The sequence below is a fragment of the Corvus cornix genome, chromosome 11 (genome assembly GCF_000738735.6).
Source record: "Corvus cornix cornix isolate S_Up_H32 chromosome 11, ASM73873v5, whole genome shotgun sequence".
Lineage (NCBI taxonomy): Eukaryota > Metazoa > Chordata > Aves > Passeriformes > Corvidae > Corvus > Corvus cornix.
In genome coordinates, this window is record NC_046341.1 from 4749706 (window position 1) to 4886902 (window position 137197).

The 137197-nt window shown below is 40.1% G+C and overlaps 6 protein-coding genes across 18 annotated transcripts; 3 read left to right on the forward strand and 3 right to left on the reverse strand.

Annotated features, from left to right (window-relative positions):
* The first annotated feature begins 354 nt into the window (after nt 1-354).
* Nucleotides 355-39402, forward strand: PKD1L2 (polycystin 1 like 2). 7 transcript variants are annotated; one of them, XM_039558346.1, is made up of 45 exons: nt 359-680; nt 1085-1272; nt 2005-3695; nt 4234-4398; nt 7014-7199; nt 7975-8085; nt 8509-8656; nt 9234-9463; nt 10105-10509; nt 11611-11709; nt 12430-12479; nt 13570-13675; nt 14270-14477; nt 15076-15196; nt 15451-15592; nt 16101-16301; nt 16488-16633; nt 17109-17303; nt 18120-18245; nt 19494-19676; nt 20701-20825; nt 21622-21748; nt 22635-22769; nt 23436-23661; nt 23936-24129; nt 24579-24809; nt 25031-25132; nt 25335-25513; nt 25862-26008; nt 26520-26719; nt 26875-27101; nt 27608-27821; nt 28768-28996; nt 29762-29993; nt 30437-30533; nt 31220-31360; nt 32064-32249; nt 33054-33381; nt 33473-33606; nt 34515-34642; nt 34979-35139; nt 35817-36027; nt 36550-36651; nt 37805-37936; nt 38734-39402. In XM_039558346.1, exons 3-45 carry the CDS (start codon nt 3245-3247, stop codon nt 38857-38859), a joined length of 7587 nt encoding a protein of 2528 aa, XP_039414280.1. In that variant the 5' UTR covers nt 359-680; nt 1085-1272; nt 2005-3244; the 3' UTR covers nt 38860-39402. The 7 variants fall into 7 exon arrangements, with proteins under 7 accessions (XP_039414286.1, XP_039414283.1, XP_039414284.1 ...); XM_039558347.1 differs by having other exon boundaries at nt 3054-3695; XM_039558349.1 differs by having other exon boundaries at nt 358-680; nt 1085-3695; nt 25862-25909.
* A 191-nt stretch (nt 39403-39593) lies between these two features.
* Nucleotides 39594-47073, forward strand: GCSH (glycine cleavage system protein H). The gene is made up of 5 exons (XM_039558554.1): nt 39594-39730; nt 43065-43144; nt 44169-44232; nt 45792-45923; nt 46498-47073. Exons 1-5 carry the CDS (start codon nt 39610-39612, stop codon nt 46593-46595), a joined length of 495 nt encoding a protein of 164 aa, XP_039414488.1. The 5' UTR covers nt 39594-39609; the 3' UTR covers nt 46596-47073.
* A 12820-nt stretch (nt 47074-59893) lies between these two features.
* Nucleotides 59894-70710, reverse strand: LOC120410615 (protein phosphatase 1 regulatory subunit 3E-like). The gene is given in 3 exon segments (XM_039558553.1): nt 59894-60050; nt 60052-60357; nt 60359-70710. Coding segments are annotated over 3 exon segments (954 nt in total). The 5' UTR covers nt 60947-70710; the 3' UTR covers nt 59894-59990.
* Nucleotides 70711-70799: 89 nt separating this feature from the next.
* Nucleotides 70800-85685, reverse strand: ATMIN (ATM interactor). The gene is made up of 4 exons (XM_039558552.1): nt 85454-85685; nt 80286-80411; nt 79122-79321; nt 70800-78183 (listed from the first exon to the last, which is right to left on the reverse strand). Exons 1-4 carry the CDS (start codon nt 85481-85483, stop codon nt 76353-76355), a joined length of 2187 nt encoding a protein of 728 aa, XP_039414486.1. The 5' UTR covers nt 85484-85685; the 3' UTR covers nt 70800-76352.
* Nucleotides 85686-86564: 879 nt separating this feature from the next.
* On the reverse strand, nt 86565-96029 carry CENPN (centromere protein N). Of its 2 annotated transcripts, none has more exons than XM_019288274.3 (11): nt 95786-96029; nt 95011-95200; nt 93833-93878; nt 93215-93271; nt 92720-92796; nt 91510-91686; nt 90708-90809; nt 90087-90144; nt 89555-89667; nt 88828-88951; nt 86565-86657 (listed from the first exon to the last, which is right to left on the reverse strand). In XM_019288274.3, exons 2-11 carry the CDS (start codon nt 95179-95181, stop codon nt 86623-86625), a joined length of 960 nt encoding a protein of 319 aa, XP_019143819.2. In that variant the 5' UTR covers nt 95182-95200; nt 95786-96029; the 3' UTR covers nt 86565-86622. The 2 variants fall into 2 exon arrangements, with proteins under 2 accessions (XP_019143819.2, XP_010401794.2); XM_010403492.4 differs by lacking the exon at nt 86565-86657 and adding an exon at nt 88147-88488 and having other exon boundaries at nt 95786-96027.
* Nucleotides 96030-96104: 75 nt separating this feature from the next.
* Nucleotides 96105-111023, forward strand: CMC2 (C-X9-C motif containing 2). 6 transcript variants are annotated; one of them, XM_039558418.1, is made up of 4 exons: nt 96105-96199; nt 102530-102666; nt 106784-106855; nt 108766-111023. In XM_039558418.1, exons 2-4 carry the CDS (start codon nt 102586-102588, stop codon nt 108838-108840), a joined length of 228 nt encoding a protein of 75 aa, XP_039414352.1. In that variant the 5' UTR covers nt 96105-96199; nt 102530-102585; the 3' UTR covers nt 108841-111023. The 6 variants fall into 6 exon arrangements, with proteins under 6 accessions (XP_039414352.1, XP_010401792.1, XP_039414353.1 ...); XM_010403490.3 differs by having other exon boundaries at nt 96144-96461; XM_039558419.1 differs by having other exon boundaries at nt 96144-96260.
* Nucleotides 111024-137197: the final 26174 nt, after the last annotated feature.

The window sequence follows — 137197 nt, forward strand, 5'->3', positions numbered from 1 at the left end:
TAATTGGCAAATGGGAATTTTTAATCCAGCTGAAGAGAGGGAAGGTGTACGTGTAGGTGTAGAGTCTGTTCAGGACTCAGTACTTCCTACCTATCAGGGTAAAAATGTTCTTCACTCTGCAGTAGTTTACACGACACAGTAAAATGGACTACTCATAATCTTGTCTCAAGTTAATGATACCTGAAAATAATCTTTTTTCTACCTCAAAGTCAAAGTAATAGAAATCAGTTTTCCATTTTTATGTTTATTCAATTAATAGAACACAAAGATGTTTATATTCCTGATAAAAATCTGTGTATTACATTCAGTAATATTCAGGAATGTAAAGATGGTAATATCCTCTTATAGAGAGTAAATTTACTTGCTCTTCCTCAAGGCAAATGAACAACTGCCAAAATGAACAGGGGTGTGATTTATTCCTTCTCTTTAGCAGTTCTTCACTTCCTTAATTCTTCAGATCTAGCACTTTCTGGTCTCTATTATGGATTGTCAAGATATTCTGCAGTGCTGCAGTTTGAATCACAGGATGTTCTCAGGCTGTCACGATGCAGCTGTGATCTGCACTGGGGTACAGATCAGGACCACCCCAAAGTCAATGACTTCTGGCATAAGAAAACTATTTTTAAAAAAATTGTCTTTCTGTTGAGGAAGAATGCAAAAGAGATGTTTCCCACAAGAAGGTAAGTTCAAGGAGTGTTGTTTACTCAACATCAAATGAGTTCTCTCTTGTGAGTGGAAAGGGTTTTCGGAAGTTTCTGTCTTCCTGAAGACCCTAGTTGCTAATTTTGATGCTTTAAAAGCGGTATTTTCTTTTCATGTAAATGCTTTTCTCATTCTTGTGGTAAACAGAATAAACTGACAGAATGCTTTCCTGGCACTAAAGTATATAAAGTCAACAAACTGCCAGAGAGGGAAATTGTCTTTCTTCTACTTTCCATCTGCTGCAGGCAGCTGAAGAGTAACTTATAGCAACCGTAGATTAGGAAAAAAATGCACATTGCTTTAGAAATTGCTAACAGTAGACTCACTTGGAGAGCTTGGCTTTATTTGTAGACATTTCCAAACATTATTTGTTCTTTTTCAGAGCCTATTTCAAAATCCTTCAAAGCTAGAGACAAGACTTCCATTAATTTCAATCACTTTGGAGCAGATTCACAGGGGAGAGCCTGTGGCACCCTCAGCCCTGGCATTTTTAGCAGTATGTTCATGTAGTTGGATTTCCAGTAGCAGAGAAGGAACTGGATGATGCTACAGAATACATTCATCACAAAAGTGAGTCAAAATCTCCTCCTGGAAATGTCTGTATCACCTGTACATTTAAGTACAGTCTCCTCCATCACACCTGTGCTTTCAAAAACAGGCTGTGTTTCTCATATCTAGAAGGACAAAGTGGGAGGGCTGGCTGCCAGCTGCTGCAAAGTCTGGCAAGCCAGCAGGACCCAAGAAGAAGCAGGGAGTCTGGAGAAAGCATCATGCAAATATACAGTGGCCAACTGACTGAAGAGCAGCTGCCCTCAGCTCTGACTGCTGTAACAGCTTGAATATAAAATAGTTGGATTGGGCGTTCCCAAACTGAAGCCTGTGAAGTTTTGTATGGGGCCTTAAAGGACTCCTGATTTGCAGACATCACCTGTGACATCACTGTCACAGAAGCAGCTGATAATCATAGTTACATGGTCTCATCCAGGAAGGGAATGGGTATCCGGGCCAATTAGCTAATTGGAATATTGATTTGCCTTCTCAAGAGCTGGGAAATCCAGTCCGAATACTCACATCTCAGCTGCTCCATAAGCTCTCCCCATTAATCAGTCAGAAATTCATGTGGGATCTGCTCCAAGGGTTCCATAGCTGACGTCTTGATTTATAGGTGTGGTGAGAAGGAAGACATCTAGCCTAGGGTATTTTCTTCTCCTTTCATCTCATCCTCCACAATTTTCCTACCCATTAAACACTTCCCTATTAACTTTATCTTGAAAACCCTGATCACAGTCCTGCTTTTTCCAGCTGGGCAAGATGACTGGAGGTCCAGAAAGGTCTTGGGATTGAAGTTCACCCTTACATGTTGACTGGATGCAGTGGATGTACTTGACTTTGGCAGAAAGCCTTGGAGCTGGAGCTGGACTGGCACTCTGCAGTGATGGGCACTGCCTTCAGCCCAGCAGTGCAATGCAGGAGGCATTTCTGCAGGGCAGGAATCCATCACGCAGCACTGATTCCTCTGTGCTGTGGTAACTGGCTCACTGATCCATGTCTAAATATAAGTGCATGTTCTCTCAGTTCCAGGCTATGGAGCTATAAATTAATAATAATGGCATCAAACTCAATGGAGCTAATGCCAAGGACAGGAGGATCACAATAGCTAAAATTCTTATTTGTCCTGTGCTTCTACTAAGCTGGTGGCTTTGTAAACCTGATGAATATCTTTTATAAGGAAGTTGAGATGTATTTAGAGATTTCAGCTCCAAAATGTTACTGGGCTTGCTTCCCAAAGTCCATCAGCAGCCCTTGGAATGTACACATAGGGCTCCCAAGTAGTTCTGCTGATTAAGGCAATATTTTCATCTTTCCTAAATCATTGTTTTAACTTATGGTCTTCTCTTCTGCCTCCCAGCAGGTATAAATACTGTAGCTCTAAATAGTTGAGCAGCTTATCTTTTAAGGGATGATGGGAGCATTTTGCTTGGAGTGTAGAATTCTAAGCAGACACAACAGTTCAAAATGAAACTTATTTGGAACAGCTGAGATGAATCTGCACATGCGTAAACAGGTGGGCAGGATGGATATGATACAATAATTATAGACATTGCATTCGCATGCAAAAGAAGCACCTCCAACAATAATTATTAAAAATAAAGCAATCCAGACCAATTAAATGTATCTAGAGAAGCAGTGTGTTTTCCAATCCCATAACTCCTTGTGTTTCTCATTTTTCTCATTCTCCTCTCATTCTCACTTTGTATCTCTTTGCTGTTGTAAAGACCTCCAACTTTAATGTTCACACAATGAAGCCTTTGATGGAGGAGCTTTATCTCACTTTTCCATGTGTCCAACAGCAACATATATCAACTTTATCTTCTCTGCTCATGAGGAAAGCAATGATTTAATGTCTTCTCTTCAAACTGATCTTACATGGGATGTGACATTTATACAATAGAGCCCAAAAGGGCCAGTGCATGGGCTTAGCATCAGCGCAACACCCCTCAGACGCAATCACAATTATATATTAGAAGTTCTGTTCTGTTCCATGCTCTATTGCTGCTGTTGTGGCAAGATGCAAAGAGGAAGGAGAAATGCTGATGACATGACAAGGATGACATCTCAAGCTTTTGAAGAAGGCAGCAAAAAGAGTGGTGCCCTGGTAAGCAAGACGAGTGCGATGCAGGGCACTGAGCTGAGAATGTGGCGGGGAGTCACAGTTCTGATTTCTCTTGCTGTGGGCTTGGCTGGGGAGGAAGCAACTGATGAAGGAATACCTTGTTCGAAGTACCAGCAAGCTTTCAACCATTCATGCTACGAGTTTGTTAGACTCCAGCAAACCTTCACAAGTGCCCAGAGCTGGTGTGAGAGAGGAGGAGGGCACCTTGTCTTTATTCAAAACGAGGAAACGCAAGAGTTCTTGCAAAAACATATTGCCGAGGATCAGGAATGGTGGATAGGACTGATCTCAAACTCCTTGCTGAATGAAACTACTGATGGTAGGTGGATTTAAAATCATGTCCTTAAAATTGTGTCAGCACATGATGCTTTTTTAACATTGTAGAAAATGCAGTGTCTCTTTGTAGATATCTGCTGAAAAGCCTGTGTCTTTTGTTGCTGTAACTTCACATTTAAACTAAGATGTTTGAATTGCCTGCTTCACTTCCTAGTTGCATGCTATCACCCTTTCCTTTGGATCCTGTGAATACATGGTGAATGAGACCAGCTTGCTGACCCAGTGAAACAAATGTGCTGGCTTAGGTCTCCAGTGGAAGCCAATTCGTCCCACTAGGAAATGCTGCAAGGTCTGATGCAAGGGAAATGGTGAAATCTTTAGGCTGGGAACGCAGGTAGAAGTGGCAGTGTCTGTTTCATGATTGTATCAGGTTAAATATAAAATGTAATTGAAGATCCTTACCCAGACTAAACCATCTTTGCTTCAATAGGAGCAGGGCTACAGTCCTGTGCTGCAGGCTCTGACTCTAATTGTATTGCTGAGGAAAATAAACATTCAGGACACAATATCTTTTTTCACAGGGCCAGTAATTTGGCTGGACACTTCAAATATAAGCTACAGTAACTGGTACAAGGATCAGCCATCTCCCTTCTCATCCACATGTGGGTACATCCTGAAGAATGCCAAGTATCAGTGGGGTGTGACTGAAAATTGCAGCCAGGAATTCGACTTCATTTGCGAGTTTGGTAAGATACACAACAGCTGGAACAGTGAAATGAGTGTGCCATGATCACAATGGGGCATAAATTGCCTTGTTGCTTTCAAAGTAGCTGGGAAATAACTTAATGAATCTTACTAAATGTGAACAAGCAAAAAGCTGTACAACCCCAGCGGGTGCTCTTTTTGCAGTGTGCTGAAGTAAGACCTAATCCAATGAAGGAAGAACCCACAAATACATCTGAGAGATGTAGGTGCTCAGCAACCAGACATTAAGGACCAGGGTTCCAGCAGAGGGCTGATAAAATAAGAATGGATCTGCGTGTGAATCTAATGTGTAGCTGTCCACACCTTCAGTGGACATAAGCTGGCTCCATTAAAGCATGGCTGCAAGAATAAATTCCCACAACACCACAGCACCTGGGCTAGGTGGGACCTGTATGGCTGCCCTGCAAAAACACTCATTAATGTATGCCAGAATAATTTCCATCTGTAACTGAAGCAAAAATACAGGCAGGCTTCCAGAGGCACCACCTCCTTGCAGCTTGGAGTGAGCAAAAGAGAGAGCAAGTTTTTCTTGTTTCTTCTCAGACCCTCCATCAGGTGAAGTTCAAGCTTTTCCCCAGGTTAAGGAAGCAGACAGGAACCTGTACTTCCTGTGCTCAGGCAGAAAATCCACAGACATTGTGTCCCTTAAATTGTGACTTGGAACAAACAGTTCTGGAAAGGAATGATGACAATATCATCCCTTTCAACATGAGGGGAATTTGTGTTCCTCATGCTTTGCACAAGAGTACTTTAAACTGCAGCTAGAACTGGTGTCACAAGCCCTGGAAGGATAGCTTGGCTATAGGCTCACTAATACAAAAAGGCTTGGAATCAAGTACAGGTTTCCACAAGCCCTAGAACTGCTACTGCCCTGTCCAGCACTCTACTGCTACTGACATAAATAACAAGTTGTTCTGCAATAAACAAAGGTAATAAAGTTTTGTTTCCTATCCTGATTTTCTGTTCCACATCCCCTCCCTGCCCTCCTCCTCAGCACTCCCAGTTCAGTCCCATATCTCCAGCACGTCCCACCTCTGGGACCTCCACCACTTTTCACTCCCTCAGCTCTCTCCCCTGCAGCTGCTCCAGAGCTCCAGCTGTGTGTGCCAGCCAGTCGAATCCCACATCACAGAATAGGTAAATGTAGGGTTATAATCCCCACTCCTCACAGAGGCATTGATGTAACTCTTTCTCTTCTCCCTAGATACTGCATTTCATGAAATTTTAGGGTGGTTGGAGGTTTATATCTATATATCAAATTCGGCTGAAGATGACTAACATTAAAAATAACTGGGGGAGAGGAAATTGGCAGACAGCACAATCCCTTAAGCTTATTTTCCTTGCAAAAGCAGACTAAAATTATTTTTCCATTACAATCATGGTAGACAACTGTCTGTTTGTGAGGAAACTATCATCTGTTACCATAGGGTCTAACTGAGAGCCCCTTAAATTCAAAGAACAACAAGATCCTACACTACATTCATCATTCCACTACCCAGGAAACCAAGACCAGATCGAGGCAATTCCACCATTGGTGTTCCGTAGATTAGTAGTTTATTGTAGTAAATATATATGTACTGAATCAGGGTTTGTACATAGGAACACAGACCAAGTTTTGTACATGTCTCCATGTAAAAGTTGTTGAGACAGCAAATACTGTGAGAAATCTTCATATGGAGAACAAAAAAATGCATGAGATAACACTCCATACTAGAATTTAACAGCGAGTTATTTTTCAAGCTTATTTAGAGAGCTCTAATCTGTAAACTGATCATGTTGCTATAGTTACAGCCAGGCTTAGCTTTACCCTTTAGATAACAATAGCACACAATTATTGCAGTGTGCACACACTGGTGCTGTTAATCAAGGGACTTGAGGGGAATGATCCAAACAGCAACTGGAGGACAGTGTATTTAAACCTGGGACAGCCAAAACAAAAACATTCTTTTGCAACATTCTCATACGAGAGCAGTTACTCGCATCCTCCTCTTCAGGGTATTAAGTATCCTGATTATTACACGATACTAAAAATTCTGAAAGATAATTAACTGTCCCAGATTAATCAAAGAATGAGGTGTATGCATTTAGAGCTATGACCTTACTCATCTGAGCAGTCCTGCCGAATGAAGTCAGTCAAATATCACACAGGAACAAAGGAGTCTCTGTAGCAGAAATGGGATCAGCTCCCATACTTAATATGCAAACTATTCTTCAAAGCAATTACCTGAATATTATGCAATCCATGAATCTGTTTCGGAAGTAAGGAGTAACTTTAAACTTTCCAGTATTTCAAGTCAAACATGCTAAGAGTTTTCCACAAAAATACTATTTATTTTTATAATTAAAATATTTTTGCTTATTGAAAATATCCTCAATGTTTTAAGGCAGTAAAACCACAAATCATTAATTTTGACTCTTTAAAAATAAAAACGTTTAATTCTTTTGTAATTTTCTTGAATTTTGTTAATTGTTTAGCTTAAAAGGGAGAAAAGAGAAGAAAGAAAAACAAAACAAAAGGGACATGCAGTAGAATTGTAGCAGGATTTTTCAGAAATTCAAAAAGGTAATATATGGGGTTTTTTTTTTCTCCTACTAGAATCTGGCCAGAGCATTGCTTGTGATAAATACAATGCCACTGTACAGTGCGGATCAGGAGAAGTTATTCAAATTGAAGACAGCTTCTATGGGCGGAAGACCCCTCACTACTGTGTGTCAGAGACTTCTCTCCAGGATGAAAGAGATGAAGGCTGCAGCTGGATCAGTGTCAAAGATGAAGTAGCAGGTGGTATCTTACAGCACTGCTTGTCGGAAACACAGAGTGAAGTTCCCTGTTCCTCAAATGCTTTATCTTGTATTGCAGTAGAGTTAGTGAATGGAAAAGTGGATTATTCCTAAAATGAAGGGAATAGCAGAGAACTTCTGACAGGGAGGGGGTTGCTACAGGAGGCTGGATGGAAAGGAGAGGTTTTGTAAGGAGCAAAGATTCAGAGGTGGGGAGGAGCAAATGAAGGATAAGGGTGTGCCTGGCTCCTCTCACTGTATGAGGAAAATATGTGGACACCCTGATTCCTTGACAAATTCAGATACACAAGGTTTGACAGAGATGGAAGGCAACACATCCAGACAAACCTAACTCCAAACCAGGAGGGGTGAAAAGGCTGGCACCCACAGGGACATGAGGGCAGGAAGGACCTGCTGCTGCCTGTCGTGTCGAGCACCCACCCTGCTGGAGCCAAGGGCTTGGAGGTTAAACACTGACTGTGGCCTGTCCCCAGCGTGATTCTTAGGGCTTCCAGCCAAAATTAAACAAGACACAGAAGTCTTTTTTTTTGGTACCTTTTCAAATTCAGCTTTGTTCCAATAAAATGAAATGGTGCTAAGAAATGCCACACAGAAAGCAACACACTAAAGTCAAAGGGATATGGAAATTTTTCTAGAAATCAGTGACATGGTACTGCTCCTCCTGCCTTTTTTGTTTCTCAGTCATCTTTCATCCGAGCTGTTGTGACAGTAAAGGCAAAAGCCATTAGCTGATCTGAAACACTCCTTCTTTCCAGGCCAATGTCACGGTCTCCAGGCCTGTCAGGTGGCTGCAGATGGCACTTTCTTCGGAGATCCTTGTCCAGCTTTGGGAAGCTATTTGTCTATTCAATACCACTGCAAGGAAGGTAAGAGGGAGGGGGCTGTCAACACCAAAACTCTGTCCTGTTCTTTTCTGTAACACTGTGGCCACTGATATTTATCTTAAAAATCACTGTTCCATCCTCAGGGAAGAAACTGGAAGAGTGGTGACCACTAAAAATAGGCACAAAAACGTAGATTCCCTATCCTAACTGAGGGTTTTGGGTAGAATACAAAGTCTGGAAGTTCAGACCCATAAAATACACTTAAATGAAATTGTGTTCTAACAAGAATCTTGACCAGTAGATATGAAAAAGAATCAGCTCCCTGTCACACCACTAATGCACACAAATTGGCAGCAATACCAGCTCTGTTTTGGAGCAGGCTGGCTCTCAATGCCTGAAAATTAATTGAATTTTGTAAGAAAAGTAGACAACACTTGCACTAAATTCTATCATTCTGTTTTTCAGGTCTGCAGCTGGTTATGACAGACACATGTTTTGTCTTTGAAAATATCACGGTCACTTTGAACTGGCTGCTCTCACCATACTCTGGGAATCTTTCCTGTACCATTAGCACTGGAGATGGTCACACTATTGATCCTTACTACCCTCTAAAGTAAGATATAGCCTTCATTTCCCTTCAGACAAACAGTACATTTCATTGCTTGCACTTTATTGAATGTTCCAAGTCTCACAAATGAGATGTTAAAAACTAGATATCTTAATAATAGACCATACATACAAGAGACTTGGATTTTGCAAAAACCTGTTTTGAAATCAATACAAAATTTTATATTAAGCTACCAACCACAATCTTTCTTCTATTATACTAGTGTTTCCTATTTCTAAGAGTATTTATTCCAGATCTTAAGACTCAAAATTACTGAAAACATGGCAGTAATTGCCAAAGAACAAGCAAATATTATTTCCTTAAGTTTAAAGAGTGTTTTTTGATAACAATTAAAATATAACAAGGCAATTCTGTAGTTTTTCTTTTGTTTTAATTGCATAAAAATCCTGTCTTTAAAAGATCAAACATTTTTCTGCTGGATTTAAAAATCAGATTTTGTCTTAGTGGTAGGAATGACATTTGAATGAATGAAATCTGGGGATGTGACCAGCGTTACCATGTAAGGCAAAGGACTTCCCAGGGTGCTCTTCCACAACAAGAAGTTGTTTTCTTTCTATTCTAGACTGGTCAGCAACATCTCATACAGGTACTCCTCTCCTGGGGAGTTTACTGTTTTTGTGGAGTGCACCACCAGCGAATGGCACGTGATGGCACAGAGGCAGGTGACTGTTCAAGATAAGATGGATCAGCTCAGCATTACTGGGTGCTACAGCCAGTATGAAACTGGGAACAGCTCCCACTGCCGTACGCTGTATGGGGAGGTGCTGTGGATCCAAGTTCAGCTCAGTGGAGGTGAGGATAATTTCTCTGCGTGATTTAAAGGGAAGGACAAAAATTTTGCCATCCATGGGATAGAAGCAGGACTTTTATTATGCAAAAGAATCCTTCATTTTAGTGAAGGCTTTCCCTCTAATTGTTGTATTCCTGCAACTGAATTCTCTCAGTTCCATTGGAGGGGTTCTTTCTCAGAGATATTTCACCACCTAAAACATAAGTATAAACCATTTTTGCCTATTCACAAAGCTGACAGCAAGAGCATAACTTTAGTCACACAAATCCATGTGATGCCAGTCAGAATATTTCTGTATTTGAAGTTAGAAATTCAAGGAAATGCTCCTCTGATTAGGGTAAGAGGATTCCACTCTGAGCTGGACACATTTGCTGGTGTACATTTCTTTCTCACTTCAAGTTCCTGGAAGCCACATATATGCTGGAAAAAATAAAATTCAGAAATGTATGTTTGAATTCTCAAAACATTCCCAGCAGAAAATGCATTATTTCATTAAGTCACCTTAAATGACTTTATTAAAAATGACTGCATTGCTGCAGGGTTCTTGTGACTCCAGTATAAGCACTGGAATGCTGCACAAAGCAGCTGGAAGTGGTTGGTCTATTGCAGAAGCTGTAAGAAATTTTCATCTATGTTTTTGCAGGCAATGGGGTAACCTACAGTATGTTAGCAGATAACATGACGCTGACTGAATCCAGTGCAAGGGAAGGTATTGTCCCTTATAACCTGACACTCAACAGTGCCTCTCAAGAGCTGCTAGGCCCAGGGATACATCAGCTGGAAATCCGAGCATCCAGGAACACGACGGTGTCAGAGATCTCCGAGAGTATTGCTGTTCATTTAATTGAGCCAGTATCTGGAATTCAAGCTGCAGTAGCTTCCCACACTCTGCAGCTGGGGGAGGATTTGGAGGTGAATGTCTCTGTGTCCCGTGGTGCCCCAGAGAAGGTGATGTTTGAGGTGACTGGATCCAACAAAACCCACTGTCACAAAGCAGACGGCCCTCGTGGGGAGCTGCGGACATACAGCGTTCCCGTGCCCTCAGAAGGTACAGGACACTGACACCTCCTGTGCTGCCAGGACATCACAGATGAGTACAGTTCACATAAAGAGTCACAGCATCCTGGGCTAGGGGACAGTAATGTACAGCAGAATTTGGTAGCTTTTCTTACTGCTCAAACTTAGTCTGCAGAACAGGATGAACAGCACGGGCGTATTGACTTGTAAGTGAGCTACAAAACAGAACTGACAAATGGGTCTGCATATGCAGACTGAAAGCAAGGCTTCACCTCATTCTGGCAATGGAAGAGACATAGTGAAAAGACATAGGGTTTATTTTTTCATAGCACCATCTGATTGAAGCACAAATGAGGACATTTTGTTGAATACCAAAGTGTTTTACTCGTGTTTGTTCATAATGTTTCAAGTTTAGACTGCTCTGCATTTTACACTAAAGTAATTCATAATCTGAGGAGTTCTCAGTAGAGATGACAAAGAAAAGGGGAATTTTCTGTGTGTCCGTTTCCAACACATGACTTTTGTTGGAGATAATTATGAATAAACTTTTTAGTAATATTATCTTTCCATTATTACATAGTCAAAACCTTTAAAATGTGGAATTAGGGAGATTGTGCTTAAGAGTTAATTAACAGTGGCGGAAGACAAAAAAGTTTCCACCCTTAATGAGCTATTCCAATCCCATGCCAAAGTGTGAAGAGTAGAAGTTAATTATGATTTCATTTCATATTTTTTAATTATGCAATATTAAAGTTTTATTTGTTCTCCCTGTACCCATTTGAACATCCATAGGCAGAAATTTCCAAACAAAATAGCTGCTCGCTCAAGATGCCTAAACTCATTTGGCCTCCAGTGTTTGTACACCTCTAGTTTCCTGTGTGATAGTATCATAGTCAGCTGACAAAGAGTAGCATGACAAGGGCTAGGAAAAGGGCAGCTGAGTTATTAAAAAGTTGAGATAAAGGGAAAAAATATTCCTGGACAAGCCTTTCAGCAGTGGACACCCATCATAAACCCCCCTGAAAACTCTTAACAGAAAAGAATGGAATTTTCTTTACAAATTGGACATTATACCTCAAATCTGTTGGACTGGCCCCACTGCTACTTTTAACTGACCCTTTGCCTTCTCTAGGTAATTTTCTAGTGAAAGTGGTGGCCATGAATGCCTTCTCAAACATGAGTCTGGATCTTGGATTCATCACTGTGTTGGCAAATAGTTCCCATAGAAAAGGTAATTGCATTAATCTGACAATGCTGGTTTTGACCACACAAGTGTCTTTTTGCAATCAGAGCATTTCACAGAGTGTTTATGGTTTGCATCTAGTAATCACTTTCCTTCCAGCAACAGTGTTGAAAACTTTTGTGGAGGCTTGTTCCTGATGAAGGCAGATTCTCTGACTTTGAAGTAGTCATAAATTAGCATCACTCTGTATATGTAATACATTGCACATTTGCTGTTTGTCCTAGAAATAATTAGTGAAGTTTATGGCTCAGGACATAGCTTTGAAACCAGAAAATATTTGCATCACAGCAGTCTCATAAATTGCTGTCAGTAATGGCTTCTAGATGGCTCCTCCTTACATTTACAAGAGCAGATTATACCAGAAATAAAATAACCTTAGCACTAATTGTATTGAAACTTTTCCAGTGCTTTCCATCAATTTTCCTTTGTACATCAGTGAAACTCCATCACCTCCTGTGAATATATTCTGATTTATACCATTATTTTGAAGAATCAGGATCATCTCCTTTACAGTCTGTGATAAGCCTGTTGTTACCATTTTACCTATTTAATTGGACTATTTATCACACCTCTAGGGTCTGATCCTTACAGCCCCATCTTTCACACTGTCAGTAGTCAAATCCTGTGGATTTAAGTCATATTCACTGAGGATGTCTGAAAGCTTTACAGGTAGCACTAAAATATTCTGTTCTTTTTTGCATTAAACAGATTCTGCTAAGAAAGAAGGCAGCTACAAAACAAATACCCAAAAGAAAAATGTAAGTATTATTTAAGGATCTTTCTTTAAAATTGCTTAGAAATTTTTCTTACCAGTGAAAGTGCCGTATAAGACATTGAAAAAAAGTATTTGTAGCATAGTAAATTATGGACTAGATGTTCTGTTCACCATATGGCTTAACACAAAATCTACACCAAAAGTCTTGGAGACAAATGTGTTTACAGGCATTCCATCTATAATTCATAAAAAAGATTAAAGAAGATGAACTTTTCATAACAATTCAGTTTTGGAAGTTAAAATGTGTTTAGATGAATTTTTAATTCGCCTACTTGACTAATGCAAACCTCTCTCTGAAGGGTGATCCTTCAAGAAGAGTTTAATATATTTCATATTGTTACCAAGTGTTTTCTACTTCTGTATTGGAGTGTTTAAATTACTTTGCAATGAAAATTTTTCCAGTTTATGACAAACTAAGAAGTTAATGATACACCAATGGCTAGAAGCTGTCCAAATTTAAATAATAAAAATGCCAGATAGAATATTTTATCATCTCAAAGGCCTAGTTTTTAATGCTAGCAGACAGACATCTGCTATGGGAGATATACTGCTTCACAAGAAGCCATCATGTTTACAAATTGCCTGTAGGAGTATATTGCATCAGAGGAACATAAATCTAATCCAAACCCAAGTTTATCACAGTTTGTTGCACAGAAAGACAAACTCAGCTACCCCTTCTTCTCTTTGTTTGTAGCTGCAATGTATCAAATTCAGATAAAAAGGGGATGTACTAGAAGACAAATGGTTGTTTGAGGGCAAGAAGTCTTGGTCCAGATGGGAAGAATTAACAGGAATTAGTTTCCTAAGTACTTAGTTCTGAAAATGGGAGCTACACTCGTAAACCAATTCTGTATTTGGGAGAACATTGCCACAAAATTTTTCTGTGCCATCTGCTTCTATTCCCATAGCTTCTACTTCCATACTACCTCTGAGCTGGGAAAGATCATTTAAACTACAGATTTGCATCCAGTGATTTGGGGTCTAAAATTTCAGACCTTTTTCATTATAAAGAAGCAATGTATGTGTGTGTTAATACACGCTCCTGTTCTTACATACATTTACTTCTTATTTAGGATCACAAAATATATATTAAACCGAGTCGCCATGTGGATCCTTTCACAACTGTTACACTTGGCTGGCCAGACAACAACAATAATTCCAGTTTTCTCTGGACCTGTGGTTTGTACATTTCCTGAACTTTTTTCACCAACTTGTATTTGATGAGCAACAAATTCACTGTCATGTCAGATCAAGTGTTGAAAATCTGACTAAAGGATGCTTTATTTTCTGGCTTTAAAGTTTGCCACTCACTGTACATAAAGAATGTCTGCTACCTAACCCTGTTTTTGGCATCAAACTAATTATGGTATATAATATGGCATAGTACTCCATTTTGTCTTCTCCCAAAGGTTTCGATTTTTCAAGATCTACCTGTCCTAAGCTTCACCCTCATAGCCAATGACTAGTCCCAAGTGACTTCCACAGTTAGGCATTTGCAAGGTACATGTGTCTCAATAAAACAGCAATAATTAACATTAAACATGATGCAAAAACATTTCTGGCTGAAAATGGGATTGGGATTCAGGCCATCTGTGTTCTGTCCTCATAATTATCCCTGACCTCATACACGACTTTGAAAAAGCCTGTACTCTGAATCCAGATTACCGACTCTAAATTGTGTTCAAGAAACTTGTCTATAAAGCTCTTTGAAATTTATGGCAGGAAAGTCCTTAATAAGATGCTGTTCTAACTATAAAGGATATGTTTGTGCAGGAGCTTGCTGGCCTGCCTGGAATGAATGTGTGAAGCAACAGACAATCCTAATCAACCAAAGTGAGGTGCAAATCCCACCTTCCTGCCTTCCTCCTCCGAAATCAGCAGTGACTGTCAGGATTACCATCCGAAACCACGGCAATGGAGAGAGGCACGATGAGCAATGTCTCTATGTGACTGCAAAACAAGAACTGCAACTGGAAATCAGGTCTGGTTTTAAACCTAGTATTCACTGGTTAATATTATTATTGCACAAGCATAGTACAAGGCCACAGTTACCAATAATAATGATAATAAAGTGATATTGTACTTTAGAATCATAGAATCACAGAATGGTTTGGGTTGGAAGGGACCTTAAAGATGATCTTGTTCCACTCCTCAGTCATGGGCAGGGACACTGTCCACTAGATCAAGTTACTCAGAGCTCCATCCAGCCTGGCCTTGAACAATTCCAGGGATGTGGCATCCACAGCTTCTCTGGGCAACCTGTGCCAGGGCCTCACCACCCTCACAGTAAAGAAAACTTATTTTTTTAAATCCATTTACACTTTACCATTATAAAATTTATTGACCAAATGAGCCTTGCTGAAATTTCAGTCCATGTTCCTGAACACAAACCTTTCCTAAACTGAATAATATTCTTCTGGAAACCATTTAGGGTTTTTGACCCCAATATATCCTTCCAGTGTTGAAGATTTCAATATGCTAGCCTCATTGAAACAACGGGAATAAATGTCATAAGATATGTCTGAAATTTCTCCTAGACATCTCATACTGTGTATAATCCCCATCTTACTCCCTTACAGATGTGAGGCAAACTGCAAACCAGTGAATGTTAGTGATGATGTTGTTCTGAGTGTCTCTGGACAGGAGGACTCCCAGGCCATATATTATAACTGGTATTTAGATAACACGTTCCAAAACAAGGTGAGAGCACCAGATTTGTCAGAAATACTGCACACACAAAAATAAATATCCACAAAGCCATATGGCCTCAGAGGGCTATTTTGTCAAGCAGATGCCTTAAAAATACTAGTGAAGACCAAGACAATGGGGTGCCTGGTTTGGGAGGGGTTATAATAAAGGGCACCAAACTGCCACTCTGCTCCTGATAAATCACAATAGAAAGCACAGCAAAGGGCCTCTTACTACCATATGTTCTTTTCTGTCTGCTTTTCCAGTCTACAACTCTCCCTCTAGCCTGTGGTCTGACCGGTTTCCAGCAGAACTCTTTGAATTTGCTTCAAAGCAACACATCCGTGTTGAGAATGACCAGCTCCTTCTTGCAGACACAGGGGGAAGCTTTTCAGATTAAAATAACAGGTAGGGGCTAACAAGGTCTTAGTGTTTTTCAGACTCCTTTGAGATAGTCTCTGCTGACGTGACATCACATTGACGTCACTCATGCATAGCCTCACTGACAAATCTGAAGGTAAATTAGTCTACAAGTTGAAAGGTGTTACTTTATATGTGGGTTCTTTAAAATAATGAAGAGATAAGTTTGTTCTGGGGTGTCACACAGCAGGAGAAATTCAGTTATCTTACTCCAAGCTGTTAATAACTTTGTTAAGGCTCATCGGAAATGAAGTTACGTTAAGTGCTTGATCAAATATTAGAGCTTGGTTTTATAATGCAAACTTTAACATATTTGAAATAATTCTTTTCCTCTTATGGTTTACTCAGTAGCAGCATTCCACGTCTCATTAGGCCCACCCTGCTGTGTGTGGTGCCTGAGCAGACAGCCCCATTGCTCGGCAGGTGAGATGAGCGCCTGCAGACTGGTGCTGCTGGGGCACGGTTCTGGCTGACGCTCTGCTCCCTCCCCTCCCAGCACTGACTCAGCGAGGCTACGGGGAGGGATGGTTCCTGGTGAGCACCGTGCCCGCACCCGAAGCCCCCGGCTGTGCCGTGTCACCCGAGCATGGATCGGTGCTCACCGCCTTCAGAGTCTCCTGCAGTGCTCCCGGCTTGGAGGATTTGGGCCAGTCCAGTCCCAGCAGGCAGCTCACATATTGCTTCTATGTGACACCAAGTAAGTCCCCAGGTGAACTGTCGGGTTTCTTCCAATAAGAGCAAAGGCACAACCTGCCCTGCTCTGGAGGGAGACTGATCATGAGTGAACCACGCCTGCACAGAGCAAGCCCTGAGTCCCCTGCTCTCAGAGAGCAGGAGGTGTCTCTGTGGTGTCCGGTCGATGACCCCTTCTTTCTTGTTTCAGATTCTCTCCTGGACTGTAGCCCGGATCCTGGACTCTTCCCAGTTTATCTTCCACTTGGAGAAGAGGAAAATAATTTTATTTTACATGTGACAATTATTGTCAGCAATAACTTTGGTGATACTGTTCAAACAAATGCTTCAGTGAAGGTACACGGTAGAATTCATTTATTTGAAGAACTCTCAAGTTGATAAGTAACCCACAACTGACTTTTGGAGCTTCTTCCCGTTTTAGATATATTACTTCCTTCTGAAAGTGCCATAATCACAATTTTCCTGTCTAACAGAGACTATTCTCTGTATGCTCAAGGTCAAAAGATCTTCCATTGCCCTTTTTTCTAGAACAGAAGTTTAAAAGAATTGTTTGGACATTGATCAAGCAGTGTAAGCATGTTTACTGAGTTTGGAACTGCTCTGTGTAGGCCCCAAAAGCCTCGTGTTTCTTCTCCAGTGCCCCAGTGAGGAGATCCTCATTAGGCCATTAAAAATAAAACATTTAAAATGGGAGACACAAAACTTTATGTCCCACTCTATCTAGGCTGTCATTAAGATGATCATGGAAGCTTTTCAAAGAAAATTATAACAGCATTGGCAATGTTGAGAGCATATCTGATTTCTTCATCAGGTTGGACCTGCAGATATGATGGATGGGAACCTGACCCTGCAGGCTGTCATATCTGACAAGGCAAACACCATCCTAAAAGATGGGAACAACAGTATGAGTCTTTTCCAGCTGTACAAGTCAGTGACATCTGTCCTTAATCAGCAGATCCAAGAGGAAAGTTTTAACATGTCTTTACAGACAAATACACGAAAAGAGGTCAGAGAAACACTTGCTTTCTTGCAGTACAATGCCATATAATGGACCCATCATATTCTTTGACAGCTCTTAAATAATAAAAAGCTCGCATATCACCACTTGAAATCAATGAAGGTTTCAAGTTTCTAGCATGTGTCTCAGTGTTTGGCACAGGCTTCAGCTAGTTTTCACTATTTGCCTATGTAAATTGTTTTATCACTCATCAGTAAAACAGTTAATTCTCAATTGTTATTTCATTAATTTAAACTAGTTAATCTAAACCTGATTTTCCAAAACAATTTAGATAAAATGGCCTCTCCAGTGGGATAAATATCCCATCTAATTTCCCCCAAAAGCATTAGATGGCAGGTAATTTTCTTTTGTCCATTTTAGCCACCAGTTGATGTTTCAGTCATTTGTACAGTGCTTTGAGTGCCTCAGATGAAGAGATCTAGAGAAATGCAATGTATCCTTCAATTAGGATTCATTATTTGAATAATATCAATCACACATGGCTCTGCTTTCTCTGGAAGTGGCATTTACACAGTAATTCACATACATTAGTACAAATTCTCACAAGTAACTCTCCTTGCTCTTAATGGATGTTAAGTGTATAAATTCTCTGTGCTGGGAGGTAACATAAAACTCATGATTATATAATTACTGGAGCAAGTGGCATCTTGTCAGTAGAGCTAATATCAGCTCAAATCATCCTTGTTGTGGAGCCTTATTCCACTGCATAACTTACGGCATGCCTGGCTGTCAATACACAGCACTACTTTTACAGTCCTAATTAGCATCTTGTTCCTTTGCCTAATTATCCCTTTTCATCCCAAGCTCCGAGGGCTGATGCTGACAACTCTCTCTGTTGTTAACATAACATCAATGCAGACTGCTCTGAAGATGTCAGAGGTATTGAAAGAAATCACTTACAGGAGTGAAGAGCTGTCTGTCTCAGCACAGGTAAGAACAAATTCATCTTCTATCTCCTCACACTTATAGTAGAAACTCTAATTATCCCACTGACCTTGGAAGAGCTTCAGTGCCTTATAATTATCTGGTCTTACCCATTTTTTTCAATTGTACCAGAATGTGCATTTTGACCATCAGTATTTTGACTCAGTTCAGAGTAAGTAAATTCAAGTCTCAGATATTGTCTCAGCAATCTCTGCAATCCAGGCTATAAGCATTACATTTATCACACATTTTTGAGATAGAATTCCTAACTTTTAGTCAGAAATGTATCAGGGTGCATGTTTTCTCTTGTAAAACACTTTTAGAACCCTGAAGAACAACTGCCCCAAGAGGGTTTTTCTAGAATTGCCCACACTTGTTCATCCCTGATCCAGGCACTCCACAAAATGCACATAGGTAGGTTGTCAAGGAAGATGTCAGCACCCAGAGGAACTGGGCACAAATGTGCAGGTTGGTCTCACAAAAGTGTCTCTTGAATCTTACCCAGCAACATCACATTATTAGTAGATGATGCTATTTATGCTTATGGGGTGAACATATGGCAGGACAGAACAAACTGTCACTGGGGGAAGTTTCCCAAATATGCAGGCAATAAAAACAGCTGTCCTGATTTCTGATGTATTATAGAGTTGGAGCCAGACAATGGCTTGGGAGGATTTCAGCAGGATGTGATTAACTTTGGCAAGACAAGAACATAGCTCAGGTCCAGCCCTCACCCTACAGAAAGGCTGTTCAGCGTTCACAGGCTGTGGGAATGGATGTGTCCAAGCTTGCAATGAATTTGCTTGGCCCCTTCACCATCCTGGGCTAAAATCTGGCTAGTGGTTTCACAGTCACAAAGCTGCATCCAGGCACAAAATAAAAATCATAAAACTCATTCTTCTTTGGCACAAAGATAGAAATGTACAACCTAATTTGCTACATTACTGTACATCTAAAAGCTATCCTTGCCCAGAGTTCGACAGACAGATGTTATTAATCTTTTTATGGATTGCATCTGTAGAAGCAGGCTGCATTTTTCATGCCTGTATTCCATTTTGGTGTACCATCTAGTATATCACCTTTATTAGCATTTGAAGTGTTACCCCAGCACAAATAATTATAGTAAAAACAGTGTTAGCCACTAATAGTCACAAGAGATTACTAATGTTGCAATATTCAGTAAATGACACAAGTGTCACTTCTGTCATTTGCAGTGCCAGCACATATAAACTGCTCCCTGTGTTTCTCATGCAGGTGGAAGCCAGCCACACTCTGAAACACGTCAGTGCCTCCTTGCTCGCTGTAAACACAGAGCACAGCAGAGATGGTCAGGAGTTAAAGCAAGCAGCCAACTATCTGTTTAATGCAGTGAGCAATGTTCTTAAAGCTTCTGTAGAAATCAGAGCTGGGAACAACTCAGTGCCAGAGGCAGAACAGGTAATTTAGATTTGGTCCAGTTTGTACTGTACTATGTGTGAATATTTGTTTGCTTTGGGAGGTTTTTAAGAGCTCTGCTGCCTCTCATATTTTTAAATTGGCAGTGGGAACTGTTCATTGTGATACCATGATGGACTTGAATATCAGAGAGAACTTCTCTCCAGTTAGACATGTTAGACTGAATGCCTGTTAATGAAGATGATAGAAGCCTCTTGTTACATTGAAAGCTGAACAGGACAGAGCACTGGAGAACACAGCATCAGCTCTGACCTCTAATCGATGACAAGCACATTGTGATTTTTTTTCAGATTTGCCTCCTTTTGCCCCTTAATTCAAGGAAGCCACAGGTATTCAATATTCACGATTGCCACCACTACTTCACAGCTTGATCCAGCTCTGGTTGCTGCTTAAACTTGGGCAGAAAGCTCTGATTACCTGTTCAGAAACATGCAACATCTTTATTTTGTTCTCCCCTTCCTATCTATATGTGAATTTTCACAGCTGACTCTGTGAGTTTCCTGGGCTGAACAGGAAATTTATATAAATACTTTAATTTCATCACAGTGAGAGAGTGGGGATGAAATAAATCTAACCTGAGAGAAAAGATTATGAACTGGACAAGTTCCTCAACAATAACACACTCGTAATACACAATTGATCTGCAATTAGGTCCTGCTTTTCCAAGTAACTAAACACTGAAGTGTGCAGCTAAAGGGCATTAATACACAAAAGTACACTAATATATGGATTGATTTCATGCTTGTAATTTCGATGTGTAGAAGTTATAAATACTACAATATAAATGTAAAATCTGTAAGACATTTATGTGCTGTCTGCAATGCTTCAATGAGAATTACAGAAATTGAATTGCAATAGAATAACCTTCTCTGAGATTAAGGATCCCATTACCAAGTTTTTCAGCTTAGTAAGACACCAAAATTAAAATGAAGCAATGACAAATAATGTGCAGCTTGATGACCCTGAGCACCTTTGTTGTAAGTTTCCTCCTCTAACCCTTTTCCAGAGTTCAGTGTCACACCAGCTCCTAAGTACAGTTGAAAATCTACAGAGTGCCCTTCTGTTTGGGAAGGTACCAGGTGATGAGCCAACAGTCCTCACCTCTCCTTCTGCCACAATGTATATGCACAGGTAACAGCTGCAGTGTCTCCCACTGAAGCTTCTGAGAGCTACAAATATCAATTCCATTGTGCTTAAACAGAATGTTTGGAACCAACTAAATGTTGTAGCATAATGACAATTTCAATAGTGCAACAAGGCTGTTGTTAGTGCCTGATAGTAAGAACAGCTTGGACTCCAGGACACCACCTTAGAAATGCCCATGCTGTGTCTTCTTTAACCAGCCAAGAATTTACTACAATTTCCTGAATGAGGCAGCAGTCCATTCCTTTTGAAATTATGTAGAAAACTCATCTCATGCCAGTTAGGAGTTTTTATCTTTTCCAAGTAGCCAATAATGACATGTTATATGGAACTGCAACCAGCTTGGCAGAAGCAAATATAATCCTGAGGAGCCTGATGAGCATTCTCCATTACTTATAATCATCCCTAAATTGTTCCCCGAGAGCCTGGTTTTCATCCACATCAAACTGTGCATGCAAATCAAGAGCATGTTCACACATAAACCAAGTCTTTAAATAAGTACATCTTGGTACAACTTCCTCTCTAGATATGCCAATTCCACCCCTTTGTTGATGATTCTATGATAGTGTTCTGAGGAGTACTGCATCAGGGACAGGTTCGTGTACAAAGTATTTACTGGCAGAGTTAGAAATAGTTTTGTACCTAAGTTACAAAATGAGAAAGCTTTCTCTGTAGATATGAAGTTCACGCTATTGATGTTTGGGGTTTTCTTTGTGTTTTTTTCCCTTTTATTATTTTTTTCTCTTTTATTCTGCTTTGCTTATGCCCAACCCTAACTGGACAGATTACAAACAGAAAAGATGGAGAGCACATCCATTAACATCTCCAATTCCAACTCTGCCAGCTTTACTCTCCCACCTGCTTCCTCTCTCAATGTTTCAGGAGTTGATGATGAAACAGTGGATATAAGGGTAAATAGCTTTTATCTAACTCTATCTCATATCCAGCTTGCATTCCTGATCTAATGGTTTTACAATAGTTTATCCTTTTACAATGAACAGACAAGCACACGTCATCCCTCCTGTCATGTCAAGAAAATAATTTGGAATCTTTTTGGTCAAAGAAGCCTAATTTATCTTAATTGCATGAGGCTGTTTAGGAGGACTGAAAGCTTAAATTCCCCATCCCATCAGTCCCTTACGTACACTTTGATTCACACCTGCATGGCAGGAGCAGGCAATGGAATGAGTCAATACCTACAAATCTATTCGCTGTTTGTTTACATCTTATGCTCTGAGGAAGATGCAACAGCTCAGAGTCCATTACTACATTCAAACTAACCTACAGCAGCTTTCTTTCATCTCAGGAAGAAATACATGAGTGTGGGGCACTCAGATCCTGCAGGAGACAAATGTGCTGATGGTAGCACATCCCTACATCCCTCATCTGAATCAGGACATGGTGGTTTTTCCCTCAGAACAATAGACTGCATGTAATTGTCATATTTTCATAAGAAATTTCCTAAGGATTTCTCTAGTTGATTTGACCCTCTCAGGAGACCACCTGAAAACATTTTGTTTTCTTTGCACCTTTTCCAACTCTGCTAAAAAATTGTGTGACAGTGCATGGAAACAATAAAGATTGTTGTACACATTTCAGAATGAAAATCACTTTCAAGGTTTGTAGACCCACCTTAGAGATACGGTAGAGTCTTATTTAAATCTGGATGCAGGCTTTTTGGAGGTCAGCTCCTGTTTGGGTCTGAGCTCAAGCTCCCACTGTTCAGCAATTCAGAATGTGAACATAATGAAATATTGACAATAGCTCAGTTGTCTGATAGTTAATGTCTTCTAACAGATGGTGAGCTTTGCCATGAATCCCTTTTTCTCCAGTGACATCAGTTTTGACATCAGTGGAACAGTGGGAGGTCTAAGTCTAACTGATCTGGATGGTTTGACCATACCAGTCAGCAACCTCAAAGAGAACATTGAGGTAAATCCAATATTTTCTAACCCTCACCCTCTTTTCATATTTTTTTCCTTTCTCCATGAATGAACTGTCATTTGTGTTATAATTTGTGAGGTGAACGCAGATGCTGGTAGTGTTCATTATGTCAGATAATGGGATGATGCTGTCTGCATTTGTGATGGAAGGATTTGTGTGATGTGATGAATGAAATAATATTTCTGTCTTTTCTTAAAAAGGAGGCATTTTATTCTTTATTTAAATGAATGTAAGAATGCTAATGGTTGTGGAAACAGACTCCAGATTACAGTCATCCCAAAGCACAATGTGAAGTCTGATTTCATCATCCAACCTCTGTATTTATTGTACTACTCTTTGGCTTCCTAGTCCATGTATAAACTGACATCTAAATCATTCATACATGTGCTTCACATAGCCAATGTCTCAGTCATAATCACAGTTCTCAGTTCAGAAATGCACTAATGGTCATAGGCTTTGTGATGAGTCTACACAGGTTTCAAATTAACTTTTCAGAGGTTAGTTGACATTATCAAGAAAACTACTTTGAAAGTGATATTTTTGCTGGCCATGCTTTCCTGATGTTATGAAAAAATAAAATCTAGCATGTGGCTGCATGCTAAGAAGAAAAATGCTTTTCTGTATTTATACCTATGTCTTTCTGTTTAAAAACAGATCATGTTACCAAGGCTTTCAGCAACACAGGAAGATAAGATTCTGTTGAATCTGGGCAATTATAGTACTTTTCAAGTAAATGTTACCTCAGGAAACACATCTATAGTGATCCACCTGGAATCTGAACATGACATTCCACTAATACTTTACTTGGGCTATGGGTATCACCCAAATGAGACCAACTATGATATGAAAAATCATCTGTTCTGTAAGAAATCTTCTGGAGGTAAGATAAGTGGTTAGTGACCCATGAACTTGCAGAATGAGCCTTGGCCATGAGTTCAGGTGTCTAGCTGGAAAGAAACCTCATGCTTCAAGATTCCTATCTGTAGAATAAAGTGTTCACTAACAGGAGCAAAGATTGGGATGCTTTGAACAATGAGTTGCTAAGAATGATTTCACACCTGTTTCTTTGGTTTATTTGTTACATGCAATACAGCTGCATACTTCTGAATTAGCCTTTCTATATATACATTGAAACTAAAATATTTATGTTCAAGGTGAGACAAACAGCTGGGTTCTCAGCCCAGAAGAACTCATTTTTGGAGAGGGAACCTACTATTTCATAGTTTTACAAGATATGGGAATGGATTCCAGAGTCTATGATGGGCTAACCATAAATGCCACTTGCTTTGCATCCCACTGTGTGTTTTGGGATGAGCACCAGGGAGGCTGGAACAGCTATGGATGTCATGTAAGTAGAGCAAAACAAAACAATGTGTCTATTCTATACTTCAAAGCCAGCCCTCATAACCACCATCATGTAGTAAAATGATAGCACTGAACTGACACCACAAAACAAGATCATTTTGAGATGTTTTAATAAACTCAAGAAGTTTAGTCATATTGAACTAAGCTTCAAACAACATTTCCATTTCTATTTCATGGGATGAACCTCTACATAAGAAGAAATGGAACCATTCTGACAACTCCATGATATATTGTAATGCCCCTTACTGGTTAGGTGTTAGAATTAATATTCCTTATTGGAACTTGAACAATTCTGTGTACAGCAGCTCTCTACACTAACTAACCAATCTCAGCACTGTCTTTTCCATCTCAGCACTGTCTTTTCCTTTGCTTGGTAAGTCACCTAATACTTTGAAGCCAGATGTTTCATCAGCAATCTTTTCTGGGTTTCAGGTAGGACCAAAAACAAATCCTAGCAGCACACAGTGCCTCTGCAACCATCTGACCTTCTTTGGGAGCTCCTTCTTTGTCATACCCAATGCCATAGATGTCAGCAAAACAGCACAGCTCTTTGGTACATTTGTGGACAATCCTGTGGTGGTGACAACTGTAGGATTCATCTTTCTGATATATGTGCTTGTAGTTATTTGGGCTCGAAGGAAAGACCTCCAGGATGATGCCAAAGTAAGTCTCCAGCTAATAAAGTCAATGTATTCAGGCCAATGCCCACTAAGCCTAGCCTGCTCTAATATGAAGTCTTTAACCAATCCTACTCCTTTCCCTGTAACACTCTGTTTACTGGTAAGTAAACGTTGTTCACAAGATGACAAATTCCTACTCACAGCTTTCAGGAATCTGTACTTACAGGACTGCTAACACACTGCTTGTGCTGTGTCACTCTGCAGGTGAAAATCACAGTCCTGGAAGACAATGACCTGTTTGCTCAGTATCGTTACCTTGTGACAGTTTTCACAGGACACCGCCGTGGTGCAGCCACAACCTCCAAGGTATCAGTGCCACTGTGTGGGAAGAGAGTTTATTTGTCTAGGGAACTGGATGAATAATGGAGCACCTGAGGCTATTAATAAGACAGCTCAAATGCACTGTTTGAGCCAGAAAGCCCTTAGGTTTGATGAAAACTGGAAGAGTATGCTAGAGAAATAAACACACAAGATGTGCAAATCTTCATTTTACCTTCTTATTTTCCAGGTGACTCTCACCCTCTATGGACTGGACGGACAGAGTGAGCCCCACCATCTAAATGATCCTGATACACGAGTCTTTGAACGTGGAGGAGTGGATGCTTTCCTCCTCTGTACCTTCTTGCCTCTTGGGGAACTGCAGAGTATTAGATTGTGGCATGATAATTCAGGGGACAGTCCGTCCTGGTAAGTGGAGGTCTGGAGATCCTGGTAAGTAAAGATCCACAAATAATTTTTTATAATGACAGCAGCTTTCCTTTTCTAGCACTTGAAAAAACTTTGTGCAGTTCTAGAAAGAAAAGAAGTGTTAGATCCTAGTTTTTGCAGATGAATAGACCAAATCATAGTCTAAACCGCAGGACCAGGAGTGCTTCCCATATCCCAGGTCCAGTACAGGATGGGATGTGTTCTGTGCCTTACAGTTCAGTCGCCCTAAGAAGCCAAAGGCCAGAGTTTGTCCTCCACAGTCTTGTTGAGTTCTGAATTTAACACACTCAGTGACATATGACTGTGCCCTGTGTGTTTCTCCAACAGGTATGTGAATCGAGTATCAGTCCATGATCTGGCACGGGATCAGAAATGGTACTTCCTCTGTAACTCTTGGCTAGCCATTGATATTGGAGAATGTGTCCTAGATAAAATGTTCCCGGTAGCAACAGAACAGGACCTGAAGCAGTTCAGGTACCCCCTATTTCACAGGTTTTTTTTCCTCTTGATAGCAGTCAGTCTAGAAAAGCAAGCATGGAAAAAACAGACCAAAGCCCTAGAAAAAAATGAAAACAAGGCAGGTTTTTCCACTGCCCTTAAAGGGCTCTGAACAAGAGAAAAAAGAAGGATGGTTAAGTAAATCTAATCATTACCCTAACAGTACTACCATACTGAAAATATTGGTGCTAAAGAAGGATAGCCTGACAGGACCTAGAGAAACCCAAACATCTTCTCTTATGTGTAATTTTCTTAACAATTTAGGTAGGAACTATTCACCTTCCCTCCATGCTGTAGCCAGAAGTATAGGACATAAGTAGCTATGACCATTCCATGCAAATCAATCAATGATATTTGATAATTTCTCCTAGTTATTATTTCTTCTGATAGTGCCTAGAAGCATGGACAGGTTAGGACCCTGAACTAGAGTTTTGTTCTTCCCTCTCCTTTTTATGAATCCATTTGATTTCCCTCTTGTCCTTCCCAGCAATCTGTTTTTCATGAAGACCTCCCAGGGTTTCCAGGATGGGCACATCTGGTACTCGGTTTTCAGCCGCTCCCCACGAAGCTCCTTTACACGAGCCCAGCGCGTGTCCTGTTGCTTCTCACTGCTCCTCTGCACCATGCTGACCAGCATCATGTTCTGGGGTGTGCCAAAGGATCCTGCTGAGCAGAAGATGGATTTGGGTAACAATCCTCAACATTGCTTGGGCAAGCAAATAGAGAGACAGCAGAATCTGGAAGCAAAAGTTGAATAAATGGGCTTTCTCACAAGAAAGAGACTTGATGGTTTATCTTGCCTGGGTTTATTTTTCCTTCTCCCCTCTGTTTGACCTTGACAGGTAAGATCGAGTTCACATGGCAGGAAGTGATGATTGGCTTTGAGAGCTCCCTCCTCATGTTCCCCATCAACCTGCTCATTGTGCAAATCTTCAGGAACATACGACCCCGGCCAGCCCAGCAGGGGAGAGAGAAGAAGCCGGGAAAAAATGGTCGTGTATCCCCACGCCTGCCTCCCACCCCACGGGCCGCCCAGGCTGCCTCTCTCACCCCAGAGGCTGTGACAAAGGCAAGTCCCAATGAGTCCTGTACTGCCCTCTGCTGCCACGCACTACCGGCTTCCCCAGCGCCACAAACGATCCCTGTCTGATGCACTTCAGCCTGTCTGAAGAGAAAAGACAGTTACCGCTGGTGCAAAGCACGCATTTGCCCACCTAAATGCAATCCTTCATTAAGGTTGTCTTTGTACATCCCAGCCCTTGCACAGTTATTGTGTGTGACCAAATCACTGTGTTCAGGAGTTAAAGCAAATGCTAAGCAAGACAGTGAAGATAGACGGTATCATGGACCACATCCTTCTCAGCTTAGGTCCTCAGGCCCTTTCAAACCCTGAAAGCTGCCCTCCTGAACTCACTGAAATCTGTCTGTCACACCCAGCACTGTAGGATGTGCTATTCTTATCCATTCTGGATATTTTAGCAATTGGTGCAGATCCCAGCCAGTGGTGCTGTCAGATCACATCAGCATAACCCACTGCAGCCAGAGTCACTGCTGTGTTGCTGCTGTCTTTCCTAGGACATAAGAAGAATTGCCAACTCACTCTTTAAAGCCCTGAAGACTCCATCTCTCACCTCAGCACCAGACCTTGAAAAATCAACTAACATCAACACACTTTTGTCATTGGTTGCGGACATCATCTGTCAGCAGAACAGAGCTGGGCAAGGGTTTTATCATGAGAGCAAGAAGGATGGTCCTATAAGTGTCACATTAGGTGCTGTGGATATCCAAGGTAAATAACACACTGTGAAATGCCTGCTGAAACCTTTGCAGTGAAAATTATTATAGCACTGGATGTCATGACCCAAGCTCTTCTTATATTTTCTGACTCAAAGGCAACTACAGAATCACAGAATAGCTGAGGTCTTAGAAGGGATCTCTGGATCCTACCATGCTGCTCAGAGCAGAGTCAGCAGGAGCAGAATTGTCCAAGATCAAATCCAGTCAGATGCTGAATGTCTCCCCAAGGATGAGGACTCCACAAATTATTTGAGCAACCTGCTACAGTGTCCAATACATAAGTTTTTTCTTATGTTCAGAAATTTTGCATGTTTTAAGGTGTGCCCATTGCCTCTTGTTCTTTCACTGCACCACTGAGTGCACAACTAAGTAAAGACAACTGTGAAATCTGTTTCTTATGCTGTATAATCAAATGTTTGCTACCAGTCTGGCCTGGGAGCAGGATCAGCATCTACCAATGAAAAGACTCACAAATATCAGTTGTTTCACAGTCTTTTTGACCTGTCCTTTTATTTCTTCTTGGCCTTGTGCTGTTGTTCCTTTCAGTCTGGCTCTCAACTAAACAAGAATGTATGAGTAAACAATATCACTGATTTCATTAAGGCTCACATTTGGCTTTTCCAGTGAGTCTTCCAAGCTACTAATTGCACAGGCACCCAAGAACAAATTAACAGTTGATCTGATCTGACCTGTCTATTAAGCTTTTAGGACTGCTGTTTAACTAAGTTGCCTTCTGGAAAAAATTCCAAGCCATTCCAGCACAAGAGCATTATGCTCTAGTACTAAAGCTGCTTTTACATATCCCTTCAAATGTTACTCTTCACTTCATCACACTCATGATCTTTAGCTCCAGTTCTTCCACCCTTTATATTGAACAATATTTTAATCTAGGATTATCTATTTTCTCAATAAATCAATGAATAATTCTTTGCCTGCAGAAAAAGCAAGAAGTCCAACTCCAGAGAAGAGAATTTGTGAGCAGCTGAAATACAGTGATTACCATCGCTGCTTGTACATGCAACTCCAGCATGTAGAGATGGAGCTGGAATTGCTGGGGCCCCATAAATTTCAGATGCCTCAGAGTTACACACAAGCTGTTTGTCAGGTTCAGCATTTGAAGAACCTCCTGGAGAACCAAATCTGCTCATCAGCATCCATCAGTGAGGGGTAACCCAGTTCTCATCTCATTCTCAGTATAAGTAAATTCAGGTCATTAATTCAAAATTGGACAGGATGACAGAGCCCAAATAATTACTGCTTAATATGTGCTAGATAACTATCATTATATCTGTAAAAATAAGTCTTACTATAATACCACTGCAGGAGCTACAAAGAAATTTCCATGCACTGTGAACTGCACACAAAGGCAATAATGACCCATCATTGCTGTTTGTCATTTTTGCCTCCAAAGTGGAAAGTTACAGTACAATGCCATGTGATAGTAAAGGACTGGGATAATCACTGAGCTCCAAAGTCACAGAAGACTCTTAAAATGTATGGATAAAGAAAAATTAATAAGCAGACAAAAATAGTTCAGTGAAATATGATAATTAAGTTGGAAGTATTGGAAACAATTGCACTAATTACGTCACTTGGCCTTCATGGCGATCACAAGAGATGCATTCGGCATTAAATGCACTCATAGCTTTGTCAATAGTTCTACTGGAGATTCAATTATGCATGAACTGAGGAGTAAATAAGCCCATCACATTTATTTTGGTTTTAGCTGATCTCTGCACGCCTCCCCATTATTTTTTCTCACTGTACTTTTTGCTATCCATATACCCTATATAACTACATTAATTAAAAGAATTTAGAATATTTTGATTTTATATCATTAGTTGTTGCCTATTACCAGTAAACCTTATGACTGTGATTTTGGTTCCTATTCCATCTCAGACTGATTTTTTTCTCTTCTGGTTGACTCTCAAGGTGGTCCCATACTCCAAACTTCTCCAATGATGACAAGAAAAGTTTTTCCCACAGAGGGCTGCCCTGGTGGTTTGTGTTCATCGCTTGGTTCCTTGTGGCAGCCACCAGCGGTGTGTCCGGGTTCTTTACCATGCTCTACGGACTCCATTATGGCAAGGAGAACTCCATCAAGTGGCTGATCTCCATGGTCATCTCCTTCCTGGAAAGTCTTTTCATCACACAGCCCTTAAAGGTGAGAGCCTCAGAAATACAACCACTGGCCAAGATGAACCTCATCTGCTGCCATTGCAGAAAGACAATGTAACATGTTCTAAAGAGCTACAGGATTTAAGATACAAAATGAGAAGTCTTCGCCCTTAAAACAAGAGGAAGCAGTTGGTTTACAGAGTTCTGCTGGCTTTTGCTGACATTAACTCCATTAGTTTCATCTCCCTTGCTTTGTCAGGGTTTAATGAGGTTTCTCCATAGGAAGGGTGTGTCACAAAATCAGTTTAGCTGGACAAACCCCAGCACTGTGCCCTGTTCTCTTTTTTATGGGCTTCAGCTGCATGGGTTCAACAAGCCCAAAGCACAGTTGTGTTCCTCCAGTGCCTGGATCCAAAGGGATCCAGGTCAAAGCCTGAGCTTCTTTATATGAAATGGGCATATGGTGAGTCTATAGCTGATTCTTTCCAGGTGCTGGGATTTGCTGCTTTTTTTGCTCTGGTTCTGAAGAAAGTGGAACATGAGGATGAAGAAAACACAGCTATTGATGAGCCTTTATCTGCACCAGGTAACTGCCTGTAAAGTGAGAAATTATTAAAGAAAGTGCAGTCTTCTCCTAGCTTTTGGTGTGCTTTATGCTTGAATACGTGACTCAGCTCAACTGCCTTGCAACAAAACCTGTAACTATTCCACAACTTAGGGAAAATAAATAAGTGACCCAATGCAAAACACAACCTTCATGTAGACTGGTAGCTCTTTATCTGACAAGCATAAATAAAACCTCTCACAAAGAAATTTCCCACATCCTTTAAGGCCTATATAAAGGTTTCCAGGTTACATACTTTTCCACAACCACAGTTATCTGTATTATTCCCCTAAACTGAACAGTGGCTTCTGCAGTCATAATCATATCTAAATAAAGCCTTGACTAGCAGACAGGAATCCTAAGGCACATCAAAGTTATCTGATCTACAGCTTCCTCCCTGCTCAGCCTCAGGCTACAAATACACCACCTTCTGAGATGCTCAGCCTAGAGACACCTGGGCTACACCTGGTCCTAAACCCAACACAGTTTTTGTGAGCTCCTTCCCTCCCCGCTGTTTGCCTTGCTATAGTAATGGTTAAAACCACATCCTCTGTCTTCCTAAGGGAAAGCATTAAATAGAAATGTTTCCTTAGAATGTCCAAAGGAAGAAAAAGCAGGACATGGATAATCTGTTGACTAATTCCAAGGTTCACTGCTCTCCCTCACAGGTGATTCACACCCTCTCTTTGGAGCCCAAAGAGACAGCAGAAGCAATATTTACCGGCCACCTCCTGCTGCTGATGTGGAGAAAATGAAAATCAGCTGCATGAAGGAGAAGAAAGCTTTTGCCCTCATCAGGGAAATCCTGGGTATTATCCACATGTAGATTATCTTGTTTTATTCAGTAATACTCATCAGTAATTTTACATCAGTGAAAATATTGTTCTCTTGGGTGACAAAGTTTTGGCATATCTTCAGCTTTCTGCCAGACGTTATGATGTAGAGACAGGCTGTTCCATGGCAGCTGGAGCTGCAAGGAGGTGGGAATGTTAGCTGGAGATAAAAGTGTGGCTAAGGCTTCATTTTACAGTAAAGAAACACATCACACACATGAGAGGTTAAAGAAAAGTAGAAAGGATAAAAGGAGGAAGTCAATAGTTAAATGAAGCTGAAATCAAAGAGCAGATGGAGGCCATCTTTCTAAAAGCAGATAGTATCTATAGATAATGATTTATGCCCCTGTTTTATTTTCTCTAAACTCAATGGCAAAAATACCTCAACTTCACTTGGAACAAAGTCAGACTGCTCATTTTATTTACAGCTGCCATGACTACTTCTCTTTAGCCTTCCCACTTATTTTCTTGACTGCTGCTCATATTCCAAATGTGAAACACTTAAACTGCAGCACATTGAAGCAGCTTGGGTGCATTCATTGGCACTGGTCACTAAGTCTATAAAGCACCTCTGTGGCCTAATAAGCGCTGACAGAAGAAATCATTCACACAATTTATTTTGAACAGCATTGTTAACTCAGAGCTCACATGTGCTGTCTCTTTCTGGGTTTTTTTCCAGCCTATCTGGGGTTTTTATGGATGCTGTTACTGATTGCCTATGGGCAGAGAGATCCCAATTCCTACTATTTAAACAAACACATTGAGGACAGCTTTACAGATGGATTCCATGATGTCTACAGTTACCAGGATTTTTTCATGTGGGCAAACACTACCTTACTCAAAAACCTTTATGGATCATATAAAGGTGAAGATTCACATTGTTTCCCTTCAGCTTGTCAGATTCTGAAACATTATTTTTAATACTTATCTCTAACTTGCATATTTCAGTGGAGAAAGGGACTGTGAGTATATGAGGCTAGCAAGAAATCTTACAATAGGAATACTAGTGGATAACAAAACCCTACAGCTTGGCCCCAAGTTAAACGTCCCCTGATATTTTCCTTATGTTTAATACAACCCAAAAGTTCTGCACTGCAATGTTAAATTTTTCACATTTTACATTACTTACTCCAGATATATCCTCAGTTTTACACAACTTTCTTTCCATAATAATAATAAAAAAAAAAGAATGGCAGACAGGTGGCACCATAAAGCTTTTCCTCAGGAGAGCTGTTTGCATCAGGACTTGGGTCAATGTGAAGGCAAATTATGCAATATCACCATGTTTCTATCTAGCCATATCCAGTAAAATATGACTCATTTTCCAGCTCACATTTAATGGTAAATGTTGAAATATATTAGCATAGTTGTTCTTTGGGCATGACAGGCCACATGAACACTGTATAAAGTCACTTTTCTCCCCCAGGCCCCACTTTTCTTCTGTATAAAATACAGATGGGGAGTGACACAGAACTCTGTTAGTGTGAATTGTATTTAAGAACTCAGTTCAAATCAACATGAGGGTTTCATTTTCATGACTATTTTGCTTACAGTGTTTCCGAGAAAAGAATATATGGCAAAATATTAAGGCATCACTGACTCATAAAAGAAATTAATATTATTAATTTTGTCATATTGCCAGTGCTGCTCTTTTCCATCTCCTGTTTAGGATTCATTACAGATGGCAATTCCAAGCTGGTGGGTAGTGCCCGAATTCGCCAAGTAAGAGTGAGAGGAGGCACCTGCCCCATTTCTCCCAGACTCCAGCACGTAGCTGAGGAATGCCGTGCTCCATACTCCCTACAAACAGAAGATACATCAGCTTATGGGGAACACTGGAATACCTCAGCCTTTGATAACTCCTCTGACTTGAGCTCAGCATGGCAGTATCAGAGTCAGTCCAAACTGAGAGGACACCCCATCTGGGGCAAATTTGCCATCTACAGCGGAGGGGGATATGTGATTCACCTGGGAACTGACCCTAAAAATGCCTCCAGGTACCACTTGTATTCTTGTAAATTATCAGTGCATCCTCCACGTGATACATTCCTGTATGAGTTAGATCACTGGCTGCAATTCTTTTGACAGAATTCTCCAGTACCTTTTCAAAAATGTCTGGCTTGACACGTTCACAAGAGCAGTGTTTGTTGAATTTACAGTCTACAATGCCAACGTGAACCTGTTCTGCATTATAAGCCTGATGTTTGAAAGCAATGCTTTAGGTGAGAACCTTTCCTAAGTTACACATTTATGAAGAGAGCAAGCAGTGCACCTAGAGAAGGTAGATTTACACACTGCCAGTGTTTTCCTAGTTTTTTCTTTAGTAAAGACAAGTGTTTTAATAAATCTAATCATGAGAGAATCAATGCAAATTTTACAAACCATTTAGGAAAAACGCAGCATCACAGTAATATAGACCATAATGGAATATCTTATGTTTGCTTATGCTGTGGTCATCTATTGATAAAGAAAACACACTATTGAAACTTGATCTCCAGAATTTACACATCAGGAACAAGAAAAATTCTGTTTCCTAATCACTGCAGCTAATCAATACAATATTAAGACAAAAAATACAAATAACAGTCTGTCTTTTTTCTTCCAGATGACTTCTAATATATAGCTATGTAAATATGTAATACATAATGTGGATAAAACAGAATAGTGAAACCAAATTCTGGTTTAAAGGCTATAGGAAAACATTTGGTCTGAGCAGCAGCCTCTCTTGGTGTGTCCAAGTATCAGAAAATGCCCAAACTGACCACAAAACTAAGCTAATTTTGGGTTTAGAATGAGATTCAGCTTTTTAAAAAATTCCAAGTTCTCCTGCTGTATTTCTGCATTTGCAGTCCAATCCAAACTGAGCCCTATTGGGATTACTATTGTGCTATCACACAGACAGCACTACCACTGTAAAAGCCTTGACTCTGAAATTCCTGTTTGAGGAAAGTTTCAAATACTTAGAGGGTTACTCACATAGTCAAGTCTAAATCTCAGTTCAGTGGTTGGATTCAGCCTCACATTGATGTGAAAGCGAGTACAGAAGTCTTACTGGTGAACTGAGTTGTTTGAATGAAAGCAGAAAGGTGTCATTATCAGAGCCTTGAGGTGACCTCTGATTGTTTTTTAGGGGCCTTCTTCACAAGCACAGAGCTGCAAAGTGTCCGGCTCTACCCCTACACCAACAGCCTCCACATCTTTGTGGTTGCAGCAGAAGTCATTTATTTCCTCTTCATTGTGTACTACATGATAGTACAGGTGAGGTCCAATGGAAAGTTTGGCTGAGAGCATTTCCTTGTGCCTGCTGTTGATTTCACTCACAAAAGCTTTAGGGCTGTACTTGATTTTAGTAGTGCTGGTGCTGCTACACCAATGGAAGATTGAATTAGATACAGTGTCAGTATTAAATAATAGGAAAGCAAAACTGTATTTGGCTGGAATGATTCTTTTGAGAAAGATAATGAGAACCTAGTGCAAGCTGTAGTTTTATTAATGCAGAGTAGTCTGCTTAATTGTGGAGGGCATTGCCCTAATCTTCAGAGGTGGACTGTATGATATGGAGTGATGAGACTGAAACAGTAAAACTCCTCACAGGGCAAGCTGATGAAGAGTCTGAGATGGAGATATTTCCATAGCAAGTGGAATCTCCTGGAGCTGGCCATTATACTGATTAGCTGGAGTGCTCTGTCAGTGTTTGTGAAACGGACAGTCCTTGGGACCCGAGACATCAGCTACTACCAGGAACACAAGGAGGAGTAAGTACTAATGCTATTTAGTGCATCCTTTGTTGTTGCTGCTTATGCAGAAATAAATCTGTTTTTCCTCTTCCCAGACAGCACTTTGTCTGTGCTAGATATTGCTGTCCTAGATGGTTATATTCATGAAGCCTGTGAGTGTGTCAGGGCTTAGATTTGTGCCAGCAATAGGATTTTCTTTTGATACTGCTCTAGTAAAATCCAGCAGGCTTGAGCACCAAGTTCCCTTTTTTAGCCCCTAATTTCCTCTCTTGTGAACCAACAAGCCTTTCTGCTATGGGACATCCACCCAGAAAGCACATAATCTGCCTTGTTCTTTGTTGTAAAAAGCCATTGGTTAGAGGACAATAATGGATTCTTTCGTACAGAATGGAAAATTGTAACATCTTTTTTAAAATGGTCACATAGGAAAGAGGTGGTAGAATCACAGGATAATGAGCAGAACTGGGGCTACAGCCTAGACCTCCTCTCCTTAAAAAAAAAAAACTTAGCCATGCACAACTGAGCTTTTTGTGTGCACACAGTAGGAAGTGCAGGTGGGAACACGCAAGGAGGAATTCATTAGGCCTCCACTGAAACCAAGGACAGAGTAAATGGCGTTTCCAGCATACCCATTTATGCACTTCAAAGGATTCCGTGTGCATGATATATTATGTATTTTCTTTTTTTCCTAACAGCTCTGTAAGCTTCAGTGAAACAGCGAGAGCTGATGCAGTTCTTGGCTACCTGATTGCATTCCTGGTGCTTCTCTCCACAGTGAAACTGTGGCATCTGCTGAGGCTCAACCCTAAACTGAACATGATCACTTCAGCACTAAGGAGGGCATGGGGTGATATCTCTGGATTCATCACTGTTATTGCAATCATGTTCCTCGCCTATTCCATTGCTGTGAGTATGACAGTGCTTTCTGTGTTCTGCAGTCTGCTTCCAGGTACTGTCAGGCTAAATCAACTGTTTCTGAATGCTAAAAGCAACATAACTTTACCATGTAAAATGGAATAAGCTGCCTGTCTAAATCTTAGGTTAGCAGCTTGGAGCCCAAGTCCTCTGTATGAGTGAAAGTGAAGTTAAAACATCCACTTGTCTGTTCTTTGCAAACTGAAATTTAGTGAAAAATCAAACACTGAGCTGAAAAATAAGGATTCGTTATGTGCAATAGATGTGACAAAGAACAAAGTACAGAAAAAAAGATTTTCTGGACAAAACTTAAATCATGGAGAGTTCAGAAAGTGCCACTTTCCATTTGGCTAGTTCATAAGTGGGATATAAGTACCTTTTTTACATATCTAGTGGCAAGCTCAGCAGATGTAAGACACATTCTCATACCTATGATAAAAGGTTTTACAGCTAAACACATTTTGCAGCAAGGACTCTGATCATGACACAAGACGTGGCTTCTGTCCTCTGCAGGCAAACCTGATATTTGGATGGAAGCTCTACTCTTACAAAACTCTCTTTGATTCGGCAGAGACCATGGTCAGTCTTCAGCTGGGAATCTTCAACTATGAGGAGGTACCACATCTAATTTTGAGAAGTTTACAACCATACAGTTGGCATCTCAGCTATCAAATATGCTTTAACCCAGCAAATAGAAGGACTTTCAGTTAGTGTTAAACATTAATGTAATTTTGCAAGCTCCACAGCTTCCTAAAGCAGCCACCTTTTCTGAGCAAGAAAAAGACGCCAAGTGAAATCTCTTTCATGTCCTGTTTTGACCATGAGGAGGCTCATAATGAACCTTTCATTAAGAAACCTGCTCACATTTCAGCTAGAGATGTTACTAATTGATTGAAGGTTTTGAGCAATTTCCTTAGAAAGCTATGTATAGAAATGTGAACAAAGCCCTGTTTGTCCTGAACACCCCCTCTGTCTTTCCAAGAAAGGCAAGGCCTTCCACAAGGGAACTTCATGTTCTTCAGTAAAATCTTTTAAATATTTCAATATCCTTTGAACATTTCTTTGTGGATTAATTCTTGGGCATCTCTGACTGTGAAGTCCTCCTTGGTGGATGTCTTTAGACCATGGACCTAATAGGATATGGGTGGCTTTGAAGATCAGTAATTGGGCATAGACTTTTCCACCTCTCCCATTCATGTTAATCTTGAAAATACATTCCTGTACCGTAGCTTATATGAAGATTAGGGTTCGGATTTTTCACAACCCTTGGTTTATAAGTGTCTCTGACAGTCAGACTGTGCTTCTTTGTAAAGCATACAGTACAGTAAAGTAAATGCATACAGAGATTTCATCTATTTTGAAAGCTGAGGCAGGAGGAAGCTTCAGCTGTTCTGTGGATAAGCAGATCTCAGCCTTGTCAACTTTCATGTGCAACTGTCATACCATTACAATCAAATGCAAATGCTTAAAAAAAACCCCAAAATTGTCCATATTCACACACACACACACACATATATATAAATATTCTCTTGTCTTTGTACTATATTGTATCAGCACAGGACAGTGACTAAAGGAGAAATTTTGTATATATGTATAATACATATGACATAATTGATTACATACAAGATTTTCAAAGTGACAAACTTATTATTGGGTCTTAACTGCTTGTATGTAAGTGTATATGTATATCTGTATGTCTGTATGTATGGTTTTTTGTTTGTTTGTTATCACAATCACAATATGATGTCTTACCTTATGCATTACACAGGTCTTGGACTATAATCCAGTTTTAGGCTCCTTCTTAATTGGATCCTGCATAATTTTTATGACATTTGTGGTACTGAATCTATTCATTTCGGTGATTCTGGTTGCTTTTAGTGAGGAGCAGAAGCACTACCAGGTTTGTTCATCTAAGCTCTCCTGCTTTTAACATTTTTTGTTCAGTGCTTACTCAGGTATTCAACCATGGATGAAAACCATGTAAATTCAGTCCAACTCTTTAAAAGGCAACATTTGTTCAGAAAGTACACTTCAGATTTTGCAGATTTACACTGTCCATTCCTGTTCATATGAGTCCTTGTTCAGATCTGAATTGTAGCCTTCTGTTCACATACTAAATCCAGCAATAAACTCTTAGGCTTGTGCTCAGCTATACTGAAATCAGTGCCAAAACTGCTACTGAAGTGCCTGAGGCTTTACAGCTCCTTTTAAAACTCTCACTGTGAGTGCCTGACCCATTCAAGCTACTGATAGTGTGAAATCCAGCTTAACACTCCAGTACTGACCAGAATTCCTCTACATTTTACATAAAGTCAAGGGACATGAAAACAAAGAATACGATTGATAGAAGACAAGATATATTGAGTTTTTCTCATTTACTTCATGTAGAAATGGTGGGTGTCTCATTGAGTATACCATGAGCTGTATAGGAGCTGGCAAGTGCACTCCAGGCTCCTGTAGAGAGATTTCCATGGGATTTGACAACTAAAATTTCTATAGTGTCCATACTCATTTGGGGCTTCTGTCTGAATAAAAATATTGGCATGATGTTTTGCTTGTCAGCCACTCGTGCTCTGCTGAAAGTTGGCTTATTTCACCTCAGGTAGAGATTTTGTCTTGCAACTTGCTCTGGCTTCAGCAGACACTGAATCCACTTTGGATGTGCAACTCTTCGTAACTTATTCGTTGTTATTTCAGGCTTCAGAAGAAGAGGAGATTGTTGATCTAATGCTAATGAAACTCTTCAGTTTCTTTGGGATTAAATGCAAGAAGGAAGAGAAGCCAGTCACCAATGGACAACCGGAACAACCTGTCAGCGAGTGAACGAAGACCGCGTTGAAGTCACTTTGCTTGTGGGCAAAGTATTTACTTGTTTGCTACCAGCTGCAGTGGTTAGAGTTAGGCTAGGTTATAGGCTTACATTATTACAGCTTGTGACTAAAACGGGCTCACCCAAGGGAACGGCTTGAGCTGTGTCAGGGGAGGTTTGTGTTGGATATTAGGAAAAGGTTTTTCACCCAGAGGGTGGTCGGGCACTGAACAGGCTCCCCAGGGAGCCCCAAACCTGAGAGAGCTCAGAAAACGTTTGGACAACGCTCTCGGGCACATATGGGATTTTTGGGGTGCCTCTGTAGGGCCAGGAGCTGGACTTTGATCCTTGTGGGTCCCTTCCAACTCAGCCTATTCCGTGATTCTGGGAAAATGGTGCGGTGTTCACCCCCAAAGTGCTGCCGGCGTGTTATTCTGGAGTAATAGCTAAGAAATAGCGGTAACCCTAAGACGCAACGTCCCACGTGCACTTGTAGTAGACTTGGCATCTGTATTTATTAAATAAACACCGAGCGGCTGTTGCATTGTTTGGCTAAATCCTCTCCTCCGAGGCGGCGCACGGAACATGGCGGCCCCTCAGGCCGCCCCAGTGCCCGCTGCCAGCGGAGCGCGCAGCCGACTCCGGGCCGCTGCTTCTCAGGGCCCGCGGGTCCCCCCGGCCACCGCCGCCCGCCCCGGCCCCGGCCCCGCCCCGCCGCCATCGCCACCTCCCGCCGGTGCCGCCCCCGCCCGCCCCCGGCAAAGATGGCGTGGCGAGCGCTGCGGCGGGTCGGGCCGGTGCTGGCGCCGCGCTGCCCGCGCCTCCCGCTGCCGCAGCGGGGGCCTGCGGCCCGCAGGCTGGGCACCAGCTCGCTGCTGCTGTCCGGTGAGTGGCGGCCCGAGGGAGGGAGGTGAGCGGCGGGCAGGCGGGACAGCGGCCCGGTGCTGCGGAGAGCCGGCGGTGCCTCTGCCCGGCAGGGTGGGCAGGGTGGGCTGCGGGAGCTCGCCCCGGCCCAGCCCGCGGGGTAGCCCCCGCCAGCCGGGGCTGGGTGCGCGGAGTGGCCGGAGCGCGGGTCCCGCCGGCGGCAGCCGCCGTCTATCCTTCTATCCCTATGTCCCTCTGTCCCTCCCTCCTTCCCTGCCTCCCGGTGGCCCCTCGGAGCGCGATGCTGCAGCCGCCCGGAGCCCCCCGGTGTCGGCGGGGCCGGAGAACCTCGCAAGATGGCTGAAGCCTCGGAGGGCCCCTCACCTGCCCCCGGTCCTGCTGCTGGCACTCCCGATCCCGCTCCCACACGAGCAGGTTCACCTCCGTTAGTTGGCCAGAAACTTTTATCGGCATCTCCACACTGCAGTTTTTAGCAAAGCGGCTCAGTCCCCCTCTGGACCCATGCAGGTTTCGCAGAGTGGGCCGAGCGGGGAGCACACCAGCTTGCCCAAAAAAGCGGATCGCTTTTCCCGGGATTGCCGCTCGTAAACAGCTTGATGTTGGCTCCAAGGAGCATCAGCAGCACAAGAAAGGGCCAAGGGTGGGTGTCCGGTGGAGGCAGAGCCGCAGCAGGGACTGGCGTGGGCAGCCAGGGAGCCCCAGTCAGGCCGGCAGGGCCTTGAGCCGCTCTGGGCTGCAGGAGTTTGGTTCTGGCTCCTGTGCAGCCACAGCTGCACGAGTGGCACGGCCGGGGATGGGCTCGGGCATCAGTGCTTGCTGTGATTTTGCATTTGGGGTAGTTCATTCTGAAAGCGTCTACTGCAGTCAAAGCTCTTTTTGAATGGAAGTTACCCATGAAAGTCTGAAAAACAGGATCAGTGGTACTCTAGCAAACAGAAATGTTTAAAAAGTAGGCGAGAAGAGGAGAATATGCTTTAAAAGTAATGACTGCCACTAAGAAGAGCTCATCCATTTCTTTCCAGATAATCTTAAACCTACCTGTTTAATTGCCTTCTGCTGCAAGTGAAAGAAATAACATTTATTGGTCATTACTTGCAAACTGAGTCAAGATCTAAGCTTTTTTTCACTATTCAATGTACCCATTGTTTTTCTATACACATCACTTGAAGGAGTAACAAACAGTGCTTTTGTTTTAGGCAGAGAGGAAAAGTTTTGTATGCCTCTCTGTGGCGGTGTGAGTTCGCTCTTCAGGTATATATAAATATTTAACAGAGGCAGGTTACACTAAATGAAGGCCTGAGTTCAGAGTGTGCTACTTAAGCTGAAACCAAAGTCCTGTTGAAATGAATGAAGCTAGAGTAAATTCAGCTGCTCTTCTGAAAAAGAATGCAGAGAGATTGACATTTCATATTCCTTTAGGTTGATTTATTTAATGGGTTGACCACATCAGTTCAAAGTTCAGATTCTGAGATTACTTATTAACTGTTTTTAATTTGACCTTTACTTTATTTGCAGTGGTTTTTGTTGCATGCTCAGAATTTTAATTTTTCAATTTCTTTTTCTTTTTTTTTTTTTTTTTTTTTGGCCTGCAAGAAAGTTAGATGCTCTTCTAACTGTTCAGGACATTTTCCTGCTGTATTCCAAACTGGTGTGAAAATCTTCTGGTTTTTTATTAGCCTTGCTTTATAAACAGATTCTATACAATATTATTATTCTAAATAAAAATGTGCTGGTTGGCTTCTTTTTGACATGTTCAGCTTGGGTTTGAGATTTGTCAACTGTCATTCTCCATTCTTACAGTTCATTACTCATTTCCAATAGAATTCCCATGGGTTTAACATCTTGACCTGAAATTATTTGAGACATTTAAGATTCTGTTCATTAGAGTGTGTCATGAGATTTTTTTGTAGTTATAAGTAATGCTAGATGAAATTCTCTGTGGATTTTTGACTGGTAAGCCATGGGAAAATACTTTATATTTACAATTTATTCATATTTGTTTGTGTACTATACTTGCAAAACCACGTATTGCTCTACTGAGCTCTATAAAACCTGGGCCCTATTCTAAGACAAACCATTTAACCTGAGACTTGCTACTCTTGAACTTTTCAAACACAAATAAGAGGATCACTGCAATTGAAGCAGCTTAAAATATGACTGGAAATATTTTAGCAGGTCTACAGTGAGAACTTCTGTTTTCCTTCACATACAATTTTAGAAAATGTACAAGGACTTGCAGAAGTGTAGTTTCTCTGGTGTTTGCCATAAAGAGTCCAGCCCACAGGATGAGCTTGACAGGAGAATCTTGAACTCAAAAGGAATGTGCAGCTGTACTATGGCACTCATCACTCAGGGAGCTGTTTCAGAAGTTATTTTTTTCAGCTTCTGCAACATCCCTTACCTGACTGGATGGGTGCTGCAAGTGGAAAATAAAAATAAATTAATTAAAATAATGATAAAAAAAAAGTAGGAAGGTATCTGCAGGGAAATTATATAGAAGTGAGAAAACGGACAAGGCAGGCTGAAAATGCTCAGAGTAAGAAAAGTTCCAGGAAAAATGTTAGCAAGAAAAATATTGCCTGTTTCAGTTACTTCTTTTGAAGTTTCTCCATATGACTTTATAAAAACAATTGCTCTAATAAAGCTGTCTTGAATCTTACAGATTTGAAATGTAAGGAGAATTGTAACTTTGCTGTGAAAAGACTTAACAAGGTTTTAAACAGGCTTATTTGTAACATGATACAGAATAACTACTGTGTTCTTCTCACAGTAGCAATATTAACAGAGAGCAAATTCTGTTAGGTAGCAGTTGTCTGTGTAAGTCACCTTATTAATTGTCCTGTATTAATTTGCCTTAATTTTACATAGATCTGTGCCAGCTGTGCACTTTGAATGAGATGCTGTAATGTTTTTTAGAGTCACTAACACTGGCCTTCCCAGCCATAATAAAGAAGTTATCAGAAATAAACACTAAATATGTTTGAAAAGTCACTGTGCTATCACAGAAATGTATAACTACGGGTAAAATACACATATAAGCTTTAGATTTGCACTTCTGTTTGAAGGAGAGCTGGTCCTTTTAGTCCTGTACTTTATCAGTCTCCAGATGGTTGCACAGGAACTGATAATACTCTGAGCAGGACACCCAGTCCTGCCCCTGTCACTATGTCCTGAGCAGAACAAGGTGCTTCTGTAAATTGCATGGGCTGTTTAAAATATTTTCCAAGAAAAATGAACAAACTCAGTGAAAAGCCCCACGGTTTAAGCTGCAAATGTGTATTTAAGTGAGCAACATGTCACTTCTTTCTGAAATACCAAGTTTGTTTCCTTTTAGCCCGCAAATTCACAGACAAGCACGAATGGGTATCTGTGGAAAATGGCATTGGAACAGTAGGAATCAGCAATTTTGCACAGGTATTGATCCGTCCCCCCTTCTCCAAGTCTGCAATATTTATTTATGCCTATCTGCTCTGTCCTTGCTCTTTGGACATTTACAGGTTTTTTATTGTTTTAATTGCATATGCGACACACTGAGCATGATTTTCTGGACTTAGGTCTATCACATTATTTGTGATATTTGTGCTATCTCAGCATTCTGATAAGGTCTTAATAGCTTCAGATTGAACCTGTGGAGAGCTGAACTTGGTGAGAAACTTCAATGTTCAGCTCTAAGCCTGAGCAGTTCATGGCTGTGAAGAGGACATCACGTACTTTTTTAGGTCAAATTTCCCTTGAACACAAATATGGTGAAATCCCTCTGGCTAAAGAACAGTTGTGAACAGATTTACAGCATGGCATGTATTTCTTACTCAATTCCTTTGGGTTTTTTGTTCTCATGCAGGTACTTGATTTGGAATAGTCACAGGCAAATTCTGGGCAGAGATTCGCTGTATGTGAAACTTAAGAAAAATGAATGGGACAAGCCAGCAATAAATGGAACTAATGTTTCTTAGGACAAGCAGCATCTCCTTTAATCTCAGTTTTCTGTCAATAACTCTAATACTCTGTGAGATCTCTGGTCTTTTTTGAGATAGGATACATGTGTCAGGGAAGAGTTGAGCCAATTCTTATGGTGATACAGGTCTTAGTTAAGTTACTAAGGACAAATTTTGTGCTAACAGCTCTCTGTAGCTGATGCTAAGATCAGCAGATGTTATTCCTCATTCTGCCAGAAGAAATCTCCATAGAACTTGAGCCTGCGGGTTATTAGCACTGTAATAGAGAAACAATAATTTGGTATTTGGGCTATGATAACAAAACAGTTTATTCATATTAAGCATTTGCTAAGAAAAAGTGAAAAATACTCAATCCTTAAAGAATGAGAACAACATTTAGAGACAGAGACTACTGATATGCAGATTCTAGAGTTACTGTATCAGTCCTCTTCTATGCATAGTTTTGTTAATGTATGCTCTGATGCTTTTGTTTTGCTTTTAAGGAAGCATTAGGAGACGTTGTTTACTGTAGTCTTCCAGAAGTTGGGACAAAATTGAGTAAACACGGTAAGTTTCAATTCTAGTTGCTCTTGAAGTGATTATTCTACTCATCCCACTCTTCCTTTGCAAAGATGCATTTTCTGAAATAATATTTATGGTCATTAATATCATTATGAAGTTTCTGTATGCAAAATAAATTCAGGTATTTCTACAAGAGACAGCTTTAATTTGAAATTCTCACTGTCAAGACTGTGCTTAGCAGCAGAAAATACCTGCTTTTTAAACTGTGAAGAAATTTATTCAAAGAGACAGTATTTAAAATATTTTTTGTAATGATTTTATCTATATTTTGTTTTTCAAATATTTGTGCTTTGATCTGAACTTGCAAGTGTTTATTTGTAATTCTCCAGTTATACACTTTGTGAATTGCATGAGGTGAAACTTCTAATTGATATCAAGGTCTAACTTTTCTACAAATATAGGACTCAGTAATTTTGGGGTATTAAATGTAATCACAGGTTTTTGCTTATTAGTGATGTACAAATTGTTACATTCTTCATCATTCAATTATGTAACTTTTCTTGTTAAAGAAAGTGAACATAAACAGGTAGAAATGAAAGGCCTTTTCCTGTATTAACATTGAGAGCTGTCTGGGTAGTATATGAGGAAAAGCTTGTCATTATCTTTAGACAATTTTTTAAAAAGAAATGTGGGTTTATGAGGTAAAGGAGAAGGCCTTTCTTCTGCCATCCTTACTGTGGAATAGCTCCCTATCAAACTGTTTTGGCCAAATGTGTTACATTGAATGCTGACTGTTAGACAAAAGGTCTCTCTGTGTAGGATTTTAATTAACCAACTTGTAGTTTTGCTTTATTTGAAGGAATTTCATTTCCGTTTAAGTTCTTCTCTTTTCTGCCCATTCTGGCCTCAGTCTAATTCCAAGCTTTCCCAGAACAAGTTGTTCTCAGATCCCTTGTGCTGGTGCCTATCTACTCTTCTGACAGGTCCCTGTTCCTTCAGCCTCTGTCTTGTTTGCTTGTGGCTGAGAACTGCTCTGCACTAACATTGCTCCAGGCACCATTTCCATAACTCCCTCCAAAACAGGAAAAAGGGAAGAGCTGCTGGGTGCTTCCAGTGTGGTGCTTCTGAATACTAATGTGTGTTTTCCAGTGAATGCAAATATAACACTTGATAGCATTTCTGAAGGAAAAATGGGATTGCTGAAATTGTGGCTGTGTTGATTTTGTAACCAAATTATGAATAAAAAGGTTTAAATTGTAGCTAAAAGGCACATTTAAACCTCTTGCAGCAAGAGCTGGGTGTTGTTCCTTCTAAGTTAATATATCATGTGCTGTGGGGCTTTAGGCAAAGGATTAACCAAATGTAAGAAATTCCTGTCCCTTCTGTAGTAGCCAGCTAGCACAATTTCCCCAGAATTCAAGACCATAAACATCAAATTTAATAATGCTGATCCTTGTCATAAAGTGGGTGACTTCAGTCTGTCTTCTTGCTCAAGATGTAGACATTTCTTCACTGGTTGGGTCATCACCAGGATGTCTGACTGAAAAAACTGCAGTGCTTCGTGTTTTCCCCTTAGAAACATTCCATCATATTCTCTGTTTCAGATGAGTTTGGAGCTTTGGAAAGCGTGAAAGCTGCTAGTGAACTCTACTCCCCTCTCTCAGGAGAAGTGACTGAGATTAATGCTGCCCTTGCAGATAATCCAGGGCTTGTCAATAAATCTTGTTATCAAGATGGTAAGATGTCATTTTTATCTTTCATAATGAATACTATGTGGATTCTTGCTACTACAAATGGCTCTGCAATTCCTGTTCTTCCAGTTCAATGTTGTGGAGACTTAAATGGAATATACTGAATGTAGTTCAAGCCCAATAAAATTTAACATTAAAGCATTATAACAGTCTTATCTTTGAACAGTGGTTTTACATCTTATTTTCAGATATACACTGTGGCTGAATTTAAATCTACTTCCCTTGACTCCATTTCTAGTTTTGGATCTTGTAAGAGTTCATGATACTGAGCTCAGGCTCCTTTATTCTTTCCAGACAGTATCTCCCTATGCCACTGTCAGAGCCAGCACTAAATTACACAACTGCTCTGACCCCAAAGGCCATTTCTTATGATGGGATGGTTGGTTGTTCATTTTTTCAAATACTGAAACATTGTTTTGCCTGCACAAAAACCTGGCTGATTCTCCAGTGCTCCAAGGCTGGTTGTTCCTGCTGGGAGTGCTTTCCTAAAGCAGTAATAGGAATGCATCTTTCTTGTAGGATGTTAGCAACCCTTTATTTTTTAATTTCCTGACTACAGGTTGGCTTATCAAGATGACTGTGGCAAACCCTGCTGAACTTGATGAACTGATGACTGAAGATGCCTATGAGAAATACATAAAATCCATTGAGGACTGAGCTGGAATAATGAAATAAATTCATACAAAATATTTCAGTGTAGTTTGTCATCAATCAAGGAAATACTGAATATCCAGTTTTGGCAACTTGAAAAGCACCACTTAAGATCACATATACAAGACTATAAATAATTACAGTGATGAAAGTGTTTCACATCAGTGTACCCAAGAGGGTTTTTTATTCTGTTGTCTGATTCATGTAACTCCAGATGTTATCTATAATATTTTGGGAAACAAAATTCACTTGCTAAAATACATAGTTTCATAGATTCATTTGACATCAAATTTACTAACAACAGCCTTAAAATGGCAGTTTTGTCATAGGCACGTGACTGTTCTCATAATCTGGACTACTGTTTTCCCTGAGATACTTTTCTATTGCTCCCAGACCATTGAAAAGCAGTGTCTTCCTAAACTCCTCATGTTTTTCTTTCTTAGTTGTAAAGATGATACCAAAAAAGGAGAAGCCATATCAACTACCTCTCTGTGTGATTTTTATTTCTTTATAGAATTTATTAATCCTTTGCTTTCCTTCTTTTTTTTTTTTTTTTTTTTTACTGTGTAATCAAATAGTCCTGCCTGTGAGGCAGGAGGGATGGGGGCCCTGCCTTCCCCTTTCTGTGCTTTCTTAGTGTGCAAAGCTCCTGCAGTGATTGTTTATCCAGGTTCTACAGTGGCTTATTTAGGCTGTATTTTTGTCTAGCAAACACTACCTAAGTCACAACTCATAAAGCAATTAATTTTACATCTTGTGCCTGGCAATTGTGATTTCAGCAGAGCAGAGGCTTGTGAAAATTGTGTGATCAGGAATAGTTTGACATATGTATCCATGTGTGTCTGTATTTAAGATCAATTAGGGCAACTGCCCTAATGACATCGCAGGACTGAACCCAAAACTTCCCCTTGGCAAACCAGTGAACTAAAGCAGCTGATTCCATTAGACTTAATATTTAATGAATCCACAAATGTGCTCTCAAAGTTGATGTGACATCTAAGGGTAAGGTGGAGTTGTACACACCTGCACTTCAGGAAAACGCAATAGTACAGCAGAGTTTTGGTCTAAAGCCATTCCCCACAATTTTAAAATGGTTATTAGCAGCTAAGTACAAAACAGGAACAAACCCCAATGATTTAAGTTGATCTAAGAGGAAGCAGAGGAATGCTTAATTCATGTAAGATGACTAAAGCAAAATTCATGTTCCTTTGAAAGTTCCTTCTTTCTAAAGGGATATGAATCACAGCCCTTCTAAAGGGCAGAAATACATTGCTGGTAATACAGAAACCTTTCTAATGTACAAAAAGAGGGTTTCTTTTATGATCTGAAGGGATGTGAAAGTAATTGGCTTGGTGGTTTTTGGGTTTAAATCCTAGGAGCAAACTTTTGCTACACAAGTCACACATCAAAGCCCTGCCAAGAGAGAATCTACTGTGTATTTCAGATGGTTTCATCTTCTCCACAGGAGTTAAACTGCAAAATGTATAAGAGGAAAGAGGGAGTTTGACTGTTCCACAGGAGTTCTAACTTGGCAGTGGTTGATAAAAGGCTCTTGTAAACCTAGAGTAAATGTTTCAAAAACTCTCAGTACTTATTCATTATTCACAGCTCCATGGAGTAGTTGTTGTGACAACATTCAGGGCCCAGAGAGCTGGGAGCTTGGTCCTGGCCTCTTACAGACTCTGCATCAGTTTCAGTCTCTCACCTCCTGTGCACTTTGGAAGGGAAAGTTTGTTTCAAATACAGTATGTGCAGGAAAACGGAGATAGGAATGCAGGAAAATGATACTATTTGATACTGTTTCTTTCACCATCTTTTTCCAACTTGGCTAGAGGGTAACAGGCCCTTCATTCTTTGCCGTGTAATACATGACCCTTGTGGATCTCTGTAGAGGTCAGCCCAGAGCACTGTAACGCATTTTTATACTATTTCCCCCTTAAAATGTTTGTATTTTTAAATTTTGATCAATAAAATAGTAATTTCTGTAATGCCCTAAGGAACCTGGGGAACAATAAAAACCCATTTGCCCATTTAAACTGTAGTAGCAGTGTACATACATCAGTGTGGATAAATGACAACTGTCTGGGAAAAGCACCTGAAACAGAATTCAACCTCTCTTTCATGGTGCACAGATGGAAAATGGATGTTCTGTTGCTTAAAGAGGAGGACCAAAAACATGTCTATCCCTAATCCTTTTAAAATTTTATACAACTTTAAAGTGACTTATTCCTCTTAAAATGGGAGCAGCAGTACTTAGGTGCTTTTTTTTTTTTTTTTTTTTCCTATGTGATTTATGCCAAGAGCTGTGATGTTCTGCTGTTTAGGACAAATGATGTCTATTGGACCAAATATTTTTATACCTTTCTACAATTCGCTCAACTACCTGAATTATGCTGCCAAAAGAATGTATTCTTGTTTGATGTTTGCTACCCAAGCAGAGCTCCAAGCATCCCATAACTTCACTATGTTCAGCAGCAGCAGGAAGCCTCAGGTAGACCACCAGGCACTGATAGAAGCCAGACTGCAAGAGTATGAATGCAGCACTTGCTGACATGAATCCACAATTAATGTCTTTATCAACATAAAGAGATGGAGTGAATGTGCATTACCTTTGGTCTATGGCACGATTTTAAATGCTTTTGTATAAATTGTTGGGAAAAATGTCAGGCTTGTTCACCAGTGTGTGCTCCTACAGAAAATTAATAAAGGAGGTGATTTCTTACAAAAATAATCACTTTATCTGTGACCTCTTAAGTCTTGATCCTGAACTGAAGAATGTTACAATTACAGGATAATTTATATACATTATAGATTCAATAGAGAGATTTAGTTTATGGCAAATTATAATCCCACAACCAATAATTACATCTCTGTATCTCCTGGGGGTTAATTATATCATCTCCTTTCTTTGTGCCAACACTTCCTCACTGCTCCACAAGTACCAACCCCTTTTTCTCCCCAGTTATCTATCTGACTTACAGAAGCTAAACTTAGTTCCCTAAGTTTTTCAATCCATATTTTATTTGCTAAGATTTCTATCAACATCAGTCCCCAAAAGCTTGCATACCTTACATTTTGCCTGTTTTTAAGCCAATGGAGTGCTGCATCTCTCTGTGAATCTTGGGCTTGTCATTATATAAATAAAAATCACGTAATTGTTACTAGAGAGAGAAAAAAAACGTTTTAAAATAAAGGGACAAAAATACATCAAAACACTGGGCAGTGTTTTGATGAGCATAAAAGAAGGGCAATGTCAACTTCACTCTCATTAAATTAGCAGTGAGACAATCTGTTAAGCAGCTCTGATTAGAAGTGCAGCAAATCTCAGTATCCAATGTTTGCCTGAACTGGTGTCTGCAGACAGGTGATGTCCCATGGCTATGGATCCTCTTTCCTTCTCCTTTGGAGTGATAGATTGGGAATCTAAAACCTCCCTGTAGTAATGGTTCCCAGCACAGGGTTTTAATCTGCTGAACTGACGCAAAAAGGACACGACATCCATCTTCAGCCCAGCCGAGTGAATAAACTGTACTGCAGCAATAAATCAACCGCTGAGCACACGAGGCTTTTCTGCTGTGACGTGGGGAGATCACACAGCAAAGAGGCAAAGGGAATTGCACCACCTGCACTAAATATTCTGGAGAAGAGAAAGAAAATCTAAGAAAAAATTCTGCCATATTCATGAACACAGGTCACCCGTGGAAAAAATGCTTCAGGTCGCAAACGGTGACCTGACTGAAACGACTGCCACTAAAAATCCGAATTACCGCACAAATTCACCACACGGTGGCACTCGGAACGTGTAAGCCCGGGCAGAGGGCAGTGGCCGGGCCTCCAGCTCCCAGCGCTGCGGGCTCAGCGCAGCTCCGGGGCCACGCACTCACCCGGGGCAACTGGAAGAGCAGCAAAAAACATGAAGACATCCTGCTCCATTGAAAATGTTCAAAACACACAGACACACTTCTCACAGCACTGTAGGTAACAAAGGAATTAACCTGAACCTCGTTTTATTTTACCCAGCATGATGTGACTGAACTGATGGAAAACAGCATCCTTGGGGATGGTATTTCCAGGGAACAGGACCTCATGGCTGTAATGCAATATTAAAACACTCTCGAGCAACGTCCAATCATTGCAAATCATCACCAAGATATGCTGCAGATGGCACAGGCAAATTTTGAGAGCAGCTTAGTAGTGTCCTTAATGTAATTTTCTGCACTCTCCCCACATCGATTGAGACACAGTCTAAGAACAGTTGTTTAATAGCTTTAATATTCAACAGTTTTTGAATAGCTTGTTCTTGTCTAAGAATATTCCTGGGCAGGAGAATTGACTCTGTGGTATCTGGATTGCTTAGAGTTTGCCCCACAATATTGATGTCTCTCTCTTCCTGACAAAGCATAATTCAGTCACTTCAGACCTGATCTATTTTAATGCAGCACAAGTATCCTACATCCTCTGCTATTAGGCTGTTTTATTTGTCGTTTTTTTATAGTGTTTAATTATTCATGCTGTTGAATGTAGTTTGCTTAGAGAAGCATTTAAATGGAGGTACAGCACTTGTACCTTTCTCTGACCATGAAAGTCAATCCACAGGACAGAAGGATGAGTCTGCACTTCTCAGGACACAAGAGAACTTCTGCTTTCTGCCATCACCTGCCTCCCTTCTTCACTTCATGGGTCTGGATCAAGAGAAAATGACAGATTTAAGCATTCTTGGCAACTCCTGGCTGTTCTGAGAAGCCCTCACTTGTGCCACCACTGGTAAGGCAAAGCCAATGATAAAACTGGTGTAATATCACCATTGCACAGCTCTTTTTTCCTGCAGTGCATCACCCTCATCCACAACTGGAACATTTTGGGAACTTTCTATTAGGCCATGGAGCATGGGCCTGGTAAATATGTTAAATAAAAAAGAAAATTCTGCTGTTCAAAGCCTTGATAGGACTTTTTTTTGTCTACTTCCCTCATCTTCCATAGGCTTAAGGACAACATGGTCCTTTAGGCATGTCCCTGCTTCTGTGTGAGCTGAAGGAGTGTTTCTACAAGGAATCAAAGAGAGTCTTGCAAAGACCCCCTCCTTAGAGGCAGCACAACCACGTCCTGTTTCTCCTTCCTCCCTGCCCCTGTGCACATGGAGCACTGCAAGGAAGAAGAGGGATTCAAGGAGAGGTCAAGGAGAGGTCAGGACCATGGCTCTAAGTCATGGCAACAGCACGAGAGGAACGGGGATGATGTTGCAGGAGAACCTGAGCTGATCAAGAAGCTCCCTGACACTGAAGGACCAGGCTCTTGCTCCCCGTCCCTCCTCCTTGGCCTCTGCCTCCCCTCTGTACCTGATCCCCCCCACTCCTGCCAGCTCTGGTGGGGACAAGTCCCCCATTTGAGAGAGCTGTAGGATTCCATTCATTCCCTGAGCGAATTCAACTCTTGACCAAAAATCATTGATAGACTCCCAGAAGCCCCCAGATGTGGTCGTTTAGAGAGAGGGATTATTATTATTATCATTAGTAGTAGTATGACTGTCTGATACTTCACTTATTTTAACTCCTGTTATTCATAAGACTTTCTATCTACAACATTTAGTTCTGGCTAATCAACAGATGAATTACCATAGTCGTATACTGTCCTGTGTAAGAGTGAAAATAATGAAAAATTAATCCAAGACTAAAGAACAGTGTAAAACTAATCTTCATTATAATCATCACTCAGAACTGTAATCTCATTACTTCAGGACCACTCAAGTATAACAGCAGTTTTGAATTCAAAGCATATTCCCTACCAAAAAGAAATCTAAATTACATTCTGTGATTCTAACTAACGCGGTCTACTCTTTATATAATGGTATCTTAAGAAAACAGCTCTAGATTCTGTAATTTATGTGCACTAAGAGTTCATTTTTACTTGAACAGAAAGATTAGATAGATGGTAAATCACAAAACATTCCCTCTAGAAAAAAAAAAAAATCTAGAGCTAATATTAATTAATTACTTTGCTCTTCCAACGAAACACATACATACAAAAGAATTATTAATAATGAGACAGCTAAGCAGATGTTTCTGAAAGAGAATAGAAAAATAAATTGTACCAATTACATGAGAACAAACACAGAACATTTTTTCTCCTTGCGGCTATATGGCTTTTATCTGTATTCTTTAAAAAGCCTTAAAAAGTGTTAGTTAAAGAAAAATTGAAAACTGTTCTTAGCATTGCAAGAGAAGATGCTGAGTACACTGAAATATTGAACAGCAGCACATTGTAACAATTCAAGAAACAAATATTTTGAAGCTGGGAATGAACAGAGAAAGAATATTTGGAAGAGTACTTGGGATCATTTAGCTGATACTGGGACAGCCTCAACTCTGCAGTTCAGGCAGCCCTTCCTCAACCACAGAATGCTAAAACGGGGCTGAAATGGTGCTATTGAAACAAGACAATAAAAACAGCCACATACATTTACACCCACTGATCATCCCATCCCATCCCATCCCATCCCATCCCATCCCATCCCATCCCATCCCATCCCCCCAGCAGAACTCCTCCAGCAACGTCCACAGAGAACACTCAGTAGAGACACCCTCGGGACAGGCTGGCTGGGAAAAGTGCCCCTAATATCAGGTATTTGTCTCAGATTTGCAGGTACATCACAACATGCACAGTGGAGGCTTTGAAACATCACTGCTTCAGATCCTCAACAAAAAAAACCATCATGGTTTGTCAGTTTAAGAAAAAAAATAGTTTTATAGTCACCACATGCTCATGATTTGTCTCATTAATCTTTAATGGCAGCTAGAAGCTACAGGTTTATAAATATATCTCTTTTATAATTGTGACAAGCAGTGACTAGATGCAGTTTTGGTGGAAAACTTTCTGAAATACTGTAAGGCTAGGTAAATTACAAGGCATTATTAGAAAATGTTGATTTTGACTTTTGGTGATATTACATTAACTTTTACAAACATTAGAAACAAACATTATTTGGTGAAATATAAACATTGCAGAAGACACTACAACCAAAAGTAATTTACTAGTCAAGTACAGAGTTAAGTAACAATTTTTTTTTCAGAACGAAGTCACAGTAAATCAAAGAAACAGTAATAAAAACCTGCATGTTGAAGAACACTCTCTTCAACAGACAGAACCTCAATTTGTGTAACACTGCAAGGGAGTGTTAACCTCTCCAAGAACAGCAATTCTCTGTCACGGCAATTTTCCTGCAGTGCAAAATGGATTTGTGCCCAGATATTGGCAGGTTTTGCACCCAGGGTGCCCCCCCATGAAGGAGGTACACAAACATTTGTTATACCACAGTTCAGAAACTTGACACACAAGTAATCCCAGCCAATTTTAGTTTGTCTACTTTCAATCAGCTTTAAAAACACCCTTATTAGCTCTTTGAGTTAAAAGTGTAGTACAATTTGGCTTTTTGTTTTAAAATACAGAAATACAAACATTTTAAAACTCACAATAGTAACACAACTTTTGTCCTAGAAGGTGATAAGTGTAACATGTGAGACTTGATTATGCAATTTTATGAAATATTGTCTTGTTATTATTATTCAGAGGAGTTTCTTATGATTTAGTGAAGTCAGGTTGGACAAAAAGAGCCTGAAGTTATAACACCATTTAAGACACACAGTTTCCTTAATGACACTTTAAACTGAATATTCTACACACAACCCAGTGACACACGAACGACACCAATCAAGTTAATCCCTATAAAAACAGGTGCACCATAGAATTGCATAGAAAGAAATCCCTGGCATTAATAGCTTGCACTGGAGACTAGGACTTTCTCCCTGCCATTCTAGATCAAAGCATGTATGTTTTTTAAAAAGCACATCTCACACTTGACATTATTCTTAGCTATACTCTTTGGAATCACTAGTGCATATGTAATTTCAAGCAATTTTTATACTTCATGCTATTGTTTAATAACTAGAACATGAAAATCGCAAGGAAAAAATTTCCCTGCTTTCCCCTCCAAAAATCTAATGTAAAATAATCTTCCTATGTAGCATAAAAATAAAATCAAATCTTTCCTCAACAACAGAGGCCTCAAGCAAAAGCCAGTGACTGAATGAAGAGCATATTCACACCAGGCGGGGAAATCCAGGGTCAAAAATCCTTTCTGTGAAGTAATTTTAAAATAGTATTTATAAGTTGGATAAAGAAAAACTCCAAGCAATAGCCAGTGGTTTATAGCTCAGTATCCACTTTGCTCATGGAAGACCTACATTCAAGTCCATACACAGATGTAAGGAAATACTCTCACCACTTCTTTATTTTGGGGCAATTCTCTCCTATTGGCTGAACTTGAGAAAATTGAAGCAGGTGTGTTTCCCTGAACATGTTGAATTTTGAAATATGCCATCATCTTCTGTTTTAAACAAAATACTGATCAGCTCTACATAAGGCCAGTGGGCTTTGTTTTACAGCAATATTGACTATATTTACTTCTTGCCTTGAACTATTTATGTTGGAAAATCCTTAATTTCAGTGCTCAAAAATACTTCCATTCCATTAAGTAATCCTTCCATTTACTCCAAACATGTGCACATGAAGTACCTACAGGAAACAGAATTACTGAGGGTTTGCCAAAAAGCCATGCAGAATAGCTGGAAGGTAAAAGTAATTTACTTCAGATATTCCTTGCAGTGAGCACTTTTGTTTCCTGATACAAACTCTGCAGACAGATTAAATCCATCCAAAAGTTTTAACGATGTGCATTATGCAGCATCAGATAAATAACAGTAAAATTTGAAAAGGCCAGGTCTCCACAAACAGATTTCATAGAAAACTAGAACTTCTGGTTTCAGATAGAATATATATTTAGAATATTTGTGTAAGAGGTGAATATATACAATAAATATATTCTGTTATATTAACTATAGTCACAATTGGGTTTCTTTTTTACTTAACTACATAAATGTAGAGGTGTACCAAGGAGACATATTTCTGACTTTTTTTTCACAGTAATATGGGAAAATATTATCAGATTTCTCTGGCTGCTATAGATACAGGATTTCTGGCACAGCTAAAAATGTACCAGGAATTAAGATTATTATATTTTTGCAAAAAATTTCATTTTAATGACAAATTAATTATTGGGCTTCTGGTGGGAGAGCTAAGGAACATGTGAGCTTCATTTCTAGGAAATGCTGAAAGGCACATAAAAATTTTAATATATAAGCTGTTCAAAAAATCAGATTCTGAGTATTTCTGCAGGTTACTTTACATTAAAATTAGCAGCTGCTTGCCTGTTGGCATTATGGAAAAACATTTCATGTATCTGTAAAGGGATGATGCTTATTCATGGACAGACATTTGTTCATTCAAGTGATACATTTGCCCTCACATCTGCTGAAACAACAGTGTGCACTTACTCTGTTGTTTACTGAGATACTGAGGCACACACATTCACATCAAAAAAGTTACTTGCAAATGGTAAAAGGAGAAAAAACTTAATTTACCTGGAATTATATACATTTAGTGAACATAAGTAGAACAGCTTCAGTAACTGATTTAATGCTAATAAATAACATGTTTAGCTAGCTGAAATTCCATTTACAATCACTTAACAGTTCTGATTCATTTTAGGATTTCTGATAATTAGGGTAAATTTTCAAAATATTACCATAGAAGGCATAGAATCACATGCAAAACCCCTGCCAGTTCCAGTGTGAAGCAGCAAACATCCATGTCTATCAGACATACAGTACAACTCGACTCACTGCATAAATCCACATTATAGTGCACATAAAATAACATGGCACATTTCATAAAGCTGCAACTTTGCACCATAAATGACAGACACATTTTTACATCTGCAGAGACATAAGCAATGAATAATTCATTTACAAGTGAAGTACACTTGGATTATTGCCTTGCCTAAACCATTCTGGTATCACTTGGAAAGTGAGGTGGCATGAACTCCAATCCTGCAAATGAAAACATTTTTTCCAGAAACAGATAGGCTTGAAAATTTTCAAATATTTAACTTTGCTTGTGAAACTTCTTTTTCTTGAACAATATTATTTAGAAATATAATTTTAAAAAGTTGTTTGGCTCATGCTCCCAATAAAATGATTGGTGTCCTGCCAAATTGAAAATGACCCCCTTCAACACAGGTTTTTCTCCTCAAAGTCATTGTTTATGTATTATACAAACATAATTTGATGTTTTTATTTCATTTCCACTTATCACAATGCTTCTAGCAAGTATTAGATGGCATGGATGGTATCAGATTGAAATCTAATGGATTGAAAACTACATGAATGCTGCCAGTGGAAAAATACAGCCATTGCAACTGAACATGTGTGTGGAAATACGAATAAACCTTTCTTGGAGATAAATTCATGTGACAGAAGTGCAAATGTGTAATCAAAGTAGTGCAGCTTTGGCATATGCCACTGATAATTTCTATGAAAACACCTCAATCTCCTTCCACAGACTTCATCAATAGCATTCCCAGGTCAAAGCTGGCTGGGTGCAGCCTTCCCTTTCCAGGCATTACAATGGATTTGTCTCTAAATCTTCTACAAGACTATGTCTTTTACTGGACTTGCATATGTACCATCAATAATCTCTGATCAAGCCCATAAAGTTACTCACAAAATTCAGGTTGAGGTCAGGATTAACCGCTTGAAAGCTTAGGAAACTGTCGTGCAAAACACTGTCCTGGTATGCTACAACTTCAAAACGTTTAATACTCAGATTTGTGCTTGGCAAAGGTGGCCATAAATGTAAGAACAATAATATCTGAACAGTATTACAAAGCCATAGCCCAATTCTGCCTGCAAAATTCCAGCCAAGAACAACAGTAAGTTCACCTAAGTTATGATAAAAAATAAAGTGTAATACAACAACCTCCTTGAGCACTTGATGCATGTACATCCATTTAGGTAATCCAGATTGAAAGTGTTTAAGACATAGGTGCGAGAAGGAGATTTTAAAACTTTTTTAGAGACTTTTAGAGAATTTTTAGAAACCTGCAGAAACTGCACAAATCAAATGTTAATGAAAACTGCCAATCACTAGAAAATAATTTTGGAGTTCTAGAATTTTTCAGTGTTAAAAATGTTCTTTAGCACTGTCTGTGTTTTCAAAGCCATCGAAACAATAAACAGGAAATCTTGCTAAAACTTCATAAGCAAAGTTGCAGCATCAGTTGCTCTAAAATGCATAGAAACTACTTTTTTCTCCAAGCATTTTCAGTCCACATAACAGCTGTTGGTTCACTCTGTTGGTTAAAAAGGCCAAGCTTTTGGAAAGCTACAACATATAAATAAATGATGGTTTTCTATACTTCTAGCAGATTTCAAAGTGCTTTCAAATGGAGACAAGTCCTCTTCCTTCTCTCCAGTATTAAGGCTCTTATAAAAAGCATAAATTCAACTAAAAGACACTTGGGCTTTCTTTATCAAATACACCACTTATATGTTTTAATCACAAACATTTTAAGACCCTAGTTGTGTTATTCTAGCTTTATAAATGTGTTCTAGCAACTTACAAGATTACTGTATTACAAGATGGGGACCTTAATATACTAAATTGTGAAATACTCAGTAGAAGATACTGACAGTGTATTTCGGTTAAGTTCTGTTTCATTAAAAGCACAGGGATTAGAACACTGACTGGGAAATTAAAACCAAGCTACCAATACTACAGAAAGCAGCCTTGCTACTACTTCCATTAAATCAGAACCAGTAATCTACAGAAATGAAATGAAATACTCTTTCCCATCGAGTTTCCAGACCTCTTTTTTTCCCCCCAGAATGTATGGGTTTAATTATTCTGACTGAATCAGACCCTCAGGAGACAAAACTGCTCTCAATTCTCACCGATGTCAAAAGGTTCTGTGAGAACTCATTACTCCAGACATTACTCAAGCTGCTTGGGACGCTTAACCCTTTCAAGAAACATAAAAATGCAGTGTAAAAATTTACATTTCATTCCAGAACAACCTACAGAAAATCCAAGATCTTAAAGGCCTGATCTTACAGCCCTTCATAACCAGAAAATCACATTGACATGGTTTTACCACTCAGAAGTCATATTTGCAGAGGCCCCTCTCCAGCAAACACACACATGCCTCAATCCTGGAAAATTAGCACCCAGATTTGGCACCAGCACAACCTGTATTCAGCTGAACTCCTGAAAAAGCAAGTTTAAAAAGGAAAATGCTATGTTTAGTGCTAATATAATTTAAAACATACCTTTGAAGGCAGAAGTCACTATGCTGTGTAATTTTGATTGATATATTTTATATGGCAAGGTAGAACTTCCTTTGATTTGTCTGATTAAACCTCACCAGTTTTGTGAAATCCATCACTTACTGAAATTATTATGAAGGATTTGGAGCAGGAAATTCAGAAATCTGGCTCCTGCACTGATACTGTTTAATTAAACTCTTAACAGGAATAAAAATGAAGGTGTTACTTGTAATGCAGACTAGAATTACAGATTCAACTCTTGCCGTCTCTCCTTCCTTTGGTGCAATTCCACGACTTTCCTGTTGACCTAAACACAAGCAGCTTTGTGGGACCAATCCTACCGAAACAAACACTAGATCCTGACAAACTTTTCCATCAACATACCACGCGAATTCTAAACCAAAACACTTTCTTTTTAAAATCTCCCGGTGAGTTGTGTTTCAAATAGGATGTGATACTGGTTTTTTTCTAACTATGTTTAAATACCTGAAAGAGGGTTCAAAATGAAAAAAAACCAAAAAACCACCTTTGCTTTAAAACGAACATTTTCACGCACAATGAAACACAGCTGTGCCTTGGGACATCTGTACTCTTGTCTTTTTGGGTTCAAAACCATAACCTGTCCCTTAGCCTGCACTATCAGGCCCTTGACCCCGCGGGACAATTAACACGAGTGGGTCAGCGAGGCGCTGAGGGCGGATCCAGCCCCTCGCCGGAGCCGGGCTTTGCTTGAGCAGGATTAGGCAAATAGGACGGAGGGATGCCCTATGGCAGTGCCCTCCGCGTTACCTGCTGAGGTAACAGCAGCTCAGCCTGACCTCCGGGGCCGGGAGGATGTGCACTCACCTGCGGATTCCGGTCCTGACCGGCACATTCCTCGCACATTCCTCGGTCCCTGTCACCGGAGCCCGGCCGGCAGCCACTGCTTTGGTGGAAGCCACAGTGCTCAAGACACTGAGGGGGAACCCACGCCCGGCCTCCGTGCCCACACCCCGTGAGCGCCTGGAAGGCGAGCCAGGATCCCCCCCGTCACCGCTAGTGACACAGAAAACACAAATTACCCCTCTGTAAACAGAACTCGGGAAAACTCCTCCGGGCGGCTCGCGGGGAGGCGCCGGGGGGAGGGCGCCGAGCTCCCCCGGGACGGGTCCCCCCGACCCTGCGCGGGCTCCCCGTTGCCCCCGCCTCAGATGAAGTGGATCCAGGCGGAGTTGTCGGGGTCCTGCGGGGGGCCCGTCGGCGGGCGGGACGCGCTGCCGGCCCCGCAGCCGGTAGTTCTTGCCCTCGTTGTTGTCCCAGTACTCGGCGCCGGCGACGCGGTAGCGGACGGCGAACTCCAGCGTGGTCTCGGCGGCGGCGGCACCCAGGGGCAGCAGGAAGGCGAAGCGGTCGGTGATGCCGTCGGCCGGCCCGGGAGGCTGGTACGTGGCGGCAGCCTCGGCGCAGCTGGCCCAGCCATTGAGCGTGTAGCGCACCGACACGACCTTCTCGTAGGCGAGGTTGAGGACGCGCACGGCCCCGCGCAGCCCCACCGGCTCTGCCCGCACCCACTCCCAGCCTCACCTTGTGCTGCCGCACCCGCTCCGCGAAGCCGGGGCTGGCGCCGGGATGCGGCGGGAACAGCGGCTCCAGCAGCGGCGGCGGCGGCCCGAACAGCACCGGCTCCAGGTCCCCCAGCGCCGGCGGCTTCCTGGTCTTGAGGAGGTCGGCGGGGCGCGGCGTCGGCGGCGCGGGCAGCGGCACCCGCGGCAGGTCGGCCTCGCAGAAGAGGTGCACGGAGGTGAGCTCCAGCCCCAGCGAGTCGGCGAACCGCACGGTCTTGCGGCGCGACGGGCTCTGCTGCAGCGCGGGGCGCAGGCTGCGGTCGCCGGGCGTTGGCAGCGATTTGGCGCGGCGGCGCTGCGTGGGGCTGGGGGGCACGGCGGGCAGCGTGGGCTCCCGGCCGCGGCTCGGCGGCGGCTTCTCGCCCGCCGCCTCCCGAACCACGGGCGTGGGCGCGGCGTCGCCGTCGGGGCTGCAGCCCGCCCTGCACTGCTCGGCCAGGCTGCCATAGAGGCAGGCGCTGCAGCTGAAGTTGCGCGGCAGGTAGAGCCGGGGCGGCGGCGCGGGCACCGAGCTGTGCAGCGAGCCCGCTTTATCCATGGGGCGCCGGCAGGAGCGGCGGGCGGTGCCGGCGGCTGTCGCGGCACCGGGGGCTCCTCCTCTCGGGCCGCGGCGTGCGGACAGCGAGGCGGTATTACCGCCCGGTCCGCGGGCTCTGTCTCTCGCCCGAACCCAGCGGGATGCCCTCGGTGATGTCCAGGTCGCGGCCGGCCCCGGGGGATGCCGGCGGGTGCATATGCGCGGGGGCGGCGGCGGCGGGACCGCAGCGCTCCGGCTGCTGCCGCTGGTGACGTGCCGCGGTCAGGCAGCGACACACGCCCAGAACCATCCTTCCTTCCCCATGGCTCTCACCCGCCCCAGTGCCCGCCTCGGTGTCGGCCTCGCCACGGTCCCTAATTAAACCCCGCGGCTCCCCCTTTCCGCTCTCTCCCTCTATGCTGTCCCTCCTCTTCTTCTTCTTCTTCTTCCCCTTCTCCTCCGCCTCCTTCTCCTCCTCCGCCTCCTCCTCCTCGCTCTGTTCTGGGTCTTTCCTCGAGGATCTCATCCAAAAAGAGGAGGCGGCAGGGATTCCCCAGTGGAAGCATTAAAATTCATAGCGGCGCTCTCGCTCGTCCGATCCCGTTACAGAAATAGCTGCGAGAGCAAGAGGCAAAGCCGGGCTCGGGAAGATTACACGGGCCGGTAAGAAACAGCTGGCTTGCAAGTTGGATCTCACAGTGTACATTTAAAGGAAGAAATCCAGCTAATCTGCTGTAATGCGTTTACAGTACATCTGCCGAATAAAATACACCTGCCGCAGTCCTGCCACACGTCTCCATCAGGGGTAAAAGCAGCTCCGGCCGAAACAAGTGGGGATGATTGTGTGAAACACAAACCGCGCTGCCTCTTGCCAGAAGAACATTTGGTAACTGCTGAGCAATATTCAAATAAATTACAGCTTAATGATAGACTCTGGTGTAGCCAGTTCAAGGAGATAAACCACCATTTTAGTAAGCCGCTTCATTCCAGACTTTCCGTAATCTGGGACTCGTTTTTAATTAGTAAATGGCATTAAAAACAATGATCCTACCATTCTGCCAGAGCCTGAGCCTAAACTGTGTTGACATGTGATTCTGATTTAGCTTCTGAGCAGGAGCTTTTTACACCTCTAGCATTTTATCTGCAGCACTTGGTGTTCCTTTGACAGCCTAGGCAGTGGAAATGCGGCTGCTAAGATTAAGAATGGGACAAGTAAACCTGATAAGAGTAAAAAAAAAAGCCACCAGAATACAGGGAAAAGTTACCCGCTGTCTCATATCAGAACAATCAGCTTTAATTCCTTTACTAATAAGCATGAAAATAATTCCTAGATTATTGCTGCTGGCTTCCAAATCTTTTTAATGACAGATAAGTAGGGAAAATTATGTCCATCGGTGTTGAATTTGACACCATTATGTTTCATTGTGCCACTGTCTCACATTCACAGCCTGATTACAGGTTTTGAAAAATCAAATACTAACAACATAAATAAGTACATCTGAATTCATTAGCCCAGGATCTTAAAATTATTTCACTTGTCCTTTAACACACACTATGAGAAAAATTTTTAAGGTCTCTTTCCTGTGTCTCCCTCACAGAAATGAGTATTTCAGTAAAACAACATGAACTCATGTCTGTTTTTTGTCTGCTCATGCTAATTTGGGGGAGAACAAGAACAGACTCAAATAATTGTTCAAACAGGTTTTAAGGCTACAGCCTTTTGAATTTTTTTCAGTAATTTCTCTCTGTCATAATGAACATTTTTGAATGAACTAACACTTGGTTTTGCTGATGTTCATTTCACTTTAAATCAAGTAGAGAGAATTTTATTTTTTACATTAATACGCAAAGTCCTTGCATTTTTAAACCATTGTGAAACTACCAGCACTAATAAGATAAATTGGTTTAAACCAAATTACACATTCAGTCAGGTCTGGATGTTTTTGTGGTATGCCTGGGAACACAACTTTGGAGTAATTTAGCTTCTGCTGTACTTTACAGAATTGGGGTGCCTTTGTAAAATTTCACTTCCCCTCTTCCGGTAGTGTTACTTGCCCAACTTCTTCTTATCATAAACTTGTGTAATACTCCTGCTTTTTGGCTTTCTCAGGTCTCCTCTTTCCTTCCACAACCATGGTATTTCATGGAACCAAAACCCCAACTTCCTTCTTCTCTGGTGATTGAAGGTGAGGTAGTTCATGTAACTGAGTTGAAAATACAGATTCCTCAAAGGTAGTAAACCAAAAATTAGCATAAAACCCATGAAAATACAGTGAAAAGAAAGAAAAAAAACCCCAAACCCAAACCAACACAATAAGCTTTGGACCAGCCAGGTCAAGGCAACATGACATACAGGGGCACCTCAGCCTTGTCTCAAGCACTGTCATTATGTAAACACCACCAGAATCCTCACAGTGGTATTTTTCACTTTGTTCTCTCAATCCAAACATTCTCAACAAGTCTCACTGAATCTGAGGATGCTGCTGTTTTCTTTTAGCTCTTGCTTACTTGCCAAGTGAATTGTAGGAACTCTTACTCATGCCTTTCACTTCTGACGGTGTCCTTACTACCAGGCTTGTCTTCCTCCTCTGATGAATTTTAAGACAGGTGCAGTAAATGAAAGTTTAAAGCATTGAAATTTAACAAATATACACACAGACATCCCCTCAAATAACCTGCAGCCTTGAGCATCCTTCTGGGATGTGGAAACTCGTTTGAGTTAAAAATGGGAAGCATCAGGCACCATTTGTAAAAGGAAATCTAGAAAGAAATTTTGGGTTTGCCTACTGTAAATATTTGTACACAGCAAATGCTGAAATCCTTAGAAGCGAGTAAGCACTACCACACAGAGAAACTACGGTTTAATGTATGCAGTAGTAGGCAGCCATCCACCACCCCCTCTCAATCTTAATTTAGTTCACAAAATTTTGAACACTTAAGTTTCAAAGTCTAATCTGTCTCTGCTTTTATAGCACTATGGTAAGGGCATTTTTCAAGACTCTTTTCTAAATAATACTGTCAAAACCAAGCTGATACAAAAATCATTAGTACTGACCTAGCTACACTCTTTGAAGAAATACCTATTACTTTTTTGCTGGAAAGTAGTATTTTTATGACAAGATAATTTTGAAGGTGCAAGCAGTAACAGAGATAAATTATCTGTAAATTCTAGAGCTATACAGGGTTGCTCTATTATTGGGCAAGAAGAGCAGAAGGTCTCACATTGCAATTAGTGTCAACAGACTTAGGAAATGGTGCTCAGGCATTGTTTTCATTTGTCCAGATTCCTCTCCCTTTGCAGATTTAAATAGCACGGTCACAGGATAAAGGTTTGTCCTAATTAACATCGTCCTAATAACACTTTGTTGACCTGTCTCTGCATCTTCCAGCTGACGTCAAAAATTTTAAAGACAGCCTCTTGTTTGCCTACATGAGCTGAGTGCTCCTGACATTTCCGCCGTGCCAAAGTGCATTTAAAATCCGTCTGATGCTTGAGAATTTCCAGCTAAATGAACAGAAATGTTGGGTCCTGTTTTGTTACAGGATTTGCAAAGAAAAAGGCAGAACTGTAGCAGAAAGTGAACAGGGAGCTTTCTCCTGCTGCATTTATTGATTGTCTCAAGTTCAGGTAATCTAGGAGAAAGCAAACACCGGTGCTGGGGAGCATTAGGCAGAACTACAATGGAACCATTAATAGGGCAGAGTGTCTGAGTGCTGGGGCTTATCCAAAGTGGCCACTGTCACATGTCCACTTTAACTTTCCAGAACAGGTTTATATTTAGTAATGAGAATTGCAGGCAGATAAAATGGATGTAAAGGCGAAGTGCATTACGGTTACAGCAGTTTTGGAGATGAAGTTGTGACTCAGTGCATGAATTATAAAGGTCAACTTCTACTCTCATTTGTGCAGCTCCTCTGAAGCTGATGAACTATGTAGGTATTACATGAGAATATCACCCCTGAGTTTAATGATCTTATGAAGGTGACTACATGAAGGTGACAATGGTATTTACAGTGGCAGTCTGTAAGCCTTGCGTGATACAGCTGTTTTGCACGCTTCTACTTTAAAAATACCTTCCCACATTGATGATTAACTCAGACTTTATTTATTTCCCCAAGAAAATATCTTAGTCACAACTCAAGAAGTGCCAGATTAGAATTAGATAGCATGTTTGAGGTGTATATATATATATATATATAAAATTAAGTATTTTGTTAAAGAACAATGGTATTGATTTCTGTATCAAATATTATCTTTACCCAACCAGGTTATGCAGTCTTTATCTATTAAAGTGAAAGTTCTTTGATTCATAGTTATATCAGGGATATTTGATGTCAAACAGAGATCAGTGAGTAAATTCCAACAGGCTGAAAGTTCTGCTAAACAAGAGATGTGACACTTGGAAAAGGTGTTTTGTGGTTCAGTAGTGGTTTCTAGGGTTTTGGTTTTGTTGTTTTTCCTTTTAAATATTGGGATCCAAATGAAGATATGGCATTAACAAGAAAATAGAATTTTAAGAGTTTACCTATGTTCATGACCTTGTCAATCTGCCTTAGACTATGATGAAGCTCACACACAATTTTATTAATTAAGCATTAACTGTCTGTTGACTCTTAAGTGATTGGCTTAAGACTTTTGGAGAGAGCAAAAAAAGCTTAAAAAAAAGCCCAGTTAAGGCAGTGAAAAAGAAAAAAATACCCTAACATATCACATTTATGGAGAAAATTATAAAGAGCATTTCTTTTTCTTACATAAATAATTCTGCACTTTTTAGAAGGATTGAATTTTCTTAACAAGGATTAAGTAACAGCAAGCAGGTCTGGGACTCTTTCAGTCCTAGAAGTTTTAACACAGCTCTTCACGCAAATATCTGAAAAAATGCACTTAGGGATGTTCCCAAATCCCATCTTCTGGTAAAAGTCCTCGTGACTCAGTCTTCATGCCATGTTATAACCACTGCAAATGGTTCTCAGTAGCACTAGTTCATGACTTTAGACCCAAAAATAAGCTTGTTGCATACTTGATTTTATTTTTTTTTTCATAGTTAAAGTTCTATTGGTCAGGAGTGATTCACTGTGACTATTTAGATTCCTTATATTTTAAGAATGATTTGTCTTATCACTTTTTTTTTTTTTAATTTGTTCCTTTCTTCACCTTTCTCACAGCTTTTCCTTCTACTTGGTCATTTCATATCCATTCTTCTCAAATGCAATACTCTCTTCCTATTCATCTTTTTACACCTCTGCACAGGCTCCCTCCTTCCCTCACCCCTTTCAGCTCTCTCGCGTTTTTGCCTCCAAGCCTCCCAGTTTTGTCATTTCTCCCATTCCTGTTCTCTGGGGAGCTCCCTCACAGCCCTTCCTTCTCCTGCTCCCACCACCTCAGCCCAGTGTCCGCTCCCAGATACGAGGCTCTCCCATATCCATGCATATTGGATATGGAGAATCTGTGATTGGCTGGTTTTCAGGCAGCAAACATCAAAGGTCACCTCTCACTACTCCAAAATCCTTGTACAGAGATTTGAGGATATTTTCACAATCACTTTTGCACTCATGGTGAAGAGAAGGTGTGAAGAGTAGGGAGCACACCAGAGGTCAGATTAACCTGATCATCTCAGGATAAAAGTGATCCACTCACCAGCTTCCAGCTGCAAAAACAAATGAAACACCCCACAATGGCCAGTTCTGCTTAGACATGTCACAATCCCCTGACAACCATACAGGTCAAGAAGCCAAGACCACAAGAAATCAATCAAAATCAGAAGGCTGATACAGCTCCAGAAAAGGAAGAGATTTTCAACCCAGTTTAGCAAGTCTGTTATCTTACAACACACAGACTGAAATGGAAATACACAACAAGTTACACTGTTCAAACATTCCCAGGTGAAATAAGGAATGTACCAACAAAAAAGAACAGTGAGTGTGGAACCTTCAAGATGTGAAAAATCCAGCAGCCATAAGGGATAAAGAGATTAATCGGGTTGACCTGTTTGGTCCAAATGATTCTGAAACTAAGTCTTCACAAGTATGTCTACATGTGAGAGATGCACTCCCAAGAATCCTTCAAACCTTTCCTGGAAGAACACAAAAGCCATTATCTCTCAGAAGATGCTCAATGGTACTTTAGCTGAGATTGCTTCCTGTGGCTACAGCAAGAGAGCTGAAGGGTGAAAAAGGAGCTGACATTGTGAATGATAAAATGAAGGGACACAACATAGAAATTCATGAATTGTCATTTATCTCAAGCCACACAAAGGTCTCACTCCTGCAAGAAGATCCCGAGCACTTACACTGGCACTGTGCTCTCACACCAGATGGAAGTGCTGCAGCCGTTTCTAATCCTACTGCTTTTGAATAGAACAGTCCTCATGTGCAGATTCCACATACAAACCCAAACCAGTGTACTAAACACGATGACATCCGAGGCTCTCTAACCAATAATGTCAGGAATAATAAAAATACAGGAGGTTCCACTGCTTTCTGGACTTCCTCACCAGTCAGTCATGCTGGGGAGCTGCAGTGCTGTCTGCACTGACCTAGCATTTCTATATTGTAATCTCATGCTGTTTTAAAGCTCATTAGACTGAGGAAAACAATAAAATTTCCTTCTGAGCACTGTGGATATTTGTAGTTTTGAAGATGCTATTAATAGAGTTATAAGCTGATGAATGCCAGCTCCCACCACATAGGTTTAGTTTCCTCCTGGCCATAAGATAGATTCATTAGAGCTTTAAAGAGCTTATTCTGGGGATGAAGAGCAACCTCTTCCTTTAGATTCACTCTGAATGACTATGGCTGGCCTAGTATGGTAACAAGGTGTTTGATGCTGCTGAGAACCAAAGCAATGCCTTTCTTTAGAAATATTCCTAAATCCATGCCCTACTCCATGTGATGACCCAGCCTTGAGAAGGCATTTAACAATATTCTTATCTTAAAGACTGCTAAATCCCCTTGAGCTTCAGATAAACATTTCCATGCATTCCTTGTTAATTTGGCAAAACATAGAAATGGAGGAATTCAACGTCTTTTTAGATTTATTTCATTAGTAAATATGTGCATAAATGTAATTTTTAGTAGTTTTCTAGCATCAGTTTCTTAACTGTGTTCCTCTTCAGGTATCTCAACATCAGAGCTAAAGAACCACCGTTTTTCTGGCAGCAAATCTGAGTTTCAAGAGACAGTCCCTTTGAAAGGAATGGAGTGTCACCTACTGAACTGTGAACCAAGTAAGCACCTACACCAGAAAGGGCCCAAACTACAGACTTCCATCTGAAATGGCAGTAATTTTTGTACCTATTTGGTATTTTGCTGCAAGTCAAATGGGAAAGTTATAAAGAAACTATTAAAACCTTACAAACTAGGTCTTTATTTGTTGATACTTTGAACAATATGCAACTTTCATCTCTTTCAGTACTCTGTCTGAAAATCTCAGCCAATGACTGTCTGGAGTCAAGCTCTATGTCTTCGTTTTTAATTTGCAGGAAACAGGGGTTGTTTTTGCTGTAGTAACTTGTCCTAACTTCTATTTGATCATGGTGCTGCAGCTACACAAGTGCAGTATAAATCCCTCAGGACAGAAATCCCTCTAATAGACTATGTTCTTCCCTTCTTTGTACCTTTCCCCCTATGGTGAAATATTTTCTAATCCTGTTTTCCATGTTTAGATATAACATGCAAGCTCTACAAAACTCCTCCACAAGCAGCCCCGAGATAAAGAAATTCATACATGCTTGTTTCATTCCCGTTTTCCACTAAATAGAAAATGCAAACATATATATATATCTGTGAAACTAGAAACATTTTTCGAAGTCCAGAAGGAGATAATTTCTTCCATTCAGACAACTGAAAATCATGCTGCTTCAATGAGAAAGCTGAAAAATTAATGCATTACCATTAATGCACTACCAACAGTAACTAAAGCCAAACATGTTTGTCACATTAATTTTAAGTTGCAGCCATTGCAGACAGTCAGTTTTTTAGGACCACATAAAAAAAAATTTGCAGGGAAAACTATAAACATTATTTCCATGCTTTCCAGTTTTTCACGCCAGGTAAGAGTTTTGCTATGTTTTTTGAAACTGTCAAATCAGACAGATTAGACAGGTTTTACTATAAGAACAAAGACCACACCACAGATTATTCTACAAGACCTGCAGCAGAAGGCCAGAAAAGCTGCTGACTAAAGGCCTAGAGCACAAAGAAACAAATACACAACACTTCAGCCATCATAAGCTTAATCAAGTTATGTGCCTTTGAACACACTGGGTTCTTCCAGCAGAGGAAACAGCAGCTTCTTGTTTTTGTGTTAAGTTCTCTCAAGAACAACACCATTCCTGTTCAAGGAAAGGAAATAAAGTTGCAGGCTGGATGAGCCAGAAGTGCTTCCTGCATTAAAGGTGCCAAAACAAAACAAGTGAATTATTGACAACAATGCAAAAATGCTATGATGGAACACCTGAAAGTTAAATCAACATTCTTCTCCTATTGTTTTAGGTCCAAACATCCAAAGGACTGATTCACTATCAAATCCTGGAGCCAGAAAGAAAATCAATCTCTAACTGCATTGTTCTGACAGAAAACAATCAGCTTGCCAGCATGCAATTTCTCCAAGTGAAGGAAATTCAGGAACTAAACCCAAACCAGTCAGGAACACTTTCACTGCCAGCAAAATTCTCAGCAACAGCACATAAGAATGTGTTTGAAAATACACGGGGCTTCCCTATCTCTCTGAACTGTCACTTTCCTCTCAGTGTGTTGTCAATCAAGAGTTAGTTTATCCTGCCTTTTGGACTACCATTTGTCAGTTTCCAAAGGTACAGTCTGTCAAAATACCTGACTTTTGCCCGTAAGTCAAATCCCTTTTGCATCATGAAAAGCCTGAAATAACAGCCTAATCTAAAGCAGAACCATCACTATGACGGGAATATGACTGTTATTCCTAGAAGGATCTTACACATCTGACTGTTCCATGATTTTAAACGCTCTGAACAGAAATTTAGTTTCTAGATATTACAACATCCTCCCCTCTGGAAATACCGGAATGCTGCTGTTTGCAAATGCTTACCTCGGACTATGACGGGGCTGAACACAGCAGCCTCCTGCTGTCCATCAGGGAATGCTTCATTCAGGACTACAGCTGAGGGAACAGTGCAGATGAACCTTCAGTCAGGAGTCTTCTGCTCATTCACCTCCTCTGAATCACACATGCAAGATTTACAGGTAACAGAAATCTGCATTTTATATCCTCCAACTTACAGAAAATGGTGGCATCATGGGAACTATACAGGAAGAAAAAGGACCAACTATAACCCATACTCAAACCAAGCTACTCTAGGGTTTGGGGTTTTTTAAATATTTACAGTAGCAAAAAATATTTTCTCAGTTATATAAAATATATTACAAAATAATAAGGTGTTAAAGAGAATAGGATACTTTGAAAACCAACCATCATAATGCAGGTGAATTTCTGCTTGGTGTTATGACAGTAGAGATCTTAAAAACTACAGGAGGGGTGGATGGTAAGGCTGAGGAAGAAAGCAAAGGAATCCTGTCCTGAGAGTCTGTTGTAGAGGTGAGGCATTTGTCTCAGAGCTGAAACTGCAGAGGTTTTCATGCCACTGCATGTAAAAGGTAATTAAAAATTACATTTTGCACATGCTGATGAGAAGTTTGAGACAGAGAACCTTTCTGCACCTCCAGAGATCAAGAACTGACATTGTAAGACACCTTTTGGAAGCTTTTGACTTGGTAGAGATTTTGTAAATTAAAACTAAGATGTTCAGGAGCAATGGGTGGTACTTGCCAATAGGCACTGAATCCCCCACCCAGGCCTTTGCAGGCAGAGATCATGGCCATTAAAACAGAAGGCAAAAAATGATTGAAGTTAGCTTTATTCCAAAATATGTATAATTTACAGGACTGAATAAGTGCTTCATTTGTGAACAAAACATTTCAATACTTGTGAATAACTTACTAGTAGCTTTGTGTAACACTTCAGTTTCCAACAGAGGGAAATATGAAACAGTATTTTGGCACAAGGTTTTCTCTGCATGCAATAATGTAATTACAAGTTTCACAGTTACTAGGACAACATTCCTTCTTTGGGATTGTCACTTGTAAAATAGGTCTAAGAAATGAATGCTTGATTTTGTCTGCTCACAGCAAGTTTACTGGCTTAAATAGCAAGAATTAAACATGATCATCTTTTGAAAACTAGATTTGTCCAGTAAATAAAAAAATCCCACCAGTAATGAAAAGAAAAATATTTAACGGACATTTCTCAGCCTTGCTGAGATTAACTCACACATGCTTTGGGAAAGACTCACCCATGAGATTTATTACTCATTCACTCCAAATAATTACAAATTTAAATGAGATTGTAATCAAGTGTTGAAGTCTTTAAGCTGGAAAGATATGGCCATCTTTCAAATCTAGCTTTATCACAGATGCATTTGCAAATGTCTGTAGGTAGAAGTACTGTCAATCTAGCTCTGCATGCAGGTGCTTGAAGCATGTAAAGCACTGGATGTTGTGAAATGTAGAGCTGACATCACCACAAGTCATCTATTATATTCCATTGCTAGTTGTTGAAGGTACTGTAAAGCCAGCACATGAAAAAGGATCACAAGTAAAGGGACTTCAGTTATTTAACTCAGCAGTTCCTTGAGGAGGTTCCACTATTTCAGGCTGTCCGCTTACATTTTCAGTGAAGAGACACACACACAAACACAAACATTCCCTCACCCTGACTGCGGGGCTGAGAGCTGAGTTCTGTTCATTGCATAGCAATGGCACTTGAAACAAGAGAATTCAGTCATGTTCTAAGCAGCAAGTCCTTCTCACACACATTTAAATTCACATCAACTCTTAAAAAACAACAACAAAAGAAACAGAAGATGCATGATTGCACCATGCACTGGTTTGCTACCATTAAATAACCGTATCCTCACAGTGTTCCTGTTATCAGTGGCAGCCTGTTTACAGGAGGCCCATCCCACCAGGACACAAGCATAGCAGCACCTTAAACCAAACAGGAATGAAAAAGCTTGCAAAGCCCAGAACGTTACCAACATTTTGGTGTGAATGTATTTGGAACAGTAAATGGTACATTAAGATCACGTTTAAAAAATCAGCACATGTCAGAAATATATTAAAGCAAAGAAAGCTGTACAACCTTAATGATAAAGGCAAGTACATTTGGTTCACCTCTGAGTTGCCATTTCAGGAACATGTTCTTTTGCAAGTTGAGCACCCTATGTTGATTCAGTAGGAGTTCTATTGACTTACCCTACATTTAAAAGGCTATTAAACCCCCCCCAGCCCCCTAAGACCCCAATCCTGCCAACTCTTATGTTTCTACCTAACCTCACCAAAAAAATCAATTCACACATTAGCAGCATAAGGATTTAAAACAGTGGAAGGCAGCCATTGTTCCTTGTTCTGTTGCCCCTACACAACTGAGGTCCATATGACTAACAGGGAAATTCAGTCTCTTACTTCCAAGAGAAAAAAAAATGACTGTGTATGTGCCTTGGAATAAAAATTTGTAATGAGTTAGTTACATACATTAAGTTACAGACACTTACCGAGTTGTTCAAAACTAGACGAGGTTTCACAAGGTTTCTTTTGCAGCTGTTTCATTTACAGTTGCAAGTTTATATACATTTTAAAAAATGCTTTCATATCCTTTGGAAGTGAAAATTTTCTAGACACAAGCAGCTTTGCATAACTAAGAATATGTAGTGTTAGCAAACTCTGACTTAAAACTACCAATTTCTCTAGGCTGACACAAAGAGTTGGGGGAGGACTCCCTCCCTACCAACAGCAAAATGTATTTACAGGTGTATTAGCAGAAATAGACACAAATAAAGCTGTAAGAAGAAACATCTACTGTCATACAAACTTTTAGCATTCTGACAAATATTAGAAGGCAACAAGACAGACCTTTCATTTTTTAGCTTATTTGTGCTTACGTTCTCATAGAATGCAAGTCCCAAATCTGCCGTTTCCTTTGTTTTACTCTTTATATATTAAAGAAAAGCACAAATGAAACTACAAAAGTACTAATTCAATTTTATAATAGTGTTACACAGGCACCCAAATCAAGATCCAGCAATCACAGCTTAACGGAATTAAGTGGGAAACACAAAGGGTAAGTACATGTAACATTAGTGTCACTTCCAGATAAAAAATTGTGCTAAGAGGCTACAGAGAATCTGATGTTACTTTACAGCAGCTCTAATGGCAACAGAGGATACAAAAAAAGAGTAAGATGGTAAGTCACTGCTGACCAATACTTACAATACAGTGCCTTGAAAATCAAATCAGAGACAAACTGCAGAAGAAGGGAGATAAGTATCATTTTAGTTCTACCCAGAAATAGTTCTGTCTGAAGTTTATTTTATAATAAAGACAGAAACAGAAAATCAACCTTTTTCAAGAACTTGTTCAAATGTGAAGATTCGCAATATTCAGCAACAATGTTTCAGATCAGGTTTCATGAAGTTTAGTGTGGGATTCACCAAACTATGAAGTCTGTTTGTAGTCTCCATATTTTCACAAAAATACTTAATAAATCCAAACTGAGTGACATATGCCAGAAATACAGGATCCACACCTGTTTCTCACTGCCATGAATAATTTATGGAGAACCAAATTTGTGAAGAAAGAAGTTAATTTTGGTCAGAATGACCCACTTCCCTAAGACAGTGCAGACATTTAATGGTTTCTTAATAGTGCACTTTCAATAAATGACTTCATGCTGTAGTACTGTGTTTACCTAATTAAAACTCAAAATATTTTAAACCAATGGAATGAGTGAAAGGATTGTGATTTGCATGTTCTAATAAAACACACAAAGCTCAGAAATACTTTTAATTACTAAGTACAATAACTGGGTAATGATTACATTATAAGATTTCGTCCACACAAACTTTTGGGTCTTTTCCTGACAGTCCATGATGCTAAGAGCTTTGGCTTACACAATAACATGGTAATTATCACTCTAATTTGTAAATTAGTTTCAAAGTACTTTAAACCTCGCTGGTTTCTCAGATAGCTACAATGCAAAGCCTTCAGTAATTCTGCTCCTCAGCACCCAAGATTCCTTCTCTTGCAGAGTAAAGACTGACTTTCTAAATTCAGAGGTAATGAACAGCTTCTACAGCTGTGGAAAACACCCCTTTTCCAAACCAGGCTTACAGTAACTGCCTCTCTATCATGTGTCAGTACAGACAACTTGCACATGAGAAACACAAAAAACCAGCGTATGAAGAAGTGTTATCTGGTATCCCAGCCAGGAAACACACTTTAAAATGTGAAGTTGCAACATTACTAGAAGGATATTGTAATAGAATAAATTAACCTAATTTTGTTCTTTATGTTATCTCCCTATTTCAAAGTAGGCAGGTAAATAGAAGTCAGTCATATATTCAGAAAAAAACAAAATGACAAGTGAGGCCTTCCTTTTTTAAATTTATCCCACCCATCAGATGAGAACTCTACAGACATTGTGATACCTGGGGGTTATTCCCCACACCAGAATTACTGTTCTCCTGGGGAAGTGCAAGATTCCGTTCTGCAGTTTCTTCAGCCAGACTGGAAGTGCCTGAAATCACACCTAGAAATGTTGAAAAATCAAACAGGCAACAAAGCTGGGGTTTCAAAAGGAAAATGTGAGTTTCAGGGTTAATCTAAAGAGATTCTTTCCAGTAAAGGTGAAGACACTCACCATGGCAATTTAAAGAGCATTAGGAAAAGACAAAGAAAAAAATAGGAAAAAAGAAAGGTGTCACCCATGTTCAACAAAAACAACCTGGCTGCAATGGATGAGTAACTTAACTCCCATATCCTTGAGTTGAGAATATGCAGCACAAAGCATAGGGAGTCCTCAAAACCTAAGGCTTGGACATACATTTGCTGCTGGGCTGCACAGTAAATATGCAGCCAATACCTCTCCTCTAACAATGGAGGAGTAAAGTCTGTTACAGGCCCAGGAATTTGACACAGAGTTTTCTCTTTTCCTTTAAGGTTACAAAACTAAAACCTGTCCAGGACAAAACCAAAGGCCTATATTTCACAGATATTATAGTAAGAGATAAAAATTACTTAAGGCCAAATTCCAACACACATTCACAACTGGCTTAATGTATTTTCATTAAAATGAAAAATACCGCAAAGAGTGGCATGCGGGGCAACACAAACATTAAAAAAAAAAGGTGCCAAGAGGTCATATGCTTCTTCTCTGAAAAATTAGTTTGTGTGAGTTTGACTATAATCACGGAAACTCTAAAAGCTGCAGGAACAGAGGGCTGCAGATCAACATGCAAAAGCAAGATAGAACTGTTCTGGAAAGGCTTCTGTGAGCTGATCTCCCAGCTCTCTTGTATGGATTCCAATTGTTTTTGGAAGCAGCAAGTCCAAAAACAGGAGTCAAGGTGAGTGTTTTAAGGAATTTAATTACCCATTTTTAAAGATTTCTGTTAAGGTAGTAGAGGTATAAACCACTGTAACATTTCTCAACTCATATCCCAATAAAGCTAGGAGAATTTCATCAAAACCTAATGATTCCAGTCTCTGAGGCACACACATTATAACATTTGCATCTTACAGACAGAAATAATTTAAGCAAATCCCTTCTGAAGACTCTAAAAATGTTAGTCCCATTTATTACACTAGCTAAAAGGATGACATACTAATTTCCCCTATAATTACGAATTCCAAGTTCTTTTCCTACCCTTCAAAGAGCATCAGTGCCACTCAGGGAAAAAAAAATACTGCTTTCTACACATGTTTTTAATAATAAATATTTTCAACAATTCAAGAATCTCTATGTGTCTAATGTGTTGGACAGGTATTTGGAAAATGTCAGCTTATGCAAGAGAAAGAGCTGTGAAGGCATAAAGTAAAAGAAGACAATACGGCTGATTATGTTCATGCCGGATTTAAAATACAAGCTACTAAAAAAAGTAAACAGAAGTAGCTTACACTAATAGAATCCTCCCCTGTAAGTTCAGGGAAACATCTCAATTGAACAGGTCAGGGTTTTGGTCCAGCACAATGGAACCCTGCATGTAAGCCAGGAATAGAGAGAGAGAGATATTGAACAACTTTAAAAGTTCTCCCACTTAGATGAAACCAGTAACAGCTTTGTAAAGAAGTTTGAGGGAAAAACATAGGCACCACATAATTTTTTAAGGTTCAAATGTACATTAACACGTTACAGCCCCCCCTTTCCCCTCTATTTATACACACATAGTTTACGTAAAGTTATATATTCAATAGAGTACCTTCAGCATGAAAAGTCTCTTAGGTCAACTGCTCATGACAAGTACATTCAATAATGCAAAGTGGATCACTTGGTAAAGCCATCTGTCCCACCCCAATAAGTTAAATTCAAACCACAGGTCACAGTTATATTATGTAGCACTCAGTGGCTGGGCTTGTCAGAGCTCTGGAACAAGGAGCACAGCTCTTCACAGGTCTGTGTTTCTACTGAACTGAACTGGGACTCCATTGTATTCCAGGCTAAGTCAGCCAGAAGGAAGTCATCCATTGCTGTCTGTGTTTCATTGCTGGTAAGGAATAAACTCCCCAGATTCTCAAAGCAGCTATCCATAGTCTGTGTCTCAGCACTACTGAGCTGGACTTTGCTTTCAATATTCTGAACAGGTATATTTTTAGTAGCCATATATACTTCTGTCTGGGTTTCTGTATCAGATGAGTCAGTGCTCATAGAGAAACTGGACTGTTTCAGAATACTTCCTAAAGGTAGATGGGTAGTACTGTCCAAAAAGAAATTCAAGTCTGTCTGTGTCTGTGTATCAAACATCTCCAAGCCTAAGAAGTTAGAATTGCCTCGGCAGTTATATGATTGAGTGGCACTATCTGAAAATAAGAAATCAGTCTGAGTTTCAATGTCCAGGGACTCCAAAACTGGCTCAGAGTTCAGGTTACCAAGCTCACTCTCTTCAGTCTGAGTTTGGATGTTGGATGCTGAAAAGAACTCTTCAATGTCAAAGTCTATCCCTGTGCTCTGTGATGGACCAGATGGAAGATGTGTGTCAGCACCAGAACTTGTCTCAGACAAAAGGCCACGATTATCCAGTGTCTGGCCAGACATGTTTCCTGAAAAGATGTTTTCCAGATCACTTAGCAGGTCCATTGTCTGGGTTTGATTATCTGTTGTATTTTGAGGTGGAAGTATATTAGTCTGTGTGTTGAAGCTGATAAGGGATTCAGACTTTACCGTATCCTGATTGAGGCTCTTGCAACTACTTCTTTGCAGCAAGGTTTGATCTATATTTGCAGGCATTAAATTGTTTTCTGGAAGTTCAATGTGAGTAGAAACGTTATATGATGAAGGAACATTATCAAAGATGTCACTGGACATTACAGCCTGGTCCATCTGTACTCTTCCATCAATACAGTCCTGTGTCCTACTGGTTTGAGTCTCTCTGGAAATGCCACACGTTGGAAAACAGCCCTGACTGAAAGCATCAGTCTGAGCAGCTATGGATGAAGTCAGTTTGGAAGCAGGCAGCAGTGTCTGTGTCTGTACACTGATGGGTAATGAAACCTGGGAACTGAAGGATAGATCTGTCTGAGAGCAAGAGGACACAGAAGAATTGGGAGTCCAGGCTGCAGCTGGTACAAAGTTCTGTGAGATATAAGATAAGTCAGTCTGTATATTTATTGAAGAAATTTTGTTCTTGTGACAAACATTCCCCAGCTCTTGCCCTGTGTTATTTGATATAACCTTGTCCAATTCAACTTGCACACCAGTACTTACTGGTTCACGATCACCGGAAGTTGTTACTTTTGAAACAGGCATACTATCTTTAAATACAAGTGTTTCTGCCTCCAGGGCTGGAATCAGAATTCCTATAGATTGAGGCAATAAATGAACAGTACTTACAACTGAACCTTGATTATCAACAGCCACTACAGCAGGTTTGACAGAAGAGTCTGTTGCAGATACATACACAGGCAAATGAGCAACCTGCATCACTGGAAGTTTAACCAAAGCCACCTTGGGCTTGGGTAAAAGCATCTTTGGTGCACATTTTGGCTGCATTTGGTTCGTGAAGTTAGAACTGCAGGAGCCTTCAAGAGAGGCCACTACTTTCACTTCAGAGGACTCCAATTCCTGAGTGCCAGGAGCAGTATTGTGTGTATTGATGAATGCTTCATTTGCTTTCTCTGCCAACTGCTGGTTATGTACGGAGGATTCCATTTTCCTTTTCTTACTAGGAGGATCCCTGTGAACATGAGATCAATAATTTATACTTCTTTCAAACACAGAACATCTGCCTTCCATTCTTTTAAGTCATTGCATTGAAATACCAACTGAAGTCATGGATGAGGTTGGATATGAGAAGACAATCTAGATTAAACATAAAAAGACTTCATGAAGTTCAGTTTTGTTAAATGTCATTCCTCACTCTCATTTTAAAAAAGAATAAAGATTACCTCTTATGGAGACCTATTTCCAAATGGAGGTGCAAGTTTAGATGGTTTCTTCCCCTTTGTACATTAAGCACTCTGATTTGAAGACTTTTTATGTGTTATTTTAACACTCAGACTGAGCATTGAATGGACAGAGCTCTTGAAATCAGTGTACAGGTAATGGTCCCTCATGGAAATGGAAGATAAAATTAGCAATTCTTCACAAAAAACTTAAATTTTGCAGCAGCTGGACCTCAAAGACAGACAGGCTAGCCCCAGAAAGTAGACTGCCCTTTAAAATATGTGTACATGTTAAAACTATAAATCTAAACATGCAGAGATAGGCATTAAAAAATAAATCCACCAACAATTGCAACGATAACTAGACTGTACAAGAAAATAACCTGAACTGCATTCCACATCTCAGTTACCAGCTACCAAATAATCTCTACTGTCAGAGAACTGTAAAAGCAGATGCAACAAGAACCACCAACATTTATGCCAAGCACTGCAGTGTCATCAGTACTTTTTGTTTTCTGCATAGGGAAACCAGATCTTACTGATTAGATGATCACTACCGCCTTCAACAAAACAGAAACTCCTAAAAGCAACAAAGAAACTGCATACTGTTTTGCAGCTAAAACATGATCCTGTTTCCTATTTAATCAACAGAAAGGAGACAAAAAGGCAGCACATGAGACACAGAGAACTTGGTGATGAATGCGTTATTACTTCACTGCTTCACTTTTACCTGTGTTCTGCAGGAATTTCATGGCCAGTTCTGTAAATGTGAGACAGTAATGCTGTTCTGCTGGCATAAGGGCACCCACAAGTACACTGGAAAGTCTTGCCACAGACCTCTATATGCCGTTTCAAATACCATTCTGTGCCATAGGAGTTACTACATTTATCACATTTGTGCTTCTTTTCAGCATGCATTTTCATAAAGTGCTAGAATACACAAGGGAAAGCAAACATTAGCTTTCAGTGAAGATTAAAAAAAGAAAATCATGGTTATCGGAGAAAATATTTGCAATTTTTTAGTTGCTAAGTAGTGTTGAAGCGTAGCATTAATTTTTTTTTTTTAAAGTGTTACTACAAATAAGTTTAAAGAAGTCAATAGAGAATCTGAAATTTGCAAATCTGCTGATGTTACCTGCATTTTGAGAACACAGATAAACATTTACCTATCCTAATGCCATTGAAGGTTTCCTGAGGACATAAATGAATTTATAGATCAACCTTGCCAAAAGAGCACAGTAAGTCTATGCTGCAACATGTGCACACTCCTGAAGATCTATAACCGAGCAAATAATCTCAAGTCATACAGGTCAACACCAGAGCAAACACCACAATTTTTTCTTTTCATTTATGGCACCAAGTGCCAGCCACTCAGCTCCCTACAGGGTCCCCAGCTCAGCACAGGTAACCAACTGCAGCACAGTGCTCTTTTTGCTCACTAATGCAGGAACAAGTTTTACATGTTTTCTTAAACTGGTTAACTAGTAAACAAATGTATTTTGATATTAAAGCAGAGAAAAGCTCTTAATCCTTGACCACTTGAAAAAGCAATTAAAAGCATCAGCCACAGTTTAAACCTTCATCAGTTGCTACTGTGATTTTTTCCCCTCTTCTTTAATCTTTCTCCATCTATTTAATTTGTGGAGAGGGGCTCTGATCTAGTTTAGAAGAACATACTGGCATCTGTCTGATCAAAATGTTCAAGTCCTCTAATATCAACATGCAAACATGCAAACTCATGAATCATATGTGCAGTTGGAGCTGCTGCATACAGTTCTCTAATTTCTGGATATATGCTGAGAGGTTTTGCTGATACCTGTATGCAAAAGTGCATACCCTCTGGAGTAGAGACAAGACTAAATTAGTGTGAAAATACTTCAGGAAACAGGAATACCTGTTTTACAAGAGAAAATTGGGAAAATGGTCTGTTTGGTCCTCTAGGGCAGCCTTCAATAGGACAGCAGTAGAATTTCTGTGAAGTTTTCAAACCCTTCCTTATTGGTGCATTAAGTTTTCCATCCTGAAAAAGAACCAGTTGAGAAGTTGACAATTCTATAGGTTTGCATATTCAAGACAATATTCACAATACACGTCAACTATGGCTCAATGAGTTTACACATCTCAATGAGTTCGAGGCTCTTTCCTACATGACTTGAAAGTTCAAACGGAGCTTTTCCCCTATGTGGATGCCACTTTGCAAATATCCCATCAAAATTACCAGGTGCAATTACAACAAGCTCTATGGAGTAGTGGTACTGTACTATTTATTTTTACCAAGACACTCCCTGCCCCATGTTTTGTGTTATTTGAGGTAAAAACAATTTCCATACAGACACTATCCTAGACTGCTGAATCAATGTAGTTTTACTTGTTAGTGACACAGTATGTGAAGCTCCATTAAGATTAGTCACAGAAACACAACACTTCCTTGATGCTGGAATTCTGTTAGCACTATTTAGAGTTTACTTGTAATAAAATGAAAAATGCCAAGTATGCCCTGCCACTTAATTCAGATCATAAACCAAATCTCACTTAAGTCTGTGAAACAACTGGTATGCTAATTCTGACCCTCCAAACACTAAGTGACCAATCTATCCAGCCAGGTTTTCCATATGAGCTGTCTCACTGACCCTCACATGTACACAGAAGAAAGAAACACTACTTGCTCAAAGAGGACCTCAAAAGTACATGTAAGAAGGACATACTAATGGGATTGTCCAGATTGTTCAACCACACAGAATCCCTTCCTACTGAGGACACAGGCATGGAAACCAGACAAGACATATACCTCTAGACATACCCTATCTGAAAGGGTCTCAGTGGAAGCATCAGGCATCTGTGTCTATGCAAAAAGTTAAAAGTGAACTATTTAAAATCTAATGCTCAGAGTAGCTGTGAGTCTCCTTTCATCCTGAGACTGAATAGGAGGCCAAAGAATCCCTAGAGCTAGTTACTGTAGCCCATGACAGCAAAAGGTCAGTGAGCACAGCTAGTAGTGGAAGGTTGATTTCACACCAGTCACTCCCTAACTACCTCTTTGGGCAGACGTCCAGCTGGTTGTGTTTACACAGGTTACCCCAAACACAGAGAATCCACAAAGCACAACAGTCCTCCCACGTGAAGCAAACAAAGAATGTATCTCAGCTGCCAGGGCCCAAAGGGCTTCACTGCTCACAGCTCCATAACAAGAAAACCTGGACTAATTCTCTAAAATGGATGTTTTCATGCAACAGTTTAACCTTCTAAACACCTTTATGTACAGCAGTTTCTCCTGTGGACAGCCCATTCATAAACAGGCCTGGTCTATCTGCTGCATCATCACTGTGACTATTGTTCTACCTCCTAGAGCCACTACCCCAAACAGGAACATGACACAAAGAAATCAAGTTGTTCCAGTTCCAATTCCACTTTTTAATCCTGACTTTTCACAGGACACTTCCATCAGATGTCAGTCTCAAAGTCCTCAGGAGAAAAGAAGATCTGTCCTTAAGTCAAAGCTATGTTTGGCCTCTCCCACCAATAGACAGATTGGCAGATGAAACCAATATGCTGAGTAACTGGCAACTGGAGTCACCAATTCCTAAATAAAAAGTTATTAAGTGTGTTATATTTAATATCACAACCCAACAACTGCAGGGCAATAGGGGAAACATGTTCAGGCACTTAACAGGTAAACCACAGTCAGGTTATTTAAAACTACTGAAATACTAAGGTATAGAATAGTATCAAGCGTTTAAAAGATTTATAAACACCTGTACGATGCTTTTTTTAACAGCTGGAACATAGCCTTTGGTGGCAGAAACCACAACAAATTAGCTGTGACAAGTTGAGAGATACTCTACACATATAAGATACCGTATATGGACAGTAATCTTGTTTTGACCCATCCCAAGTCCTCATGGCTTTAAATGGTTAATCTTGCATCTTCTCAAAGCCCACCTGGCCAGTCCTATTTCAGACATTCTCACAGCTCTCTTCCTTACCTATCTGATTTTATGTCCCATGTTTCTACAACATCCACCCACCATAATTATGGGTAAATATTGATCCAATGAACTTCCCCCAAAGCAGACACTTGCAATGTACGGAATCTGGATATGGCTTGTGACAACAACTCGGAAAATGGGAAATTAACAGTCCTTGCTACAGACTTAGTCACGGTGAATTTAGTGACATCTTGCTTTCCTGCCCCAGAAAGGCATTTTAAATGATGTTGCAGTAGACTATAGTCAACTATTTAACACATGGGGGTTTTTGCAGCAGAAGCTCAGCCATTTCTTCACTAAATAGGACATGAAGAGAGTGCATTTATTCTTATTATAACAACTATTGTGGTAGTGCAGTATTTGAGTAACCTATCCTAAGGGTATGCTATCCTTTCCAGTTCACACTGACTACAGCCTCCCTATTATCACAGGAATCTGCAGAAAACTCTCCTTTACATGAACTCTTCTAGCTTCATTTTAAACTACACAGAAGTAGTTTCCCTTCTTTACATAAAATAATACAGCCAAAAGACCAAAGAATTAAATTAAGCCCAATATATTAAGTGTCAGTTTATATGTACTGCTCTCATTTTTTTATTGGCTTATCCTCTGTCAAGGAGACAAAATACAAAAATTAGTGTATCAATATTTCATATCTTCTTCATCAGGCCAAAGAAGGCAAATTCTTCTAATTTCCCTTTGTCAGAAACACCTGCCATTCATCACCCTTAGCAGTTATTTTCTACACATCTGAGTTCATTTTAACTTATTTGAATCAGATTCTCACCCTACACTGACATAGAATATCCCTCCGCCATATTTTAGGATCGCCCTTCTCCCAGCAGTATTACCCTAAATGCTCATTCAGGTATGACCAAATTGTTTCTCAAGTGTTTCCCACATCAGCTTATTTCTGTTACAAAACAGCGCTGATCAAACTGTTTGTTATCACTTCACAAGATTAAAACCTCGTACTCCTGCACTTGACTCTGTTTCTACAGGGTAATCTTGTTTCTTGTATAAATGTCCTTCCTCTGCCACAGCAATCCCTTAAGGGTTTTGGTATCAAAACATCCTATCGGTGTTACTTTCATTAATGAAAATTAACCAAGTCATCCTCCCTTCTCTTCAGGAGTACTACGTTCTCTCCTTCCCCAATAGCTTCTTACCACCTCATCTGCCAAGCTGCCTCTTCACTAGTTTCATATTTCACTAAAAAATGCAATCTACTAAATTCTTTTTATCTGGGGAATCAGGTATCTCTTAAAAGGGAACAGCAATACCAAAATATTGAGCCTCCCTTAAGCCTCAACAACGTTTTAGTCTCAATTGCAATGCCCTTGAAACACGTCAAGAAGTTTCTGAAAATCGGCATCCATCTGTAGTTTAGTATTCATTCCCAGCTATCACAAGATTCAGTAACTAGGTGTATGGAGTATGCTCTAATTCTACAAGGCATTCATGGTTAACAGCAAGCTGGGTGAGAAAGCAGCATTTCCTCACCCATCATACCCTGAGTTATGTAACCCACCAGCTGCAGTGCACGCTCAGAGCATCAGCTCACAGCCAAAATGACTTCGCTGACCTGAAAGAACACTTTGAACTTCTGCTGTACCTCCCCCCACATGAACACATGAGATCTAACACTTTACTGTGGGTTATGTTGTTAGTTCATATAGGAAATGAAATTAAAACATCCCAGAGACAGGGGACAGCAAGTACACTCGACACTATTTCCTTTTGTTCCTCACCAACAAGCACGTGTGATCCACACTTGACTCTGTAGCCATTTCACAAAACAGGGATGTTTATTGTTCCCCCACTGAGGCTGCACTTTCAGAATGCAGCTATGAATGCTGCACTTGAAGTTTTCCAGGAATACAATTTGTCCTTGCACACTTGGCATTACAGTTTTGGGAAAAGCAAGGATATCTTTCGGAAAGGCCCACTCTCAATGTGTGCCTGCTGAACTGTGATTCTCTTCCCCCCCAGCACATACTTAGCTCAGGAGTATTATGGAAATGAGGGCTTGTTTCCAAAATGGCATCCATCTGTTTTGGTTTTTTTTTAGCTCAGACATTTTTAAAAAAACAAACAAAACCCCAGCATAACAGCCCTCGGTGTTGGGATGGAGATGGTTTGCCAGCTGATAAGGTTAGGAAATGCTGCATGTTTGCACAGCACCTCACAAGTGGGGCTTTAAAGTCTTACTGCAGAAAGATAGTTGATAAGCAAGTAAAACAACAGAAGCTGAGTCCCAAAGAACTCTTAACTGCCTGCGGTATGTTTACAAAAACGTACAAAACTGGTTATCTTCTGTAAGTAATTTTAGAGGAATCCTCAACACAACTGGTCAGCCTGTGTACACACACACTTGTGTAGTTATACATGGACCTGCAGAGGCCTTTCACAAGGGGAAACTTAAACAAGAGACAACGAGAAACTTCGTTATTCTCATCTGGAATCACAGAACGGTTTGGGTTAGAAGGGACCGTAAAGATCATCGAGTTCCACCCTCCTACCACGGGCAGGGACACCTTCTCCTATCCCAGGCTGCTCCAAGCCCCGTCCAACCTGGCCTTGGACACTTCCAGGGATGGGGCAGCCACAGCTTCTCTGGGCAGCGGGTACCAGGGCCTCCCCACCCTCACATTGAAGAACTTCTTCCTAATATCTAATCTAAACCTACTCCCTTTTAATTTGAACCCATTCCCCCTTGTCCTGCCACTCCAGGCTCTTGTCCCCATCCTTTCTGTGAGTTCCCTTCAGCTACTAGAAGGCCTCAATTAGGTCACCCCAAAACATTCTCCTTTCCAGGCTGAACAATCCCAATTCTCTCAGAATCTCTCGGAAGAATCCTAGTTCTTCTCAGGGTGGGGAATCACACCCCTCCTCAATCTCACTACGAACCAAAACCCCAGCACAGCCAACACCGCAGCCGCCCCCCGGACCCGGACCCGAGCCGGCCGCAGGCCCCGGGGCGGAACACGGCGCTGCGTCACGACAGAGCCGCGTAACCACGGTGAGGGGCCGAGCGGGAGGGGGCGGCGGGGCCGGCCCGGCCTCACGGCGGTACCTGGAGCGGGTGCGCCTTGCTGAGGTGCATGTTGAGGGGCCGGGCTGTTGGGCAGCACCTTCCCGCAGCCGGGCACGGTGCACAGGATGTTGGTCCGCACTTGGGACAGCTCTGTCACCGAGGGCCGCACCAGCTCCCCGGCGGGCGGCACGTCCCTCACGGGCGCAGGGGGCCGCCCCAAGCCCCCGCCACGCCGCCCGGCCGCCGCCGCCATGTTGCTGTCAGCTGCTCGGCCCCCGCTCCGCTTCCGGGGGCGGCCGCCAATCGGCGGCAGCGGCGCTGAATATTCATGAGGCACGTGGCGCGGCCCCGCCCCCGCCCGCCAGCGCCCCGCGGCGGCGGCTGCGAGCGGTAGGGCCGAGCGCGGGCCCGTGCGCGCTCCCGCGGCACGAACCCGCACACTGCGCACCGGGAGCACCGGGACACGCGGGGCAACCGCGAGTGCCAGCCTGGGCACGGGACCCGGCCCCACGCACACCGCGCTCGGGCGGCTCCGCCGCACGGCCGAGAGGCTGCGTTTATTGTGTTGCACCGGGCAGTGGAGAGGCAGGCACTGATTTCTCTGCTGATCAGCGACAGGACACGAGGGAATAGCTGGAGCTCTGGCGGGAAGGTGAGGTTGGATATTAGCGAAAGGTTCTTCATCCAGAGCGTAGTTGGACATTAGAACAGATTTTCCTGGGAAGTGGTCACAGCAGCAGGCTGACAGAGCTCCAGGAGCAATTTGGAAAATGCTCTCAGGCAGAGGGTGGGATTGTTGGGGTGCCCTGTGCAGAGCCAGGAGCTGGACTTGACAAGCCTTATGGATCCCTTCCAACTCAGATTTATGGATGTTGGAATCACCAACACAACGCAGAGGCTTTTCCCCTATAGCAGGTCAAGTTAAGGGAAAAGATGAACACCATTTATTGGGTAGGAGTTATGCCATAGGTGAAGCCCCAGGATGTGTGTTCCTCCTGCAGCCTCTGTGCCCTCAGCTGCCTGCGTTCTGCTGCTTGGGGTTAGCACAGAATAGTTTGGGTTGAAAGGGACCTTTAAAAGTCATCTAGTCCAACCCCAAACTGCCAACTTGCTGGAAGAGACCAACTGCAGTGGGGATGACAAGTCTGGTCCCCACATTCCCCCCTTTGCCTTACCTTCTCCTCATCTCCCTTGATGGGGACACCTGCTCAGCAAGAAGGAACCCAAGAGTTGAAGATATTTCCTGAAAAATTAATAAATACACAGCTGGAAATACTGCATAGTTCCTTGAATATCCCTGCTTACAGGAAGTTAAGAGATGAAACAACTCTGAAAATAAGAAATACCAAAAAGGGGATGTTGAAAACGGGATGGAGACTGCCTTTCCCAGAAACAAGAGGCAGTAGTCCAGGTACTCACAGTGTTCTAGAGCATTTGGGAACTTTACATTTATGGTAAATCACTGCCAGCTCAGGCATTTAGGTTATTTGGGAGAGAGCATTATGAAGAACAAGTTGCACAGAGTGAAATGCACGTTGGAATCGTAATGGATTTGAATCGTGGAAGTATGAGCCAGACATGCTAAGAGCCAGCTCTTAATGTCTATCACACCAAACCTGGAATTCTTCCAGAATCCTGACATTATGTTAAGTATTTTGTCAAATCAACATTTAAATCTCACAGGTGGAATTCCTAAAATCCATACTGCTAGCAGATAGTCCTAAACCTCTTTTCATGTGTGAGTTATAGAGGTGCTGAAACCTGAACCAAACCAAAAATCAGTACATGACAAGTAATGTTTTAAAGTCAGGCCAAACAAACGTTTATAAGGCTTAATTTGCACATTTATTTACAGTCTGAAAACAAAAACATGCCCATACAACCTCTGGACATATGGCTGCTTCTGCACACTGAGATATTGAAAGTATATTGGAATTCTATATACACCAACTACACACAAAACAGTCCCGATAACAGAATTAAAAAGAAACACTTGTACATTTTAACTGAATCTTCTGATCAAATTCATCCCAAAAACCAAAGCAGCAAGTATCTATACAATTACCAACATTTACTAGCTCTAGAGAACTCCAGTGCAAAGCTGTTTGCATTTCTTACTTGTTGCCATCTTGATTCTATAACCTCTGTCCCCAAGCAAAAAACTAGTGGCAATGGGCAAGGATTTCTGAAGGATAAATTAATTGATTAATTGAGATACTCTAAAACATGTACCTTCCTAAAAAGAAAAAATTGCCTCTTTCCCTGTATTCTTCCAAGATAAAAGTTTCACAAGACATTAACAGCAATAGGCAGATTTTCAAGTATTTGTTACTGGCTGTTGCCCTTGGTGAGAAAGACTTTGGAAGCTGAATTAATACCTCCTAAAGCTGGATGGAAGCTTATTATTGACATCCCTATTCCAAAAGTCCATTCACCCCCACGCCCTGTAATAGTCTTTGAATACAGACCATCTACTTAGATAAAAACATGCCTGAGCTGCAGCCAGGGAGCCCCACCCATTTGAATGGGACTATTCACCTGTTCCAAACAGGGCAGGTTCTGTCCAAAATAGAAAGGCCACCTGCAATATCGTAGCCATCTACAGCTATGATAGCAAACTGAGTAGCTACAGTTATTATTGCGTCTTTATGAAGCTTCAACTACACAAATACTATTAAAAATACAGTTAAGACCAGTCATCACGTTTAAATTTAAAATAACCACCATCTCTGTTTAAACTTTCCAATTAGCTTTTTTTATTAGTTAAGGTTAACTTCTGTTAAAGACAGCTGCGGAAAAATAATTCAAGGACGAGCCATAATTTGGAAAAAACTTTAAGGTATTAACAAAGAGTAAGTTATTTTTTAAAAGCTTATGATAGTTTTAGATTAACACCAGCAATAAATGAGTTGCATATTTCTCTATGAATTGCATATTTCTCTATGAATCAGTTTTAAATTAAGGGCTTACAAAACTTTCTGGAAATAAACCTTTTTTCTCTCTAATTTTAAAATAATTCCTAGCTTTATGTGGTATGCATGTAAGGAGTGGTGAAACTGGTGCATCAGCCACACCTGGAGAGAGAGAGAGAGAGAGAGAGAGAGACAGATAATTACAGCTGTACTCCACCATTATTTACCTTTCATAACTGTTATAAAACTGAAATGCAAAACTAAACCACTAAAACTAAAACCACAGCTTGAGTATCCATGTACAAACCAGTAATTCTAAGAATAAATGTTACATATTTAGACATAAGTTTTTAAAGTGGTAACATTTTTATTCTACTACGTTTCTTTTTCTAAACAAACTATAAAGTTGCTCCCTTATGCAAGATACAAGCAGAATGTAGGATGACAAAAACACTTAAAACTCTGGAATTTCCCTCCATTTTATAGAGTTAGAACACTCACCCGCTGGTGCCAAAGATTTCAGCGATTCTAAGAGATGTGGACTAGAAAACTTGACCAAACATCTGAATGGTTCTTTTTTATCCAAAACACCCATTTTAGGATCACTTTTCAACATTGTCTCAAGCTGTTAACACAAAATTTAACCAGTGAGTATAAGCAATGAATATATTTTTTTATATGTTATTACACATTACATTTAAACATTTAAATAAGACCATTCCCAATTGGTAACGATTCCAGCCGGAGAAATGTTGTAGTAAAATCTGAGGGTGCCACCATGTGGCAAAGAGTTTTCTGCTGAAAGCAAGAGGCAGCTTGTTCAATAATGTAAAACATTAAGTATCTCTTAGAATTTTCAATTTATCTGTTCATGCAATAAAACCTGTGCATCATCGAGAAGTCAGTTATGGTGTTATACATAGCATAAGCTTTGCATGTACTTAAAATAACCCTAATTTCTCATGCTCCAACACACTGCTGGTCTAAGTCTACCTTTATAACAAAAACAGGTCAAAATGCTGAGTTCACAAGGCTGAAAGACTGAAACACAATTGAAAACTCTGACCAAATTTCAATCTGTTTCTTACAGAGACTTTTAACTCATTTATTTTAAAACGTCCTCCTTAAAGTTTAAAAAACCCATAGGATTTCTTAAATTTGAAATTTAATCTGACTACCACTACATTAAAATTACAAAACCCTTAATCAAATTGGTTGCTTTTCCTACCCTGTATTGTGCAAATTCGAGTTTTGGTTGAGGACCACCACCAAAAACTTCCCAGTTCAGTCTGTGGATTCTTTCTTTCTCACTTCTGTTTTCTTGAACTATCCTTATATCTGCTGCAGGGGAAAAGAGTAGGGAAAAGAAAACAGTAGGGAAAGACAGTGTTGTCAGCTGCTGCAATACTGTTCTTCTGATCAGATTATTCCAATGAAAATTTGAAAGTAATAGTTTTAATGAATTCAGTGCACTCTTTTTTTTTTTGATAAGGCAGTTGTGTCTATTATTTATATCTTCAGTTCTTACCAAGAGAAAAACACAAGCTAATATGAGATACTGGACATTGAGTGGTTTTGTTTTCCATGTCCCATGCCAGTCATGGGAAATACTGACCTCTCTCAGGGCCAGCCAGTATTAAGGCACCAGGGATGGATAACATAATGGGAATGGAGCATATATACATTTCCTTTTATCAGTCTCATTTCACAAGCCAGCAGGAATGACATATAAACAGCCTTTCCATTCCAAATATACGTACCACTTTCTGATTCTACATTCCCTCCTTGCAGAGGTTTTGCATAGTAAGTTTGGAAGTTCTAAATAGAGAGAGAGAGAGAGAAAAAAGATTTTAGTTCAGTTCTACTTTTAGAACCTCTAGCTGAAAAGAACTTTAATATACTTCCTTTTATTTCTAATTCTGCAAGAATGATCTTCCAAATTTTGACCATTACTAGAAGGCTGAAAGCCAACCTACTTTTGAAAAAAAAAGCCTGTCTTAGGATATTTGTGAACATTTCCCTATTTACCAGTTTTACGTGGATGAGCAAGCTAAGTACCCATTCCAACAGCCTTCAACTCATGGCTCTAGGAAGCCTAATGAAAGGATGCTAAAAATACTTAGGACTGAATTGTTCATATAATTTTTAGTCTGAGTTTAGCCATCAGGAATAACAATAATAAAGAGTATGTGGGACACCAAATAATTACATCCCCATTGCAATGTTACCTTCATGAAAGGCTGTCGACCTCAGTAGTTCAATATTATTTTAACTTGATGCTCTCTTGGAAAAGGTGATTTTTCCCCCTTGCTAGGGGGTGAGAACTAGGCCTGAAACAAAAAGCAAGACTTATCTTAGGCTTTACTTGTGAAGTGGCTCACCTGGCTATATCTCTTAAACACAATATCTTTAAGGGAGTTTAAAGAATGACTTCGAAGCTCCATTTCACGGATGTCATGGTAATTGGAAGCAACAATCAGGGCCTTTAAATAAAAATTGAAATTGTTTTAACATCAGTCTTAATCATCACTGTGTTTGTAGTATGTAAAAAACATAGCATCTCTAGACATTGTGATGTCTTTGTTTCAAGGTAAGCAACTGCCCTTTAACTAGCAAAATTTAAATATCTGAAAAAATGTTGCAGAGATTGTTATTAAGCTCAGGTTAATATTTAAAAGCCTTCCCAGTATTAACAAGCTAAATCCCATTGTCTTATCAGCTGAAAAATAAACAAACAGAATCATAAAATATTTGAATTACTACTACAGAAATTTGAGGAAATTTCTAAATAGAGGAAAAAAGACTACCAGAGCTGATCACAAGTTAACAGAAATGAATGGCATTCCCTGACAAGCTCATATGCTTAGTTCTTGAAGTTAACAGTGTTGATATAATATTCTTCAACTTCTGTGAGACAATTTAATGGAATACTGCCCAAGACTTGGTTAAGAAATTAAATTCAGGAGCAGTAAAAATTCCAATAAACTGAATTTATTCACAGTGCACCAATCCAAAGGTATGGGTTTTGCCCCATTTTTATCATGAGCTAAGGAGAAAAAAAAAAAAGGATGCAGTTTAGCAAATTATGTTAAGTGAGGAGTCTTTACCCATCCTCTTAAAAGCTAACCCAATTATAGCTCTACATGACTGTGGTGAAGTCAGGGTCTAAGTTTTATTCTGTACCTGACACAGCAGAGGCAAGTTGCTCTTCAGCACTGAGGCAGAAATGAAGACAAAAGGAGTCTGTGAATGGTACACAACATAACTGGGTTTGTACTGGTTTGGTTTTTTATATGGTGTTCCCCAGGCAACTCTAATCCAGATTGCATTATCCTCGTATTCCTTAAAGGTGATGGTGACCTGATAGAAAAAGAAAAGCTTTGTTTTACCAACCCATTTAGGTATCCATAAAGATTTTCTCATCTCTTAACATCCGTGTTCACAAGACCCAAACATAATTTATAGTACCACTACTTGAATAAGAAAAAAACCCACTAGCGTCGTAAGAATTGTATTTAAATAAAATTTCCACAGAAAAACAATAACCTCACAAACTGGGATAAAAAGAAGAATCACCTTTCAAACTCTAATATTGCTTTTCTTCCTGTCAGTATACATTTTCTTCTGAAGGTAGAAAACAGCTTATTACAAAAGCACTGATTTCTCTTTTGGGAAAACAACACAAAGATGTCTGTTTAGAAGGAGGGCTAGTAGCAATAATTCCAATATGTCCATTTTTTGAGAAACTAAACTTTTTATCAACTTGTGATTTTAGACCTGAATATAATATTTATCAGTGCTCAAGAATATACAACCAAAAGTCTGAACATTCCCTTTCCTATTCTTGTTGATTTGCTCCTTGTTTACTTTTTGCCTTGATTTAAGAAGGCTGACTTTGAAAAAAAACCAAACAGAAACCCCAAAAATATTGCAAAACTTTTCATTATAAGAGTGATGTGAACTGCAGCTGATTGGCTGAGTGTGATTTGTATTTGTTGCCCTCTCCTGTTGTCAGTGGGAACCCACTGGGTGTCAAGGAGTGACACAAGTAATCAGCCAGAGGCATTTTCTATTACCTTGCCCAAATGAAGCTGGTGAGCTAAAGCAACTAAAGGCTCCTGCAGATTGGGCTAAGATTTGATAAAAAACCATGAACATGCTGCCATGAAGCCAGTCACATTTTAAGACAAACTTACATTTTATTTCCTTCCAGCATAATTGTGAAGTTGCTAAAACAGACATGCAATACATTTTTCCTATGTCACGTGCAGTTCCTATCATTCCCGAATGAAAAATTCCATTTAAGTTTAGACTCAAACTGTAAGGGACAGTTATGAAAACAACATACTGACACCAGAGCTGTGAAGCAAATTTGGAATGGATTTATTCTTACATTTTTCAAGGCTGACTGAAGTCTTCCTTTAAACTTTTTTTTGAAATCTGTTATGTCAAAATATTCCAATTCTTCTCCTGTTACATGAGACAAAAAAACGAGGCAGAAATAAAATTTGTGTCTACAAGAAGCAGGTTTAGAGATGTTTTTAGTTTTGCTGAAACAAAATTAAGCAGAAAAAGTTGAAGCTGCATAACCTTATACAAAGAGCTGCACTTTAATTCTGACCCTTGTTATTGCTATACAGGGAAGAGGTTAATATTTAATTAGTAGTTACTAATATCTAGTATTTGCTTGAGAAGTTAATAGAAAGTATTCTAAAAACATTAGAGATCATCTCAAGTGAAAAATTCATATTAGGCTGCAGTAAAATGTTAATGTCTGTATAGAAAAAATCTAGATGAGACTACATTTGAGTTTAAAATGTAGGATATGAGGCAGCACAACACTAAGTTGCTGAGAATTATGGGATTAGAGCAAGGGAAGACATTTTACCTGATTTTTTCATCTGGTAAACACTCCACATTCTTTTGTTTTGGTAGATGTGGTTGTCTAAGAAAAATACGAATTGCTCAATAACACAGTGTATTATCAAACAGTAATTAAAGGAACAAAGAATTTTACAACACTTTTACTTACAGGTTACCTTAAAAAATATTATTTTTGATAATGCAATATAATGTATTGACATTCTTAAACTACCACTCATAGCAATCATAACAGCAAAATAGTTTTTTTATTAAAAGAGATGTAAAGTTATTTAGTAATTTAGTGAGCAGCTAATAAAGGGCATCCCTGGGGTTCAATGTTTAAGGAATTGTTTTACCTAAACTGCCCAAAACTCAAATGTAAGACATGTAGACTGTTAGAAGAAACCTTGAGATTTCACTGTTGTCTAATCAAGTTGTGAATTAATATTGGAGTTAAGAGTTATATACTTCTGTTGATCTCGAGCTTTTTGTAAAAGAGGTCACATCCAAAAAGATGAATCTAAAACGTGATGTGCTTACCCCACATGCATCTGCACCACACTAGGGTAATTGCTGTGTAATTACAGGCATTATCAACCTACTCAGAAAAAATAAATGTCATTTAAATTCACTTTTTACTTACAAATTATGTCTAGAACAGCTGCTTGTTTTATGTCTGCAGAATTTTCCTGGAAAGAACAAGAACGCATTGTGAACTACAGGTCCAGAATGCTCAATCACACTGTTTAGCAAGTGAAAAATCTCAGTATTGGTAGTTTAAAGGATATTGCATTGAAGCCCATAGCATGTACACTCTCTTTAAAGGCACCACACCTTATCCCAGGTTTTGAGAAATCAATAATGAAAACTATTTCAGCAAGGTTTAAGTGTTCCTCTGCAGAGGCAGCAAGAGGAACATAATCCTTATATGTTCTTATGATGTACAACCAATTAGAAAGAAAGTTAATGGGTATTTGTGACATAATGCAACACTGACTAGTATCTCACTGTCAAGAGTTTTATCATAATTGGCTATTGTTTTTTTTATGCTTTACAGCATGAAAAGATTTTTAAGAAACTGAATGACAATTTGTTACAGATACAAGTATTTCAGAAAAAAATGTTATTTTAAAATACGACATTTGCTATCTTATGAGAATAACTTAATAGTTTATCTCCTGAAGTTTTATCTACACTACAGGTAATTAATCTTTGAGTAAGAAATTTAAAGGGAATGATACAAAAAGCTGTAGAATTCAAGATATATCAGTAATAACTGTATCTATCAAGGTTATGATATTATATATAAAGACTCCTAGTACACCAAAATCAGATCAGATAATTTTTTTGCTTACAGCATGCTGAATGGAAGTAATTCTGGCCAAGGAAACTTAAAAAAAAAATATTTAAAGTCTAACAGATACAAACTACTGTTATTACCCATACTAAATAGATTTAAATCAGGACTATGTAATGAGTAGACAACTCAATCAATGCCTTTATTTTACAATTTAGAAACACACCCATTTTTAAAGGTTTAACGCATTGAGCTTTTAATCTACCATATGTAACTTAGAGCTCAAAACATGTATTTCCATGTTTTCCATGTATTTCCATATTTAGTATGGGTCTGTTCTACATGTCTATAGATCAAACAAAATCAGTGGTGTTACATTTACAGCTTTACATTTTCCAGACCACTAAGTGCCATTTGAGGCTGGGTTGTGGCCAAAGATTAATGTTTGGGTTTTTTTTTTTTTTTGGTGATGCTTCTACATGCATCCTATACATCACCAACAGTTTCTGAAGGAGAGGATTTACCTCACAGAGTTGAACAACGTCATGAGAAATGCTGTCCTTTATCTGATGGAAATTTAGAGTCTGCAGTTGTGCCTCAGAGAGAAAGCCCCATTTCTCTAGCACCGTCTTGATTTCATCCCTTGGGATTTTTAGCACAGTTCTTCGGATGTACTCAGCCACAGTTTCATCCATGATGGAACCACCTGGAAAGCTGAAAGGTTAGAGAAGATAAGACCAAGCTGCAGGCAAGCTCAGGGGACTTGCTCCCTTCAAAGATGTACAGAGCTGCACCTCGGCACAACTGGCTGACATTGATGTCAGTCCTAAGTGCAGCACTACCACAGATTTAGACAGCGGCAAGTTAAAATACGTGCAATAACTTACATAGACACTGAATATCCTAAGTTGGAAAGGATCCACAAGGATCACTGAGTCCAACTCCCAGCCCTGCGCAGGACACCTCAGTAATTCCACCAGGTGCCCGAAAGTGTTGTCCAAACACTTCTTGAACTCTGTCAGGCTTGGTGCTGTGACCACTGCTCTAGAGATCCTGTTCCAGTGCCCAAGCCCCCCTTTGGATGAAGAACCTTTTCCTGGTACCCAGCCTAAACCTCCCCTGACACAGCTTCATGCCATTCCCTGGGATCCTGTCACTGGTCGTCAGAAGTCACTGTCTGCCCCTCCACTTCCCCTCACGAGAAAGCTGTACACTGCGATGAGTTCCCCCCTCAGTCTCCTCTTCTTCAAGCTGAACAGACCAAGTCACGTCACGCCCTTAGAAATTTCCCTTACTGACCGAGGCCTGGTGCAGACGGATGGGGCGCTGGGTCCCGCCCAGGGCTGTTGCTGTCTGTCCGGTCCGTGAGTGCCCGGGGCCTTTAGACAGCGGGCACAAGCGCGCAGAACTCCGTGACCGACGGGACTGGACTGGACTGGACTGGACTGGACTGGACCCGGCTCGGCTCGGCTCGGCTCGGCTCGGCTCGGCTCGGCTCGGCTCGGCTCGGCTCGGCTCGGCTCGGCTCCCGCCGCTCCCGCCGCCCGCCTTTCGAATCGACCAATCAGACCCCGCACCGTGCCCGCCCGTCCAATCACACGGCTCTCCGCCTGCGGCCCCGCCCCGCCCCGGCGCCGGCGCCGTTCGCGCTCTTCGCTCTGAGGCGGCTTCCGGCCGGGGCTGCCCGAGTCACCGCGCCCGCCCTGCACCGGGGTGAGTGACGGGCGGCCTCGGGCAGAGCCAGCGGGAAAGAGGAAAATTCGGGGAAAAGAGGGTGTGTAGGGAAACACCCCCCGACCCTCCTCCTCCTGCTGCCTTCTTCTATTCCCACCGCCTGGCTTGGGGGGCCGTGACGAGCCGAGCTCGGGTCCGGCTTCTGTGACCTTCCGCTCACCGTGCATCGGCCCCTGGGCTTCCGAAGCGCTTTGGAAGGGCAGCTCTGAGCGGGATCAGGGGTGTCTCCGTTGTGGCTGCCGTAAGCTGCTCTTCCTGTGTCTGTGTGTCCCGTCCCTTCTTTAAGGCCTCCCGGAGTAGTGAGGAGCTGCGGACAGCGCGGGCTGGTTCAGTGGGACCCCCCTGCCTTAACCTGGTAACAGCAGCTGCCCCAGCCAGCCCCTCGCCCCCCATGGCAGAACTGTGTTACTAAACAATGTTTACTTTCTGCCGAGTGCTACCTGCCTTTTGTCACGGGATCGGGCTGCTCGAGGGGTCAGAGCCTGTCTTTTCCAACATGGAAATGTGATCCTCTTGCTCTCTTTGAAGGGGAAAAGCTGTTTTACAGTAAGCAAGAAGATTCTGTTAGGTTCATAACGTTCTTCTTTGGGAAATCAATGAAATGGAGATGAGATGGAATGAAACCTGGTCTGGTGGATGGAGCTGATGTACTTGCTCTTGAAGTACAAGAGCAGCTGCCAGAACAGGAATTTGGTGACAGCACCTTGCCCTTACGTAATCGTAGAATGGATTGGGTTGGAAGGGACCTCAAAGATCATCTCGTTCCAACCCCCTGCCACGGGCAGGGACACCTTCCACTAGACAGTGCTTTACTTTTTCTGTCTGGATCTTTTTATTCTTAACTGTATGTACTGAAAAGGCATAGCAGGAATAGGAAGAGGCTGGTTCAATAATCTGTGATGTAGTGTTGTATTGTGCAACGGTACTTGCAGTATGTTATAATAAAAATATCCCACTAAATGTCCCAAAACTCTGCTGATGTTTCTTGTAGGAATACGACCTTAAATAATTGCCAGGAAGTGAAAATGCCTTCTTGTGATTTACTCGATCACTTTAAATAAAACTGTAGAAATTAATATTCAGTTGGTGTTCAACCTGCTCTGTTTCTTAGGACTAACACCTTAATTTGCTTTGCTAAGTATGAGATCAGGTATGATGTAGTTTCATTAGGTACTTACTAGTAAAAGTAGCAGGTGAATTCATGAGGGACATTGAACTGTTGACAAAATGGTGATGTAAAATGATAAAATCAGGATGAATCTTACTTATGAAATTTTAAAGATTGTTCTTTAGGTTCAGGCAAAGTAAGTGCATTCTACATAAAGAAAAAGATCTAGTAGTAGACATAATTGACCCTTTTTCAGTTTCCTTTCTAGTCTTCATAGATATGTTTCTAAATTATTTCCCCCCATTCTAATAAGTAATGTTGGGAAACCAGTGCATAGTTTCAGAGACCAAAATTCAAGAGGTTATGAGTAAATTTAGTAAGATTTAGCTAAGCTTGGTTTATTAAAGTGGATTTTAAAATTTCTTGGAGATGCTGGAAAGTTTGGGGTTATTGTCAATGTGCCTAATCACAGCCTTAAGGACAGCAGCACAGTGTGACACTTTAATGTCCTGGTCTGGAAGATGTTGATGATATTATTGTTAGGTAGAGACAAAGTCCTGAGTTTTGAGTTCCCTTGGGTTTTGAAATGATGTGCATCAACTGCAATTTCTCATTTCACTGATCTCTGAGTACTCAAAGCTGTTGTCAAAATTCTTTGTGTATGAGAGATAACACTAGGAATGCAGGAGTTCTGCTGAAGTGGCATGAATGATACCTTGAGGTAACACCAGCCTGTTAGGTATGGAGCTGAATCCATTTTCTTTGCTAAAAATTTGTACAATCTTAGAGAAAACAGAAAGGATTTGACTAAACAAAAAGTTGTTTGGATTATAAATACTTATTTCCAAACACCAAACAGAACAATACTGTGTAACGGAGACTGTGAAACTCCAGGTGTTTTGTCTTACTCAGGTTAGACAGTGACATTAACTGCAAAAATAAATGTTAAACATGGAGAGTAGAGTGGCTTCAGAGGAATTGCAGGTTTGTTCCCCTCCCTGCCGTGAGTCCCTGTTGTGGTTTGCACGGTCCTGCTGCCGCCTTGTGGGTGTTAGTTGAGTGTTTGCAGCAAATGTTTGTCTTCTGTGGCGCTGTAGAAAGCAGAGTTCTGTGTTCTTGTTAAAGAGCTTCATCATTAGCAATGTAGGTGCTCAGATGTAACTTTTCATCATCAGGGTTGCTAAGCAAGGATTTGCATTTTGCTTTAAGAGGTCATTTTTCTGAACAGTGTGCGAATTCATGTGGTTTGGGGATTTTTTACCATTGACTTTAGAAAGTTGAAAAAATATGATTGTGTTCTTTTCTTATGGAAAATACTAAAACTTGGTTTAAAAAGTAGGCTTCTAACATGTTTTAATTAAATATGGAGGAAGCATCTTATGGAAACAATTACCTAGATTTAAACCTTCCCTTCATTGTTGTCCCTCAAGTGTGGAAATATTAAGCATTAGGCTCATCAGCAAAACTAAAGGAACCTAATTTAGTTATCCTGCTGCATCAGGGAACTGGTTAGTTCATATTTATGGGAGATTCTGAGAAAAGAAGGGAACTTTTGTGGATTCCTGACATGCTGACCTCACATTTGATTTTGGGAAGAAGTGGGAATGTACCGAATCCCTTTGTTTCTCCACACAGCTGGGCCCTTTTGCTGCCTTTTGCCATAAGGAGGTCAGGAGGAGAAATCGGCACATGGAGAGAAATGAGCACTTTATCCTAAATTTTGGTGGCAAATATGAAATGCCCACAGTGTTCTCCCATGCTCTTTTGGGTCAGCCTTTGGTTTCTGCCTACTTCCTGGGTGTCTGCAGTTTTATTTGAATTTTGTAGTACATGTAGGTATCTTTTGCAATTAATATTAAATATTTAATGTGTTGAACATATGTATAGATCAATTTTCAGACTAGGGATGAGTATCAAATCTTGATAATTTATATGTTGATTGCTGTTAGGAAATTTGAGTTGCTTGGTGTCCCAAGATTGCTTACACAAGGAATTATCTCATTATTTTTCTAAACAGAAATACTAGTATTGGAAGTTCAGTATCATTATTAGAGAATTTCCAGCTTTAGGCTTTTGATTTTTTAGAAAAAATTCTGGTTTATGTTGGAAATCATAAAGCTAGAATATTCTGTGTTTTCCCTACTTAAGGAGAAACCAGACAGAATATAATACTGGAACGAGACAATTTCTTAATTTTTTTTCCCCCAGAAGAATAGCATAGATTTAGAAACTGGTTTAGGAGGTTGAAAGATTAATTATCTTTATCCATGTCTTCTATGTTCAGAGACTAATAGTTTACAGAAATTTGCACTTTTAAGGTATTTTAACCAAATCATTGAGATAGCTATTTTTAATGCAATTTTTAACAAGGAAGAAAAAATTGCACTGAATCTCATATCAAACACATTAAAGGGAAGAACATTTCTGTGCAAACCAGTGAAATATGTCATTGCCATTATGTAAAGAGATAATTTCTTTACTTCTCTCCAAATGTTCATTTCAGATATTAACATTTGCTTAGCATTTTGCAGTCCTAAAGCAATTCCTGTATTTTCTAAATGTTGTTCTTTTACTTCACTGCTACTATTTCTTGTACAGAAATTTTATATTACTTATTCACAATTTTGTCCCGTGATTTTTTTTTTGTTTGTTTTCCCAATGTTCTTTTATACTTCAATTCCTTATGAGCTACCACCTATACAAAATTCTGTCCATTTGGACTTAAATTCTGATAAGATGGCAACTTGCAATTCTTATGTTTCATTAGAATGTTATTAAAAAGAAATGAAAGAAACCAATGTCCTTTCTTCACACACATTGTCGTTTCTCTTGAAACTCTTTGAAACGACTGAAATCAGTCATTCCCCTCCAGCAACAAGATTAGCCTTCCCTGCTCATTTATAGATCACTGTCTAATCTGACATTTCTAAACATCAGTTTAATATTTAGCACTGCTAACACTGCTCTGTCATAACTTCAGAAGTGCTTAAAGGCTCCAGGGAAGCTCAGAAAGATGTTTTGTCCATCGCAGCCTGCATTGAACTGAGTGCTATTAATTGAACTTGAAACTTTCTAATACTAGCTGACTAACGCTAGTTGGTAACTAGAATATTATTTGAAAATGTCAGGAGTACTGATCTATGAACTGGTGTGACAGTTAACACCTTTGATTTGTAGCATCTATTCTACAAGAGGTGCCATTGGAAAAGTCCCTTGGAGTTGTTAGAAGGCTTTTAATTGATGAAACACACCATCACCTCTGTTTGTGGCATTGATGGCTTTCATCCATAATCTGAGAATAATATTGTAAACAATGGCAGTGACTACTAATCTTAGTTTAGAAATAATGTATCTTTCCTTGAAATGCTCCATTTGACTTCCTGGCCTGTGCTGATGTGCATTCCCTGTTGCATTAGGACACTGCTCTTGCTTTCTTCTGAGACTGCCAGCTCCGATGACAGTTTTAGGAAGTGCGGGCAGAGGCTGAATGATGAAGAGCTTTAATAATCATCTGGGTTCACACGTGTTAAAGTAACACACAGCCATTGAGCAGGTCACCCTCTCAGGGGAATGCTAACTCCAGAGCTATCAGAAAAGCTCTACTGATAAATTTAAAACATATTGACTTTGTGTGGCATGCAATCAAAAGCTGGTAGCAATAACACAGCAGGGTTCTTAATCACTTTGCTGTTACAGCCGTGCTCCTGCTGTCATATTTCTAAAGGTTCATTTGTTAATTTGTTGAAAAGAATGCTTAAGCAACTTGTACAGTTTCCAACAACTTCTGTGCTAAGAGTAAGTGTAGTGTAACGTTAGACTTCCAGATAGTCTGGGGGAAGGTTTTTGGAAGAAAATCACTACACCACTATGTGGAACATATTCTCATGGTTCTCAAGAGGCTTTTAAATGTTTGGATTTTTAAAATTAAGTTTGCTTGTGGGAATCTAACTCTTGTTAAGCTGAACACATGATGGGAACTACTGGGTATATGAATGTATGTGGCTCTTTAAGCCGAACATATTCCTTGAGCATTTTAGGAATAGCAGTGGAGATTATAGCTGTCAGCACTTGAGCTGACTTTTGGGATTTTGCAATTGTAAAATCTGACCATTGGCTACTTTTATTTGTCCAGTCTGTCTTGTAGGAGTGTTAAGGACAGTGATGGCTGCTTAATACAAGTTGTAGTGGTGTTTGCCTGATATATTGCAACTGGAAAGGTGATCCCTTTGGGAGAAGGGGAAATGACAAGTTACTAAGTAAACAAACAAACAGGCATCTCTCTAATTCAGTGGCAGTATGTGCCATAAAAATAAAATTTTGCCAACATGAGCCCATTTGTCCTGGTATGAACTGGACTTTTCTCCTCCCCTTCCTGATGGTCTTCCTGAACAAAGATGTCAGCTTCTTTCAGCCACTGTCACATGATGCTTTCAGTCCATTTCGGCTAAAGAACTTGCTCCCTCCCTACAGAACCCTGCAGGAAAGGGTGTTCCCTTTTAGTGTTCCAGAGAGAAAACTTGAGGGAAGCCGAAGTGCTTCCTGCCACTATCTGACAGAGTGGGGGATTCATGTAGAAGACGAGTCTAGTTGCTTTTCAAAGGAGCACAGAGAAGAGCAAGAGGCAAAAACATGGAATTGCAAGAAGGGACATTTCAATTCTGAGTGATTTAAAAAAAAATATCATTACTGATGAAGTGATTAAATACCGGTATTTAAAGCATCACCAATGTCTGGATTAGGATTTTTTTAAAACCGTGTAGATAACTAAAAAAAATGCCAGTTCTCAGAGTGCTGTAATGCAATAGCATTGTGCTTCCTGTTGTAATCTTTGTAGAAGGTAGAAAGAAAATCGCATACACTTAGCTTTTTAAAGCAAGAAAGCAGAAAATTGAAGTAGGAAAGTGAAAAGATAATCTGGAGTTCAAGAAAGATTAATGCTGCCAGAGTGTCCCTGAAAATTAAAATCCCAGCTGCATGCTTACATCTGTGATAGTCAAGATAATAAACTTCTAGTTGACTGTTAACATTTGGGTTGTGTAGAAGATCAGATATGTACTGGGTTTAATGACTGTAACCATGTAATATAAATTATATGCATTAAACTGCATTTTGATCTCAGATATTTTTTGTTAAAATAATACTGTGATAATACCTTTTGTGTTAAATCAGACTTGCTAGTTACACTGTCTTAATGTTGGCAGGTGGAAATTTTCTCAGATTCTTGTCCTTGTGCTACTAAGATCATCTCTAACTAAAGATGCATCCAGACCTGTCTCCTCATCTGCACACTGAAGAGTGTAACCTAATTATCAGTCTGCTCAAGAAATGTCACAAGGAGGTAAGGAGTGTTGAGCTAAGAGTGGGTGGGTTGGGGAAATTTGTGTCAGATAAATTAGTGATATTATATGGTTGTGAAGAGAAAACCCTCCTCTAGGCAGAGCAGCCATGAAATATAGCTGGTGTATTTTCACTGAAGAGCTATCTGATGACTGTATGTAAAGTGATTTATTTGGGAAATATAACATACCTTAAAATTTTCTGTGCTACAGCTTAGCACTTAGGGAACTATTTTAAGGACTGAAATAACTTCTGCAGCTCTTAGTACTGTGTGCCCCTCAAAAAACAATAATAAAATCAGCACCAAATGCCCTCTTTTTGTATGCTCATGGCATTTCCATATTCCAGCTGTCCCTGGGGCAGTTGGTCAGTGTCGTTATAAGGAGATGTGTTGATGGGGATCCCAACAGCCTCATGCATGACATTCAGTGTTTGGAGAGCTAATTGGGAATTACTGCTTGTCTTCCATCTTCTTAAATAGGCACCTACCCAAGGATATGAAATGTGATATTGTCTTCAGGCTTCTGCAGGCTCTTCATTGCTTCAGGATAATGGAATAGTCATCTCACTTGTTTAAAGGCCTTTTTAAAAATTGCTTTGTCTATGTCTTCTGCACCTCTAGCTGTACAAGATTTGCCCCCTGCATTGAAAGCTTTCTGCTGCATCATTGCAATGTTGTTTTTGTTAATTATTTTCCTAGTATACTCTAAAGAGATGTTCTGTAGAGATAATCTTGCTGTATTTGTGCATAAAAAGTTAAATTTCGTAGTTTCTACTGAGATAAAAATACATTTAAATATTCACTATGAATGTGAAAACTCTGATTTACACCACTATATGCAATCTACAATATTTTCACCTCCATGTTCAGTTGTGACATGGATACTTTTTTCTAATGCAGTTAGTTAGATTCTAAGACAATACAAATGTTAGCTTTACTGTTTTGAGCAGAATTCTAAATTTTTATTTTCAAAAGCCATAACAGGATGAGAAACAAGGCTGATAATTCACAAAATGTGAGAGAAGACGTTTTAAGTGAAAGAGGGATAACAACATTTTTTCAAGGTTTTAAAGTAGCTAAAGTAACATTAAAAACATTTTCTGCACCACACTTTGTTATGATTTCTAAATTACAACAATGAAGGGAGCAGACTTTTAATACTAAAATACATTTCAGGGAGTATATTGTACTGATTTTCTTCAGCAACATGCAATTTGTTTTTGCTGGCACTTGGAGTGCAGTATCTTGAAACATAAGCACACTGCAGTCTGTTGATACAATCCCATAGGTGGTACTTCCCATTCCAGTGCTCCTGTACAGAACATCTTCAAGCTTTAAAACTAAAAGTTGTATTAAATGTACAAGTTACGCTTTTTTTTCTGAGTTCAGAAATCTTAATTTGCCTAAAAATGCTTCAATAATTTGAGAGATTGTAGAGACTTTCTTTCTTTCTTTTTTTAGTTGGTTTGTTTTTTTTTTTCCCAGCAACTTTAATGTTGTAGGTAAGTGTTCAATAGCTAGAACTGAGAACACTTTGTGTGCATTAAGTACAATAGTATTGGAAAGATTGTGAAATAAAATGACCATCATTTAGGAGGAAAATAGGCAGTATGTAAGCAATATAAAATTAAAGTTTTGTAATTATTTTTTCATAATTATGCAAACAAATCCAATCAGGAAAGAAAATACATTCAGATTTGTCCTGATTTTTGGTACATACAAAGCTGGGCTTTCTATACTTTCAGTAGGAATGCAGCAGTAGTGATTTACTACTTGAAAGTAATGGTTGTCTGGCTTTTTGTTTGTGGTTTGGTTTTTTTTGTTTTAAATGAATGTCCAGAAGTATCCTGGACTTGTATGACATAGCTTGTTAGACTGCCTTGAGAACTGGAACTAGAAGGTGCACTTGAACTTCTTGGCAGCAAGTGATTCAAAGGAATCTATTGTTAATCTGACTTATGAAGGGACTAGGAGCAGCACTAATAGTCATGCACAGAATTATATTCTCTTAGTTGTGTTTGAAGTTCATCTTTACATGAAGAGGAATTACTTTTGTCAGTCTTGTGCTCAGCTGGGAGAGGATATTTGTGCTGGCAGTCTCAGAACAGAAAGGGTGAGGATGACTTCTTTCACACTCAGTTGAAAGGGAGCAATACTTTTTCATTGGAAATTCCAGGGGAATGTACTGAAATATTCTTTTTAAATTGAAGTCACTGAAACTGAAGTCAGTGATCTTAATGAGTTATTGGTGACTACTGCTGTTTTCTTATAATGCCAAAATGTCTTAAGAACCTTCATCTATAATTTAAATCACCGTTCCTGAGGGATGAAAAGCATTATTTTTTAATTGGGTGTCCATTTTCACAACAGTCAATTTGATTTACTTTATCGCTAATCTAGAACCTGCCCTGTATATCAAGTTTTGTATCTAGTGAAGAGAGGTTAATGGGATTCCTATTTGATGTCACTTTTTTTTTAATAACTCCACTCTGATGCCAAGTATGTGCTATAAGTAGACTAATTTTTATAGGTAACAGCTCAAAGAAATGTATATTGTCTTGCAATTGTAGCACTGTAATAGGTGTAATAGGTGTTTTTGAGAAACTGATGCTTTTTTTCCCTCATAATCTCAGCCAAGAAGTTGACATTTTAGGAATCTGGCTAAATAAACATAGATTAAACCCACTGTATTCAGAGTGGAGTTAGTTTGAAATGTGAGCATTCACCTTGAAATTTAATATGCAGGTATGAGAGTAGAACACAAAATTAAATCTGTATTAGCTGAAATAAGAATGTTGTAAAAGCAAGATTAGCATGCAGTAAAGTGATCACTTATACCATGCAACTGCTTCAGAGTCATCTGATGCCCTTTATAAATCACAGAGGTATAAACAAGCTAATTATAGCACTGCTATAGTTAAGTGTTTGTCATAAACTTTATTAACCCACTCCTACTTCCAGTTGTGTTCTGTTGGCTGAGATCTTGTTCATTGTTTGAATCTTTCATAGTCTTCCTGTGTCACCTATATAAATCCACCTGGCTGCTGGTCAGCTATGGAAATGCACATAGGTTTCCCTCTGAAATATGGAAGTGTCTTCATTTGCATCTGTTTTGTTCTTCATGGTCTTTTTTATTTAAGTTCATTAGTTGTCTGCAAGATTGGCCAAGTTATCTCCATTGATTGTGTAGCTGCAAATATCTACTAAACCTGCCCCCCCCTTCAGGTCTTCTAAATCACTTGGATGCTCTGCTGCCAGGTTCTGCCGTGAGATTCTGTGGCATGGCACAAGCATCCCCCTGAAAAAGCAGTCCTTCTAAAACCATGCATTCTGAGAGAGGTTTAATGCTTGATAGTATGCAGTTGCTTTAGGAAATGTGGGCTAAGAGGACAGATTTTTATGGTGAATGTCATCATGTTAGCTGTGGAGAGCCCTCATGAGGACAAGGCGTGCAGTTTTTCAGAAACTAAGGCACACTTAAATTTGCGTAAGGCCCACAGTTGACCTGTGCCATAAAGATGAGAAATGCATCTTATTTATTAACCTCAAGATCCACAGAGATTTTTTATACTGGTTCTAACATTCCAATCAATTAAACCTAGTGCCTGCATCTTCTGGACCAACACCACATTGTTCATGTGGCTGGGATAATGGAGCAGTGAATCCTTTGCCTCTCTAGGTCACGAAGAAATAATGAAAGCTAAAGCTGGGAGGATGTTGCCTCTGTACCACAAGCTGGAGTTCAGAATATTTATTTTTTGTACACTATTTAATTTAGTGTGAGTGAGAGTTGTGAGACTGACTTCTATATCAATAAAATGTATTGTTCTGTGTTTAGACAACCGCTTCAGCTTAGGTGTCCTCCTTTAGTCTTGTTATATAAGATGAGTACCTTCAACTTTCAGCCAGGTAGGGATGGCTCAAGTGAGCTTTAGGAGTTGCTCGAACTTCTTCCTGCTTGGGGGAAAAAAAGTTACCAAACACCACTTTTCACAAGAAAGGGAGAGGAAAAGAAAACCAGTATATGTTGAAAAATGCAAATGAATTGAAATAAATTTAGAGCTTCAGAGGAAGAAACCTTTAAATTGTAATTTTTTCTTTCTCCTTAACTCATCAGCACAATGTTTTGAAGTTTTTTGGTCATTGCAATGATATTGACCGTGAGATGCGGAAGTGCTTAAAAAAAGAGGTAAGGAATAAATTTACTGTGAGTTAAATGCTTAATAAAAAATGGGAGAGAACTAGAGTTGCTTTTTACTAAATGGTACGAATCGATAAATGTAAGCACATTCTGGTGTGGGCACTTGAGACCAAATTTAAACTTTTTTTGATAAATTTGTCAAGTAAAATCTGGCATCAACAAATGGCGTGTATTTTTTGATATACAAAAATAGGCAAACACATTTTAATGAAACAAATATTGGAGATAGGAACTGGCACTTCACAGATTGCTTCTGACTTTTTTCCTATTTTTTTTTTAGTAGTGATATTTGCACGGAATTAAATAGAAAGCAGTAATGGTCACTTCTGCATAAGTAACACTTAAAGCTGAAGTCAGTTATACTGATGGAAAGTACTTAATGAGTTGCTGAGTTAGGCCCTAAATGAAAATACTGCTGTATTACATCTGCAGATATGAAGGAATGAAGACTATGGGAGTTCAAGTGGATTAACTGTCTTAATAGGCACGTTTTCAGGAGAGTGTCAACTGTTCTTTATATTTATGGTGGTTGTGCCTACATGACAGAACATATAAATGAACATTTCATGCACCTTTTAACTTGAAATTGTACTTTCTGATTTTGACATAAATTTCACCATACTAAAAAGTTTCTACATAATCTTATTTTTTTATTTTTTTCTTCCGTTGAAGCCTTTACATTAAAGGAGTTCTTGATGATTATATTTGTCTGCCTTCTTAAAATGTGCCTATATTGATATGCCATTACTAGGAAGCCCCTGAAAGGTTGTTCAGAAATACTGAATAGGTAAAGATAGAGCTTTTAAAGATCCATTGTTCTCATTCTACGTACAAACATGGATGGGTTATTGAAAAATTAAATATTGGCAAGGGAAAAAGTTAAGCATTCTGTAAAGGTTAAGTAATGTTTCGGGTCATTATTTCAGTTATAGACCAATCAGTATAATGGATGAAAAACTGCAAATCCATTTCAAAATCAATTTCTTTAGTAGTTTATTACATTATATAGAGAACTGAATATTTGTGGCATACTTCGGTTTTATTCTTGATACCAATTATTAAAAAATTGAACAAATATATGCTCTAACCTAAGGATAATAATTTGCTTCTCGTGAAATACAGATCAGATGATGCATTGATTTTTAATTTTTCATTTATTTGAGCCATGAAAATGTTTCCTTTTTGTTTGCAATGAAAGAGAGGCTCTTCAAGTTTCTGCTAGTGCAGGGCCATACTTGAAAGCATGGTGGTCTTATACATGAATGTTAACTGTGAAAGCTTTCTTGGTTCCATTTTACACTGGAGTCCTGCCTCTGATGTGGTTCTTGTTTAAACCATTAAAAATCCCCACATGCCTTACACTCATTCAATCCAAATTTGCCTTTGTTCCTTTCATCTTGGTATCCTGCTTTATCTGTGCATATAATTAATGACCAGGATCAAAAATAGACCAAGTCTGTGATGACAAATTCATGTTTCAGAAGGCAGACACACATTAATCAGCATCTTGTGAAAGGAAAAGAGCCTGACCTGTGCTCTAGAATAGCACCAGAGCAACTATTTTTCCTAGTTCGTGTGAAGCGTAGCTGTCATACGTTAGATCTCTGTATAATTAAGTTCCTCCTTAAGATTAACTGAATCTTCTTTATTAGAATGTTCTAATACTCTTTAGCTTAATAACCTCAAACTTAGAAACCTGTATTTTAATGGAATAAATGTTAATTTCAAAGTAAAAATGAACCTGTATGTATATATTAACAAGAGCTGTATTTCTAATGCATCAGTCAAATATATTGTTTCTGTTCCTGGGTAAAAAAAAATGCTTTCTACAGTTTTAAATTTGACATATCTATTTAATGATAACAGCTGATCTATTAATTTCCGTATCTGTCTTCCAGTATGAAGAAAACAGGCTTAGAAACCGGGAGAAACGACAGAGGATAATTAATGCTCACAAAGCCTCAGAGAAGTGAGCTGTGCTGTGGCTGGACAGCTGCAGCTCCATAGGGACATTCACTTGGAAGCTGACAGAATACTTGTGTTTCATCACCAATGTCAAGCCTCTGGTTTGTGAAATGGTGACGAAATAAATGCATCACTCACAACCTAACTTAATTTTTGACCTCTAAAAGAAAACTACTGTGGCAAGTCTTTGTTCTGGCACAGTTTTATGATTATTAAGTAATGAGGAATCGGTGTGTGTGAGGTACTATATATTCAAGGCTGCTGTGTTCCCACTTTACTGAGTTGCATTTATTTCCTTGTGTTTAGCAGTTTCTCTTACATATCTTGGGTTTTGTAGGGTTTTTTTGTTTGTTTTTCATTGCAAAACACTAAATTACTTTTTCCATCACTTTTTGTAGTGTTGTGATAACACTTAGTAAATGGATTAGGAAAAGGAAATTTTAAACAGATGTGGATTGAAATTAGAAATTGCCTATCAAGGAATAATTGGAGTTCTAGTATTTTTATTGGAGCTAAAAGGATGAAGCTACTGTCTTCAGCTGAGAAGATTACAAATCCTCCCTGCCAACCATATGTACAGTGTAGACTGCTGTAAGACAATTTGTTCATCACACCCAAAGCATGCGGCTTTAGAAATCCAGAATGGAACATTTCCAGGGATTTACAAAGCTTCGCCTTGATTTTTGTTGAGTACAGTCAATGTGTGCTGAGTGATTTTTGAAGAGGAGTGCTGCCAAAAATACAAGCTAAAGTTCTTCCATTTTCTCTGGTACAAAGGTAAAGTTATGACTATTGAGGTTGAAGCAAAGCTGACACTGAAGTGCAAGAAAAGTGTAACTTCTGAGGCAAGTCAATATGTATTGTGTTACCAAGTTGCCTTGTTAGCCTATAAAAGGTGTTTATTTGCCATCAAACTGCTGAAAGCCCAGAACAAGTCTCCGAATTCAGAAGATTTGATATCAAAACATACACTGGTTTGTACAGTGATGGAGCTGCTTCTCTGTGTGCCTGCTGGATTCACCTTTTAAATAATGCCTCTGTTCTACCTAGTAGCAAAATACTTTTTTAAAAAATAAATTTTGTTGAGCCAAATACACAAAGTATCTAGAAACCTTTTGAAAAAAAGGTGTCTATTCTACAGTGAATTACATGGTTTGTTGTAAGAACCATTGTTGATACTCAGTCTTGGAATTGGTACATGCCCCTATTTTTGGAATAAAACTGTGTTTTGTGATCTGTTTTGAAAGGTGAATTAGATAGAATAATTTTACTTATTTTTCAATACCTGGATGGACCCAATTAAATCAGTAAAACTTAACCACAAATGTTTTCAATGAAAGCTCCAAGCAAAGCTGAAGCAATTGTTTCTGCATCTTGACATGCTGTTTGTCTTTTGGAACAAGTAAATGATGCACTGTTTGAATTCATACTTGAATGGTTGGAAGTGGTGCACTCTTTATTGGTACTTTCGGAGTATTTTCAGAGTACTTTGTAGTGAACTCCCCTATCTGGGAACTCTGCATCCATGATACTTCTTCCATTTGAGAGGACACAACCTACTTCAGGCAAGCTCTTAAATAGGATTGTAGCCTTTAAGTAAATAAATAAATTGAGAATTGTTCTAGAGATTAGGTTGAGAACCTGATATCTGAGTGCAGAAGCACTGAAGCTTTTGTTTCTTTAATCAGCTTCTGTGAGTCCCAATCTTTCACACAGCAACAAAATAAGAAACCAAGAGCCACTTAACACAGCTCATTAGTCACAATCATGTTTGCAAAGATCAATGTGCTTAGTGAATGAAAGACCAAATGGCACACACAATTCCTATTGATACTTTCAACTACATTTGTTTATAAATGTATTTTAGAGATCAGCTTTGTTTACCTAGTGAAAGTCTGATCATGGTCATCCTTCTGTTTCTCTTTGCTAATTGCCCACTAGTAGTGTGATATGAGAGTGCCCATTGTTTCCTGTGGGTTTTGTTCCTTTTGTTTGACAGAATTCATGTTGCTAGTTTGATCTTGAAGCTGAAAACCTCTGGTATAATAATACATATGATTTATCTGACAGAGAAAGAGGTAAGGATGAAATACTAAATGTGGGGTTTTTTCTTGTTTCCTAAAGTAAGCTTGGGTGAAATAAACCTTATCTCTATAGAAATAAATATATATCTCTATAGACTTTGAAGACACTTTATTGTAATGTCATTTGTCTATAGGAGCATTTTTCCCATTGTTCTTTCTGAAAGAGCATATTTGAGAGAGAAGAGAAAAAGAAATCTGATGTAATTTTTTGTCGTGTTGTGTGTGAAAAGCTCATAGGTGTTTCACATCGGAAAGTGAAGAAGGGGGAAACAGAGAGGGAAAATGGCAGCTCCGGCCAGAGTGGTAAGGATTTTCCATACTGAAATGCCATAAAAGTCTAGGATCCATGGACAGGAGGAGGACAGAGTAAAGGGAATTACAACTGTTGAAAATCCCTCCAGCTTTACCAGAAATACCTGGTAACACTGTTCATAGTGTACTTTTTCTTGCTGGAAAACTAAATTATGACATTCTGTTTGCCTTATTTTGAATTTTTTTTAAATTTATTTTTTAGTAGAAGGAAAAATATTCTGCTGAATAGCAGCAGCATAGTGTAGGAACAGCAGGGCGAGTTCTTGCTCTGGTGTTAAGTTCTTTATACAACAGGGCTTGAATCTGGTGCTCCTGTTAAGCTGCAGTGCTGAGTGTTAATATATTATGAATGTACTGCTCGTCTTTCCCTGTAAACTTTAGTTGGTAACATCCTCAAGAAATTATATTCTTTGTTGCTGATAAGGACAATGTGTGGTTTCTAGACCTTGAAGCAAAGCCTTGATTTAGTTGAGCTGACTGTACAGTTTGGGTGAGGACTAGTCCTGTGAGTTAGTTATTCCCCCCGTTATTGGAAATCACTGTCATGAATATTTCTGATGTGTTACACACTTTGCTGAAGCTCCACACCTCATGTATAAAGTGTATTTAACAGTCAGGCAATCCTGAATTTGGCACTGCCCATGTTTTAAAAAAATTCATGATATCTGATACAAATTCTTTCTGATACAAGTGAAAGCACACTTTTGTGGAATACCTAAAAGGATTTGAACAACTGGAAAACTGATACCAGATTCTGATAGTTGAGTTAAAAATGAATTTTTAACATTAGTGCTTAAGCAAAGGAGATTCTCTACCTGGACAACATAATGGATTTTAGTGCTGCAACTTAATGTTACATGTTGAGTTTTATTAATATGAACTAAAATGGAGTATCAGCAAATCTTAGTGGTCCCATTAGATGATTTTACAGGCTCAGTGATAACCACGCTGCTCCTCAACAGAACCTGCCTTGCAGTACATGAAGGTCTACTAATAAAAACTTGAAAGTGAATAGTAAATTCACATCAGGTTCCCCAAACCTACTTAAATTGCTGTGTACCAAAAAATACATCAATGGGAACAAAATATATATTTAGCCTGAAAATGGTTCTTGTGGAACCATCATGCTTTAAAATTATTCTTTTGAACTATTTGGTGACATTTTAAAGGCTGGGAACTTTCATGTGGTGCTTTTGCTTTAACCAGTGAGACTTTTATTGGTATTTTAATGTAGACCCTTAGATAAAACAAGATACATTTCAAAGATACAAGTGAGCAGAAAAATCTTTTGGGACATTCATTACCTGGAAAAATGTTACTGATGGCTTGACAGAGCTCATCCCCAGTACAGACATCAGCCGTCCACAACCTGGAGATTTGTTTCAGCTTGGCAAAAGCGTCAAGTGCCTGAAAGAGTATGGATATGTGTTGCTACAGGAACGCTGATGTAACCATGTCATCCGCAAAACTGAGGTGCTGAGAGCAAGGGACTTGTTTTGTTAGCATGACATGAGAGGTCTAATTTTTACAAAAACCTTTGACTGAAAACTATTCTTGACCTTTGCTGCCAGCAGCCCGGGGCTTGAGTAGTTTGCCTTGAAGTAAATCTGATTTCCCCTCCAGCCCTGGGCTGAGGCGGCTGCTCCCCGCGCTGGCATCACCGCGCTCCGGCTGTGTCACGATGCTGGCGGTGACTGCTGCTCCGTCCCTGCGGTGCCACTGGGAAGCCCTTCGTTACACACTGCCAGGAAGAACATTGGGAATGTTTTGGTATTCTTCCCGAGCGCTGGCAGAACCGCTCGCTGTCAGCCGACAGACGCCGGACGTGACCGTGCCCAGACGGGGGCGGCGGCCGGTTCGCAGCTGCACAAGGTGGCCTCCGCTGCCTCCCGGGGCCAGCCGCCGATCACCGCGATCGGCAGTGCCGTCTCCACTCGCCGCCTGGCAGCCGGGAACGTCGCCAGGCTCGGCGGCCACGACCCGGCCTCCCGCATCCCGTTCCCCCATCCCGTTCCCCTCATTCCGCATCCCGTTCCCGCACCCCGCGCCGCGGGGCTCGGCAGCGCCGCCCAGCGGCCGCTCCGTCCCGCGGGAGGCGGTGGCATCTCCGCCGCGCGGGCGGGGCTCCCTCAGGCTGCGCCGCCATCTTGGCGGGGCCCTGGGTGCTTGTGCTCCCTCAGCCTTGTGGTGTTGAGGTGCTGGTTTTTGCCCAGGTGCTGGGGCTGTGCTGAGGAATGGCCTTAGCCCTCGTAAGAACAGGGTGCTGGGTGCTGGTGAGGTGCCATCGCCACTGGATTCTGTGCAGCCCAACCACAGTGTCTGCCTCGGGTAAAACAACATCCACACTCTTCCCTCATGGGGCACGAGTTGTCGCAGCTGACCCCCGTGCTCTGACATACTCTGCATGCTATTGATCGTTCGTTGATGCTGAATTCTATTGCACAATCATACTTCTATTTATCACCCACTTTATTTATTTATTTAAATCAAGTCCATGTTGTGCTCAGAACAGCACTGTTGAAATAAGCAAATGTGGTTGGACTTTGCTGTGTCCAGTGCTGAGCAGGGCCCTGGCGCAGGGCCCCACGTGTGGCCACAAACCACAGGGGGGGATCGACACTGACATTACCAAAAATCCTCTCTATGGTGTTTGGTAGGATTAGAAGACTAGACCTCACTCTCTTTTATCCCCCTGGGTTGGTAGCTACAGCTGTAAGATGTATTTTAGAAACAGCTATGTTGTGCCCTAATACAGGCATTCCTGTTTTCCAAAGTTCAGCAGGATGTTGGAACTGGTTGATTCACCTGGCTCTGGAAGCAGCCAGGAATAAAAGGTCATCCTCAGAGACAACTGGCATGGATGCAGTTTTGATTTATTAGTGATTCATTTTGTGTAGCATAATGGTTGGTTTGTCACTTGCTTTGGGTATTCTGTAATATTGTAATTATTTATCCAGTGGTACCTTAGACCATTCATGCAATGCACAAAACAATCCACCTCAGCTGTCTCTGTTAATTGAAAACTGCAGCTTTTAATTGTTAACTTTCCTGTAGCTTTCAGAGCTACATATTTGTGTGGTTTATTTAGTTGTGTTTTGGTTTGGTTCATATTCTAACATTCCTGGTAATGAATATATAAAGTACTTTGTGTCTAAGTGGCATTAGTTAGACAGCTGCGGTTACAAACAGCCCACATAATCATATTAAATCAATATTAAATGTGTGCTACTGAATAGTTGTCTTTGGGATGCTGATGGTCCCAATTTAATTTAAACTTCATCCCACTAGTGCTTCTAAAAAATCTCAGAGGAAAACAAATCAAAAATCAAACTCCCAAATGAGTAACTCCAAATGGAATAACAGATCTTTCATAATTGGTCCACAGTGGCTTCATTTAGGTGGATGTACAAGTGTGTGGTGTGTGGCAGCAAACAGTCCAAAGCCTTTTGGCTGTTCACTGCAAGAGAGGGAACAACTGTGGAGAAGGGGTGTCAAGATGCCTTTTTTTGTGTGACAAGAGAGTTTATTTGAACTAGGAAAATAGAAAAGGCTCGTTTGAGTCATGATATTTCCCGCAAGGAGAAGATGTAAATATTAGAAGTTTCTTCAGAAAGCCAGTTTGTCCTCAGTGTGATGCAGCTGTGCTGCTGTTGGTTCTGTTTGCAGGATGGCCAAGAATAGATGGTAAGGGCTGAAGAGGGGCAGCAACAAGGAAACCTGACACTTTCCTCTGGAGCTACTTGATATTCAAAATGGAGACTCTTAAATCATCTGGTTATAACAAGAGCTAGACATTCTCCCTTGAATTTTTTTTGTGCTGGGCTTGTGTTCATGGACTTCTGTTTCCATGCTTGGGGCTGTGTCCAAGGTGAGGGCAAAAATTATGCAGTGGATCTAGATCTCCTGGTTAGGAAGTTGCATATTACTGCAGGGAGTGGTGCATTGAGTGGAAACCAATTCCAGTGTCCAGTACTCACTGAAGATGTTGTTATTTTATTTCTAGTTGTTTATTAGGTCTTACAGTGTTTTAGAAGATATTGCATACAGAAGTTGTGTACTGGATGTACAGAAACAGAAAAGTGAAGATACCTGCAAGGGAAGTGAGAATTCTCCCTTTGATCAGAGTAGCAGGAAGGGAACCTCTTTTTATGAAAATATGTCTTTTAATAGATTGAATATCTGAGGAAGAACGTGGGACATTAATCATCAGGACTTTTATTTGTGACTTGATATGGTTATGGATCATCAGGCCAGTTTTAGTGTATTGTGGTGCTGCTAAGTTGAAGTTTCCTCGTGCCCTTACACCAAAAATGGTGCTTAAGAGATGTAGGTCGCGCCTGGCAAGTGTGGGTCAGGTGAACCTGGGTCTCTGCTATGTCCATTCCTTAGTTGTATTCCTTCCATTTGCTGCTGTTCCAGAGGTTGCCCAGCAACCCTTGTCTGTTTTATGCAAGTGAGTTATTAAGGAAGGGGAAGGGGAAAAAGTAAAGGCAGAAATGTTGGGTTGTCAAAATTATTAGTAGCATCTAAAACTAGATTTGAAGTAGTGTTGTGTGTGTATATGTGTACCTATATCTGTATGTATGTGTATGTATAAATGTATAAAAATTAGTACAATGGTGAAAGAAAGGAAATGGCCTATTTAGCCAGCATTTCCAGTATGGAAGTGTTCTGGTCCTTGTTCTCCTCTCAAGCTGTCTGATGGATCAAAACCCACCAGTAACACAACAGTGCAGCCTTAGTGAGGGCATTTACTTTTTTATTTGGGGATTTTGATTCAACATATGAGAAGTGAAAAAATATTACCAAAAATCAAGAGTGAAAACAAAATATGTTAATCTTTCTGTTGTCTTTTGAGACACTGCAAATAGGCATTTTAATTTCGGTGTGTTTGACTTGGCTTTGACAGTGAGAGAAGCTCAAATATCTTAGCAGCAGCAAGAAGTTTTGAATTATCATCTGCCTCTGTGCTAACCTGCATTTTAGAATTATTTAAGCTAAGTGCAGAATTATGTTCTGAGTCTTACCATTCTCAAACAAATCAGATCACTGATTTGTACGTAGTGACGGATGTGAATGGTGTACAAATACAGCAAGTAAGAATTTTGGTATTTTTCAGTCTGTGGGAAAGGATGACTGACTAGTAGATTTAGATCTACTATTTTTTAGATATGGACTACACTAAGTGCTAAGTGTTTTTCCTTAAGTAATTACAATAATTTCTTATAATAAATACTCTTATTTCAATTTGATCAGCAACGGCAAGTGCTGCAAGTTATTTTTGTTGATGCCATAAAATCTTTTAAGTAATTATAGCTTACTCTTCAAAATTAAATCACCACGTTTCATCTTCATTTGAGTTTTCTACAGAAGTGGTGATGGATAAATACTTGAGCACAGCCCCTTGGGGTCTGTTGTACATTGCAAAGAGCCAGTATTTAGCAGATAAAGCCAAAATCAGACCAGGGAAACCTCAAGTCTATTGAGTCCTTTAGATTTTAGCTAGTGATGGGCTCCCCTGAAAGCCACGGATTGAAACAGCTGTGAGCTTAAGTTCAGATTCAGATCTGGTTTTGTTTTACAACTTCCTCTTATCTTTGTAAGCAGAACCAAAACCATGGTTTCAAGTCTCCTTTGTCCCGAGGATTAGATGCATGGGGTTGAAACTTAAGTCCAGATTTGGTGGTTTAGGCTTGTGCTAATTTTTTTTTTTCTTTTAAAAATGAAACAAAGTATGAACAACCACCTCAGCAGCTGGCCAGAAAAGCTTCCATTTTACCATACCTAAATTAGGATTCTCTGTTTAACTGTAAAATTGGCCTTTAGGAAAGGGAAGAACAAAAGATACTGTCCTGAGATAGTTGGCAGGTGGCAAGTTGACAGAGCATTTTCTTCCAGACCTGTGCTGGGCCCCTTAGTCTTGACTTGAAACCGAGTACTGGAATGATAATGTGTTATTACTGCTGTGCAGAGAGTGCTTCCAGCACAGAGAGCACTTGTACACGTACAGAGTGGGTGAAGGAATCAGAGTACATACACCAGCCGTTTTCTCTTATGAGCAAGTATGTAGACAGGGAATTTGTAATTGCAGTTGGTTTTCTGCAGAAATTGTTGTATTCTATTACATTCTTTTCTCAGCAGTATTAGGGAATTCTTTCAATTAGACATTTTCTGAAATTGGTTTAAGAAAATTGTGTTCTTCTTAGTTTACAAATAGGCACTGGCACCTGGCTAGTGGTTTTGTTTTGCATGGTTGTGGGGAATTGTTTAATTCTCCTTTCTGAGTCCTCTTTCTCTAGGTCAGCAGCCAGCAGCGAGGAACATCAAGTAAAAATAAAACTCCTATTTTTAGTTCAGCTACATAATGTCCTATTTATAATACTGAAATTTCAGCTACTACCTGGCCCCTTTCAATTCAATGAACCATCTCTCCTCTGTTAGCCCTCATTGCTCTTTTTTCACATCTGCCCCTTTTGATTCTTCTGCAATTATTTTTGTAGGTTTGAGGATGCTTTTCCAATGGGGCTTTTAATTCTGCACGGTGCTGACAGTGAGCAGTTCAAGTAATTTGACTAAAAGTAAGGGCAAGTAGCAGCTAGCAGGGGATACTCAAAACTTGACATAATTCATCCTCAAAATTTTAACACTATGAAGCTCTTGGGGGGGAGGAAAAGCAGCTGCAATCATAATGATTTATCAGTTGATCCAGATAAATGTTTGCTTCTGCTTTTAATCCCTCATGACTACTGAAAATAAGATACTTTAACTTCATTTTCCTTAGGATGATACATGATAGTAATTTGCTACCCCCCACCCCCTGCCTCTCCATTTTGTATAAATTTTAACACAGGCCACTGAGAGGGAGACAGAGAAGAACACATACACAAGTATCTCCTGGGTAGCCAATAAACTGCCTAGGATTTGGAAGTGAAATAGTTAAAAATGTGTTGAAAACCTCAGAGTGTAGCTGAAGTCTGGGGTTTTGGCAAGTAAAAGATGGCTCTAAGCACAGGACCTTAGGAAAAATGCATTTGTCCAAAGGCAGTTTTTACCCTGCCCGCAGTCTTGGAGATAAGGCGGGAATTTTAACAGGAACAGTTCCAAAATACGTTGGTCAGCCCAAAGAGCAAGAAGGAAATGTTGACGTGCTACTGGGTGAGGTTCTGCTGCCATCAGAGAGTGGGCTTCAAAATGGGGATTTCACTCTGGTTAAGCCAAAACTAATGTAGAAAAATTGTCAGTTAGAAGCAGCTTATGAAACCAGATAGACCCTATTATCCACCGGGGACCAGGCACTGAAAACATTTTATTTATTTCCTCCATATGATGTATCTCACTTGAAAGAAATGAAATGACTTGTAAACCTACAGCTTTTCAACAGGGTTGAGTCATGCTAGAGACTGATGAGGAGTTGGATGGGGGCGGAGGAGGAGGGAAAGTAATTCTGGTAATGTGGAGACCTTGTCATTGTGTGGCAAAGTTTGAGTTTTAAGAACCATGATTATGCTTGAGCGAAATTTTTGCACAATGTATGTGATACATGGTGCTGAGCTGTGCTGGAAGCTGAATAAATAGATTGAGCAAGTACTTAGCCAGGCACGGTCATGTTGTTGTAGCAGAGGTAGCAAAGTCTGATGGCTGGAAACAGCCATTCTTTAGGAAAATGGGGAGCTGCTTTAAAAGAGCCAAAATAATATAAAAGCACAATTTAAAACCCCTGAGCAACAAACCCTTTAACCCACAGCATTCAGTGGCAGAGGTACAGAACACTTTATGTAATTAGATTCCAGGTACAAAGAGCTCTGCATTTCACAAAATTTCAGTTATCTTCTGAACAACAACAAAAAGCTATTGTTTCTTCTTGTCCTGTTTCATCTCCTTGTTTGAATATAAATCCAAAGAGTTCCTCCTTCTCAGACAGCTCTTTTTTTCTCCTTCTTTAATATGCAGAATAAACAATATAAAGTGGAAAAAAGTGAGGTATACATAAAGGAAAAACATCTATCTTATGACTGCTCTGTCTCAAAACCTTCATGTGTAGTTGGGTAAAAGATTTCTTTTGGAGAGGAAGGTGATGGTTGGAAGAAGGCTAGGTGGGATAAATGTGTAATTCTATTGTTATATTTACTATTGCAGTATCTGTGAGCCAAGAGAAAGGTAGCAGGGTACAGATGTGCAAAAGAGGAATATTTGAGGGCTGTCGGCCCCTGCTTGAGGAGAGACCATATGAGTTAATGAGGTCAACAGAAGGGTAAAAATAGACAATATGAAAAAGGGGTGGGTTAGAAGAGCCCCTTGGAAAATGTCCACAGGGTATGAAGGGAGGATGAGAAAGACGAGACCACTGAATGGAGCTCTAAAAAGAAAGGCAAGGAGGAAGCCCACAGTATAAACTGTGTACCAAATGCAAGTTTTAGGGAGAGATGGGTAATTTGTGATGTCAAAGATGTCAATGGGGGTATGTAAGAGATGTGGAGAAGAAAATGTTCGGTCTTGAATTTACAAAGGTCAGCACTGATGTCTGTTTTGGCAGAAGCTTGAAACTTCATTTCTGTAGACATGAGGCGGAGACTCGCAGCAGCTTCCTGACTGAAGGGGTTCTCATTTTCAACCTTCTTTAACAAGTTATGATCATTTCATGTCTTTTAACAGACGTCCTCCAGCTATTCATTAAGTGACTAATATTCTTGCACTTTATGCAATCATAAATAATGTGTGTTAACGTGATGACCATTCCTGGCGGAGCTCCAAGTTCTTTTTCCACAAAGAAACATTTGTTTGCCATCTACCTAATAACAACCAAGGCAATGAAGACACTGCTGTAGTATTTTTGAGGTATTTGGAGTGTTTACTGCAACGTAATACATTCACTGTTCATTGCATTCTCCAAATAATTTATTTTAAACACAAACACCTGCCTCTTTCCTGAGCTCCCTTCCTCCATTTACCTTTCACTTTGAGAAGAATCCTTTCCAAAGCAATCAGCTGGATCTGACCCAAGTACAAATATGCTAAATTATGCCATTGTTCTGTTTTCCTGAAGTATTTTTTTCCACCCTGCTCCCCCTTGTTTAATGCAGGCCTATTTGATCCTGTCCCCTTGGCTTTGTGGTACACAGCACATACATTTAGTGTAGCCTTGCAGTTATTTCTGTGTATTTAATTTCAGTATCACTTTTTGTCATTTGTTTTCCTAAACTTTTAAACAGTTTCAAACTGGTAAAGTTTTCAAAGCTGGTGCTTTCCATGTTTCTGGAGCCTGCAGTTCCATCTTAGTATAGCTACATCCGCATTTGCAATTAAACATCTTCACTTAGAGAGTGGTTTAAGACAGGAGAAAAGTAGTATGAAAAACTTGTCGATCATAGACACCATGGTAATTCCCTTCATTTGTATTAGAGAAGAACAGTTCATGGAGGCAGTGATGGTTTTAAATATTTTCTTTTCATTAAATGAAAAGCTACTATTGCTCTAGAGCATAGAATGTGACCACTGGTTGCTTTTGCACACCTGTGCTCTGCCTGCTGTGGATGAAAGGTCCTGAGAAGTAATGAAAAAAGTGTGTGAAAACAGTTTACTTCCCTGGATTTTTGGGTCACCAGTGCCATTTCAATGGGATTGAAAATATTCTCCATAAGCAGAGAGAGTATTTAGGAATGTAGATGATGAATGATTTCTTACGGTGATACAACTGTTCAAGCTTGCCTGTTTCTTGGACACTGACAGAACAGATTGGGTTTGTTCCCTGGGAAAGGGACCAGTGCCTTAGGTTGTATCAGGCGGCATTATCAAATAAAACTCAAGGTGAAATTCCGTCAGGAAGGCAGCTGATCCTCTTTTTCTGGTATATGTGAGAATTATGACTGGAACACTGCTTCAGTTTGCTTGATTTTTTTTTTTAATGAATGTGCAAAAATTACTAACATATAGGAGAAATACAGTTCCCATTTGATATTTGAATGTGTATGAGAAAGAGAAGGCTATCATAGGAGACATCTTCATATAAGAGAGTCTTATTCAAAGGAAATTGGGAGCACAGTTCAAAGAATATGTTTAAGAAGGCAGGACTGAAGCAGCCAGAAGAGGATGTGTGATGAGAGAGTACTGCACTAATAATAAATAGAAATACAATGCTGCTGCACCCAGCAATGACATGGAAAACAGTATGGAACTGTCTGCCACTGAGATGGAGATAATGAAGCAGAGATAAAGTAGGATTTAAGCTTGAGATACAAACTGTGCCTTCAGAATCCAGAGGCTGTTCATTAAGTATCTTGGAGACTGAGAGCCTTTGCGACACTGGCTCTTCCTTGAATGGTTTAGTAAAAATTGGTACCAAATTAATTGCAGAGAAAACTATTCTTCTTATTTTGTCTTAAAATTAGGAATCTCTACTATTATTTTCCATCCTAGATGGAAAACTTCAAATTTTTATGCAATGCTATTCTATAAAGAGTAAGTGAAGTAAAATCTTGATAGAATTTTATGGTTTGCTACCAACAATGTTTGGAATTTAAAGTACTGGTTTACTGTGTATCCTCCAGGTTTTCAATTCTAAATCTGGTATTCCTGAATAGACATGTTTTTCTGGAAATTTGAATGATTGCTGTAATTTGGCAAGAGCAATTGTGTAATCACATTTCACAAGCTAGGTGGTAAAATTTTTATTTGGTGGAAGACTAAGCAAAATATGAGTTTGTTTCAGAAAGGCTTTTTTTCTGCCACTGAATATCATGATATCTGTATAAAAATAGCAAAACGTCCTGACGACAGATGTGCATAAACCTTTTCCGGCCTATAGAAGATCGGGTTTTCATCAAAGGACTAGGGATCCCAAGGTCATTAAAATGCCATGAAAGATCTGGCTTTGAATACCATTTTGGAAGTCCTCTGGAGCCAGAAGAAAAACAATGGTGAGCAGGCAGGACTTGCAAAAGGTCGATCCCAAAACTGGTGTGTGATGTTCCAAACACCAAGCTCTTCATTGGCATGTTCTTGCCCTTTCAGCTGAAATGAAGCATGGAAGAACTGAAGACTGGTCTGGGATTCTTGAGTGCTCTGCTCTCCAGGACCCTTTGTCTTACTGCTTTTTTTCCTGTTTTTTTCTTCCTTCTGGGAGGAAAAAAACCCCCTCAATTCATATTGTGGATTTCTGCTTCCATATGGGGATTTTGTGTCCTTGAGCTCATAATTCAAAGGGAATAATCTTGAACAAGAAGGAAGCAAAGACTTATCTATCCCTCTTGTGTCAAAGGCTTAGTCATTAAAATGCACTTAGAAAATTTTCTCTGTGAAAATATTGTGATATTGTGAAGCAAAAATATTTCTTAAGTAGCTGAAGTGAACCATGGACTTCATGGGTAGAAACCCAATAAACTAGAAAAACTTCCATTTGGTTAAAGTAGAATTTTTTTCCCTCATGAGTAGTTCTGAATTTGGTCTGTTCAGCAGACCCTTTTTTTGACACGAATTCACATTTTGCATATGCATAAGTAGGACTTGTCTGTTCTGGTGTTGGATGTCCCAGGCTCTGAAGGTTCTCACTTCAGTTGAAGGAACAGAGAAAAGCAATAAAATTATCAGATATGTCTCTCCTTTAATTCAGCTGTGGAAAAACCAAATTGCTCCATCAATCTGAGTGACAGCTTTGGACAAGAAATTATCATGTTTATTTTACTCACAGTCATTTTCCTCATTGTTAAAGGACAGGCAAGGAGATATTGTTTCGCTGATGGTAATGCTCATGGCAGCACAGAAAATTAGCTCTAAGTAGGTGTATTTCTGAAATATATGTTTTTCAGTCCCTGACAGGGATTGGAATGTATTTGCTGTTATGGGTTTAGTTGCTAGTTAACATATTTTTGTGTTTTATTCTTGGGACCTGTTTCACAGATGCCTGTAGCTCATCAACAAGTGCTCTGTGCATGTTTTGCATGGTAAAATTTGGTACAAAAATTAGGCTTCTGTACAAACGCCCATTTGTCATGTTTTTTTGGTTTGAAGTGAGAACAGAGCCGTGGTTCGAAAAGTTGTTGTCCTGTTTGCAAATAGTTAAAATTAATTTATTCTGCACAAAACCAGATAGAGATCCTCTTCACTTACTCCTCCTGTTGAGTTGTCCATTAACGATGGCACATTAAGAAAAGGAGGAATGTGCAATTGGTTTGTTTCTTTACTAAGTTAACATAAGGCAGTTATTCTTGACTGGAATTTGGAAAAAGCAATAAAATTTCTAGGGAATTATTCCTGACTTGATACTTAGAGCCTCCGAAACTATAATTTTCATGCGATCTCCTGAATTTTCTAAACTCATTTAGTTTTGGTCCTTTCTGCTTTTTTTGTTTCTCCATTACTATGTATAAACCTAAATAAACACAAATTAAGATAGTAAGTAGTGTTTGATACGAATATGTGCAATAGAAAACTTCCTCTGTTGCCTGACCCTTTAAGGATTATATCCCACTCCTGATGTTGTCACTAAGGATTTCTAGGGTAATGAGATCCATTTTGGTTTTCAAGCTGAAAGCAGTGAACTGTGAGGTTCCCCTCGCTGCTTTTTCTTCTGACATTTTGCTGTGATTCTGGAGAAGGAGGACTAGGAGCCCTTTTTAAACAATCACCACAATTCCCTGTGAAAGAGATATTTTGTGTTCCCCTCCACTGTGTGCACATTTTACAGGTTTAATAACCTTTAAGACAGAACTTTTCCTGGGCAATGGAGCGCATGGTGCGGAACGGTAGAGGCCAGCCCTTGTAACCTCTCTGTTCTTCTATGAATGGAACTCTAAAGAGTGTTGGGTCTTTTGTCTTGGCTGTTTGCCTTGGTGCTGTTCCCTCTGTCAGTGATATGATATTGATTAGAGCAGCCATGGAGGCACATTGAAATGATCGCTGTAAGCTGCTGTCACTGCTGAGGGCACAATGTGTGTGGCTGTGTTGTACCTCCATGCCAGGCTCTCCTCTAACACACTTCCAGACACGTGGGATGCCAAGCCGGGTAAGCTGTTTTCCTTGGGTACTTGCGCATCATACCTAGTTTTCTCCCTACTTTTCCCTGAGCTGGCAGTGATTCCAGAGGCAAAAAAGCAGCTCATTGGCAATCATCCAGGAAGTATTGCTTTGTTTTCTTTATTAAACTGTGAGTTTAGAAGACAGAGACTGGAATGGGCTTAGTTCTAGTAAGTTAGAACAGCCTAGAGGGCTTTCTGTGCTACACCAACTGTCTCCTGTGTACCACTGGTAACATCCCTACTGCAGTGTAAATCACTGGGTAACTCAGCACACCTTTTATTTAGCTGAATATAAATAAACAGCAGGATACTTGAAAGAAATAACACTCCAGAGAAAACACAATCCTAGTGCAATTAGAGCATTTCTATTTAGATAATTGCTCACAGAAATTATAAGCTTGGATCTAATCCTCAAAGGATACAGAAAATTGGCAGTTCCAGGATGATCTACTTCTTTCACTCTTTTCCCCCCCTTAATGCATTAATATTTTTGTTTCTCACACTCTAAATACTGAATCTTTTGGCCTTTTTTCTTACTACACTAAGAGTGATACTGAAAATGACAAAATAGCAAGGGATGCCCTAGAGATAATTTAATTTTTGAGAGGATCTGTATAGAGGAGTGATAACAAGCATGATAATTTACTGCTGCTTGAAAGAAAAACATGACCTCATGCAGTTACACAGGGGCTTGCCCTAATTATGGGTGCAGACAAGGTGGTCCCTGGGGTATTGATGAGACAAGCAGTAATCTCCACAAAAAAGTATTTACCTCAATGAGACTGTCCTCTCCTATGCTCTCTTTATAGGAATAGGCTTTTTGTGAGTATTTTTTCCCATTTCTAAGAGCTGTAGTTTAGGTGAGGAGGGAGAATTAGTGTTCTGTTCCTGACTGTCCTATTGACTTGGGCTGTGAGTTTAGGCAGGTTAACTCCATTCCTTTGCTTTACCCATGTCTATAGAGTGGAGATTACCAGCCATGGGTAAAGTGCTTGGAGTTAATTTCCATGCTTTAATTTGGTTTCTTTCTTCTCTTCTCTGTTGATTTTATTTTTAAATCCTGAAATTTTCTGTTAGCCTGAGATACTTAAAAGCCAGAAAATTTGGAGTACAAGGAGAACTCCCTGTTACACTATTCAGCAGAGTGCCCTGAAATAATAGAGTTTTGTTCAGAAACAAATACTGGCATATAAAAAATACTGGTGTATAAAACAAATTACCCCTGTAATCGAGGTCATTGTTTTGTTCAGTTGTGTTTTCTTAAATGTCTCCTCAATCCTCTGTTTGCAGTGCATTCTGTGAGACATATTTGCACTTGCAGTTTATAGAAACACTTGCTGCCTTGAACACCTGCCAAAAAGTAGATTTCTAAGGATGAAACTAGAATAAAGATCTTAGTTTATGTTGCAGTTCATCAGATTAAATGCAGAAGTTTTAAAAATAACACTTCAACAGGTTAATTGCTGAAAAATGATTGAATCCATTGATAAGCAAAATGTGAAGTCAGTTAAGATGTGTATGAAATACTCTTACTGGTATTGAAAACTGGCTTGGTATTTATATGAGAAGGTTCTGGATCAGAAAAATAGTATGTTGCCACGTGTATGAGTTGGAAATACTTATTGGCTAGAGGAGTAAAATAGGCCTTGAAGTAATTTGTTCTGTGTGCCATTTTTTTCCTGCATGTTCGAGAGCTCAGATTTTTTTCACAAATATATGAAAAAATGGGTAGGTATCCATATGCAGTTTCTGTGCATGAGGCCTCTTCTCCAGCTCTTTAACATTTAAGGGAAGGGAAAAAGTGTGGGTGTGAAAGTACGGGGGCAGTTTGAGAAGGCACTCTTTAAATGGTATGGGATTGTGTCATTCTCCCTCATAAATTACATCCTGAAACCACCATTTACTTCTTAATCCTACTTTGAATAATGAATATTCATCTAATCTGTTCTTGACTCTCCACGTAACTCCCATTGCTGAAGAACATCTTTCCACAGCCACAGAAAGCCACTCTGGATTTCACTTCTCAGGACTGCTGTGACTTAGACTCACATAGGCTGCTCTGCTGTGTTTGAACAAGCCTGGAATGTCTCGGTGCAGGAGGAAGAGATGGAACTGCTGGAGTGTGATGGCGTATATCTGTTCCAGTCCCCAGAGTAAATTAAACCCAATACAGGCTGAACCTCTGCCTCAGTGACTGGTTTTATTGATCTGGAATTGGTAAAAAGTGATGGTCTGCTCCAAATCCTCCCCATTCATTGTCTATGTGACACTCCCAAATGGGTGCAGAGGAAAAGCCACAACAATTGAGGATTCTTCTGAGCTGAGGAAATGCTTGTTGACAAATTTCCTTGATTTTAATTTTGAATCATGCTGTTAGATCAGGGCACAACAGACTTAATGGCTGATGAAGTCATCCACATTCTCCTTTGTTTCTTGTAGTCGGCTGAATGTTCACTTGTGTTACTGTAGGACACAAGTTTATGAAGTTGGTGTGTTGTTATCAAAGCCTTTTGGTGTGGCCATTATACACCTCTTTTTTTTTCTCCTCTTTAGCAGTCAGCCATCTGCAAGAACTGTTTATTGTATCCAAATGATTGTGAGAGCATTCAGTGAGGGTATAAACAATGACAGAGCTGGTTTCATTAGCAAAGGCCATGCAGAATCAATGTCCGGGTCTGATTCCTTCCTTCTTAAACTTGTATCACTGTAATTCACATTGAAGTGGTTAACTTCTGATTTACTTGAGCTCAAGTAAGAGTAGATAGAGGTCCACACACTGACACTATTCATGTTGATGGGAAACCATTTATATTGCTGCCAAGTTGTTGGGGTGTTTTATTACAGTGGCAGTGAATAAAAGCCAGAGTAAATTTTTAATTTCACTACCTTTAATATGAGAGAAACTGAGCTGTCTTATAGGAGCAGCCCTAAACTAATTCCCAACTGTTGTTTATCTTCATTGTTTTCTGCAGAGATTGTCTGCACTTTTTAATACACTTAGTTTTATATGGGCACTGATTATAAAATATTGTTACCTTTCTTACTGTTAAAACACTTTTCAAGGATTATATAGTGTTTTTCCCAAAGAGAAAACAGTAGAAGGGCTTCCATGTCAAATTTTTATTCCTGTAGCTTCTCAAAGAATATTGAAAAAACCCACCAAAATCTCATGAATCTGGGCCTTGGCTGTGAGATTTCCATGTTTCTGTGGGGAGTATATCACAGATGAAACAGGCTTTCTCAGGGGGAATTATACCTCATTACTTGGGAAAGTTAATTGGTACTGCAAATCCCACAGCAGCATCTACAAGATACCTGAGCTGTCCACAGTAACCTCATTTTCTAGCCTTAAAAAGGAAAAAAGCAGAAAGCCCTGTGCACTGAAATATTATAAATTTAACTACGGTGAATCTATAGGCTGCTGAAGTGAGCGCTTCCACTTGGTGCACTACTGAATGCTGGCAGGAACCACATTTCCTGTCTCCCTTCACGCTCCATGACTGTTCTGCCACACAGCTTTTAGATTGAATCTCCTTGGGGCAGGGTCACTGTGCACAGTATTGAGGAGCATGTGCATGGAGTGTTGCACATGGGTGTTCAGGGAGGGAGTTTACCACCAAAACCAGCTGCAGACTTCTCTGTGTCATCAGATTCCTGTGAATTCATGTAAAAGACAGTGGGACTGGAAGACAGTGACTTGCCTGTATGGAACATATTACAAAAGATGTGAGTCAGAAGAACTCAGACACACCAGCATCGTCATGTCACAGAGAAGGCTGTGATACTTAAAACAATGTACCTGATTTTCCATTCACATAGGCTTTTCTGAAATACAGTTTACTTTTGCTTTGAATCTCCTTTAATACATATATTGGTCTTGTTGAAGGAGTAAACAGAGCCTTTTATTTCTGTATGTCTGTGAGGAAGGTCCCCATGTCTGTTCAATATCCCAGCTGAATGGATATTAAAACTGGTGCTGACAATATAATGTCATCACCAGTTCTCTGGAACTCACCGCAATGTTGAGTGTTTCTTAAAGTACTGCATTCTAGAAGGCATAAAATTACTAGTGCAGGAAAGAGGCTGGATTCTGTGTGAAAATAAAAGCAAGATTGTATTAAAAGAACACACTTACAACAGCAGAGGCTTCTCAGCATTCACCGCTGTAGCCGTTGTTGCCTCTTAGAGAAGTGGATATTTCACACCTGGAAAGTCTGTATCATCCTTCAAGGTTTTTATGATTTTTTTACTGCCAGTGGTTAGCACACATCGATACCTAAAACTGTTCTGAAAATACCCTTTCTTGTTAAAACTGTTCAATCAGGAGAATAACTGCTGATTTAGGTACTTTACATGGGTTTTGGGATACAGGAGCTGCTTTTGTGACAAAGCAGTTTCAGGAAAGTGCCATGCTGTGCCCTGAATTGTGGCTCCAGAACCACTTGCTTTGTACCTGTGTGAAGTACAGGTAGAATGTCACTAAATTCAAAAGGCTGCTTCCATAGGGACAGATTGAGGTGGGATGAAGGGTCCAGAGCATTGTTTTTTACCTTCACCTCTACTTTGCATTGCCTCTTGGTATGCTCTCCATGGTCACATAAGCAGCTGTGTAATTCCTAGATCCACACTGCAGCTGTTCCTGCCTTTATATCATTTCATCTGCTTCAGAGGTTCTTGGGCCATAAAATGAAGCTCATTTTTCTGAGCTACAGGGACAGTTTGCTGACACCAGAAACTTATCTTTGCCAGAGGTTTCTGTATTGCAGCAGAAGCCGTGTGAACAATCGCTATGGAATTCTCCCTAGCGGTGTTAATCCACCTTTTCTGGAGGACACAGTCCTGGTGGATATTGATGAAAAGGTAGAGATGGGTGTAGACTTCAGCTGAATCTCGCAAAGATGTCTGTCTGTGGTTTCCAATAGTTTGTGGACAGGTGGCCATCTTCCAGCCCTGCAACCTATTTCTGTCAAATTAGAGACTTCTTCTACAGCTTTTTCTTGTACCTTGTCAGAGTTAGTTGAAACATTTGGGGCAGTGCTTACTAAGCATGTCTGAGGAGATGGTGGCACTGGCATGGTGTTGAAGGATGCAAATTCCTTCTAGACATTTGTGTGTTTACAAGGTTTGTGATGTCAGCCCTGCATATGCAGATGTAGCCTGTGTTGGTTCACACCAACAAAAAATGTAGCCCATAATCCTGGTGAAGCAGGAAAAGCAGATCGCAATGAGGATACAGGCGCTCTCAGTGGTTTTTCTCCTTTGCACCATTTAGGTCAGGCTCTTTCTTCTCTGCTGGTATCTATTGTTGCTGTTCTTTGGGACAGTAATGCAGAGAGTTTTGGTGTTAAAATATAAGGTCAGGACCATCCAGGATATGAAAAAAGATGATGTTATATTCCAGCAATAATAAGGGGGCTGGAAGAGCTAAAGAAATGAAATGCTGTGCCACCTTATCATCTCTCATCTTCCCTCCTCTCAGCTTGAACCGACACTCACAGACATGGTATAAAGGCTCCTGGCCAGGGTTATCCACTGGTAAATGTAAGAAACTGGCTCAGGAGTAAAGAGAAATGTTGTGCAGGGGGTCTCAGTTATGAGGCTTCAATGTTTTGTTTGCCCCAAGACCTAAACTGGCTTGTGGTGGGAGAGCTGAGGTTGAGCTGGAGTTCTGTGCTTTGGGGGGATACAGATCAATACATGAATGTTGGTAACAAAGGAAGAGCTGACTCTTGGCTGTCACTTCCATCTGGCAGCTGAAGGTTAGGGAGGGGTTTCTTGCAGTGGGGAAAGGGACTGGTTCGTTCTGTAGAACCACAGCACAAGGTGCTGCTGGCAGGGGCGTGCGCCTGGGAGCGCTGGTGCTGGTTGAACCACTGAACTGTTATCTCTTCACAGCCACTCTGAGTCAGCTTGTCTTCCTTGTTTCCCTTACTGCCTCTGTGTGTTGGTTGGGAGCACTGTAATTGCTTTGAAGAACTCTGGAGTGGAGGAGGAAATGTGCACACGCACATGTAAGCATGCACACACATGAGGAAATTAGGAGGAATCTGCAAAACAAGGAATAGTCAGCAGCCAAAAGTCATAGCAGTGAGGAAAGAGTAGCATCTTGAGGAAGTCTTATTAGGAGTCTTCTTTGAGTCAAATACATGTTTTAGTGATGAACCCAGTGAAAGGTTTACTAATTTTACAACAAAGAAACAGAAAAGGAGAATATTCTAGATGCCACTTTTTTTTGCCAAACAAACAATATTTGGATGAAGTAGACCTTTATTGTTTTGACAATAAAGTAGTGCTCAAAGCCATATTTGGTTTAGTACTCTTCACTGCAGCATTAAAACACCCCTAGCTTCTGCCCTGAAGAGCTTACAATTAAATAGACTAGGCAGAGGAAGAAGGAAGTGAAACGATGAGAATTTATTGGCATTTTTCAAACACATGGAGTAGGATCAGTAATTTTCAAGACTGTCTATGGTAGCGATTTTTTGGGGGTGAGAGTGTTGTTTAAAGGGGTTACTTCCATCAGGGCCAAAGAGTATGTTGTTCCAGGGCACTATATTTGTGAAGTGCCTCAACTGCCAGAGATACCTGTTGTATCCAGTCTTTGTTGATTGTCAGTGAGCTCAAGCAGTCTGACCCTCAAGCGTCCGTTCTGCTCCTGTCCTCTGGATGTTATTGATCATGCTGCAGTGCTACTTGTACTTGTTCTTTCAAGGTATTGTTTGACTGGCTGAATAATGCATTTCTGGCTTAATACTAATATTTTGGCACTTAAAATATTTTAGCTAGCCAGCTTTCAGGGAAGGAGAATGAGCTGATGTTTCTGGAATGGAATACAAGGAGTTAGGATATATAGTTAAGCTGTTCTGGATATATGTCTCAGGAGGAAAGATTAATGTTGGTGGTGGAATGAGAAGAGCTTGGACTTCAGGTATGGAGGGAGGGAAGGGACTGTCTTGCACTTTAGGTAACCCCCACTGCACGACAGACCTCACACAATGCTTTATTTGCTACTCTAAATCACCTCAGCTGTACCTCAGCTGTATGAGGGGTGACAGGGATGGGCTGTATGGGGGGTTCACCTCCACCTGCCATTTCAGTGTGGAATGGAGCAGGCATCTCTTCTTGGTTCCTATCAGTATTATGTCCAACCTGGTGGTTTTGCCATCTGTTACAAACATGATTGCTCAGGCTTTACCTTCTGCAAGAAAAGCTCATACTGGAGTGTTCTGTGCAGGGCAGTTTAGTGAATGGGTTAAATTTGTCACAAGATTTACCCAGAATGCATTAAAACATGTTAGTTATGTGAAAAAAGACCAACACCACTTGGTGAGGGTTATCTATGCAGTGGGCAGGAGAACTGAAAAGTTCAGAAAGTTTTGGTCTCAGCTTGTTACTGTTGTGTTGCAGAAATGCACTTGCTATAGATACGGTTAGATAGATAATTAGGTAATTAGCTTTTAGGTTAATACTATAAGGCTTTTGAATTACCTTCCCTAAAATACACAGCAGTTCTTCCTTTTTTTTTCCTCCCACAAATTAGACACCGCACATCAAAAAAATGCACTTACATGCAGAACACACATGCACTGTTTTTTCTCTCCTTTTTTTTCCTTTTAACCAAGAAAACACTTGAACACAGACATAAAATTAAATGCAGGACAAATGCTGTAGTTATTATATGCATAAGCAATAAGTATAATTTTGAATATGACAGCATTATCTGTTGTACTCCAAAGCAGAGAAACTACATCTTTTCTGCTCTGACAGAAGCAACAGTAAAAGTTAAAACATCATTTCTCAGGTTCTATAAACCAAACTGACTGATGTGCTGTCTGCTGAAATACACATTGCTTCAAAATTGATGCTGCTGTTATTTTTTATATGTCTAAACTTTTAGTAATTTGTCTTTCTCAAAGACAGAAAAAAGAGGTGGAGGGAAGAGATTCCTAGCATCTGCTCATAATGAAGGATTCTTTTTATTCTGTATTTCAAATCTTTCTTGATCAAACCCATGCAATTCTCTGAACTGCTTCTCAAGAAGGAAATATAGTGTTTAGCCTTAAAGGCAAGAATTAAACAGCTTGCCCTAGAGGGCCCTAAACTAATAGAAAAGGTGAACACACGTAATTATTCATTCTGGTGTTTCAGGTTTGAAAAATGTAAAGTAAACCAATCAGAATAGTCTTTCTAAATGGTTGCACAGTGAAAGATTTTCTTGTCATGAGAAGGATAGAAGATCTTGATCCTAAAGGAGAGGAAGACTTAGAATAGTTTAGACCTGTCTTGCAGTATACTTAGTTTACTCTTTTCTGTCCCATTCTGTGTTTTATCTGCTAAAGAGGAAACATTATATTTCTCATTAAGTGAAATAAATTAACCTTCCTTCTCCCATTTTGTACTGAAGAAAAAGCCATGGCTTGCTGGTTACTTTAATTCAGGAGACATGAATTCAGGAGACAGGCAATTGAAGAAGGCTTTCCTACTTTCCCCCTTCTTCTGTTTTTTCTCCTGTTCAATAAAAAAATCATTATTTGTCTATTTAGCATCCTGTGATGCCTGAAGGGGTCAGTTAAGTGCTGTTGCTTGCATGAGGGAGAGGATGAGTGCATTGGAGGGGGAAGGGCAGGGGATGTATTGCCAGCTTTCATCAGCTTATTTCTAACAATATTAGGAGGCAGGTCTGTGCTAAACTATTTTGTTTTGGCTAAAGTGGTTTTGGTACTGGTGCAAGTGAACAGCTGGGAGCTGCTCTGAAGGGGCAGAAACCTCTGCAGCTGATGGTGAGGAACATCTGGGGATAAACCTTTTCCACCGACACAGTCTTCACAAGCTGGGAGTTTGTCCATACCCCGAATTCTTCTCTGCAGAGCTGAAGGAAGAGTCTGGTGAAAGAGATGGCTGCCCGCAAACCCCTTGGGTACTCATTTGGTGTGGAAAGCTCTCCATGTTAATTTCCCATTCTCTCTTATCCTTTCCTGTACAGTATATTAGTTTATTGGAATGCAGTATATTAGTTGGTTGGAATACAGGGCCCAAGGAAGTTTTTCTATGATATGTCTCAGGAAAATACACTTGAATGTACTGTCAGTTACAGGATTGGCAGAGATCTTACTTCCTGGTTGCAAGAAAATGCAACAAAATTCTTTTTTTCCCATTAGTTGAATGACATTTCTTCAGGAATTAATAGCCCCATCTTCTCTTCCCATCTCTGGATCAAGGCCACTGGGGATTTATAGTAAGAAAAAGCAGGGAAGAGCTGATGGCAGAAGTTGTGGTTTATGGTATTGCCAATCTGGTGACCTTAAGCCTTAACGAGGCATTGATTAAGGACCTGTGGCATTGCTTTAACAGAAAAAAAGAAGTTTTAACAAAGTGTGAACTCTTATTTCTTTTCTCCAGCTCTGTCACCAAAGTTTTGGAGGAAACCTGGCTATGAGTGAGCGTTTGGTCTCACGTAGTGTTGAACCTTCCCATCAGAAGCTCAGTGAAGCTACTGCTCGCCTCTGCTCTGGAGCAGCAGTTGTTGGACAGCTTTCAGCTGTCCCCATCAGCACCGGGACACTTTCATGTGTGGCTGCAGAGCAAACCTTTCCGTTCCGTTCTTAAAGATTGGGAGCAATGTCCTTAAACGCCAATAAATGAAACACGTTCCTTTATGTGGCATCTCCTGTGGGTGTATAGTGTGTACTCTTAAACTTTGAGTTCTTGATCCTATCAGAAGACAAACCAGCAGCCAGTCTGTTATGACTATTCTTATTAAGAAAATAATAAGTGACTAATATGAACTCCTGTCATTGCGGAAGTTCAATACACACAATATAAAACACATGGCAGGTAAAACAAATAGAAAGATTTTCTTAGATCATCTTCACCATCGTCTTTGTTGTCCTATTTTTGTTCTTGATTTTCATTTTTGAAAATACTGTAACATGTCAGCAGCACAGAGCTTAGAAATTAAAACTTGGATAAATGATTATCTAGTACACCAGAAATGGATGTATTAAAAATTATGGAAGCAAATATCTTTTACTAAAGCAGAGTCTTTGTGCAGATCATAGCAGCTGAAGTTGGTTATTTAGCCTTTCATAGATCTGATTTATATTTTATGATGGGAGATTAGAAGCATTATTGAAGTGTGATAAAAATCAGCTGCATGTTTTGAAATTAGTGACACTATATCATCTGGATGCTTTGTTTTTTGTACGGTTCAGTGCCTTTCGTAGTGTTCACTAGAGGACCTTCAAAATGAAAGCATCCTAAATTTGATGTTTGTATCATGACCAAGGGACAAAATATTTTAGTAGATGTGTGAAATGAACAAGATTCTCCATGGATTTAAATTATGATAGCTCTATAGATTTTACTAGATCATGGTATATAATTTACGACTTGGGGATCTTGTTCTGAGGAATTTTCCTTACAATATTTGCTGCCATGAATATTTATGTCTATCTTTCTTGCAGCCATGATAATCTAAATGATTTGCAAATATCTGCATTAAAAAAAATACAAGCAGAAAATGTATTATTTGAGAAGTTTGAGAGAAGGAATAGCCAATCCAAGAACTGCCTTTGAGCTTCATGCTTCATTCAGGCTGTGAAAATGACAAAAGTCTTAGCTGTGATCATGTGTTGGTTTTAAAGCTGAGAAACCAAATTTGAGAAATTGATGTGATTTCAGCTTCCTGCTGTGTTCACTTATACCTATAAAAGGATATTGAGTGTTGGTGTGCTTGGATAGATTAGTGTTGTTTTTGGCAGCTGATACAAACTAGTAAAAATCTGGTATTGTTTCCTACAGATCAATAAGAAACAAGAAATGGGGTTAGAATTTTTTTAATATGATATGCTTTGGCTTTGGCTTTCCTTGTATAAAAATATTATGACAAAGTACTGTGGTTACTCCCAAATCAACCAGCTTCTGCAATGTAATTCTCATTTACCCCACCCCTCAAATTCTGAATTAAAACATAAAGAATGAAATAACTGAAATATGTACAATGAGCTGCATTTGTGATCTTGTAAATGCTGCAGACAGCTCAGAGTCTCCCCAATAGGTCTGTTTGAGTATTGGTGCTTCCCGGTAGATCTGATGAAGTGCAACTGACTGGAACAAGAGGCTTTGGGTTCATTCTAAGCACTGCCAAAGACCACAGGATCAGAATGCAGGAAGCTTTAGGGCATGTCAGAAAGGGAAAGTAAAAATCTTATATTACATGAGGACTATGGAGGCTGAAAAAAAATCAGTTTAATTTTATCTGTGGTTGTAGGCTTTGCTGCAGTAATCCTTGCACATGAATGCATGCATTCACAGCTGTTTTTTAGCATAATAAGCTGTGCACATACTTTTTCTGTTCCACATTGTGCTTCTTCCTCTTCTTTTCAGCAGTGGTGGAAACTGTTCTTGCAGATGCTGATAATATCCATATACAAAAGACTGTGGTAAGGAAGCTGGGGATTCCAGTAATAAACACATGGTTCTCTAGGAGTGTGTGTGTTTTCTGAAGTACTTATAGTCAGAGTTCAAAAGGAGCAAGTTATTTTTGGAGGTTTTAGTGTTGCCTCGTGGTTTTCTTCTCTGTAACAGCAAGAATTCATCTGTACTTCTTGCTCTGCGTGGAGCAGAGTGAGTGCAATAGTAAAATAGGCTCTGTTAAGAAAAGTGGTGATGTTGAGGAAGATGTGCAGTGCAAAATACTCTGCAGCCTCCTTTGCCATGCTCAGAAAATCAGGGAATTTCAGTATATGTATGCCCCCATCAAAAAACTGAAGCTTTGATTGCTGCTTTCCAGCTCATTGTAGGTTTATATGTCAGCTGAGTTTAATGATGAGTGGTATCCCTTCTGTAAATGTTTTATTCAAAATGGTAAAAGCACTTTCTCAGATTTGCTGGAAAGGTTGTCATTTCAAGAGTGAAATTTGTGAATGAATTCCCTGTACATTAAAATGGACAGCAACTTGGTATTTTGTTCTTTTCTGATTTTTTCAGTTGACCTATGCACAATATTCACACTCAACCATATAGACAAGTAGATTAATTCCTTCAGAGGCTTTCTTGCATGTTTGTTCTTGGATTATCCTTTTATTTCAAAACAGCCTGAGAGATGTGTGTACCACCCCCATTTTACAGGTAATAAACTGTAGCAAAGGAAATGAATAACTGTTTATACTAATTCTGATGGCCTAAATTGTGACACCTAGGACTCAAATTACGTGTTTTCTACTCCCTTGTGGCCCATACACTCCATGATCAGGGAACAGCTTCCAGTGCAGCTGGTCAGTATTCAGAACCATTGTACCCAGTCAGAAGCTCTGAAATTGTGGGACAAGTTTGATTCAAAAGATTTTCCAATGATGAGAAAGTAAATCAGAGATGGGGATGAAATCCCATTCCACTCTGCGATATGCAGGTGTCCAACCATGAGACTTGTTTCTTTTTGCTTGCCTTTCTCTGCCCACTCCCTGCCATTTCAAATATGCTCGTGACCTTCAACAATAACATGGGAGCCTTTTTCTCTGAACAAGCCAAGCTGCATATGTTTCTGTCCTGAGCAATAGGGAGTGTGGAAAAGAATATTATGGAATTACATAATCTAGGGCCATGTGGTACTACATAATGTATGGGATGTTTCTCCAAATACTAGTTCTGCTGGCACCTTGCATAGCACCTCCCAAGTTCTCTCCTTTCCCTTCCCACTGAAAAGCCTTATCCTGCCAAATGTGGTTTAGTTCTCTTCCGTATTTATCTGCTGTTCTCCTCCATCTAGACAGATGACTGGCATGGATGTGTAAAGTCTAGCAAAGGCATTGTGAACTGAAAGAAGAGCTGCTGTGCTGGGCTTTCCCTTGCTGGGGCTGCCAGGCCAGAGTGTTCCTGTAGCTCAGCTGTGGCTTACTGAGTTGCTGCTGTGCAATTCCCAGGCATGGGATTGTGCAAGAGGCTTTATTATTCAGGTCTAA

Excerpts from the sequence above, each read along its gene's own strand:
- PKD1L2 (XM_039558346.1), top strand. The coding sequence starts at position 3,245 with ATGCTCTATTGCTGCTGTTGTGGCAAGATGCAAAGAGGAAGGAGAAAT. Across the intron at positions 7,200-7,974 it reads TGTCAAAGATGAAGTAGCAG|GCCAATGTCACGGTCTCCAG; the intron begins GTGGTATCTTAC and ends CCTTCTTTCCAG. Across the intron at positions 26,009-26,519 it reads CAGGACCTGAAGCAGTTCAG|CAATCTGTTTTTCATGAAGA; the intron begins GTACCCCCTATT and ends TGTCCTTCCCAG.
- GCSH (XM_039558554.1), top strand. The coding sequence starts at position 39,610 with ATGGCGTGGCGAGCGCTGCGGCGGGTCGGGCCGGTGCTGGCGCCGCGC. Across the intron at positions 43,145-44,168 it reads GAATCAGCAATTTTGCACAG|GAAGCATTAGGAGACGTTGT; the intron begins GTATTGATCCGT and ends TTTGCTTTTAAG. Across the intron at positions 45,924-46,497 it reads TAAATCTTGTTATCAAGATG|GTTGGCTTATCAAGATGACT; the intron begins GTAAGATGTCAT and ends TCCTGACTACAG.
- ATMIN (XM_039558552.1), bottom strand. The coding sequence starts at position 85,483 with ATGCACCTCAGCAAGGCGCACCCGCTCCAG. Across the intron at positions 79,322-80,285 it reads AATTTTCTCTTGTAAAACAG|CACTTTATGAAAATGCATGC; the intron begins GTATTCCTGTTT and ends TGTGTATTCTAG. Across the intron at positions 78,184-79,121 it reads GAAATTCCTGCAGAACACAG|GGATCCTCCTAGTAAGAAAA; the intron begins GTAAAAGTGAAG and ends TCATGTTCACAG.
- CENPN (XM_010403492.4), bottom strand. The coding sequence starts at position 95,181 with ATGGATGAAACTGTGGCTGAGTACATCCGAAGAACTGTGCTAAAAATC. Across the intron at positions 93,272-93,832 it reads AGCTGTTCTAGACATAATTT|ACAACCACATCTACCAAAAC; the intron begins GTAAGTAAAAAG and ends TATTTTTCTTAG. Across the intron at positions 92,797-93,214 it reads TTACCAGATGAAAAAATCAG|GAGAAGAATTGGAATATTTT; the intron begins GTAAAATGTCTT and ends CTCATGTAACAG.
- CMC2 (XM_039558418.1), top strand. The coding sequence starts at position 102,586 with ATGCATCCAGACCTGTCTCCTCATCTGCACACTGAAGAGTGTAACCTA. Across the intron at positions 102,667-106,783 it reads TCAAGAAATGTCACAAGGAG|CACAATGTTTTGAAGTTTTT; the intron begins GTAAGGAGTGTT and ends TTAACTCATCAG. Across the intron at positions 106,856-108,765 it reads GGAAGTGCTTAAAAAAAGAG|TATGAAGAAAACAGGCTTAG; the intron begins GTAAGGAATAAA and ends TCTGTCTTCCAG.